At 49.4% G+C, this 144,179-nt stretch overlaps 2 protein-coding genes across 2 annotated transcripts; one reads left to right on the forward strand and one right to left on the reverse strand.

Moving 5' to 3' along the window:
• Positions 1-6,664: 6,664 nt before the first annotated feature.
• Positions 6,665-8,407, reverse strand: LOC149361675 (uncharacterized). The gene has a single exon (XM_089569564.1). The coding sequence runs from the start codon at positions 8,405-8,407 to the stop codon at positions 6,680-6,682; it is 1,728 nt and encodes a 575-aa protein (XP_089425690.1). The 3' UTR covers positions 6,665-6,679.
• A 17,900-nt stretch (positions 8,408-26,307) lies between these two features.
• psidin (phagocyte signaling impaired) lies at positions 26,308-107,069 on the forward strand. The gene is made up of 27 exons (XM_089572757.1): positions 26,308-26,396; positions 26,749-26,834; positions 28,208-28,346; positions 33,496-33,795; positions 35,428-35,508; positions 44,389-44,500; positions 45,495-45,581; positions 46,872-47,038; positions 48,954-49,063; positions 49,507-49,572; positions 53,991-54,129; positions 58,322-58,411; positions 62,905-63,015; positions 64,066-64,135; positions 64,974-65,073; positions 65,207-65,254; positions 66,033-66,136; positions 69,754-69,806; positions 71,094-71,166; positions 77,990-78,032; positions 80,560-80,817; positions 81,566-81,683; positions 82,382-82,447; positions 94,606-94,691; positions 96,021-96,137; positions 98,557-98,703; positions 105,786-107,069. The coding sequence occupies exons 1-27, from the start codon at positions 26,324-26,326 to the stop codon at positions 105,906-105,908; spliced, it is 2,967 nt and encodes a 988-aa protein (XP_089428883.1). The 5' UTR covers positions 26,308-26,323; the 3' UTR covers positions 105,909-107,069.
• The last annotated feature ends 37,110 nt before the right edge of the window (positions 107,070-144,179 follow it).

Below are 144,179 nucleotides of genomic sequence, written 5' to 3' on the forward strand. Positions count from 1 at the left end.
ATTCATGCGCACTATGTAACCGCCTCCCTTCGTATACATAGCATCCTAAACAATCACCGATGAACGAGCGGAGCTGTTTTCGGCACCGGCACCTTGGAGGCGTTCGGCAGCAGCAGTGGTGTGTACTTTGCGACAGATTTAAACCCTCGAAGCAATCTGAAAATAGTGTGCAAACACGGCAATGGCGTTGGGAATTGATAGGACAGCTCCGGGGGTTTTCTGACGTTACCATAGCGTAATGAAACTTATACTGTTTGTTTTTCCCTCGACCGTGACTAATTCCACCATGTCTGGCAACCATGCGACATTTATTTCCGGTGCAAATGGATTTAAAGATCTGTCGTTTTCGGGGCCTCAGTTCAGATTATTTCAGCGGACAACAGTGCATTTTTGACGTCACAAACACTCCTCGCTCCTTCATACCCACTCGCCACTTAAGGGACAAAAGTTTTTAGGCTTGTATTAGGCTTACTCAGGCACTCACTACTTCAGCCATTCTGCGCGCATACAGGTGTTTTCTAGTAATGTTTCTGACGTCATCGCTGCGTCACGCGAAGCATCGCCCTTGGCCTCGGTCTAAGTTTTGGTTTTCTGTTTCTTTGTTTTAAAGCGGCGCCCCTCTGTATTTTAAAAAACGGTTTGTTGTACCCGTAAGAGATGACTTTAATGAATGGAGTATGACTATCAACTCAAAATTTTAGGAAAACCACGGGAGTTTCCATTAACAACCGTAGTATTTTAACATGCAATCCTCTTCAGGGGCTGCCAGTTCCCGATCCTACTGCCGTTATGAATATCTGCGGCTGTATACCACACTTCATGTAACGTATATGCGTAGGATTCTTCGTTCTCGGGTCTTATTGTTCCCCAAATATGGAGTATGAAATCGGGTTCTATTTCTTCAGTCCCATATTCGGTTCATATCAGGTTCTGAAAAAAATTGTTCCTTAAATCGCTTTATTTATTTATTGTTTTGGAAAAGGGGTATTTTCGGCAGCGAAAACAATTCAATCTTAGCATTCAATGTTCTGAAGGGCACAACCTTTCTTTCCGCAGACAGCTTATGCTATATTTCATAAATAAACGCTGTGTCGGACCAAACATTCATTTTTTCGCTCATTTGTTTCGTCACGTAATCCTGATATTAGCAAGACACGGCTAATGAAGATGAAAATTTGTTTTTATGGGTCAAAGGCCACGTCGCCCAAAGAGCGCCAAACACAAGGTGATCGGTCATCACTGGTCAGTCGACTCGGCTAATCGCAGCCGCCCCCATTGCTTGTCTTATATCTTTCCGTCATTCTGTTTAACCCTGCCATTCATGCTCTACATAAACTGGCGGACTAGATCAAATTAACGTATTCTGCAGGGCGCTCGTCTATGCGTCATGCAAGCCCGACACGCGCAATCCGCTTAAACGATATGCAGCACTTATGCACAGCATTTTCGCACCGGAGCTATGGACTTTCCTCCTTTGGGAAGTATTAAAAGCAACAGAAAGAGTTTTTAAACTTCACAGCGGCCATTTGAAACCTCACCCCGGAGGCCATATTCTATAAGCTGTCATGGACAGTTTAAAATGCTAAAATGGCAATTTCGCGCCCGCCTGGTCCTCTGTCATTGGTCACTCAGATGTTCGGCGGCACTAAATTGCCGCTTTAAAATGGTCAGCTTACAGAATACGGTCCCAGCCTTCGAGGGGGGCGTTATTAGCGCGGGCAGCGCTTGGCATTATTGACAGCTGTGGTGAAGCGGGTGGTTAATTCTAGTAGGCACAGAAATTAACCGAAAGCGAAGGCACGCCGTGAATAGCAAGCTTTAAAGGAGGATTAGAACCGTCGACAATTGACCTAAAACATGGAATAGGTTTTGAATTTCGGCATATTTCCTTCCGGTGCTGGACTTAGAGCACGTTCTTGAAGGTGCGTTTTTAAGTAGGAAATGAGCATAACCGTTACGACATGTTCTCGGAGTGTGAAAACTTGGGAAATTCTGCTTCCACCTTGAAACGAAGGGCCTTACCTATACGAGAAAAATATTCCCATGATGCGAACACCGCCATCTCAAACTCCTTATCGGCGGGTTATTCGTGCTCGACTGCAGGCGGGAGAATTTAGATGAAAATGTGGTATATAAACGACCGGGCGTCGGGCGATGTTGACGCATGTCAGGGAACACCCAGATGGACAAAATTCATTAGGATCTCTGAACTAAACGGCCTGCTTCAAAGCCAGCAGAGTGGTTTTGTCACTCGAAAATCCATCAGTCACGATCTTAGCATATCTGAAACAGAACACTCGACCAGCCAACGATGTAAGGCAGGCAGGAGTGCCGCGGCGTCTTACATTTCAGCCCGATGTATGCAGGAATACGCAAGAGATGCATAACTTCCGAGGAAATCCCGTCATGTCTTCCAAGCAGACTTCACAATTTCCCTCAATACTGCCGTATGTAAACAGCTATGGCGTCCGAAGGGAATCAATGACGTCATTACAGACGCCACAGTACCACCGCGTCCGTTATTGGGCGCATCAGCGCTGTGCGGCCGTCTCCTCCGACCGTCCAAGGAGGCCGCGCAGATGAGCGAACAAAAGGAGGGGTCGAACGGTCGGCGCCCTTGGTGCGCCGAGGAAACACCGCCCCGATGGCCGAGGTCGATCTTGACCGCTGCCTCCGCCGGACGTAAACAGACGCCGCGTTGTGCGGTCGAGCGTGTCCCCGGACCCATATGCATGACCCCCGCGCGTAACCGGTTGCGGACGATATGCGGCCCGTTGCGATCGTGAAGGTGACCAAAGACGTGCGCTTGTTCGACAACAAACCGAGGGATGTTTTGAAAGGCTAGCAGGGAAGAGCGGCCCCGCGCGTGAATCTTCGTCAGCACATATTGCTAATTCGGATTATTAGCACAGCTATATTGCGAACTCAGAAGCGGGTGGATTTATGCATCCCACGTTTGTTTGACGCACATATGTCGTCATACAGCGAATCGAAACATATAGAAAGGGTGTAAGTGTAAGCTCTTATGTGTATATATATATATATATATATATATATATATATATATATATATATATATATATATATAGAGGACCAAGGGCTGCTCCTCCAGCCGAAACGTCGTGAATTAAATCCCATTATTTTTTTTCATTTCTGGTGACCTTTTAATTATTTCAAGGTTAAGGGCGTATGGAATGGCAACTTTCCAACAACCACTCTTTTGGATACCCCATATAGACGAAGCATAATGCAAAAAAAAAACAGCGCGAACAAACGGGGACTAGACGAAGAACACACAGGAACAAGCGCTGTTCCTGGAAGGAACAACTCGCCCGCTTATCTATCCAGACGAAGCATACAAGACTTTTCGAATGGTCGCAAAACGCGATGGATGAGGCACGATCTTTGCACAAAGCTCTAGACGCTATTTTTTTTTTGTAACACTTCCGGCTCGTTCATTCTTGATCGAATCTTCGAGTGGGTATAGATTTATTTATTTATTTATTTATTTTCAATACTGCAGGCCCCTTTACAGGGCCCTAGCAGGTGGGCATACACAACAGTTACACTGAGGCAAGAACTACATCACACAACACAAGGAAATTTCACAATACGGCAAGAACGATGTACAATCGGATCTAGACGAGGTTATCATATGAAGTGATCAAACACGGCTAACAGTGAACAACATGCACGTATAAGCGAAAACAAAAAATGAAAGAAAAAACCTTGGCGCTCAATACAAGATACGTATATGATGGAAACAATAATAATGCTGAATGATAGCGGACAATCGAACCCAGGAAGAAAAAACTATGACTACGCAAGGGGTGATGCACTGATTAAGACGACAAGAAGGAACGGAAGTGAAACGGATTATCAATACCCAGAGGCCCATGTGCATCACTGCGAGCGTTACTCTGCGGCAATACTGGCCTCGAGCCTTGTAGCGAACGTTGTTAAGGTCGGCGCATGAGTAATCGAGGCATCCAGTTTGTTCCATTCTCGGATGGCTACAGGAAAAAATGAATGTTTAAGTGCATCTGTGCGATAGGAATAATCAGTTAGAGTGAGTGCATGTTTGTGTCGTGTCGGTCGAGTCTGGGACGGGCAAATATATTTTGACACATTGATGTTATAATCGTTATGCAACAGTTGGTATAAAAATTTTAAACGCGCGTGCTTTGCTCTCATTGATAGCGTCGGGAGTCCTGAAATAGCTGCAAGGTTCGATGGGGAGTCAGTACGCTTATATTTATTATGGATGAACCGTAGTGCCTTTCTTTGTATTTTTTCTAGTTTTGCTTTGTTAGTGGTTGATTCCGGAAACCAAACAGTGTGGGCGTACTCTAAAATAGGTCTTATGAAAGTTTTGTATGCTAGGAGTTTAGTAGATGCTGGTGCGAGTCGGATACATCTTCTCAAGAAAAACAGTTTTCGTAATGCTGCCGATGTTACATTAGCGATGTGTACGTCCCATCTAAAGTCAGCGGTTAGTGTAATACCAAGATACTTATGCTGGGAGACTTTCATGAGTGGCGTACCGTGAATGCTGTAAGGGAAAGATGAGGATATTTTTTTCCTGGTTACTGACATGCACACTGATTTTTTAGAATTAACGGTCATCTGCCATCTGTCACACCAATCCATACCACAGCGTCAAGTGACTGGGAAAGCGCAATGTGGTCTTCCGGACTTTCTATTTTCCTGTAGATGATGCAGTCGTCTGCAAATAGCTTAATGTTACACTTAATCTGAGCGGTTATATCGTTTATATAGATAAGGAAGAGAAGTGGGCCAAGAACGGAGCCTTGCGGAACTCCCGAAGTGACCGCGGTTATTTTAGAAGGCATATTTTGAAAGATTACAAATTGAGAACGGTTAGATAGAAACTCTTTGATCCAACCCAGAACTTCCCCCCGCCCGATCATGCATTGCAGCTTTGCGATTAGTTTGTTATGGCACACGCAATCAAACGCTTTGGAAAAATCTAGTAGTAATATATCAGTTTGACTGCAGGTATCGATGCTGAGGGCCAAGTCATGATCGACTTCGATTAACTGAGTGATAGTCGACAGCCCTTGGCGGAAACCATGCTGGTCAGGTGATATCAACTTATTATGCTCTAGAAAATCTGTTAGATGTTTTGAGATTATGTGTTCGAAAACTTTACATGCTGTGCTAGTCAGTGAAATGGGCCTGAAGTTTGATGCACTACTGATATCTCCTCCTTTATGGATCGGAATGATTTTCGCCAGCTTCCAGTCATCCGGTAGTTTTGACACGGCAAGTGATTTGCGGAATATTATGCCGAGATATTTGCTGCACCATTCGGCGTATCTTTTCAAAAATGCATTGGGTATGTTATCTGGCCCGCTGGCTTTCTTCGGGTCGATGTTCAAGAGTAGACTGAAAATTCCGTCATCAGTTATGTTTATTTCTCTTATATCTGAAGTTCGGGTTGTTGCCATCTGGGGAATAACGCCATTATCGGTGGTAAATACGGACTGAAAAAAGTCATTAAAGTAATTAGCCTTCGCACTGTTTTCCTCTGGTGTCTGTTCGTGTCCTGCTGTGTTTCTATTGCGGAAGTGGTTCCAGAACCTGTGTGGGCTACAAGTAAGGAAGTCAGGCAGCGTAACACTAAAGTAGTATTCCTTTGATTTCATCATTTTATCCTTGAAGATTTCAACTGCACTGGCTAATTTTTGTGTTCTGTCGGGGTTAGTACCTTTGGACTTAATAGAGCGACGCAGCCTTTTCACTTTGCGTTTTGCATGAATGACCTCTCGCGTGATCCACGGGTTCTTGGTTTTAACGCGCTTGTTTTTTGAGGGGACATATCTGCATATACAGAAAAAAATGATTTCCTTGAACTGAAGCCAGAGGGAGTTTACATCTGAGCTTGCTTCAGATGCTGCTTCGGCAAACATCTGAAACTCGTGTGCAAGATGGGTTGATATACTAGCGTCGTCGGCTCTATTAAAATTACTTACAGTCGATTGGGAGGAGCGGGTGGTTATTAGAATATTGAGTGGTAGCTCGCAGACTGGTATACTGTGATCAGAAATTCCGTCGATTATGTCAAGCTTAGTCTGGTGTGTTGGGAAGTTCTCGCTTACAAGTATTAGGTCGAGAATGCTTTTTGCTGTGCCTAGTATGCGAGTTGGGCGGGAGACTGTTTGATGTAGATTAAAATTCAGCATTAAATCAATGAGTGCATCTGAGGACGGATCAGTATGGTGCAAGGTATCCCAGTCAATATCCGGAAGGTTAAAATCGCCCATGATGATTAGTCTAGAGTTCCGTACGTGCACCTGCATATAATCGTGCACAGCACTCAAGCAATCATGTCCAGAAGAGGGGCTCCGATAAACACATCCCACGACAATGCTGACGCCATCACACAGAATCTTGCAAAACACTGCCTCTGCTCCCGGGATGTCCGGCAGAGGGATAAAGGAAAAGTGGTTTTTTATCAATAATGCAACGCCGCCACCCCGGGAAAGCCGATCTTTGCGCATCACTGAGTAGTTCGGAGGGAAGATTTCTTGACTACCAATATCACTCGGGAGCCACGTTTCTGTGACAGCCACAATATCTGGATCTTGGTCAATGAGGACAATTTCGAGCTGCTCTACTTTATTCACTACACTTCTGGCATTTATGTTCAATAATTTTATTTTTTTGATTCTGCTCTTTGACGTGTCATTCGGGGGCTGGAGACGTTGTCGTTTTGGCTTTCTGGGGTAGTTGCTTTGTCGTTTTTTTTCCCAAACGGCACTTTCACTGCATTTTCACTGTCCCAGACAAATGCTTGACCATTAATGTACAATTTATTAAAGGAAAGGGACACTTTGTCGCCATTGTCCCGGTTAGGCTTCGCGCTGTCCCACAACTTTTTCCGAATATCTCTAATTTTCCGCGAGAAATCTTCGCCAATGGACAGATCGGAATTTTTAAGCTTGAACCCTCGTTTCAGTATTGATTCTTTCTCTCTGTAGTCTAAAAGCTTCATAATAACAGGTCTAGTTTTGTTTTCAGCAGGCTGCCCCAAACGGTGGATACGCTCGATGGCCACTGCGTCGAGATCCAGTTTATCCTGAACAATATCTTTATTTACCCTTTCTCTAAGTGTTTCCTTGGTCTCTTCCTCTCTCTCCGATAGGCCATAGACAATTAAATTACATCTTCTGCTTCGGTTATCCAAGTCGTCTATTCTTTCCTCTAACCTTTCTATGACTTCGCTCATCTGAGCGACCTGCTCCTGGCAGGAAGTGACCTGTTTCTCTAGTCTAGCAAGAGCATCGAGTTTATTGTCTATGTCCGCCAGCCGCTTCTCCTTTATTTCTTTTATGTCTGAGGCAATTTCTTGAAGCTGCGTAAGTATCTGAGCTGTGTTCGGTCCAGGATTGGCTTCGATATCACCCCCCAACAATAGCAGTTTGCGCAAGCTTACAGTAACATCAAACAACAGCCGCGGGCACGGCAGCACCAACAAGAATGGGTTGTTAGAGTGAATACAAACGCCGTAGCGTTTTCTCACCTGCAGAAGAAACAAGAACGGATTGTCGGTGAACCGCATCCTGGTAGCGCTGCCGTGCCCGGTGGCCGCCGCGCGCGTGGGGTGGCAATATATAGTCCAGTCTGGTGGTGTCGCCACTTGTCCCGGATGCATGTAGTGGTCTGCGCATGTGGTCGCTGATTGTAGAATCCATCGGTGATCCCATGTGGGCGCGTGTAGCTGGTCTGGTGGGCGTAGGTCGGCAGTGTCTGATCCGTGAGTCATTCCTGAAGGCAGCTTCATGCTTCTGTCACCGGCATGATCTAGCAGGGCCAAGAAAAGCTGCAGAAGAAACAAGAACGGATTGTCGGTGAACCGCATCCTGGTAGCGCTGCCGTGCCCAGTGGCCGCCGCGCGCGTGGGGTGGCAATATATAGTCCAGTGTGGTGGTGTCGCCACTTGTCCCGGATGCATGTAGTGGTCTGCGCATGTGGTCGCTGATTGTAGAATCCATCGGTGATCCCATGTGGGCGCGTGTAGCTGGTCTGGTGGGCGTACGTCGGCAGTGTCTGATCCGTGAGTCATTCCTGAAGGCAGCTTCATGCTTCTGTCACCGGCATGATCTAGCAGGGCCAAGAAAAGCTGTAGAAGAAACAAGAACGGATTGTCGGTGAACCGCATCCTGGTAGCGCTGCCGTGCCCAGTGGCCGCCGCGCGCGTGGGGTGGCAATATATAGTCCAGTGTGGTGGTGTCGCCACTTGTCCCGGATGCATGTAGTGGTCTGCGCATGTGGTCGCTGATTGTAGAATCCATCGGTGATCCCATGTGGGCGCGTGTAGCTGGTCTGGTGGGCGTACGTCGGCAGTGTCTGATCCGTGAGTCATTCCTGAAGGCAGCTTCATGCTTCTGTCACCGGCATGATCTAGCAGGGCCAAGAAAAGCTGCAGAAGAAACAAGAACGGATTGTCGGTGAACCGCATCCTGGTAGCGCTGCCGTGCCCAGTGGCCGCCGCGCGCGTGGGGTGGCAATATATAGTCCAGTGTGGTGGTGTCGCCACTTGTCCCGGATGCATGTAGTGGTCTGCGCATGTGGTCGCTGATTGTAGAATCCATCGGTGATCCCATGTGGGCGCGTGTAGCTGGTCTGGTGGGCGTACGTCGGCAGTGTCTGATCCGTGAGTCATTCCTGAAGGCAGCTTCATGCTTCTGTCACCGGCATGATCTAGCAGGGCCAAGAAAAGCTGCAGAAGAAACAAGAACGGATTGTCGGTGAACCGCATCCTGGTAGCGCTGCCGTGCCCAGTTAATAGATAATGATGATGATGAGTTTTTATGCCGCAAGGGCATCTGCGGCGAAAGAGCGCCATGGCTCAAGGTATTTTCGTATTGCTCAAGGTGGGGTCAAGACCCATTGCCCAAGCATTTCACCCTGATTGAGCCGAGCGCCAGGCCAGGGGAAAGAATGCACCAATTGTATCACCGGTGGGTACCCGGCGGCACTGGGGATTGAACCCCACACCTCCAGCATGCGAGGCGGGTGCTCAGACCACTAGGCCAACGCTGTTGTCTCGTGTATGGGGTATACAATGATATTCGAACGCAAGTTTTATCGTATTCATGGAAAGCATATTGCGCTGTGTTTTCTCGGCGTTTGTTCTTTTTAAGCATTCGACTTTTTCGGCTTTTGGTAAGGCGGAAAGTAGGGGTGCGTGAACGTTAATTCTTCAAACCCGAATCGAATACGCATAGTTTATCTTTAGTGTCCAATCGAATAAAAATAATGTAACTGAAACAGAAATTAGTACTAATCGAATAGTGATAAGGCCAAATCGCATACGAATCGAAGAGCGATAAGACGTAATCGGAAATAATTCGAATATTTTGAAGAACATTCGGTACTTGTGGGAATATTCGTTCAAAAGGAATAAGCGTGCGAAGCAGCTAATCGCTAGCTGTGGTTAGGGCGCATTAACTGTAACAGGAGATGTGAAAAGGTGCTCCACTGATCTTCACTAAGGGGTACGCAACATTATCTACAGCGCCACATTTTAGTATATATGAGAAGGGCGAGAGCTACGTATGCGCCGCGGCCTCAGTGATTGGACACCAAAGCAGGGTTTGCTGAACATGCCCTGGCGCTGCCGCGTTGCCCCATCTCGGAGGCCATGTATGAGCGTTATGAACGTCGCGGTCGGAATGAACCGCGTCAGCGTCGTAACGCTGGACTTTTCATCCCGTAACACCGATAGCAGGGTAGGATTGGGCCATCCTTGAAACAGACTTCAAAGAAAACTGCAGCTAACCTTATTCGAACTCTGTACTAATTATTCAAAGAGCGGGCCGCCTCGGTGGCTCAGTGGTTATGGCACTCGGCTGCTGACCCGAAAGACGCGGGTCCGATCCCAGCCGCGGCGGTTGAATTTCGATGGAGGCGAAATTCTAGAGACCCGTGTACTGTGCGATGTCAGTGCACGTTAAAGAACCCCAGGCGGGTGAAATTACCGGAGCCCTTCTCTACGGCGTCTCTCATATCAGAGACGCCGTAGTGAAGGGCTCCGGTAGCCTGAGTCGCTTTGGGGCGTTAAACCCCCATCCAAAGAGAATTCGAAAACTTTGACAGCATATTCGGTTCGTTCCGAATAATTTTCAACGTGCACTATTTGATTCGTTCAACGAATCGAATAGAAGAATATTCGATTCGCTATACAAAAATTTTGAATAATCGCACATCCCCTGGTCAGTAGTTTTCTTCAATTCTTCCATGCTTCTACCGCTATACTCCCAGCACTTGACACGCTCTTGCAACTGTTCAAGCGACTTCGGTAGGCGGAGCAACTACCTCGAATCTTCCCCAGGCGATCAGAATCCATGGCAGGGGGTCGAGTAAGAGAGTCACGACACCGCTGCGGGCAAGAGCAAAGCGACAAACGGAACCGTTACACACCGGCGTGGACGAATTCACACGCTGCATGGCGAGCACGCGCTCGTCACACATATCGATGCCGGCTGCGCCGCAAACAGGAGTAGTGCAGCGCTAATTGCCACCGACAGCTTTGTGTCGACTCGCGCGCAGTGCAAGAGGGCGTTATTGCTTGCGTGCTCACAACCGTGCCGTGGGATCGCGGACTCGGTGCTCGCAAGACGACAAACCCGCGCCTTCGATGCCCGCTGCTTGTCGGTGCAGATTATTTTTCTTTCTTTTTCTCGCGCAATATGCACAGCTGTAATCACGTCTGGCCAACACGTGGGAAGCGCACCAACACAGGAGCTGGCAAGATACTTGCAAACAACCGTTGAGAGAGAACAGAAAAATGGTGGTACGGATAGAGAAGTGGAATGATCGATTGACGCCCTTCTCTGCCTGTCGTTCTTGCGCGGCATCGCTATCGGTGTGTGCCTAATTCCGCGTTGAAGAACTGTACAAGGAGAAAGCGCCAGCTGTGTCTCCGACCCTGAACAAAAAGAACGAAATAAAGTCTAAAGAAATTAAATGCGCGAGATCCACTGTCGCTGAAACAGCTAGCTCTTCCATGCAGCGTCGAAAAAAAAGCATGGTATGTGATCGGGGGGTCATTTCAGGGCGACAGTTGAGAATTCGAATACCCCCAGATTACGCATTTGAATCGGTATTCCTGAACACGCTTGACTAATTATTTTTTTCGCTTATATTTTAGTGTGTACTGATTGCACTTCGCAGCGCATCTGACGTCAGCTTTGCGTGTATTCTGCCTCCTCGTTGTTGTTTGTTTCAGTGCCCATCGCTATCTGGGTCCGAGTTAGGGCCGATAGTACGAAAAAAAAATAATAATAACTGCCGTTTTTTGTAATTCAATTATCGTCTTTATTGGTATGCATTTGCATTAAACTCTTAAAAACATTCGTTATATATTCATGATTATTACAATTTATAACACGGTTCTAATAAGCAAAAACAGCGGAAACATGGACCAGTTTGTTCAGGTGCTAAAGTGGAAATAGGAGCATAACGAACACATACACTGACACAAGCCGCACGGTTTATTCGAGCAAGTGCATTAAGGGAGTGTTCTACTCCATCTTAAAGGGGCACTGAAGAGGAATCTGAACTCGTCTTTTTACCGCGGGAACTCAATTTACACGTTCCGAGCATTCTTAGAAACTTCGAATTATTGCCTTATGCGGCCGATTTCCTTAATTTAAAACGAATTAAACGTCCCGCCTCCAGCCTTTTTTTGAACTCGCCGCAGACAGTAAGAGGAGTCAACCAACCTCTCAGCCAGTCACGAGTGGCGGCTTGCCGCACTGCCATCGGCGGAGTGATACGTAGTGATCGGCGAAAGCAAAGTTTCCAAGCGTATTCCTATTTCCGTGGGCCTAATTTGCAGCTATGTAGTCTCTGACTAGACCTATTTATTCACGGAAACCTAAAAGAAACAAAATAAAAGAGAAAGCGAAGCCGCCACGCGACTGCCTGAAAGGCACTCCACACGTTACTTGACTCCTCCTACCGTCTGCGGCGAGTTCAAATAAAGGCGGGAGCCGGGACGTTTAATCCGATTTAAATTAGGGAAATCGGCGACACAGGAAAATAATTCGAAGTTTCTAAAAATGCTCGGAACGTGTAGATCGAGTTCCCGCGGTAAAAAGACGAGTTCAGGCTCCTCTTTAGTGCACCTTTAACCCACTGCTGTGGCTCAGTGGTTATGGCGTTCGGCTGCTGACCCGAAAGACGCGGGTTCGATCCTGGCCGCGGCGGTCGAATTTCGATGGAGGCGAAATTCTAGAGGCCCGTGTACTGTGCTATGTCAGTGCAGGTTAAAGAACCGCAGGTTATCGAAATTTCCGGAGCCCTCCACTACGGCGTCTCTCATAGCCTGAGTTGCTTTGGGACGTTAAACACCCTCAAAGCGTAAATCATCTTCCCTAAACACATTTCACTACCAAGCGTATCCTCGTTTGCAGCTCAAGCCAGTTGGTTCTAAGCACGCCTCATCACTCAAACCGTGTATGTCTGTTCCTTCGCATTATCTCGAGCAAGTCGCGACCACATCATTGGACGGCTAAAAGCTAACTGGAAAGAAATGCTCAGTGGCAGCTTTGGGCGTATACGCTCTCCAAAACAAGCATAACATGTGGGGCAGGCTTCGTGTCTCAGAGTGCGCCTGGAGAGGGGATGGGGAACAAAGTGGGGATAGGTGTTCCGCTATTAATGTATTCGGAACTGTAACAGAAATGTGAAAAGTGCGCAGATTTTGAATATTGCTTAAAGTTCAGCTCAAAATAGTACGCTTTATGCACCGCAAGTAAACTTCGCTAAATACGGCTTAGTCGGCCATACATTCGCAGCAATTACATCCGTATTTAGCGTACAGTTGGCAGAGGCATCTCGCATACCTGCTCCGCAGCCATCTTTAAATCTGCATATGACAAATGGGGACACTCCTCTGAGTTTGGAATTTCAAGTAAAAGAGGAAGTTATTCTGTTCGTCTGGTGTGACGTAGAGGGGAATACCCTCTTTACGCTTGTGACGGACGGCCGAGCAGCTGTCTTGGAACATCCTGCGAGTTATTTCGAGCTGTGTGGAGATAGTAAAATCAACGGACGCACCAGAAGTTGCGCTTTCTAAAGACCTGTGCTCAGTTCCAGCGTTCCATGCTTTCCTCCTTCTTTTGTAACCTGATTTGATTCGCATCTCGCATCAAAAGAAAGTAAAGCTGCAGGCGTACGCGAAAGCGCTTAACTGTGTTGTTAATTGGACGTGGAAGTTTCCAATTTTTTAGCGCAAAAAAAGAGTGAATCCACCGGGCGATGCACAAATTCCACATTCCCCAGCTCATGCTGCCTTCAGGGAACTCCTTCGTACAGCTGAAACCCAGCTTTACGAAAGGCAGTGTTATAAATTTTCCGATTTTATGAACAAGTGGCGATCACTTGATTGTAGGTCATGTATCTGTGTGCGTTAATAAGCTGTAGTTCGCGACATAACTTTGACCGTCTAACATTGTTTTACGGGGGATTCTTGGGGAAACAGGCAAAGTGTTCACTTTGACTCGGGATCTAGTAGGCTGCGTTGACTTTGTGCAGTACGTTGTTCATTACGTGGACTTCTTTCGTCGACAAAATGAGGCTTACCATGATATTCCAATCTAAAATTGATCGCCTTGGAGGGGCAGGGAGTGGGCGAAGGGGCAACTAAATCCACCTTTGGGTGTTGGATGCCTGTTGCGTTTATGCCGACACGTGTAAGCTCTGCAGTGAATGCTTTTGCTAACAGTGTTGAAGTAGCCAATGCAGTAAACAGCCATGATGGGGTGTCGGTGTGGAGATGCGGCGGTAAAGGCATAGGGTAGGCTTGATGCACGATCCTGGCTACTTGAGCTCGTCACACTGAACTCATAAACGGCGCCGCGGGTAAGCTCCATACTGAATGCCTTTTACTGAGAGTGTTTAAGTAGCCGAGTGCACTATCTAGTCATGCAGTAATGGAGTGGGGGTAAGGGTGCAGTGTAGGAGTGGCACGGATCGCTGTGCTTGCTATACAGGACGCCCCTTTACTTAACAAAAGGCGAGAGTTCCAACCAATCAGCGTGGCGCGCCGCACATGCTCTCTCTCCCTCCTCATTCCTTTCGCTTTGTGCTACGACGCCGTCGCTGACAATGCACGTAACAGTGAAATGCGGCCTTAACAGCTGTTGCTGCATGGAGAAAGGGTTGTGACGTCAAGCACAGGCGTCCGTTCGTCGACTGCGTGCAAGACGTCGTTTACCAAATTCCAATGACATGCAAGAAGAGGGGCAAACGGGGAGATGCCTCTATGAGCGACTGCGTCAGGACGAGTGCGAAAGTGCAAAGCGCATCTCGTGTTACAAAATTCCCATTGGAAAGTGCAAGAGTCCCCACACCCGTACAACCAAGCATAACCACAAAATAGAAAAGTCCGAGAAATCTATAGGAGTGTTCGTTGTGATGACAAGAAAAAAGGACGAATACAGGAGCGCACTCTCTACCGCTCTGACCAACAAAAAATTCGGATACGTGAAATCGTGCAGCCAAGTGAGAAATGTACGCGTCCAACTTCCAAGACACTCAGCACTCTACACACGTGGTAGCTAGAATGAATTGTCAATGTGTGTGTGCCTGCCCCCCAACCTCCCCAACAGGCGTACTTAAAGCGTCAATGTGTGTGTGCCTGCCCCCCCCCCCCCCCCACCTCCCCAACAGGCTTATTTAAAGCCACTCACCTGCATAAAATAAAAAAACAGCTGCAAGTAAGCGCTATAGTCCTGCTCTTAGTATCTCTTCGTCCCCTATTTTTTTCAAAGTTAGTGCTCTCCGCTGAAACCTTGGCCATATCTGCCCTCGCCCTAAAAATTAATCAATTTCCACATATACGACGCAACCACCTGCGAAAAGCACAACTTTGGAATTTTTCAAAATGAGCCAAATACAGAAACGGAAACTATGCGAGATTATTGTCTATAAGAAGTGCGCCGGCCGAAAGGGCTGTGGCCAGCAGCGCCACCACTCTAAAATGAGGTAATACAGCCAGACCCTGCCATTAGAAACAGCGCGCTTCGAATAAGTAGAGCCAACCGACGAAATAGAATAGTTAGGCAACGTCTAATAAACGTCAACGAAAGAAAATGCCATCGTTCACAAGTTTTTTTTTTTCTCAGACGCTCTGTAGACATATACAGCTACAAGTTCTTTTGTATCTGTGCTAATGCTTCATCAAAAATCATCTAAAGAACTTCTTGACTAGAGCTTTTAAGAACGTGTTTAGGCGTAACTTTATTTTGAAATGAATTTTTATATTGATTTTATAGACTACAAGATTAGTTTCATTGCTATATTTAGAGACTTCTTACGCTCAAGCGCTGTTCAGTTTCATTAAGTTTAGAGCCCATGTTAATAAAATAGTGTTTAATAGCTGACCACTTAGCTCAATTGCAGTCACGAAGACAATGAACATAAACTTCAAAGGATGAACAGCTGTACTCAGGAACCGCAAATGCACGAGGAGGATGAGAAAACATGCTTCTTCAGTGTGTGTTACTGGGGACTGAATCCAATGCACACACGCCCCCCCCCCCTTAAAGAAAAAAAGGAAAGCAGCCAAGAAATTAATGTCGTTGCCACTGAGGAGGTAGGTTGGTCGGTTTGGTAACGTTAAAATGGTAAGCATTTGGATGCCCTGATCAGTAAGCACTGAATTAAACACCAAGCACCACAGCTCGGCGGGTGTTCCCAAAATCAATTCTGCGAGGGAGCTGCCAACTACAGGTAAAACGGGGAAGTCAGACTCACCTCTGTCCGGCCGCTTGCAGAAGTGAAAAATATTGACTGAACAAAATCACATTTACATGCACCTGCAATGGCTTATCAGGAGTCGGAAGCAGTAAGGCCAGGCCACGTAAGGAGGTGACATGCATGCAAAAAGAAAGTTCTTCGTGCACCCAGCATAGAAAAAAAAATCAGAAAATTAAAAACACAGATGCATATATGATACATTTTCAAAGCCATTTGTGCACAGTGTACAGCCTCACGATAAACTTAAAGGGGCTCTGAAAAGGGCTCTCTAGACTGAAGTTGCGGTATGCACTGGGGTATTGAAGGATGTTGATACATGAATATACTCCAGCACGAAATGTTTGAATGTCAGTCAGTCAATCAGTCAGTCAGTCAGTCAGTCAGTCAGTCAGTCAGTCAGTCAGTCAGTCAGTCAGTCAGTCAGTCAGTCAGTCAGTCAGTCAGTCAGTCGTCAGTCAGTCAGTCAGTCAGTCAGTCAGTCAGTCATTTATTCAACAAAACACATAAATTATGCATCAGAATTTGTTGGGCCCATGGCCATAACTAGTTTGGGCCCATAGTTGCGCACACTTGGCATCACAAATACAAATAGTGTAAATGCATCCCAGACATAGTACAAAAAAGAAAAAGAAACAAACAGAAAATTGGAAGCACTACTTGTAATTACTACATACTGCTAAGAACAAATCTTTTTACTGAGTATTGTTGGGTCTGGGCCTCCGAGCCAAGAAAGGGTCGCGGCGACGGTGAGTCAAATGACTTTTATGTACAGTATGTACAAGGGCTTTACATGATAGGTACAAGGGCTGAGAGCACAACGGGCTAGCACTAGGAAGTAGGGCGGCCCCGGGCAAGCGTAGCTCCGTCGGGATGTCTCTTCTGCTGCCCGTCTGCTGCTCGGGCTGTTGTTGTTAGAGGCTGTAGAGAATAGGAAAGAGGAAAGGGCACGGGCTTGTGAGTGGTATGGCTACCACCACCACTGCCTGCATGCCGATAGAAGAGAGGAGGAGTAAGAAAAGATAGAAAGAAGAAGGGGAGAGAAATAGTGAACTAGCGCAGAGAAGAGCCGCCACGCCCTGATGTAGGCTTCAGCCGTTGAAGAGCCTGCGCCCCTGCCCTCCATGATGGTCTGGGGACAAGAGGGCCTCATGTGCAATTTGGCCAGGGGAAGGACCTTGGGCTGGTGGTGCCTGGACGACTAGAGGTAGCGAGGAGACCATCCATGGCGCGACGGGTGTTGTGGCTGGCAGGAAAGAGGAGGTCTTGTGTGGTCTGGGCTGGTAAGCCCAGTGCCCGGTAACAAGTGAGGAGCTTGGCCTGTTGAGGCACGAAGGTGGGGCATTCCCGGAGGAGGTGGTCCAGTGTCTCCTCCGGGTGTCCGCAGCGGGGCCAGTCGGGAGCTGCTGCAAGTCCCTTCCTGTATAGGCGGTCGCCCGTCCAAGCGCACCCGATCCTCAGGCGCAGCAGGAGGGCCCTCTGCTGCCTGGTGAGTCCGCTGGATGGAAGGGGTGGTGGTTGTCTCCCCTCAGCAACCTTGGGGTCAGGGGGCCGAAGCAGCAGCTGGCGCTCCGTGATGGTGCGGGCAGCGTCCAAGGGAACCACAGCTGAGCTCGGCGGTGCCCCGTTGCTTTGTGCAGCTCTGGCCGCGGCGTCAGCGGCCTCGTTGCCCGGCACTCCGGCGTGGCCAGGAATCCAGGCCAGGTGGACAAGGCAGCCCCTGCCCCGGAGGCCATCCAGCCTGGCCGCCAACTTGCGGAAAACAGGCTGCTCGGGCTCAGCGCGGCTCCGTTTTTATAGCCGCCGATGACCGTTGCGGCAGCGAGCCGTTCAAACCCTCCAATCAGGTCACGGCACTGGCCAGCATTCAAACTGGACGAATGGTCGAGAGGGCTGGGTTGTTGAAGGCTTGCAGACTGGAAAGGGCAGCCGGCGAAGCGTCGTAGGAGTCTCGAGCCTACAGTGAGGAGGAGGAGGAAGGGTCTGCGCTGGCGAGCCAGTATGACTCATGCTGCAAGCTGCGACATGCCCGATGAGAGTCTGGGCTTGCTTTGCGCGACGGCGGGCGCACGGCGCTGGTTTCCAGAGAGACCAGCGGAATGGGGGCAAGAGCACAACAGTATTCAAAGTTCGTGGATATTTTCACCTCCAGCGGGATATCATTCCAAATTTTTGCACCATAAAACTGCAGTAGTCGCTTACCATAAATGTTACGTGTTACAGGGAGCATCCCTGGCGTTACTGGTAGGTATAGTAAAAATATGAATTGTGAGTGGTTGGTTGTTCGATATAATGTTGCGCAATGTACATAACACCTTAATCTGAAACACAAGCATGAACGGAAGTATTTTAAGTTCTTGATAAAGCGGACGGCTTGGCTGGGGTCGTTTGGAGAATGTCACAATATGTATCGCCCGTTTTTTTGAAAGCGTATAACGGGATCCAAGTAGGTTTTAAAGGTAGAGCCCCATGTGTTTCAACAATAAGCGAGGTGACAATGAAATATGGAGTAGTAAATGATTTTCAGGACAGTTTTGTCAAAGTGCACTCTACTCTTGAGTAGAGCATAACATGATGATGCTAATTTGGTTGTGACCCAAAACGATGCGAGATATTTTATAGTGCCAACTTCTTCCAATAGAAAATTGTCGAAAGAAATTTTTAGAAAATGCGTGTCAGTATGCCTGCACGCAGAGCGAAACACTATGTACTTTGTTCTAGAGGTATTAAGCTATTGCCCTTAGCCACACTGACAAGTTTACTAGCTCTTCGTTCGCGATGTTGCTACCTGTTCCAGTGTTTTCCCAGAAAAAAAAAAAAACGAGTGCAGTATCATCGGCATACATGACTGTTTTAGATTTCCGCATAATTGAGGGAATGCGTTTGGTAGAGGCTGATTTAGTCCAAATTTGAATTTCAGCGACTTTGTGCCTTTCCCTCTCCAATCGTGACTTTTTGCCCGCCCTTGTGCCGGCCCCACCCAGTCCCGCAGACTGCCGACGCACGCGGAAATTTCACGGGTGGCGGAGCTTCCCCATGCGACACAGCTGGCTGGCAGCGGCCATGGTAGCTGCGTGACGTCCGAAAGAACTTAAGCAATATAGTCCATCTCTCAACATACATACGCAGGCGCAGGACACGGAAAAGAGCAAGAGTTTTAAAAACTCGCCGGAAAGGGCCCGCCAACTTTTGCGCGCGATTCTGGGTTCTCTGCTGCATGTAGAAGTGTAATTTTTTGGCTGAGGCGTTCATGACGACCGAATATAGTGATTGAAAGCGTTTACGTACTCTTCTCAGAAGATGTTTCAGGGCCCCTGTAAGAAGCCACCCAGCCTGGAGGTCCTCAGCAAGAGGAAAATCCAAACAGCCTGCATAAACACACAAAGACACGAAATGAGTAAAGGACAGCGTTATTTGTGTCAATTGCAAAGGAACTGCCTCGCCATAAATTCGAGTTGAATACATTTGCCTTTAATGGCTTACTTTTAGAAACAGATGCATGCCCGTGTGGAGAGTCTACGATCAAATTAGACAAAAGTATGTACTCACAATGCCTCCTGAGCTGTGTCTTGTAAGCAGGGCGACTGGCGTTTGGTGTGCGTACTCGGAAGTAAGCACTATCTGTGCTGCTGTACATGACAAAAAAAAATCTCTTTCGATTGTATACCAGTGAGAACACATTCCTGGGATACGTCATGTGAAGTGTAAAATTTCCTGCCCTGTGGGGAGGACCGCTTCATGAACACTGAGGCTTTAGTTGCAGCGAACCGCGTTCTCCAGCACAAGTTAAGTGCGCGCCACACCGCTCGCGTAAGGCGAAGGCTGGGCGGGCCTCGTTCGGCTCACGCTAACCTCAAACCCGCCGGGATTTCAGCCTCATGTAAGCGAACTTTCGCGAGAAGGCAAAGCTGCGGGCTGGGCTCTTGATTAATCTTCCCCAAGCAACGTCGCCGTCTACCCGGACGCGGATTGTTCTCGCTTCCGGCTTTCCGGTTGCTCCCCTTGCGTTGCGGTGGAGCACGACTTCACCCGCTGTGGCTCAGTGGTTACGGCGCTCGGCTGCTGACCCGAAAAACGCGGGTTCGATCCCGGCCGCGGCGGCCGAATTTCGATGAAGGCGAAATTCTAGAGGCCCGTGTGCTGTGCGATGTCAGTGCACGGTAAAGAACCCCAGGTGGTCGAAATTTCCGGAGGCCTTCACTACGGCGTCCCTCATAGCCTGAGTTGCTTTGGGACGTTAAACCCAAATAAACCAAACCATCACCTCTGCAGGCTCACCGATCAGGCTCCCGTGGGTCGAACCATGGAGCGTATACTCTCTGAAGAATACCTGCTGAAGAATACTATGGAAGAATTTAAAAAAAGAAACTACGGTCGATTTGAGCAGTTACACCAATTACAAAATAGGTGCGGGACACTTCGATTCCGGTGCTCGGATCCATTTTTGACAGGTGGAAGTTGTTCGGACAGCGACAATCCGCTAATGTCTCATATGTTCCGAATTAGTCATTCTCTACTTTATAGTCACAGATCCCTGGGAGTACTCATACCACACCTGGCACAGTATGCATCCAGCGGTAAAGCGATGCGCCACTGCCCTGCGATGGCCGGTGCTGCAATAGGTAGTGCTTGTGATACACAGGTCGCTATTCCCGAGCAACCTCTCATCATTATCAGCAGCAACATCATCATTATCAACAGCCAGACAACGTCCACTGCACGACGAAGACATCTCCGAAGTCTCACCAGTTAACTCTGTCCTGTGCCCGGTGCTGTCACACTATCACCGCGAACTTCTTACCCTCAACCGCCCAACTAACTTTCTGCCGCCCCCTACTACGCTTCCCTTCCCTTGAAATCCACTCCGTTACCCTTAAGGACCAGCGGTTATATTTCCTTCGCATTACATGCCCTGCCCAAGCCCACTTCTTCCTCTTGATTTCCACTAGGTTATGTCATTAACCCGCGTTTGTTCCCTCACCCACTCCGCCCGCTTCCGATCTCTTAACGTTACACTTATCATTTTCCTTTCCATAGCTCGCTGCGTTGTCCTTAACTTAAGCCGAACCCTCTTTGCTAGCCTCCACGTTTCTGCCCCATAGGTGAGTACCGGTAAGATAGTACAACTGTTGTATACTCTTCTCTTCAGGGATATTGGCAAACTGCCATTCATGATCTGAGAGAACCTGCCATATGCACTTCACCTCATTCTCAATCTTCTAGTTATTTCTCTCTCATTACCCGTATAAGCGGCCACTACCTGCCCTAAGTAGACGTATTCCCTTACCTTCCAGCACCTCGCTACCAATTGTAAACTGCTGTTTCTTTCCTAGGCTGTTGAACATTGGTTTTCCGCATATTAATTTTTAGACCTAGCTACCATTCTGCTGTGCCTGTCTAACTCATCGATCATGCTTTGCACTTCATCTCCCGGGTGACTTAGCAAGGCAATGCCATCAGCGGATCGCAGGTTGCTACGATATTCTCCATTAGCTCTTATCCCCAACTATTTCCAACTCAGGCTTCTGAACACCTCCAGTAGACAGGCGGTAAATAGCATTGAGAAGATCGTGCTTCCCTGCTGACACCCTTTCTTTTGAAATTTTATTGTTGACTTCATGGAGGACTATGGTAACTGTGCACCTGCTATAGATATCTTCCAGTAGCTTTATATAAAGCTGTTTTACACCCTGATACCGCAATGCTGCATGACCATTGAAGTTTGAAATGAGTCAAATGCTTTCTCGTAATCTATAATTTCCACCTGCCACGGTGGGCAGCTTGCCCACAACCCGGTGTCATGGAGGCCAGCCTGCAACAAAGCAGACATCATACAAACAAACCAACAACGGCTAAATGCGGGGAAAGGCGACTATAAGTGCTATAGTTCGCTAATAAGTGGCAGGGGCTTAGCTATGCCAAGATATACTTAGCGTGAGCTGTGACGTCACGTGGCTCTGCGCCGGTGGCAACAGCGGCAGCGGATAGCGCGCGGCGAGGCGCGCCAGCTGTGCACAGTGACGTCACTCACTCTTCGCGCATGCGCAGTATGGTCGAAGCAAGAGAGCACGCGAAACGGCGAGACTGTGGCCAATGTAGCTCACGCTACAAAAACTGGCTAAACTACGCATGTGCCCAGTTAATCCATCGGCTGCTTCGCGCTGACGCTTCCTACGCTGTCGCTCTGTGGCGCGGCCGGCCCTCCTAGCCCGAACCTCGACAGAGATGGAGATCCGAAAGTTGGTTTGCCGTCTGGATGGATGGATGGATGGATGGATGGATGGATGGATGGATGGATGGATGGATGGACGGACGGACGGACGGACGGACGGACGGACGGACGGACGGACGGACGGACGGACGGACGGACGGACGGACGGACGGACGGACGGATGGATGGATGGATGGATGGATGGATGGATGGATGGATGGATGGATGGATGGATGGACGGACGGATGGATGGATGGACGGACGGACGGACGGACGGACGGACGGACGGACGGACGGATGGATGGATGGACGGACGGACGGACGGACGGACGGACGGACGGACGGATGTATGGATGAATGTGGATGGATGTGGATGGATGGATGGATGGATGGAGCGCCCCCATTGAAATGGGGTGGTGGCAATTTGCACCATGCTCAGATTTCTTTATTTTTGTTCAACTGTGTTGTAAATTATCATTAAAATTTGCCATCTCCTTTACCTACGGTTTCCTACACTTCTAACCTTATGTAACCTCTCTGCTTTTCAGCCACCAATCTTCCAATTGCTTTTTGCTGACTTCCACCGCAGATTTATTTACATGGTCATTGTTATCTTTAAACCGTAGGGCCTCAGGAAGAGTGATTGGGCCTGCATCGACATCCGGATGGATACCATCTCATTTGAGTGTCAGGTGTTCAATTGTTTCCACAGATCGACCACACAAAGCACATGTGTCATTATCTTCGTTGTATTTATTTTTGTAGCGGCGCTTTCTAAGACAGACCTAGCTTCAAAGAGTAAGGCACTGCCTCTTGAGTTATCATAGAAAAATTCCTTCCTTATCTGCCTTTTCCGGTATCGATATAGTTCTACACTATGCTTCTTTTCCATTGAATTAATCTAATTTTTAACTTCCGCGTTTCTAACCTGTCGTTTAATGCTCTTTCTTTCTCCGTCCTCGTGTCCGGCATATTTACTGGTTAGTATCCTAGTTCTGCGCGCTCTCGCTAGCGCCGCTCTCGCTTCTGCGGAGCCTCCGTCGAACCCTGTTCCTCGCTGGGCAGCGAGCACAGTTTTATTTATTTATTTTATTTATTTAAAACATACTGCAGTCATTGAAGACCAAGCAAGAGGGCAATACAGGTCATAAGTAAACGCAATTCAGCGCCACCATTAGCAAGCAATCACAAAAAAAACAAAAAAACGAGCAATCATAAGCAATCAACAGGTCAAAGCAATCAAACGCGCAGCATGCAGTGCAAACACAGAAAAAGAAAGAAAAAGAAATGAATCAGCAAAAAGCGAAGAGTAACATCAACCCAGAGCTTTTCGTACTCGTTCTTCGAAAACATTTACATCATGCGCTGAAAAAACTTCTATTGGGAGTGCATTCCATTGTGAGACAGTGCGCGGAAAAAATGAGTTCTTAAACCTGTTAGTACGCGCAAAGATTGGTTCCAGGTTGTAAAGATGGGTGTGCCGAGTTTGACGACCCTCACGTGGATGAATGAACAATTGCGCGTTGATACCAAGTTGGTGATTGCAGAGCCGATACAGAAACCGCAGCCTGGAAATCTTTCTTCTGCTTTCTAAGGTCAAAATGTTGTTAGCACTCATTAGAGACGATGGAGAATCTAATCTGCGGTATGAATTGAATATGAAACGAACTGCCTTTCTCTGTACCATTTCTAGTTTATTTACGTCTTTTTTCAAGTGAGGGTCCCATACTGCACAGCCATATTCCAGTTGAGGTCTGATAAGGGTATTGTATGCAAGCAGCTTAACATTGGAAGGGGCCGACCTTAATTTATTTAACCTTAGTTAACTAGGCCTTGTCGATGGCGAGCCTCACGACAACGACGAGCGCCATTTTCGTTCATCTTGTATCGGCTTTAATCCCGGAAAAGCCTACTGCTGGATCGGGGTCCCTTTTTCTTTCATTTATATTTTTTTATCTTTCTCTTAGACTAATAAAAATGCAGCTGCTGCAAAGAAAGGAAGGACCCTGCGAGTTAGCTGTTAGAACTGCGAGTTAGAAAGGAGACGAGACTGCAGAAATGGCAAAAAACTGGAGCAAGCTGCAGAATGCCCGGATGATAGAGGACGAATCACCGCCCGGAAAGAGAACAGCTTCCTCTGTGGAGCGAGGCAGTCCCAGCCTCTCGTATGATGCCACCAGCGCGGTGAAGTGGACGGCAAGATACGTCTCGTCAACTCCATCGCAGAGAGTACAGGCAGCCATGGTTTGTCCCAATGGAGGGCGGCATGTTCCACCGTCCAAAAGCAGCCGATCCTGAGCGCGAGCAGCAGGCTATGAGCGACACGTGGATCCGTCCCGCCGCATCGCGTATCTAGCCACGTAAACAGCGAGCTGTCGGCGCCGACAGGTGTTGAAGCGAGATGAGCAGCTTTGGCATAATGGCAGCAGTGTAAAAGGACACCGTACGGGTATCAACGGACATCAAGTTAACTTACGGTGCAGAAAAGTGTACGTTAGCCAAACTGGGAGATGCGTTCACGATAGGTTACGGGAACACGCAGAGAACGTAAGAAATGCGCGGGAAGAAAAGGTTTTGTGCTAAATCAGTGTCCCAGCTCGAAAACACTGCCGTTATTGAGATCAAAACACTTGTCGCACGGGAAATCGTAGAATCTGAGCAGGTTTTTCGACTTGGGGAGGACTTTGTCAACATGCAGCCACTATCACCCTCTCAGATAAAGAACTGGTATAACTGCGCATTCGCAGACGATAACCCCTGGCTCGGACAGCTGTATACATTTGTGAATCGTTCACAATAAAAGTTGTTGGAAGTTCAGCGCTCGTCCTTGTCTACTCCCCGTCCGTTCTACCATTTTATGCGCTGCTGTAATTATTTCTATATATAAGTATGAATACCAACACGCCCAATTCGCAGTATTAATCAAGCTGCCAGCTTGTCGGCCGTCGCGGTGCCGCTGATGCCACTGTGGGCTGGCACCCATTGCAGTCGTACGACACCGCCCCGGTCTTCGAGGGTGCAGGGCTTGGCGGCGAGTCGCTGCACCGTCAGTGTTCAGACCGGGCGAGCATGTGGAGGGCTGGCCGCGTGTTTCTGCCAAGTGAAGGCCGGCGATCTCGGCAGTCGCAGAAGAGGATTCCAGTCTGCACTGGCAGTTGGTGGCGATGGCTGGAGCGGTGAGTACGTATGCGTACGCTTTGCGGTAAACAGTGCGTAGCATCTGCAGCAGGACTGGCATACGTTGGATGTGAATTTAGTCGTACAGCGACGTCCGTCGTGCTTTAAAATCGACTGGATACGTCGGACGCACCTTAGACACTTCGTTCAAATATATGAAGTGGTCGTGGCACGATGGATCAGGTGGCATTCCCGCAGTTGATGGGTGTCTCGTTCGATCCCAGCAGGCTTGCCGCTTCCGGGTCAAACACGTGTTCTTTCGTGTTGCCAAAGTGTTAATTTTCGAGACTTGAATACACGTGGGAGGGATTTTCGCGAACGATTGGCAAGGTGAAATAAAGAAGAATGATGAAAACGGATGAAACAGTACCAAATAAATGCAAAATAAAGGCGCCCTTGGTGCAGAATGATTAGCACTTTCTCTAAGAGCTGTAAGGGTCGAGAAGATCATGACACACACGCCTGTGCAAGGCACTCCTTACGTGCGCAGTCTGTTCGTGTAGGGGCGGTGAGATACAAAAAATAAGATAGAAAGTGTGGAAAGTAACTTTGTGGCCAAAGCTAGGGCCTTTTGAAAAGGAGCGCTTGCTCTGATCGCCGTGATCCGCAGTATCCGAATTAAGTCAAGCACTTAAGAAGGAATCAGCAGGGTGTGGGAAATAAGCGGGTGGGGGAGGGGGTAATGACCGCGTGTACAGGCGCAGTGTGTTCTGTATACGCAATGATCCGATCTCCAGACAGTTGGCTCAGTGAGCTCCTCGTTTCACGGCATCCGAAGTTGCAGAGCATTGGTGGGGCGAAGAGAGTGTACACGAAAGTGTACACTTTTTTATCGCTGATCGGGCTGCTCGGTGAACATTGAACGATTGAACTGGGGGAGGAGGCGGTAAACTTTATTAAAGAAGACGTCCTAACGATTGTACTGTTTGAGCGGCTCCATTGACGCTTCATATTTGGCGCCTTCACTGTGTCCGCAACTAACCAGCGAATATAATGGCGCTGTTTTTCCCTTGTTTTCTTTTATTATTGGCTATTGTTTGTTTAGTTTATTATTTTTGTTCTAACTTTACAACGAGTTTTGATACTTCGCTAAACTTAGCACAATTCCGTTTCGCTCTCCCTGACACTGGGCGTCCATGGTTAATGGCGAGCATGTTGGCCGCACGTTCGCACGCAGACTCTAGCATAAATGAGAGGCGACTGCGGCCTGTCTACGGTGAGCATCTTTTATAGGACAAGTTTTTCAAACCAACTGTCTGCATGCCCAACGTTTCGATTCGCTTCCACAGCAGTGCCAAGACTCTGTCGCTCTTCAAAAGCTGAAAACGTGCTATCCTGGCGGGGTCACTGCTCAGCACGTTACTGATTAATTATTTCATCCGAACCTTGTTATTGCGGGTTCCTTTAAAATAAAATCGCACCGGTGATGTGCTCCTCCCACGACTGCAGTTCGGTCAGGTCAAGGATGCAATGAGCGTAGTTGTTTAGGCGTTACCCGGTGTCAGTTCACAGTGGCGTTTGGCGGCCTTTAATCATCGCTGTCGCCCGGTTTTGTTGTATCGCCACAGATTACCTGGATAATGGGAACCACAAGAAAGCGCTGCAGGAAGCGGAGAAGCTCCTCAAGAAGCAGAAGGACTTCTCCTGCGCCAAGGTAAGGCTATCGGCGTTACAGCGCCTCCCAGGGCCTTCGGTACTACCATAGTGGTGCAAATTGGCGTTCCGGTCTGTTTTGCGGGAATAAATAAAAGTGTGTAATGAAATTAATCTCTGCACAGCTAATCATCACAACGCCTTTTGTTTCTCTACGCACAGAGCAAACTGCGAAGTCTTAGTTGATCCGTTGTTACGTGATGTTACGAAAGCATTGTTGCCAAATGCCGTCAGGCAGCAGTAGCATTTATCAGATTTATTCTGTGACGTTGTGGCGGTAAATCGGCTGCATACGATGTGGCATGAACGCGTGCGAATACCCGCTTCACGTAGGCTTTTAAGGTATTGTGAGTCGCAAGGCTTGAATTGGAACTAAACGCCGACCGTCCATCAAAATTCGGTGGTAGCTCCCAGTGGACAGAACTTGGGCTGGTCACTGAAAAGCGGGAAATCTCGGTTGGAATTAGAAACGCGAAAATGCAACGTGACTATATGTTCATTTGTAAAATGTGATGGTGTGATGGCTTGGTAAGCAGCAAAACTGTCAGGTGCCAGACTGATAAACCCAGTCCAACTCTGCTGCAAGGCCTTCTGTTAAATAAAAAATAGTGCAAGTCTGTCTGTGCCCAAGGTTGGCCAAACATGTGGCACTCTGCTTCAGAACCTGCTTTGTAGTGCATACTTGTTGTCTGTCTTAGTGTGAATGACTGTGATGTGCATGCAGTACCTTCTGTGCACTGATCATAGTGCAGTGGTCAGATGTCCCAGCAAATAGAACCGTCACAGCAGAAAACTGTTTGAAACATCGACCAACTATAATATTCATGTTGAATGGATGGCAATGCCTTTATAGTGCCGCGCAGTTTTTTCACAACAGGTGTACAGTCGGGGACAAAAGTCTCCGGACCACGTGTTCATCAAACGAAGCTTATAACACTACTATCAGACAGCGGCTGGAGACCGCACTTGTGGCGATGAAAGAACAAAAATTTAACTTTTACCTCCACAAGTGAGGTCTCCAGCCGCAGACTAATAGCAGAGCTATCGGCTTCGTTAGAGGAACACGTGGTCCGGAGACTTTTGTCCCTGACTGTACATTGTCTCTCTCTGTGTTTCCTGCTTTCTATTATTTTATATTTCAACGATAAAATAATTGCACTCTTAATCTCCCTCTGATCGCCCCCAGAAACTCAAAAAATATACATTCCCTTAAACTACTTGGTTTCGGTGTCTGTTGGCTTCCTTCGTATATGTGTGTGTGTGTGTTCATTTGGTGGTAATTGTGGAATCGGGTGATGGCGCATGTTTTGTGCGAGTACATTCTGCTGGGAGTTTTGTGGAGGATGTCTGTGGACCGGTGCCACCTGTGTGCAGGCGCTCAAGGCGCTCGCCCTTGTGCGGCTCTCGCGGTCGGACGAGGCCCTGGCTGTGCTGAATGAGCTGCAGACTGAGGCTCCCACTGATGATGCAACCCTGCAGGCTATGACCCTCTGCTACCGGGAGCTCGAGCGACGTGAGTGAAAGCGCAGACTTGCTTTTTATGCGAAGCATATTGCTAGCGCTACCACTCACGCCGTCGCCGTGGGACCCCCACGTGACACCGTGACGTCACACCACGTGACATCGGATGAGAGAGCCGGCCTCCACCTCGCGCCGTTGCCGTGGGACCCCTAGCCGTCACACCCGCGCATTTCGAACGCGCGTTCACACTTGGTGTAGGTGAAACGCTCGCTCCACCGGGCAGGCAGACGCGGCTTCCGTGGCAATCCAGGCGCTCACCCAATGCGCGTCTCGGGGTTAGTCGGTGTTCCGCTGTAGCCATGCCGTTGTCTTCCCCAACGACGAAGGCTTCTAGTGGTTGTATTAAAATGACCAAGTATTCAACCAAGGAAAGCCATGTATTACCAAGCCTAGCCACTAATATGCTTCGCATTCCCCAGGCTTAGCCAAGCTGAGCCTCAGCAATTTTTCTAGCTGGCACCCTGTTCCACATGTGCGACTTGCTTCTGTGGATGTTGGAGCTTTTTCTACACTGCAGGTTGTATTGTTTTTAGTAGTGATTACCGTATTGACCCCCATAATGAAAGCATTCACATAATCAACACACCTGTACCTTGACAGTTAAAATGCACAATTTTTTTCCCCCTCCGTTACAAATGCCTCCCCCCCCTTTTTTTTTTCAGGCACATAGTCTGCTCATGCTGATTTTAAATACAAGCATGTGCCCCTTTTGGAATGCCGCGAGAACTGTGCAGTAGTGTGATTAGCTGACTGTTGAATGTGAAGTCTACTATACCTAATGCGTCACACTACGAGACAAATTTCCAATAAAAATTCTGCACAGAATCCGAGAAACAATAGAATCCACACCTGATCACTAAGGGTTCTCTTTTCGATCTGCCGTATCAACAATTGTAGCAATTTATTGCAGGTGTGCTTCGCTCTGAATGCTGTGAACTCTTGTTGTACCCTCTTTGGACATCATTATGGGCTGCTACACGAGTTATTAATCAGAGTTTAAGATAAAAGTTTTTGACTCTGTTTTCGAGTATGAACATAAATCTTACTTGACAGTGCATTTGTTTTTAAATTTATTTAGCAGGTGAGTTGGGCTGGATGAAGAGTTTATTTTGCCAGCCTTCTCTTTGTCGTATTTATACCGCTTCAAATTTTTTCTGAATAAATTACCTTGTGTAATGAATGCGCCTCTGTAATTTTCAGTGACATTTTGACAGAAAAAGTGCGGCCATTATGCGAGTAGATATGATAGCACAGTCATATTGGCTTGCTGGTTGCTGTGTTGCTGTTAATCCAAGCATGTCGTGTCCCGCATGCATTTAAGTGTGCACTTAATAAAGGCTAAGTAGATTTAGCAATTAAACTGGAGTATTTTTGAAGTATTTTTTTTTTTTCACTCTGCTTTCAAGTTTACTGCAAGGAATTAGAGGGAACTGATGATCTAGTTTTTTTTTAACAGGTAGATGCAGTTATTTGGAAATGCTTGTAGTGTGACGGAGTTACAAAAGACCGGGATGGATGGAACAACCGCTACTCTCAACTGACCTTATTGATGCCACGTGTGCACACATTTTGCAGTTTGTTCGCATGCTCAAAAAAAAGAGCAGGCTTTGTGCAAATCACAGTGCAAACAAAAAAGTTTGAGATCACTACGGCACCCGCATTGGAGAAATGCGTGAGCATCACGTCACACTTTATGACATAACGCTTTATGATGTCACAGCTTATGACGTCACACCTTATAACGTCACACCTTATGACGTCACACCTTATGACGTCGCAGCTTATGACGTCACAGCTTATGACGTCACAGCTTATGATGTCATAGCTTGGGATGTCACACCAAGACATCGAGGTAACACTTCCACACTTTTCACATCAACTAAGACTTGTGACCGGAAGTCTAGACCCTCAAGCCAGAAGTCGATCACTTATCGATCACCTATTGCTACCTTATCGATCACTTATTGATCACCTATTGCTACCTTATTGATCACCTATCGCTACCTTATCAATCACCTATCAATACCTTATCGATACCACAGTTGTCTTACATAATCAAGTTTCATCAATTGCCCATCTGAGTTTTCAAACTTGGCGCCACGCTTCGTTTTCAGATTTGGTGCCACGCGTTGCTCTGCCCACACTTCTGGAGTTTTCAAATTTGGCGTTACTTTTGCTCTGCTCCCGCCCACTTTTTGGACATTTTTGGCTCTAATTAATTAACTAATTAACTCACCTTATTGTCAGTTGTACATCATCTTTCAATGCTCTATCAGTCGATACCATTCTTTTTCTGGTATTTGAACTAGTTCCTCCATCACAGGACTAAGATTATCTAGTGTACGCCGAAAGCGCTTACATAGCCATACAACAACATTCAACAACAGCCGTACAACAACAAAACGCATCAGATGCACCTGTCTAAAAAAGCCATACTCACTACAGCACAGTTTCTCCAAAGGGTTACTGTGCAATGCAACCCCTTTTTTTACAAATGTAGAACGGCTGTATGAGCTCATGCGAATACACCTGTCTTTTTTTCGCAAAGGTGATCATATGCCAGGCCACCTGCACGATTATTAAGTCCAATCCCATTACCTAAGCATTTTTTTAATGCTCACGAAGGCGCTGATTAAGACAATGCCTTCACTGGCCAGTGTACACTTTCCCTCAAGGGAGTGGTATTTCATGGGCAATCCTTGCCCTGCACTGTGCATGTGTGTGCTCGTACTTGATACAGTCTTGCTTTCTTTTTCCTTGTTTATCTTTGGGCAAAAGCTTTTCTGCTTACAGACCGCCGAAAACACAAGAGGAACATTGTATTTATCAGCTGCTTTTATCACGTTGCAAGCCACATGATATGTGTAAGCATCCGCCTTGTTTCTTGGAGGGGGGCTGGGTTTGATCATGAGTGATGCCAGGTACCCATTGGCTTTCTTCACAGGGATGAAACACATGTGCAAAGGGTCCTTGGTCCCCCCCCCCCGTTGCCCTTCTCTCTTACTTTTTATTTTTATTTATTTGTATTTATGAATACTGTCAACCCTCATTTGAGGGTCATTACAGGATGCATATATACATAAGAATGAACAAGCCTCTTCGAGCATCCAATACAAGAGAGCATAAAAGCGCAACACAATTCATACCACTGTACAGCCCTCCTGCTATACAAACAAATATTTGACACTCAGTTACACGCACATCTACTGGAATCCCATGCCTAGACAAAATCCCCAAGTGCATTCAGGAACGCCGCCACACCTGCAGACTCAGCAACATGAGCGGGCAGTTTATTCCAGTGCTCAATAGCATCGGGAAAGAATGAGCAGTTCGGGTCAAGTATGGCTGAATCGCTTTGTGGTGATGAAGGCGGGAGCTCAGTCTACCTGGAGGCTGCAGACGTTTTTCTTTATTGATGTTAATTTCACCGGGAATGATTTGGTGCAGTATTTTTAATCTCTACTTTTTGACATCTTCTTTCCAATGTCTCTAGACTGCGTGAATGTAACATCTCTGTTACCGAATCTGTTTCCCTATATTTTGAACAAATAAATCTCGCCGCACGTCTTTGAACCTTTTCTCTTTCCGTTTAAAGAATCTTATCTCAGTTCATCATTGATCCACAAAGAACCTAAATCTGCCTTGTGGGATAAAGCCCATTTATGTGGCAGCGCAAACAACTTTATTCGTGGAAGTCGTACCTATAGTTTTTTTTTTGCAGCAAGGTTTCTACGACTGCAGAAAAAAGTGATTCGGGGAAAGCCATTAGCAGCCTAGAAATGTGCGAATCAAAACCTCGCTGCTCTGAGGTTCATCACTTTTTGATAGCTTTCTCCATGCAGGTGGTTGCAACAGCCCTTTTTACCTTCTTCAACCAGGCTGAATCAAACTGCATTAATAGGCCTTTTCGGACTCTGGGCTTATAGCCTTATTGAGCCTCTCATATAAAAAGGGGAAATCAAAGGTGTACGAACCACTATCTGAGAGGAGCTTGTGCATAAATTTTCAGCCCCTTCTGGACTGTCTAAAAGTAGCTAAAGCTTTCACCACAGTGTCATGGTAGGCCAAAGGTTTCCTTTATCTTAAAATAACTAGAAAAAAAATCATGTACATACCTAAAAACTTTAATTACTCTATCATTATATTAAACTCTGGCCATGCATGAAAGGAAAATTACGCACAAAACCGGCGCCAGATGTGACCCAATACTAATGGCAATCTTTTGCACAGATAATCCGCCTTCAAGAGTGCCATCTGTGCTGCTCTGGTAGAATTTGAGGAGGGACAGGAAGCTTTCAAAAAACGGGCCAGCTCTGTTTTGAAAAATATATCATCGCACCATTCTCTTCATTGCACTGAAGAACGGAAGTAGCTGCAGTTTGGGCACTCTACTAGGAGTATAGCACGCACTGGAATATGACAAAGTGGACAGTGATGCAGATGAAGCTTTTTGCATCAGGTCCACTGACCATTAGAACATAGTCACGTCATGTCATTTTGTTTTTCGGCTTGCCACCACATAATACGGTAGAGCTGACCTCTGTGTGTGCTGGACATTGTTTGCGTGCCACTGGGCTGTGCTGATTTTGCTGTGAGCACTTCATTTGTGCATCTACCCTTGTCGACAAGATAAAGGGGAAAAGTTTCATTCTACAGCTTTCCAAAAAAACAGGACAACGCAGCGAGCTATGGAAAGAAAAATGATAGCTGTAACGTTAAGAGATCGGAAGAGGGCGGAGTGGGTGACAGAACAAACGCGGGTTAATGACATGCTAGTCGAAATCAAGAGGGAGAAGTGAGCTTGGGCAGGGCATGTAATGCGAAGGCAAGATAACCACTGGTCCTTAAGGGTAACGGAGTGGATTCCAAGAGAAGGGAAGCGTAGCAGGGGGCGGCAGAAAGTTAGGTGGGCGGATGAGATTAAGAAATTTGCGGGTATATGGTGGCCGCAAATGGCGAAGGACAGGCTTAACTGGAGAGACATGGGAGAGGCCTTTGTCCCGCAGTAGGCGTAGTCAGGCTGATGATGATGATGATGATGCTTGTTCAGAGAGCTTGGGTTCTCCTTAATGGAGGCGCCGTTTTACGCTTTGTTCAGCCCCGTGGTGGTTTTAAGATGCCTCTGTGTCGCACACGTGCAGCGGAGCTGGTGGTGGAGGCGTACGAGCGTGCCACCCAGAAGGAGCCGCAGAACGAGGAGCTGCTGTCCCACCTGTTCATGGGCTACGTGCGGGTGGGTCGCCCCCGGGAGCAGCGGCGCACGGCCCTGGCCCTGCACCGGCTGCGCCACAAGAACCCCTACTATTTCTGGGCCGTGATGAGCCTGGTGCTGGAGGCTGCCCAGCCGGCCACAGCACCCGCTGAGCGCAGCACCCTGCTGCTGCTGGCCCAGCGCATGGTCGACAAGTTTGTCAAGGAGAAGCGCCTGGAGGCCGAGGCTGGTGCGTCTCTCTCTCCCTCTAGCGTCACTTCTTTCTTTTTCAGTATGCAGTGGACTTTTCTTTGCGACAAAGTTTGTTACAGAGGCCCTGAAACACTAAGGAGAGTATGTGAACTCCCTCAAGCACTGTATTGCGTTGCCATTAAAGGGGCCCAGAAACACAATCTTAGTTAACTGTTTTGCCTGTTGATTGCATACAGTGAGTTATAATGGTGCTATTAGCGTCGGTAATACCGCGTATATTCCGTTTTTTAATATTTTAATGCCCTCCCAAAAACAACTTCATGGCTCTGATGGTGTCGCCACACAGTGGCGTGTTTTTAGCAGCGGATATGACATCACCTGGCGCGAGCTTGATGATCGGACAAACAGTAAATATACTGCAAATTGTTTGAATAAATAGAGACACATTTTGTCACCTGTCTGCGTTTTATATTAGATCAACAAAAACAACTGGTTTGTCTTAGATAAAAGCCCTGCAAAGCAAGTAAAATAAAAATACACCACCAGGGGCGCTCTGGCATGGAAACAACGCTGCCAGTCTCAGCAAGAACGAGTTACAGAGAGCAGGCAACCATGGAGTGCAAACTTCCGTGACGTGCTCTGGCTGGCTGTTTTGATTGGTTGCGCCAGGTGCCGTCATTGGGAGAGCGAAATAGGAGTGGGAAGCCCCGCCAAAATCGAGTTGAGGGCAGCGTTTTGTTTGCTTGTATTTTGAAATTTCTTCACTGAATAACTCCCGTTCCTGTGCATCGATTCCTGTAATTCTTTTTAAGTCAGCATCTGTGTGACGTAAAGAACCCACCTGAAGTATAGCCGGTATTCCCCCAAGCAGTGTTTCGCAGCCCCTTTAACACTTGCGCATGCACTTCCACATGCAGCAGAGACCTCACAATCACGTGTGAAAGTTGGCCAGCCCCTTTCTGGCGCTTTTTGCATACACGTGCCCTCCTCTGTCTCATTCTCCTGCATGTGTAGGTTAAGAGATGTGCCAGTCAGCCGCGTTGCTCTGGCGTGTCAAGAAGCTTCACCCCCTGGGAAATTCCTGCTTGTGTTGTCAGCTGGTGGTGGGTGCAAGTGAGTCGAGTGGGCAGTGGAGCGTGTAACAAGTGAGGAGTGGAAAGTACTAGTGATCTGAGCACCCGCCTCGCATGCAGGAAGTGCAGGGTTCAGTCCCCAGTGCTGCCGAATACTATTGGTGATCCAATGGGTACAAGTTTTCCCCTGGTCTGATGCTTTTCTTATTTAGGGTTAAATGCTTGGGACATCAGTCTTTGACCGCTCCTTGAGTAGAAGAAAATATGTTGTGCTGTGGCACTCTTTGGCCACAGATGCTCTTGCGCCATAAAAAATCCAGCATCACCATGCTTTAGCCGCCTTCGAAAGCTTGGGGGTGAATTGCACTAATATTCATGCCTAGGGGCCAAGTGTAACACAAGGTGCACTCTGAAGCATTATTTGGTGTCTCCCGTGGCACTTTGCGAATTCTTTGTTCTCAAATCGCGGAATTTAAAATATCCCGCCACAGAAAGCTTGGGGTCTTACCCGTGCAAATGGGCATTGATGACGTGTCCCAAACTGCCTATGTCTCTGTTGACTGTGTTCAAGTGCGCGTCCTGTGTGTCTGGTGCAGAGGTGCAGCTCTACCTGATGGTCCTGGAGATGCAGGAGAAGTACCAGGAGGCCCTGGACGTACTCCATGGGCCGCTGGGAGGTACGACGCTTGTACTGCCAGCTCACTTGTATCGCTTTTCTGTTGTCACAGGTGCACGTTTTCACGAGTGCAAGTTCAGAGTTGGCCACAAGCAGCTGGCTTTACTTTCACGATGTCAGAACGTTGCAGTGGAGGGTCTGGCAAATGCTAATTGGAACCAGTCACTACGCAACTACAATTGTAGCTGTTAGCCACAGTCAGAAAGTTTAAAGAAGGTTCAAAGAATGTTTTAGGAGCCGTACGGGTGTTTTGTTCCCTTTGTAATGTGGAGACACCTTTTGCAGACGAATAGAAGCTCTTTCCTACAGGTAGGAAGCAGGACCTTCAGACCCCCGGTGATATAGCGAGCTTGAGATCAGCATTAAAAATGCCTAATTCCCGTTACACTGCAGAAAATGCTTAAACATTGACATTGCGCACTCCTAACTGCCCCGCAAGTTTTTTTAGCCGTGCGTAAAAAATGCGTACCTGACCTTGAGGGCCGGTGTTCAGCATGTTTTCTTTATCGCCGTGATTGGCTCTTGCCGTCGACTGTCACAAAATCATCCATTCATGTTGTGATAGAGTAAACACCTTTTGAAGCGAACGATGCTGAACGCAGCTGACCATGACGGATGAACATACGGGCAGGTGGGTGGATGTATGATATGAAATTTCGACTTGCAAAAAAATCTGTCAACTTTTTTTTCCTGTGTAATAAACCCTCCTTCCAAAGTGATGTCAACTTTTCTGGGAAAAAAAGAGTAGGTTCATTGCGCAAGTAAATGCAGTATGTTTGTTATTCGTTTCGCATTAGGTTCTTGAAATGGATATCAAAAATTTTTGAATATCCACGACAGTGACTGAATACCGCCAACTTTAATGAATCTGATCGGGGCGAAACCACGATGTGTGGGCACGTTATCCAAACATGGACCTTAAAGGGACACTGAGGAGAGCACTATTAATATTTTTTTTATAGCAAAATCCGATAGTTCAGCATGTCATGGCTTTGTTGCCACTTGGCTGGCAGCGAAAGATGCATTTATTTCTAAGAAATTTGGATTCGAAGGTGAAAAAGTTTTTCCCGCCGCTCTGGTTCAAACTTGGGATTCTCCTATGACGACACAGGACTAAGTGACGTGAAACATGACGTAACGCAGACTCCGTGATTTCTAGCGGCCAGCGCTGCCTAGCAGCAGCCGAAACGACCGGCTACCGCACGTTGATGGCATCTATCGGCTATTGCGGCCGTCGCTACAGTCGCTTCGTTTACGTTTGCACTGGCGTTTTGCCAGCGTTACGATGGATCTCGTTCTCGAAGTCGTCAACGAAGTTCTCGCAAATAGACACCTTTAGCATACCGTGTACCTTGTTACCGCTAGCGGAATACCAGGAGCCCCCCTAACGCCGATGAGCAGGCGCTGATTGGTCCCGATGCTTCAGGCACGTGCGTAGCTGCCAAGCACGTGGCGCCATCTGGCGACGTCAAGGAGATTTGTGCATGCATTGGCTGCGCCTCAGTGATTCGTGGCTTCTCGGGTCCTAGTGTTGCTAGAACCATTGGTTCTAGCAACACTGCTTTGTCCTATGACGTCCTCACGCTTGTACTTGCGAGTTTGGCCTGTGGCGGCGATACCTGTATTTTGGTTCTTGCTCTTTTCTACGTTACAAGAGCTTTGTTGTCAGTATGAGTGCCGTTTTTGTAATCAGGAGCTGGTATTCTGTCGATACAAGCCAACTTCAATTTCTCCTCAGTGTCCCTTTAAAAGTGTCAAGGAAAATGGTACAAATGCATCCTCTTCGCTTTCTTCTCTCATTTATTCAGTCACATTCGGGCACCGCTAGGCTTGAGCCTGATTCAAAATTTTGCGAGAGGGCTTTTTCACATATCATGCTTGATGAAAACAAGGTGCCTGTCCACCCGCTTTAAACAATTGCAACAGGAAAGTGCACGAGGTTTTGTTTGGTCCTTCCGTTATATGTTTCGTACTGGACGCCAACACCCGTAGCACTCGTCCTGTCACCGTCACAGCCCTTCTGCAGTCAGATACAACAGAGGTCGGCAGTGAAGCTCTGCCCACATTCAGCCTCCGCGCAGAGAATTCCTTCACAACAAAAAAAAGTTGTCCGTTGTTAAAACTTTTCTTGTTACCTAAACGTGACGCTAATTATGACATTTAGAATTTTGATGCCTGGCTTGTTTAAAATAGTCAAATATCAGAAAGCTGATTTTATTTACTGTTGTGACTGAAGGGTGGTTTAATACAGGATGCCGTGGTCTGTAGCCCAGTGTTACCAACTGCTGTTTTTTTTTAAGCTGTATTCTACTGTAGCAAGAGCGGCCTCACACGGTGCTGATGTACAGTGCAGTCCACTTATAACGATATCGAAAAATCCGGAAAAAACGATCGTTATAACCGATCATCGCTATATCTGGACTGCCATAAAAATGGTTGCCAAACTTACCTTTGTAGCTCCTGACTCAAGTTTTACACTTGCGCTGAAGAACAGTAATTGCAGAACGTACGATTTGTGAAACAACGCGTTTATTCGTCACGTTTAACAAGCGCCTCAAGCGTTAGGTGCGCTAAAGTAATTTGATATGGGCACTTGCTTGCGTGGCAGTTGCAGTTTCACTACTGCAGTGGGCATAGCATCCAGCTGCTGCGCGTACACTGGCGGCAACCTTTTCGCGTGCATAAAGTCGATCAGTGATTCTATCTTGCACAGCGCACTTTGCGTAGTCATCGGTGTCGAAGGTGGGTCAGTGTCAATTTCGTCGTCGCTGTCGCTGCTGCCGCCGCACTCTGCCGTGATAACACATTCTCGGCGATCGCCTCGTCGGTGACCTTCTCGCAGAACGTAGCAGCACTATCTGCACTTAGGAACTCCTCCATGGACGTACCATTCATTTCGTCGACATTTGCGGCGTGCTCCCAGAGCTCAGTAATGTCCGCAGCTTCCACCGTGTCAGTTTCCACGTCAGGGGGGGGTTTCGTCCTGGCGCACAAAGCCCGCCTTCTTGAAGCAGTTTGGTCTTCAAGTCCGCGGCCTGCCCTGACATGCCAGAAACACGATCGATTGCTAAAATTAGCCATTCCAGCACGCGTCGCCGATGCAATGCTTTGAAATAGGCGATCACGCCGGCATCCATCGGCTGCAGGCACTGCGCTTGTTCTCCTCTCGTACAGGCTTACGAGGGGCGCCCCGCTTCTTTTTTTTTTTCCCCTTCTCTCTTTCTCATCGGCTGCAGGCACTGCGCTTGTTCTCCTCTCGTACAGGCGCACGAGGGGCGCCCCACTTCTTTTTTTTTTTTCCCCTTCTCTCTTTCTCATCGGCTGCAGGCACTGCGCTTGTTCTCCTCTCGTACAGGCGCACGAGGGGCGCCCCGCTTCGTTTTTTTTTTTCCCCTTCTCTCTTTCTCATCGGCTGCAGGCACTGCGCTTGTTCTCCTCTCGTACAGGCGCATGAGGGGCGCCCCGCTTCTTTTTTTTTTTTCCCCTTCTCTCTTTCTCATCGGCTGCAGGCACTGCGCTTTTTCTCCTCTCGTACAGGCGCACGAGGGGCGCCCCGCTTCGTTTTTTTTTTCTCCCCTTCTCTCTTTCTCATCGGCTGCAGGCACTGCGCTTGTTCTCCTCTCGTACAGGCGCACGAGGGGCGCCCCGCTTAATTTTTTTTTTCCCCTCTCTCTTTCTCATCGTCTTCCGTAGCCTAGGTGATGCGGTCGACGCGCGGATGCGCGGAGCAACTCGCGCCATCTTGCGGCGCTTACGCCAACTCGCGATGCTCGCTTGTGGCCGCCGCGATCTGCTCAGGCGGCGGCGCGCGCCGCGATCGCAGAGGCCATGGCTTGCTCTCCGTGGCTTTCGCAATCGGCGCACACGGAAAAAATGGCGGCAGGCACGGCGAACTCGCGTATCCGAAGTTTTCGCCCGATCTCGGCATCGTTCAAGGGAACTTTGCACCGCGAATGTCACGCTCAGCATGGAAAACGATGTCCAGAAGGCAAAATTCTGATCGTTGTATCCGATATTCGGTCACGGACATATCGTTATGTATGGTTTTTTTTTTCATAGCCTCAATGCATAAGTTGATACTCTTAAGTCAACTTATCGTTATAACCGATATATCGTTATATGTGGTATCGTTATAAGTGGACTGCACTGTATTTGTGAGGTGCACGACCTATATGTGGAGCCTCCAACTGCTGCTTTTAATTGCGATTGCTTCATTGCGCAGCTGTTAATTTTGAAGCGGTGACTCCATGACACTTGCTAGGTGTATGCACCGTGTCTCGTGCTAGCTTCCACGTGCTCATGCTGTCGTGCCTGTTTACCGAATTCCGCCTGGAGAAGAGCGGCTGCAGCAACTGCAGTCAGTTCAGACCCGTTACGCAGAAGTCAAGGGAGTCGCACATCCTCCGATTAAAGAGATTGAACATAGCGGGAACAGCCTCTGTGGGGAGGCACTGCGCATACATATACTGCAAAACCTCGTTGATATGTTCTCGGTTCATACGTTTTCCTGGTTCATATGCTCAAAATTGCAGACATTAAAAATGTCCCACTGAGCTGCACTATATTTTTCCTGGTTGAGACGTTCCCGGAAAACAAAACTTCCTGGCTACGACATTTGAAATTTCGACAATTTGTGGTCGTATAATACGTTTATTGATCAACCGTATATGTGCAAGCATACAAATGGCCTGAACAAGAGGGCACACGACGCTTTTTGGGGCAGTCTCCCACGGTTGTTCTGCTGTGCCTAGGTGCAGCGGTGCTAAGCACCACCACCAAAAGCAAAAAAATAAAAACGGTGTGCTAGCATTCGCGACAACCATTTTTGCAAGGACGCGATGTGAAGATGAGATACGCTGAAGTTTCTTCGTGGTGCATAAGGGCGAGGAGAAGTTTTTTCCGGGTGTTGGGAAACGTGGCTTAAAAAATTCGCTGTGGCTTAGCTTGGTTAAGCCCGGTAATTGCGAAAGCAATATCCGTACCTACGCCATGGTTCAGCTGGTAGTGTAGCTGGTGGTGGTGCTTGTGGTTAGACTTGTGGCGATGCATCTGTTATACAATCCAATCCAATGTAATCTAATGTAATCTAATCCAATCCAGTCCAGTACAATCCAGTCCAGTCAGACCGCCGTTCATGTGCACCGCCGTCGCACACGGACGGCGCGAGATCACGAAGCAATGTTAAGCCGCTGGTGGTTGGCACAGCTACTTACTGCTTTCTAGCGACGTGAGTCGAGCCTAATCTCTTCAGCGTAACGCCACAATCGCGCTCCTAGCGGAGAGCGCAGGAGTTAGGCGGCGGTGGTGGCACCGCCGCGGCTTGCGACGGCGCGAGTTGGTCGCCCTTCTCTTCGGCGTGACGTCAGAACACCTGTTACGCTCCTAGTGGAGAGCACAGGAGTTAGGCGCCGGTGGTGGCACCGCCGCGGCTTGCGACGGCGCGAGTTGGTCGCCCTTCTGTTCGGCGTGACGTCAGAACACCTGTTACGCTCCTAGTGGAGAGCGCAGGAGTTAGGCGCCGGTGGTGGCACCGCCGCGGCTTGCGACGGCGCGAGTTGGTCGCCCTTCTCTTCGGCGTGACGTCAGAACACCTGTTACGCTCCTAGTGGAGAGCGCAGGAGTTCGGTGCCGGTGGTGGCACCGCCGCGGCTTGCGACGGCGCGAGTTGGTCGCCCTTCTCTTCGGCGTGACGTCAGAACACCTGTTACGCTCCTAGCGGAGAGCGCAGGAGTTAGGTGCCGGTGGTGGCACCGCCGCGGCTTGCGACGGCGCGAGTCGGTCGCCCTTCTCTTCGGCGTGACGTCACAGCACCTGTTGCGCTCCTAGCAGAGAGCGCAGGAGTTAGGCGCCGGTGGTGGCACCGCCGCGGCTTGCGACGGCGCGAGTTGGTCGCCCTTCTCTTCGGCGTGACGTCAGAACACCTGTTACGCTCCTAGCGGAGAGCGCAGGAGTTCGGTGCCGGTGGTGGCACCGCCGCGGCTTGCGACGGCGCGAGTTGGTCGCCCTTCTCTTCGGCGTGACGTCAGAACACCTGTTACGCTCCTAGCGGAGAGCGCAGGAGTTAGGTGCCGGTGGTGGCACCGCCGCGGCTTGCGACGGCGCGAGTCGGTCGCCCTTCTCTTCGGCGTGACGTCACAGCACCTGTTGCGCTCCTAGCAGAGAGCGCAGGAGTTAGGCGCCGGTGGTGGCACCGCCGCGGCTTGCGACGGCGCGAGTTGGTCGCCCTTCTCTTCGGCGTGACGTCAGAACACCTGTTACGCTCCTAGCGGAGAGCGCAGGAGTTCGGTGCCGGTGGTGGCACCGCCGCGGCTTGCGACGGCGCGAGTTGGTCGCCCTTCTCTTCGGCGTGACGTCAGAACACCTGTTACGCTCCTAGCGGAGAGCGCAGGAGTTAGGTGCCGGTGGTGGCACCGCCGCGGCTTGCGACGGCGCGAGTCGGTCGCCCTTCTCTTCGGCGTGACGTCACAGCACCTGTTGCGCTCCTAGCAGAGAGCGCAGGAGTTAGGCGCCGGTGGTGGCACCGCCGCGGCTTGCGACGGCGCGAGTCGGTCGCCCTTCTCTTCGGCGTGACGTCACAGCACCTGTTGCTCTCCTAGCGGAGAGCGCAGGAGTTAGGCGCCGGTGGGGACGGCGCGAGTCGGTCGCCCTTTTCTTCGGCGTGATGTCACACCTGACGTCACACAGAGGTCAACTAAAGGTCAATGGTGGCACCGCCGCGCCACGGCAAAGGCTGAAAGTGCAAGTAGTAAAGCTTTCGCTTTAAAAGTAGCAACACTGTGACAGTCGGCCACCACAATGGCTTCCACACAGTGCTTGGGTGCAAAAGGGAGAAGCATAAAAAAAATCGCAAGGAAAAGATTTTGGTTACTTTCGTCACTGCCAACGATGGAGCGGATGAGTTGCGGATTTCCTTGCGCTTTAAAGACAGCGCGAATGTGGACTGAACTCGGCGAGCGCTGGAATAGGATCTATGCAGCTCTTGTGCCAAGAAATGCCGGTCGACATTTTTATAAAGTGAAATTGTCAATAAATGTTCTTTCTACCTCATTCAACAGCTACATTTCTCAGAATTGGGCAGTTTGGATCATACGTTTTCCCGGATAATACGTTTTCTCCTGCAGCTAAAAAAAAAAAATGTATCAGAGAGGTTTCCTGTACTTCGTTTCATACATAGCAGGCAGCACTTCCAAAGCTAGTATGTCTGTTCGTGCAGGCTGAGTCCATGCTCATAAAGTAGTTCACTGTACAATCACGCTGAGCATAGGCATATTTTGTTGCGGCAAATCTCAAGTACCACGAATGACAACCTTACCTCATGCCCCATTTTGTCCTGCGACTCATCGAGGCTCTGAGAATTAAGAATGGCATGTGGGTGGTATGATACTCGGCTGGTAGGGCGAATCGCTCTTACTCCATCCATGCCTGAAAATTAGGCCACCTGTGGGAAAAATTATACAGGGAAACCTCGTTAAAACGAACTAGTAATATATCTTAAAATAACAGTTCAATATAGCCAAAATTCTTAGTATAAAATGTCGCCGAAAAAACTCGCGATAGAGAAGGTAAATTTAGTCAGCGAAAGACCGGCAACTGAGAGAGACTTTTTCCGTAATTTCAGCACCGTTTCGAAGTCGCTCGCAACGATTGCGGAGGCCGCAAAAAACCGAGCGGCAAACGCTAATTAAGTTGGCTTCACCCCGCAGCACTGCAACACGCGGTGGCAGATCAAAGGCGAGTTAGTGTGGCTTCCCCGCATTACAGCGGCATTGGGTAAAAAATTGGATGCCACGGCGAAAGCTATCATCGTTTTCACCACCTCTCTTAGGTGACAGTCGACGTGAACAGAGAATGGCTGGTGGAAAGCTACAACAACTGACCGTGTCGCTGGTTCCATCGCACGGTCGTCGGGTCCGAGAGGCGCATTAGGTGTGCCCACTGTCTGGCTACCAGCTTTTCTCGCTGCTATATGTTCTGTGGCGCAGTTGGCGAAGCAAGGTAAAGTGTGAACCATGGCACGAACGCTTGCCGCTCCACCACTATTCACCTGTGTAGTGAGGCAATGCCTGCGTATCCCGCGCTTAGCCTTGCTAAACCTTTAGTCTGCATTTGTATTTGTGTTTGTTTTTGTACTTGTATTTGAAATCCAATATTCGTACACTCCTCGTTTAAAGGAAACACAACCGAGCCCTTGACGTACCAGCTAGATTGTAACCTGCGCCGGTTCACTGACAGCTTGTTTTGTGCCCGTCTTTAGGCTCGATCCTTTCCTTTCAACGTGTTCTCGCAATTGTTTCACTTTCATCTGTTCTGTTGCGCTGTTTTCATTGACGCCTATAGTCGTCATGGTGAGGTGCCAGGCAGGCCAGTGATGTTCCATTTGGGGAATTTGTCCTTTCTCGGGGAATTCTTATTAAGTTTCAAGGAATTTTAAGCGTCAAAATCCTCTCCCTTTTTTCAGATTGACGCTGCAGTGGCTCAGTGGTTATGGTGCTCGGCTGCTGACCGAAAAGACACGGGTTCGATCCCGGCCACGGCGGTTGAATTTCTTTTGAGGCGAAATTCTAGAGGTCCGTGTACTGTGCGATGTCAGTGCACGTTAAGGAACCTCAGGTGGTCGAAATTTCCGGATCCCTTCACTACAGCGTCTCTTATAGCCGAAGGCGCTTTGGGATGTTAAACCCCATAAACCAAACCTGATGGGAGTTTTTCAGGCTGCTGCAGCGAAAAGATGCTTGAAATGGGGAATCTTTGGTCTGATTTAGGGAATTTGCGGTTACGGTACGGAGCATCAGTGAGACAGACTCGCAACTTTTAGCATTTTGCTAGAGACACCAAGGAGCTCGAAGGGGGCTACATCATGAGGGGGCTTGAACTGTTGCAGACTGCCTCACGTCGTACCTGGACTTTGTGCCCCAACGCAAGGTGGAGCTGCTGTCCAAGCTGTGCCAGTGGGACCAGGTCAACTCAGTCTGCAAGTCCCTGCTGCTCAAAAGGTGCGCGGCCTCACACTCAAGCTCACTGAAACGATGTGCTCCGCTTGCTGTCTTAACGGGGGAAGAGGGTCTTGGAAATAAATTTTTATGAATGAAGTCACAACTGTGAAATCTTCGGGGAACATGCATTTTTGCAAGCCGATTTATGTACAGGGTCGTCCACTCTTAGTTAGAACATGCTATCGCATGGCTGCACTCTTCAGAGGGCCACCGCGTGCGACACAGTCGCTCATCGCAGCAAAGTGGCGCAGGAGAAGGTGTACCTGGACGCGGTGCTTTGCGTTGTCTGCCACTTCGCTTTGATGTGCAGCCGTTTTGAACGCAGTGACCCTCCAAAGAGCACGGCCATGCGCTAGCGTGTTCTAAGAGTGGACGACCCTGTACAATAAGTCCATGTGCATTTATGCAATCTGTTGGGTAACTTTTGTCGAGAGTTTGGAAGAAATTCTACTGCAGGGAACTTGTTAGATTGCATGCCATTGATTTCTCTTGACATCATGCTATGCAATAAGGGTGAAATTATCATCCTGCCTGTTATAGAAGGTGAGTTATAGGATTTTGAAATCGTCAATTTCTTCCCATTCCAGAAGTGGCAAATTCAAAACCCTGTAACTCAACTCCTGTGACAGGCAGGATGATAATTTTGCCCTTGTTGCATAGTTTGATGTCAAAAGAAAGCAATGGCATGCGTTCTAGCAAGTTTCCTGCTGCAAAATTTATTGAACGCTGTCGGCAAAAAGTTACATAACATTTTATATAGGTGGAGGAGGACTTGTTTTACTTAAAATTAAATTACTTATTTGGAACCAGCACACAAAAATACATGTTTCTTGGAGATTCCATTATTGTGATTTCATTAACGAAAATTTTTTTTCTAAGATCAGCTTCCCCCCTTGAAGCAGCTGCAAAAGCAGCTGGCAAAGGTGGAAGTGGCCTGTGGGAGTCCTGTAATAGGATAAGTTGCCATCAGTGATGTTTTTTTTTCCTCTCCCAGCCCTGATAACTGGCAGTACTATCAGCAATACCTGGACAGTGTGGAGAAGCTGCAGGCTTCGGGCTGGACGCCTGAAACCGATACCAGGTGGGTCATTGAGCCAAGACCTACTGAACTACAGACCTGCACAGATGGCCCTGCTCCATCGTTCATGTTCTAGTTCATGCTTTAGCCGCTAGGATAAAAACATTATGGGCAGCGTGGCGCTAATATATACCAGTTGACAAATATGACCTCCTCCATCATTTTATTTCAAACAGGGCAGTTTTATCGGTTATCCACGTAACCATCGTCATGCTTTTATCTATGGTAGGCAAGGTGGTGCCAACGAAAAGATAGTGGACACAAAAGGGAGACACTTTTTATACTCTTCTAGAGCGGAAAAAATCGTTATTATGGTTGTTTTCATTGCTGATGTCAAGACAGCAGAGAAAGACAGAGCAAATGTATTATTTAGCGTGCACGAGTTGGCAAACGATGATGGTCGTCATAGCAGACGAACAGGGCAACCAGGTGCCCTCAACGGCCAAAAAGCTGGCGAAGGTTGGGGCACGCTGCTCCGTAGGACCCCAGCATCTGTGCAGGTCTGTAGTTTAGTAGGTCTTGCATTGAGCGCCCTCTGATGAGACACATATGCTAGTCTGGCGCACATGCACACCACACGTGCACAAACTGTACTGAGCAGAACAGAGATAAAGCTAAGCACTTGCAGAAATGGAAAGTCTTTGTAGCCCATGTGGTCACAGGTCTCGGTGGTTGCAGGGGCAACACTTTGAACACCAACACAGGACACCAGCCACGGTAGTTTGATCTCTGCAAGTACGATTCGTGAGGCTTTCCCTTTCTCTCAGATTAACGTGACCACTGCATTTGAGCAAGGTGGTGCCTTTTTTTCCTTCTTCTTCTTCTTCCTCTTCTGCCATTAATTTTTATGCATAGTTAGTACTGCACATTGCAAGCCCTGTATGGGTGCCCTGGTGCCCCCTTGGGCCTGCAAGGCATGGCATTCCTTTTTCTCGAAGCAGACGTGTGTAAGCAAACCTTCAGTATTAAGTTGCTCCCTTTTTTTTCATTGTAGTACAGGCTTGCAGGAAGGGAAAACTTTTTTTTTTTGCCAGCAGCCTGTTGGCATTGCAGCCAGGGCAACAGTACAGGTGTTGAATGGATACCGGGTTCCCTTTCTTTAGTTCCTGGTGAGTCCAAATTCTGGAACAGCCATCTAGTCTAGGCCATGCCTTGGGGTTGGCATACCCAGCACTGATTAGGTCCCAAAGCCCCGCATTGTGCAGAACCGGTCTCTCTCTCTCTCTCTCTCTCTCAGCTGTTACGTGTGCAGCACTCTGATATGTGATGGGTGCATGTGGCCCTCACTCGCAGTGAGGATGGCAGTGGACAGCTGAGCCCATCGGTCGACCACACATACGCAATGGCCCTGGCCTTCATCGACTCCCTCAGGGAGAGTGGCAAGGGCGGACTGCTGCGGGGCGCATCCATGGCCCATGTCGCCGTCATGGTCAGGGAGAAGGCTGGCCCAGACATCCTTGGTAAGGAGGACCATCTTTCTTCTACCAGTCATGCCTGCGTGCAACATGCTGGTTGTTAAGGCAACTAAAAGTGTCCTGTACAGAGGCTGCACCTGGGCTACGAGGCACGCGGTCTCGTATGTGTCAAATCATTGTCCATATCGGGGAGTGAAAAACGTCCCCTAGAAAATACCGTGCAAAAGTGTAGCACTGTTGCATGCGCAAATCAAATCTCCCATTCAGCAGAACCTTTGATGCACCAGACAGCATGCCGCACCCCTGCAAGTGGCACTTCACCTAGAGTGAAACCGTGTTAATTCGGCCCACGTTAATTTGCAAAATCTGGATAATTAGGTCTGCTGATGTTGTTCCAGCCAACACAACACCCGTGTAAGTCTGTGGCATCGGAATCTCGTTAAATTCAGACACTGCTCGGCTCACACCTGTTCACATATGTGCTGGGCTCACACTCTTGACTGGAGGCCACATCGCTGTGTGAAAGACATGGCAAGGGATTCTGCAAATATCCCGCATCATGTCAGATATCATGTTATACAGGTGCCCTCCGCGTCTCTAGCATCCGGCAGCGGCAGGCGTAATGACGTTCGGAGCACCCCAGCGGTGAAAAATTGTGTAGCCACGAAGCTTCAGTTCCTCTTTCTGAGTATCGCTCCCAGCCATGGCGATGGCGGCCCAGCCGTGCATTGGGCAGCCGGCTGAGTATAGTTCTGTGCAGTTTCGCATGCTGATTGGTGCTTTACTGGCCTTTTCATTTTCTCACCAGGAGTCTCACCGTGTTGGCACCGACGCGTTTCGCTAGGTTCTGTCCACATGATGCTTCCATTCTTTTGTTAGAGAGAAACTGCATACTCATCCTTCGACACTGGCCTTTCACTTTCTCGCCAGAAGGAGTCTCACCATGTTGGCACCGACGCATTTCGCTAGGTTCCGTCCACATGACGCTTCAATTCTTTTGTTAGGGAGAAACTGTGCACTCATCCTTCGACACTCGATAACAGTGCTGGATATCACACAGATGCTCCGCCGGTGGCTCAGTGGTTATGGTGCTCGGCTGCTGACCCGAAAGACGCGGGTTCGATCCCGGCCGTGGCGGCTGAATTTCTTTGGAAGAGAAATTCGAGGCCCGTGTACTGTGCGATGTCAGTGCACGTTAAAGAACCCCAGGTGGTCGAAATTATCCGAAGCCCTTCATTACGGTGTCTCTCATAGCCTGAGTCACTTTGGGACGTTAAACACCATAAACCAAACCAAACCAAACCATCACACAGGTGCTGTAAATTTATTTATGGCAAGAGAAGCACGAGGTGTGGTTGGGTGTGGAAAGCAGCTGAGAAGGAAAGGTGCATCACACTTTTGTGTGGCTAGCGTAGTTGACGTGGCGCATTCAGGCTTGTGGCATTGTGGCAGTGATGGCATAATGGCACATTTTCCTGGCTCCTTTTGTGGGGATGTTCTCTGCAATTGCTCGTACCTGTGCAGGCAAAACTTGCTCAAAGTACGGACTGGAAAAAAATAAAACGAGCAACTTGGTGCAGTTCGAGTAGGTTGGGTACTATTAGTTTCGGGGACACAGGTCGAAAAGGAAGCAACAAATTTCAATTCAGAAAAGCGCCCACAAGCCAGTTGTTCTCTGCTCTCTACACTATTGCTTGCCACTGGGTGAAAATTCCTTTACTGAGGCAATGCAGTAGAAGCCCAAGCAATTGTAAGGCATTTGTTGTGGTTAAAGAACTAAAAAGCAAGTGCTTCAGTGTGGACCATAGGTGGACGTAGAGTAAATGTCATTGTGTATGATGTAAGACGAGCCCTCTGAAGCAGAACTGAAGGGTGCGGAAAATGTACCAAGCGTGCTGTCTTCTCTGTGTTAAGTTTTTCACTTTTTTTTTTTCCCATGTCTTGTGCTCCCCCCCCTCAGCCGACCTCCTGATGGACTTCTTTACGAGGACAGGCCACAAGCCCTCCTGTCTGCTTGACCTCTCCTACCTCATCGGCCTGTGTGCCTTCTCCTGTGAAGACACTGTCAAGGCAGGTGGTCCTTGCAGTTCCTCAGTTCACTCTGTACTTTCTGAGGGGTGCGCTGCTCTGTACTTTCTGAGGGGTGCGCTGCTCCCTGCTGTTCTCTATCTGCAGCCAAGCCATGTCCTGCTTTCTTTAATTTCAAGCGTATCGATTGCGCACACATTTAGAGTCGCAGCTTTTCAGTGAATTGACTTCTGCCGGAAGCCTGTATTCTCATGTGTAGGTGTTAGTTTACACTGTTTCTTGAGTGCATGGTGTGTGTGCTTTAGAACTGGGAAGGCTACCATTGTTGCTCAGGGTACATGGAAATCCAGGTGGACTTTCATATCTCCTAAATTTTACGCTTGCCACTGTTCCTGTGGTTTTTAAGAGGAAAGCTCATCCCAGATTCCTTCTGGCCAGCCTCGGATGTGACAGTTTCCGATCCTCGTCATCTGTTCTCCTTGCAGCTGGTGGACAGGATGGAAGACTCGTTGAAAGCATCTCTGCCCGATGACTGGCAAAGGCCCCCCGATGTAAGTGCTGGCCCAGTGGGTCATGAATGAGTGGTTTCTGGGCTTTCATATATATACCTAACAGTCTATTAAGTGTACCTCTGCTTGACTCCTCAGGAAGTGGTTTACAGTCTGGCATTTCTATACTCGGAAATGTGATGAAGGACTGAAATGCAGTCTACTGAGTTGGCTGAGTGCATCTGGTCTACCATGGTTGCCATTACCAACATTGAGGTGTCGTAGCGTAGTTGTCAGGAAATGATGCCTGCATTGTGTTCATTGTGTGCATGGCAGTCGTGTGTGCTTAGTGTTTTGTCTTGGGTATGCAGCATAGTGTGGTTGTCTTGATTTGCTGCGTTGTGCTGTCTTTCTGCATGGTCATCCAATGACTGCACAAAGGCAGCAACAACCAAACTTGGCCCTACATGCCAAGAATGTTAGGGTGCATGTGTGATCTTGAAGTGTACACTCAAACCCAAATATAACTAACTTGGATAGAGCAAATTATGTTTTTTATTAAACATACAAAGTTCTCGGAGCATTAAGCGTGTAAAATGTTTTTTTTTTAGCAAAGTAGGCATTGGATATATCGAACTCTGAGCATCCATGATTGCTCTCCTAACACTCGCCAACACGCTGCTGTGCTGGCCCAGTATAGCCTTGGTGAAACCCATGGAACGCAGGAGCGGGAGCAGCCCTTTAAAATCTGCACTGTTTTCAAGCCTCACTTTGTAGCACTCCTATTCGGCAGCCGCCTGTCATGTGAACAAGTGTGTGCAAGCAGCTCTGGACCTATCACACTGGCTCTTAGGAGAAGGCAGCCTGGCAGCGTACGAACGCTACGAGGCATCTTCCTGCATGCTTTCTTTCTTTGTGTTTGCAAGCCCTTGTGCTGTTCACCTGTCTTGACTCCGGGGTGCTGCTTCATCGTGCAAAATGACAACGAAACAGCAGCAAGCCCTACCACTTTCCGGCAAACTTGAGGTTATTCGCCCTGCCAAGCATGGCAAAAATAAAAGTCGGATTTTGCAGTGCATTTCAAGGTTCCAAAGAGGGCACTAAGTTCCATCTTAAAAAGCAAGTCAGCCATCAGAGACAACACGCAAGGATGCCCAAATGCTGACAGCCGTCACTTCTGCGTGTTGAGGAAGTCCTGTACCAGTGGCTCTTGGACATCCGTGCACGAAATCTGCCTATCTCTGGCCCCATGCTGCAGCAGAAGGCAACATATTTTGCCTGCATCCTGGGTGTCGAGGTGTTGTTTATGGTGGGCAGTGGTTGACTTCAGAGATTTCGGGACTGCTACTCCATCACCGGAAAGGTGCTTGCAGGTGAGAGCCATGCATTTGCCACAGAAGGCACCGGAAAGTGGGTGCAAGATGTGTGGCATGCTTTGAGGGAGAGGTATGAACCATGCAACATTTAACAGCACAGACAATGTTGCCTTGATTTGGCAACTGCTTCTGAGTAGGACCTTGGCACTGAGAAATGAAAAGTGCCACAGCGGGAAATTAACAAGGCTTGCGTGACAGTCCTGCTCGCGACAAACATGGGTGGACTTTCAAAGTTGGGACCGTTTGTCACTGGCAAGTCCGAGTCTCCCGTCTGCCTGCCAGATGCTCTTCACTCCCTGTCACGTACAACTCGGAACTCCAAGGCATGGATGACCAGGGCATTGTGTGGGTATGGCTGTGTGACTTTGATGAGCTGCTTGCAATGAGCAGGCGCAAGATTTGCCTCCTCCTGGATCAGCACGCCATTGCAGTGTCTCGCTCTGAAACATTGAGCTTTGCTTCCTGCCACCAAACCCAACAGAAGTTTTACAGCGCCTTGACCAGGGCACTATCCATGCGTTCTACCTAGCTGGGCTACCGGAAGCGGGTGGTTGAGCAGCTCTTGGTGAAAGTGCAGGTTAAGAACAAGCTGAAGATCATCTATTTGCCGGCCATAACCGAAAGGATCAGCCATGCCTGGCAAGACATGACAACTGCTTCCGTCTTGCTGGACTGGGCTGTGAGGGTGTGGAAGCTGTGAGTGTGGTGTGTACAACACAGGATGACAGCGGCATTGCTGTGCCGTGGGAAGAACTCTTCAATGCTCCAGATGCTCTGCCATCAAGGATGTTTTGACGGTTGATGACAACGTAGCTGTGACAGCGAGCCTGTTGCGACTCTGAAATTGTTTCTGGGGTGCTGGTGTCAGTTACGATCGAGGAGCTGCCACTGTAAGATGATCACCCTTACCTGACTCTTCACGAAGCCCTTTCTGCTACGGATATGCTGTGACGATGCTGCTCGGGAGTACAGGGAAGTGGACTGGAGTTGGTTGTAATGATGTCATATGTCGAAAATGTGGTTCTCAGTAATGGAGCTTGACACAGTGTTCAGGCAAAAATCACTGGCCACTGCAGATAGGTGTGTATTTCTCACCAGTAAGTTGATTTTGGTGTAGATTATCCGTGGGGATTGGCACGATTTTTCGTCGGAATATTTTCGCTTCACTATTCACAACCTCATGTATGATGAATTTGGTGCTGAAGTTTACTGAAGTTCCTTATAAGTGGGTTTGGGTATGTCGAATTATTCCATATATTGAGCAAACCGCATGGAATCACGCTGTTTTTTATAAATGGGTTTGGCGGGTTCTTTATAAACGGGAGTGTGATATGCAGCTCGAAGGGCTGTCTGTGTGCACTTCTGAGAATCTATGCCAACCCATAAGCCAACCCATTAAAGACTAAAACTCATCTAAGGTTTGATCTACTTTAGCAAACGTCACAGGCTGTTTTCCATTTTTGTTTGCTACGAAGTTATGATAAAAATGGGCACTGCACAGAGTTCAAGACAGCCAAGTGCTAGTTCATCTCACAGTGTGCTGTTCTGAGAAAAGCAATTGGTTGAATACATGGACATTAGCAGTGTGCAAATATTTGATTTTTTGAATGTGAGTAGTGAGAAAAATTGGCTTCGAATGTCTTTACAGTATGCAGAAAAATGAAAAAAAAAAGAGAAAAGAAACAGTAGGCATGTTTTTTTTTTTTTAAGTACTGTGTGGCCTTTGCAGTGAAATGAGACAAAACTAGATTTTACTGATCACCATGAAAAAAAAAATTACAGAAGAGCACACTGCTTGACTACACAGCATAGCACTATGCAACCTGTAATGTGGTCATACCAAATGACCAAATGAAATCAATGGGTTGACACTTGGCAGCTAAACAAAAATAAATTGATAGGCAGCCTTGCCATACTGTGGAGCAACTGTGATGGGACAGATAAGAAGAGAATGAAAAATATAATGTCCCAGTGCTAACAAAAAAAAAAGCTGCCAAAAATGAAGAGTTGTAAGGAGTCTTCACCGTACAAACTGCGTTTTGAGGCACTGAAAAAAACTGAGCAGTGTGGTCATGAGTGAGAGGAATGCCCATTGGTGCTGTGACGGCAAGATGGCTTCTAAAAATAAAATGAAATTACAACCGATGCATCAGTCGGCGTGAAAAAGCAGGGCACTTTGAGGCTCAGTCAGCTGGTGTAAGCGTGGCCAACAGCCGCTCAGAAAGAGGCACCTGGCGAAGAGGGCATCATGCCTGCGTGTCAGATATGAATGGGCTACAGCGCACCATGCAACAGGTGGAATATTTACTCCATCACTTGCCCTGTTGGTGGAACCTTTACTCCGCAACCCCTGCGCTGAATTCCCCAACTGTCTTCCAGTTGGGGAATTCCCCAACTGCATTTCCCAGTTTCCCAGCGCTCTCATGTCTTTCACGAATATGCATTTCCCAGTTGGCCAAAATTAGATGGCGGAGTCCTTGCTGGTAGAGTTGTAAAGGCAACAGGACGAATGCCATGAGTGTAGACTTGGTAGTGTGAAGCACGCTGTTGAAGGATCAAGCGAAAAAACCGTGCAATTTCATGTTGTGATTTTTCTAAGTGTGGGGTCAAAAATCTCGTTTTTATGACGTGATGAGTGGGAAAGCCCACTTGCAGAATTTCACATGAGTACCAAGCCAAGCAGCATCTCGTGATAAACTGCCAATCCATGTGATAAGTGACTGAGAAGAAAGTGAAGAGGACGCTTTTGAACTGCTTTCGTGACGCTTTTAATCCTCTGATAATTTGGTAATTTGTGGTGTCACTAGAGTCGGATTTATGAAAGTCGGCAGTATTCGGTGGTGGCTGATTGTTTGGAAACATCCAAGTATCCATTTCCCGAATTGAATGTGAATTGAATAATTAATAACATGTAATTCATATTCGAATTTTCGAACATTTGCACAACCCTAGTAGACATTAGTGCAACGGCTGCCACCAGTGTTCTTTTATTTTTGTTTTAATTTTTTTCCGCTGTCAACTGCTTTTGTTTTGGGGCTCCATAGGCTGTGCCAGTGCCATGCTACATGGTTGCGAATGTTGCCATGTCACGTGCCAAACATGCAGGTCAGTGCAATGCAGCGGCACCTGACCGTCTGCCAACTGCGCCACTACATGAGCAATGGCGGCCACCACCTTTCGCTGGAAGACCGGCTGCATGTGGCCAGGGATATCTTCGCCAGCTACCAGCATGGCCTCCAATTTGGTGCGTCCCCTTTCGGCTGTCTTCTCGCTGGTTGTTCTTTGTTTTGTTTGTTTTTCTTTTCCTCTGTGCATGCATTGCATGCTCGGCTCAAGTGGGACAATGTTGCTGTAAGCTTGGAAATTTGGGTGAGACACACATCGCATGAAAATGAGATTCGGGCAAAAAAAAGTTGGCTTGAAAACAGCTTGTGAATGTCTTTGTCACGTAAAATTTTGTTACATCATGGCTCCGAATAATCTTCACAAGAAAGTTCAATGCTGACCTGCCGCGGTGGCTCAGTTGTAAGGCGCCCGTCTACCGATCCAAAGTACCTACCCGGGTTCGAACCCGACCGCGGCAACCGCGTTTCGATGGAGGCGAAACGCAAGAGGCGCCCGTGTGCTGTGCGATGTCAGTGCACGTTAAAGATCCCCAGGTGGTCGAAATTATTCTGAAGGTCTCTTTCTCTCTTTCTTCTTTCATTCCTACCTTCCTCCCTTCCCTTACGGCGCCTTTCAGGTGTGAGACAGATAATGCGCCATTTCCTTTCCTCAAAAACCAATTTACCTGACAACCTAGTAAACAATGTTCTGCATGCCACACGAACAAGACTGCAGTGATAGATGACTGGCATTGGCGTGACATTTCTCTTTTGTGGGAGACACCTCGACGCTTCTTCGTGCACATGTGGGAGTCGTGAAAATTTTGGTTGTGTGCACAATGCATGGACCCAGCCTAGCAAATTGGACCCCCGAGAAGCAAACACTGCTTGAGGGTTAAGAAGGCAGTCGGGAGCCTTAATTGTAAGCGCTCTTGAAAAGCCGTGCCCTGTGTCCTTCTTGCTGAGCGAAGGGGCAAATGCATTTTCAGAACGCTTAGGTGCTGATCTGGAGGCATTGTTGTTAGGTAGCTGTCTATGTCCAAATGCTTAAGCCCCAACTCCAACGACACTTCCTGGGCGTACGCGCTCAGCGTTGGCGCTCTTGGCGTGCGCCAGAACCGGTCTGCACATGCGCACTGCAGGAGACGCCAGCGAACCTTGGCGAGGCACCGATATCTGTCCGTGCTAGATATCGGCGCCAGGGCCCATGTGCTGGCGCAGGCATTGGAAGCGGGGTCTGGTTGACAACAATCAGAGGACGGTGGGGCTCTCGAGGACTCTTTTCTTCATAGCTTTGTGTTCCCCGAACCTTTCTTCACGGTTTAATTGGTCCTTTCAGCACCCCCCAACCCCTTTTCTTCATGGCTTGAAATTCTTTCCCTCCACTCGAGAGGGGGAGTCAGCCAGCACCAGGGGCATGGAGACGCATGCCCCTTTTCGATGCCCGTTCGGGCGTACGCCAAGAGTGGTGTCGTACGCCTAGGAAGTGTCATTGGAGTTGGGGCTTTACATACGCTAAATGCAAGTGTTTTGCAGGGGCTTACACTGTCGCATCCGCACTTTTAATTCAGCGCATGCAAACGCAGATGCAACTTTGGCTTAACGGCGCCATCTGGTTTTGAGAACAGGAACCATTTTTGTCAACACACCGGCACTCTTCTTATTTTCGTTTTTACATTTTAATATATTGATGCGTTGTGTAAATAGCATGGGTGAAAAAAGGCTGGAAGGAGAGGAGAGCGGGGGGATGCAGCGCTCAGAAAATTTCGCGGGGGGGGGGGGGGGGGTTGACACCGAGACACCCACCCTGGCTACGCCCCTAAACTGGAGTGCCGTAGTTCCTGCTGTGCAGTACACCGTTCTCGCACAAGTCCGCCACTGTCTGGAAGGCGGACAGCGATTATCCGTGCTTGGAGTCAGTAGCAGGGACAAGGGAAGATTAGCCATGGATGCCTTCGTAAAGCTTCAGCTTGAATTGCATATACCGTATAAACGCGTGTAAGGGCCGCACCCGTGTATGGGCCGCACCCCGTTTTCCCGAAGGCAATGTTTAAAAAAAAATAAATCCGTGTAAGGGCCGCACCCGAACTTTCCATGACCCAGGCGGGAATACCCTTCTAAATGCACGCGCCGTGGCCTCCGCGATCGGCTCCGGCTGCGAACAACGGTGCGCACGATCGCGGAGCGCTTGATCGCGGAGGCCAAGCACGCGCACAAGAGCTTCCAAAAACCGTCCATGGATGGCGCCCGAGGCCGCAGCCATCATCCTCGTCAATTTTTTTTTTCTTCTCCCCCCCCCCCCCCCCCCCCCCCCCCCTTTCCCCGCGACTTCCCGCTATCTAATCAGCATCAGTATCGCCAGCTCCAGCCTTTTATGGCGGATTAGCGCCTTCGCCGTAGTTGTGGCTTTCGCGTGCTGCCGCCGAGTAAGCACCTTATCAGCTGCACGGCTGGGAGTTAGCTCTCGAACGCGGCAAGCGTGCGGCGGGCAGGGAACTCGAGGTGGCCGAGAAGTGCGTCCGATGACCGTGCAATCAAAAGGGTGCATTGAGAAACGCAAGCTGCAAAAAACGCGCTTTCTGAGGCGAGCCCTGTGAGTTTCCCCGAACTGCTCTGCTAGTGATGGAAATGCGAACAACGGCTACGCGTTGACAGCGGACATGCTGCGCGGCTTTTTTGGGATGAGCGTGCACCAGAATAAATGCCGTTCATTCCCTGATTGCTGTGTTTTTGCTTTAAATTTTTTTTTTTCTAAATCGCGTGTATGGGCCGCACCCCTAAAATTGGCTCCCGAATCTGGAAAAAAAAGTGCGGCCCTTACACGCGTTTATACGGTATGCATTTGTGAAAAGCTGCATCTATGCATAGAACGCAGTCTGCACTGAAAAAGAAACAATGCAGCATCCACTGTATTTACAGGCAAACTGGCCATCAAGGAACGCACAAGGTATCATCAGTGCTGCCTCAAGATTCTTTAATTCTGAAGTTTCTCCTTGACTCAGGTCGAGGTTGGTTTGTGAAATGTAAAACAACCCTTGAGAGCCATATGAAGTGCGCATATGAATTTGGTGGAGTGCGCATGTTCGGGACCTCTCCAACCTTATTTAGCTCAGGGCCGCAGACCTGACCTGATGCAAGATATTTGTATGTTTGGTGGACACTGGGTTATCTTCTGGATCTGGTATCCAGTGAGGACCTGATGGGCGATATACCATGAAGCCACACCTATCATCCATGTTCAGAGAAGTGGCAGGAACTTTCTTGAACCTGATTGTACCCTTGCTACATGGCTACTTTCAGAATTTCGATGGAGGCGAAATTCTAGAGGCCCGTGTACTGTGCGATGTCAGTGCATGTTAAAGAACCCCAGGTGGTCGAAATTATCCGAAGCCCTTCACTAGGGTGCCCCTCATAGCCTGAGTCACTTTGGGATGTTAAACCCCATAAACCAAACCAAACCAAACAGCTGTTGCTCAACCAAGGGAAGTTGACTATAATGTCAGTTTTGTGGCATTACAGCCATTGTGTTTTAATAGGAGTTCAATTCTGCTGAGGTTGGTTGAATGGGTAGACTTGGCTGACTGGATATTCCCTTATGCACTAACCCCTGTAAATAAGGGCCCTTAAGGAAATAAAACTGAACTGAGACTGACAAGATAGCTGCCAAAAAAGTCAGTCGTATCATCAGAGTTTGGCAATATTTCTTGCTCCCATTATGTTCCCAAATTGCATGCTCTCCTGGTGAACATAAAGTGAACTTTCTTTAAGATGAAGCTTATGAATCTAAACTCCTCAGTAAGCTAAACAGTTTCGGAACCTTTCTTTAAGCTCCCCACAGATGCAGCGTAAATAAAATAAAATATTGATGTTAGCCTTTGAAACAGTGCACGCTGGTCAACACGTGCTCTAGCAGTGCTGCTCTGAACAGCATTGCACAGCAGTTGGTGGCCAACAGGCTTGCAGGGAACTCTGCAGTAAGAGCAGCAACGCGAAAGGAAAAATCTGACGGTTTAGTTGAATAGGCTTTTTGCCACACATATTGTGGGTCTGACCTTTGAACTTATGGCCCCCGGTGCTCATGAACACAAAAACAACTGCAGGGGTGGCCTAGTTGTTTGAGCATTTGCCTGGCATGCGGGAGGTGTGGGGTTCGATCCCCAGTGCTGCCGGGTACCCCACCGGTGATACAGCGGGTACAAGCTTTCCCCTGGTCTGGTGCTGCTTGGCTTATTTAGGCCCACTTTGTGTAAAGAAAAATGCATTGTGCCCTGTGCCATTTTGGTCAGGGCTGCCCTTGCGCCATTATAAGCTGTTCCCTTTGGTTCTCCCCAGGAGTGGACCTGCTGCCGACCGACTTCCAGCCAGCCGATAACTACGCTGTCCTGGCAGGCTGCCTTCTGCTCGAGCACTGGCAGGAATCAGGTGTGACCCTAGGAGCACGCTTTTGCAACTGCGTCCCTGGTGCAGTGAAACCAGCATGCAGATGTTCGCAGCCAATTCTAGTTCCATGCTTTATCTTTGACTGTCACAAGTATTCGCGCCACCCAACTGTGCATAGTGATTCAGGGAAGCAGCAGAAGTAGTAGTGTCAGTTAAGTTGCAGTTATGCACAGTCAGTGCTCAGTGCCGCTTGCTTTATAAGCTCGTATCATGGTACAGTTGAGGGCATGCTTGCAATTGATTTTTTTTTTCCCGAACTCGGTATGGCACACTCGCGTGACAACGTGATGCATTGACCACTGTCCTCACGTGCTGAAACGACTCGGTGGTTCTTCCAAAAGTGGCGTGCATCTGAGATTGTGAGGGACTGTTGCTTTTTCCGCGATCTTTGGAGTTTCAGAGCTAGCAATATAGTTGTGCTGAGTGCACCTCTACAGTACTGCACACATCTCTTGCTCCAAGGGAATCTGTGTCTGAGCTAGTTGTTCCATTGCACAAAATAGCAACAGCCAACAAGAGAAAACACACAGAAAGCACAAGAACACAGAGAACACACAGGGACACAACATATGTCGTGTCCCATCTCTGTGTTATCGCTTGCTGGTCCAGCAACACGTGCCACACCTGACTACTGCCTCTGCTACTCCCACTGCTTCGAGAAATTAGTATGTGTTTTTGGAGACTGATCTTTGCAAGCATTTAAGCCAGGAAATGTGGGTCTTGCCCATCATGATGGTTACCTTTTATGCGTAGCATATTGCAATCACTCAGTTCAGCCCTTGGGCGCGGCCGGGCAGCCACCAAACCACGTGACGTCACGTGGTTTGGTCACGTCACGTCACCAGTGACGTCACCAAACCACTTAAAAAAAATTTTAAAAAAAAGAAAAAAAAGGAAAAACAAAAAGAAAAAAAAACAAAAAAAAGAACGGCTGAGCATGGTGGCGGTTGCCACCGCCCCGTCTCAAAGGGGGCGCTCCTATCCATCCATCCATTCATCCATACGTCACGGAGGAAAAGCTGCTGAGAAAATCGAGTGCCGCCAAGCAATACCTCGCGCAAAAAGACCGCGCAATATGCAACGCATTCTTGGCTTAACCAAGCTAAGCCTTTTTTTTTTTTTGCGCATTAGGCTCTTATCACGAAGAGTAGCAAAAGTTATGTAACCTGACACCACATCTGCCGTGACAAGACATGAAGGTCTGGAGTTGACCGCAATAAAAGGCACATCGTCTGCACCATATGAGCTGTGTTCCCGAGCACCTACCTTTGCCGTGTAATCGAACGGAATAGTGCCAAGGTGAAATGATGAATGAAGACAACGTACACAAGAGAAGGCGCCATTGTCGAACCAGCTTTGTCATAGCAGTTCAGTTTGCCATGTTTTGGTCAGCAGTACAGCTGATGAAATGGGCATGCCAGCTGTTTTGCATGACTTCTTCCTGTCAAGGGAGTGCAACTGGCAATTGACTCTGAGTGGCCCTGAACAAACGGAGCTCCTCAAAATTATTTTACTAGAGGGAAAAGTCAGTGTCTTTGCTGTCAAGTAGTGCTTTGTCCACCATGGAGAGGCCGGTTCATGTAAACTTTGAGCTTGGCTGAAAACAGGTTCAGCTGCGAAATTATTGTGGCATCAATGATTCCAATTACAAATCCTTAACAGTATCAGTTATAGCACGAAGAAGGGTGGTCTGGCACTGGCAGGGTTACAGAGGTATTTGTACAAGTTTCTGAATCTCTGAAGGGCACATTTTGAGGTTAGACTTGAGAAAGAGAGGCCATTTCTTCAGCTGAACGCACATAATTGGCCGGTTACAGAAAAAGCCTAACTGGACCCTCCTTAATTTGGAAACCAGGTTAAATTGAACTGGTGGCGTGGTCCCGGCAAATGCCTGTGTAAGTACCGTATTTACTCGCATAATAGGCGCACTTTTTTTCCAGAAAATCCGGCTCAAAGTTCGGGGTGCGCCTATTATGCGGGGTAAAATTTCCGGAAATTTTTCGACTCGCAAAAGTGAACACACCGCGTAAACGCACTCGTGTACGGGCCGCACCTCGTTTTCGCGAAGAAAATATTGAAAAAAAAAAAAAAGATCCGTGTAGGGCCGCACCGAAACTTTCCACGACACACGCGGGAATAGCCTTCGGAATGCATGCCCCGAGGCCTCCGCGATCGGCTCTGGCTGCGCGCAACGAGCGCTTGATCGCGGAGGCCACACACGCGCACAGGAGCTTCCAGACGCCGCCCACGGAGGGCGCCCAAGGCCAAGCTCATCAGCATCATCGTTTTCCTCCGCCGCGAGCTTTCGCTATCTATATCGCCATCAGCATCACCAGCTCGTTTTTTTTTTTTTGTTGTTGTTGTTGCTGTCAAGTGCCGGGATTTGCGGTAGCGCGATAGTTATCATGGTTTATGGCTTTGCCGCGGAGCGTTGCTGTTTTATCTGGACGGGCAAGCACCTTAACAGCTCCACAGCTGGGAGTTTGCTCTCGAACACGGCTAGCGTGTGCGGCAGGTCGGAAAATACGTGACCGAGAAGTGCGGCAGTTGCGACTGCGGCGTCCCTAAATTTTCGTACGCGACTCCAAGCGCCGAGGTTTTCGCGGGCCTAAGTCGGGAACGTTTCCGGCTGGAGATGAAGCTTTCCAAACAGACGATTAAAGTGAGCATCCCTGAAAACTGTGTGCGGCTGTTCTATGCGATGTCGTTGTGCGTGCTGTGGGTCCGCAGCAGCTGCGACGGCAGCAGCACTAGTGAGGACTAGTAGTCAGTTCAGTAAAAAATTTGTTAAAATAAAGATTGGGAAGCGGGGGGTGGCGAGGCGTCGGCTTGCAATCGTGTAAATACAGTATTGATCACAGTGCCAAGTTCGGGATGCGCCTATTATGCGCGGAAATAAAAAAATCTGATTTTTCGCGCCCTAACTTGGGGTGCGCCTATTATGCGAGTGCGCCTATTACGCGAGTAAATACGGTATATGGCACCACACACTCGCTAATTTAGACACTATAGGTCTTGCGCTAGTTAATTCGAACAGGCTCCAGAGGCGAGGTAGCATCCAGGTATGACCAGCACAGCAAAATGATCATTGAAATATTGTGACGAAGACGAAGCTGGCAGTGGCGCGGGACGGAGCGCCCACGCTAGGCCAGCGGCCATTAAATCATCTCATAGCCATGGTTCACCACGTCTCATTCTTCGGCTGGCCGCCGCGTAACAATATAGTGCTACTAAGACATTAATTGCATGCTGCAGAGTCATCCGTGCACCTGTGGCGTGCATGCAGTGGCAGGCATGACGAAGAATGAACAGCCCCGTCTCCGAAAATAGTCCAACCGCGTAGTTTCGGTCTCACTTTCATGAACTTCACTCCAGCCCACGGCTGCGGCGACTATCAGCCACGCACTATCAGTCAGCAAACTGAGTACAGCGGCGCACTGTGTCTAGACTCTGATAAGTGCTGCAGTGCATTTCCCTGCCTTCTCACTTTCAGCTGCATAGTTCTTCCATTCTGCCATTGCACCAAAACTGCGCACTTGTCATGTGCCATTTGCTCTTTGTGCAGGGAAGCCTCCTCGCACGTGACACAGCGGCTTGTGAGGGGGGTTTGCACCACTATTGCGTCGCGCTGTGAAGGATGCTGGGGAAGCTTTTAACGTTCCGGAGCAGTTTTCCTTTGACACTTCTGACAGTGTCAAAGCGTAGATGGAACTATGAGACACACTACTTGTCGCTATTCTCATCTCAAAACCAGGCAACCACTGCCCCAGTCTTTTACCAAACAAATAGATTTACAACGATGCGGACAATTCCTGTCAGATTTCTTTTAGGGTGATTTGATTCGAACTTCAGATGATTAAATATTTTTTTGGCCCCTTGAAATGTGAATGAACAAGCTCTTCCTGCAATAGCTTAGCCAAAGGTGAAGTTAGTCAAATGTTTAGGGGAATCCCCCAAGGTGGAGTAGATTTGTAATAAGGGAGTAATTACTCATTGGCATCCACCCGAGCGCAGCCATACGGCTACAAAGGAAAGCTCTACAGCTTTCTCAGAAACCTCGAGTTATTGATCAATTTGCTCTCGACCTACCATAAGCTTGCCGTCCTGGTTAGCTCAATTGGTAGAGCGACTGCTCCGGTGAAGCGGTGGTCCTGGGTTCGAACCCCGGACCAGGACAAATTTTTCTTTAACTACGAGGTTTCTGGGAAAGCTGTACAGCTTTCCTTTGTAGCCGTATGGCTGCGCTCGGGTGGATGTCAATGAGTAATTACTCCCTTATTACAAAGGTGAAGTCGATAGATGACCGATAGCTGCATTAGTTTTCCCTCTGGGCACCTGCTGAGAACCACCTCTGTTGGCAGTGCAGTCTGCCTCCTGTGGGCCTTTCCCTCTTCCCCTGGGCTTACGTGTGTTTGAAGGTTGCTGGGGATGCGTGGCGTTGTTGTCAACAGTGTCGTTCCCTTTGCCCTGGGCAGGGGACAGCCGCCTGCTGCTGCGCCTGCTGGCTGCCCTGGAGCAGGCCCTGCTCCACAGCCCCTCCTGCTTCCAGATCAAGCTGCTGCTGCTCAAGATATACGCCCGCATAGGTGCGCCTACATTCTTCCCCCCTGTCATCTTAAGCAGTCTCACAGTTAAGGGGGGACACTGGTCTTGAAAAGAAAATTTTTATTAATGAAGTCACAGTTACGAAATCTTCAGGGAATATGTATTTTTGTGTGCTGGTTCTAAATATGTCATTTAATTTCATATAAAACAATTCCTTGAGCACTTGTGCACTCTTTTATGCTAGTATTTTGCGGAGAGCTTTGAAGAAAATTTGCTGCAGGAAACTCGCTGAAATGTGTGCCATTGGGTTCTCTTGACACCAAGGAATACAATAAGGGTGAAATTGTCTTCCTGCCTATCATAGAACTTGAGTTATAGAGTTTTGAAGTTGTCGCTTCAGAAATGAGAAGGAAAGTGTGTACTATTCCTGTTTCTGAAGTGGCAGCTTCAGTACCCTATACTCAAGTTCTATGAGAGCCAGGATGATAATTTTACCGTTATTGTATTCCTTGGTGTCAAGAGAACCCAATGGCATGCATTTCAGCGAGTTTCCTGCAGCAAATTTTCTTCAAAACTCTCCGCAGCATACTTGCATATAAAGTGGATAAGTGCTCAAGGAATTGTTTTACATGAAATTAAATGACATATCTAGAATCAGCACACAAAAATACATGTGCCCTGAAAATTTCATAACTATGACTAAATTAATAAAATTTTCTTTTCAAGACCAGAGTCCCCCCTTAATGCACTGCGGAAATGGCGCCAGTGATACGAGCATGCTGCGTGAGGAAGTCATATCCGTTGCCAGTTTGTGCTGAAGTAGTATACTTGTGTGAAAGGTTTCCCTTGTCCATTCTGCTCTTTCTCAGTGCTGGCAAATTGGTCTTGCACTGGAACTTTTCTTTTTATGATTCTCTTGTAGACTCTGTTGTATTTTCGTGTTTATTTACATGTTGCGTAGCCTTTGTGTGCAGAATTTTCAAATCTACTCCCCCATAATGAGCCATGATGGCCCTGTGTGGGATTGGTTCATGTTTGAGCTGCGAGCGTTCTTCCTCTCTGAGTGGGCTCTGTTGTGTCTCTGGCCACAGGTGCGGCAGGCTCGTGCCACCATGTGGCTGAACTGCTCGACATCAAGCACATTCAGCACGACACCTTGGGGTGAGTGGCTGGCGGGCTCGTAGCAGGACTCTCAGCATTTGCTGGCGTTGGTGCTAGGCTTTGTGGTGTTTGTTCTTCCATGTTCTTTGTTAATCGCCTTGGTCTTATCCCTGTGTTTGCCCTGTGAGGTGCAACTAGATTTCACTGGAACGATTGTGACCACACTCATTTGTGTGCAGTAAGTTAGCAGTGGAAGAGGCAGGTTTTAGGTCTGTTTGTTCCTTGCCACTCCTCGCTGTTCAGTGTTCATGAGGTGTATGTTTGAGTGTAAAAAAACTAATAAATTTGTCATAGAGTGGTTTTTTATTGTTGTTTACTGGTGCGTTCTACCGTTGCTCTCTTGTCTCCCCTCTTGAGAATTGGAGACTATATATAGGCATTGATTGTCGTAGCTTTGTTTGTCTTCATATATGAATAGGCATTGATTGTTAAAGCTTTGTTTGTCTTCATATATGAATAGGCATTGATTGTTGTAGCTGTCTTTGTCTTCATGTATTGTATTGTGGCTGAATGATGTGAAACCATATGTTAGAGGCTGCGTTTGCTGCGTGCGCTGTCAGGGTGGCAATGCCCTCTCAGGCTCTTTTCGGGCCTTTTGTTATGCCTACTGAGGCAGTTGTGTGTAGTCGTCCAGAATAAGGAAAGAAAGACAGGATTCGAGGATTTTTACTTCAGTTCTAGATCAGATCTTGGGAAAACTCTCCATTTTGCAAAAGAAGTGCTGGAACGTAGCACAGTCTTCAAATCACAGTTGTGTAATAATAACAGCAGAAAATATAGTTTCATCCCTGAGAAGCCAAAAAAAGCATTCTGAAGTTGGGCTCTCACTGGGGCGCAGTTACCTGGTCACCCCCGTGTACCTGAAGGCTGGTCACTTCCAGGCTGCCAGCGCAAACATGAATGTGGCACTGAAGCTCTTCACGGGCAACTACAAAGACGTGAGTGGCACTTACTTACTAATCACTTAGTGGGCAGTTTTTTTTTTTGTTCCATTCTGTGCATTGGTCGAACAGTGTGGCAGGTTTAGTGCTTTATTTCATGACATCTCTCTTTCCTGTTTTTGGACTGCAGACTACAGACTACCTCATTGCCTGCTACAAATATGGCTCCTTTACAAAGGTGAGTCACATTATGTCGCATTATTGTTAATGCCCTTGAACTAATTGGCCTTAGACTTGAATACTCGTGGTGTGCTTTTGGATAGTCTACACCAGTGGCTTTTTCGTCGGCAGTCAGTTGAGCGGCAAACGGGCATCAGACTCAGTCGGGAATCCCAAAGGCCTCCAAACAGCAAGCGTGCATATTCTAGAATGCAGTGTGTTCACAGCGACCCTTGAGAGTATGAGAGTTGCTAAGGCCGCCTACAGGGATGTCTTGTAATGGTGGTCCGCTGGGAGGGACAGTGACATGGCCTGGACATGGGACATATGCACGAGGACAAGACGAGGTCATACTTGGTGCACTGTGTTGAAAAGGAAATGAACTCATTAGTTCGAGAATGAGTCAGTGGTTTTTGGCATGCTTGTAGGGTTTGTATCATTCAGAAACAGTTAGGGAATTTTTTTCAATGTACACTCATCTCACAATCTTGGGAAGAGAAAAAATTGATTTATCTCTGGTTGGCTGTTATTAATTAAAGGGACCAAATATAGCTGTAACCAGGGGTGTATTGGGAGGGGGGGTGCCCTGATCAACCTGAAGGTTGTGCTTCTCTTCCCTTGCTTAAATGTCGTGAAACCTGGATAGGAGCAGCACAGTTTCCTTATCTTCCCCCTTCCCAGTCGTGCTGACGCACATCGGCTCTCCCTGAAGGGAATTTCATGTTTGGCTAAGCTGGCTACTTGTAGGCTTCTTGTAGGCTTGCTGACTCTGCTGTGCATTACTTGTTGCCTTCCAGATCCAGGAGATGATGAGGTTCCGCGAACGGCTAAACAACTCGCTTCACTTTGCCTTACTGACGGCCGACAAGATGATTCTGGAGTTGCTGCTGGAGGCAAAGAGGTAGGCTTGATCGGGGGTACTAGCTGCTGTGTTGAAGAGGCACTTGACATTTTTTTAATAGAAGACCATTTCTTTATTGGTGAGTAATTTGGAGTTGAAAACTGGATATTTTTTTTCCCACCACTCAATCCAAACAAGTGACGTTGAGGATGTCGTCGAGATCATAATGGACTTGGTGATCGCTGCCTGGAAGTGGGTGCCAGTGTGGTACAGCCGGAAAGTTGTTCCTTCTCGTCAGAGATTCATAAAAAAGTGTTAACGTCTTCTCTTCGCAATGTGTTTGTAAAAAACCACTGGCAGCAATACATACCTGCATTTTGTATTTTAATCTCTGCTAGTTATACAAGCACGGTTTGAAGTGAAAGTAGCCTCTTTATCATCAGAATGCAGTAGCGTACTGATACACACCAATGGCGCCATCTTGTGGGAGTTTTTTTTTTTTTTTTTTTTGTAACTAGATGTTCCTAGTTTTAACTCAGCGTAATCAAGCAAACAGTTTCAACGCAGTAGTGTTAATGGTCCTGTTCAGCGGAAAACTCGGTGTTGGCGTGTCGATAAAACCTGCATTTGCAGAAAGGGTTGTGACGTCGCAACCATATGAGCTTGTACGCGTAATTCAAACCACATATCGATCACGCAGTAAAACAGTGTTCACGTCACTACACTATTCCTCATTGGTCTGCTGGGTCGTGGCATCATTCTACCTCCATTATGAAGCACCTCTGAAGGAAAATAATTGCGCTTAAAAGAGAAATGATTAAGTGAGGACTCGAACTTCTGCCCTTTGGGTCGCGAGCTAGGTGCACTAGCGCTCTACCGCTGAAGAAAACTTTTTTGGTTGAAGGGAGGGCTCGTGTGTCTTGTGCTAGATAAAGAAAAAAAAAATAACGATCAGTGTTCAATTTCTGCGAGGGGATATGAAAAGAGGCTGCTGAAAGGACCTATTAACACTACCGTGTCATATTAAGGGAAGCTGGTCTTAAAAAAAAAAATTTTCTTGTTAATGAAGTCACAATAATGGAATCATCAAGAAACATCTATTTTTGCGTGCTGATTCCAAATATGTAATTTAATTTTATGCAAAACAAGTCCTTGTGCACTTATGTAATATGTGTTATGTTGCTATAAGCCTATGCTCCAAGGGCACTTCAAAAATGCACGACTGGCGGGGAAATACCGAACTAGGCCAAAAATGGAACTAACTGTCTGAACAATAAACCAGATGCGCCTGCTCAAGTGGACGGGAAAAAGAAAGCGAAGCTATCAGGCCAACGTTCTGTGATCGGTTTGTGCAGTTACAGCATCTGAACCAAAATCCGACAATGCAACATCATCACCAGAGACTCTGCTACTCGTAGCATAGATAATAATTGCAGTCAATGCAGTAGAATTGCGCGCAGCAAGGTTTTTCCAAGCGCGCGCCATCCACGCACCCGATGCCTTGCACGGAGCATCCTCGCCGTACCCTCCGCTTCAAGGGCATCTCAAAAATTTGCGCGTCATGGGAAAATTGCAGTCTATGCAGAAACCGAAACTGTAGTCTCCGAAGAACAAATTAGATGGCGCCACATCACCGTAACGGCTATAATGAGGAGCTTCGGTTTTGCACAAGCAGACCGTAAGCAGGAATCTGAACGCACAGGCGAGTGTTCTGGGCTCTCGTTGTGAAGTTCGAGCTTATGCAGAAACCGAAACTGTAGTCTCTGAAGAACAAATTAGATGGCGCCACATCACCGTAACGGCTATAATGAGGAGCTTCGGTTCGCACAAGCAGACCGGAAGCAGGAATCTGAACGCACAGGCGAGCGTTCTGGGCTCTCGTTGTGAAGTTCGAGCTTTGAAACAATACCTGAGGATACAGCATCGTCGTCAGGGTCCGTGCTAATCAATACATCAAAAATATGTGGTGCAAACACAGCAGAATTGAGTGCAACGGGGTTTTTTCGAGTGAGCGCTATTCCCGATGATGACGGCTTGTTCGGAGCGCCTGACGCCGCACCCTCAACTTCAAGCACATCTCAAAAATTGCCGCTTTTTGGCAAAAATATAAACTAAGCAAGAAATTTAAGTTCAATGTGTGAACAACAAACCGAATGACTCAGGAAGTCCATAGCGGCCACGGTCGCGCTGCCACAGCACTTCGAATTTTTCGATCACCGGTGATCGAAGCACAGTGGCGTGGTAATGAAAGAGTAAAGAGAAAACTAATAACTGCAGGCAGGGACTACATTCCACTCCTTGAAAACAGGAGGCATGTTTTGGCTCCATGACTTGCATTCATTGCCAGAAAAATTTGTTGCGGAGTATAGTGATCAGCTTGGTGATGTAAGTAAAGGTAGTTTTTGATACATCAAACCCAAGGAGGACTTGGGGAATAGTATGTACTGTATTTACACGATTGTTAGTTGACTCGAATAAAAGTCGACCCCCCCGTATCGCATGTCCGGAAAAAAAAAAAAACTAGGAGGACTCTTAAGCTTCGCCTTTCAGAGCAGAACGCGATAGGCTATCGGTCTGCCGCCACTTATCGGCCGGTTCTGCATGTTGACAGAGCAGCCATGAGCAGCTGCTGAAGGCTAGGAAGAGCGATGCGACGGAGTCGCGGCAGACTGTGGCGACGATATGTCAAAAGGAACACGTGCCCGTGGTACATTCCAAAAGGAAATGTATTAGTGACAGGACTGCTCGTCCTCACTAGCACTGCCGTCGTCTTCACTGCCACGGTCCCACAGTACGTCATTCTCATGTCGTTGTCCCGCGAAATCCTCCACTTCGCAAACAGCCGCACCAAAACATGGCGTGAAATGGCTGCAAATTTTTGCCTTGCTGTAGCCGCCACACCCGTGTTACCCGTTCTGAGACCTCGAACTTGCGGCCCAGCGCACAGTTGTTTGTTTCTTCAGCGTAAAGAATGGCATTCATCTCTTGATGTCGCTGTGAATGAGCCCTGGACACTTACCGGACCTAGGGCACAAATGATGTTTGACAAAGCACTACATTAAAAACTGCTTAAACGTGGCTGGCAGTCATCAAATGCACTAAATAGAGCCAAAGGGAAACTACGCATGAGTAGCAGGAGCTCTTCCATCAGCTACCGACACTCCCCGGAAACACTGCTGTTCAGAGTGGCGGTGCCGCCGTGACTGAAACGGTGGCCCCTCCATCAACTATGGACACTTCCTTGGGTGCCGAGTGTGCAGTTGAAAGTAAAAAAAAGAAGAAAAATCCTTTCAAGGAAGCGCGCAGAATAGCCGAATGATGCTGGGTAGAGCCGTAGAGCAAAGATAAAATTGCAACCACGCTGTAGTATCCCTGATATCTCGTTTGTCTCTCCCTATTTATGGTGCCTTGTTCTGGTTTGGATTGTAAGTCAACCGCCCTGACTTCAGATTTTCAAATTTTGAAAAATAGGTTGACGTAAATCGTTGAGTAAAACAGTGATGATATCACAAATGCATCAGCAGTGCCTTGCGTCTCCAGGTTGCTTGTGCGTAAGTTAATTGTGCCGCAGATGCTAGTGCCAGCATGGAGAAGTTAGCCATGTCTTTTACCTAAGCAGAGTAGGAGAGCAGTGTTAATGCCCTTGCTTTTTCTATCCTCCCCCTGCAATGTTTCAGCCAAGAGAGCCTGAAGCAGGTGCTGACCAGCATGGAGATCGATCCTGTGAATGGTACGTCGATGGTGTCATGGTTACGCATTATTGCGAGAAGTGTGGTGGACCGAGCCACACAGTGCAGCATGAAAAGGAAAAAGAATTGTGGCAGGAATAGCTGTTGGTCTGCACAGTTGCTGTGTTCACTGAAGCTGGCTTTCAACAATCGCCGCTTTGACAAGGCTGCTTCTCGAGCAAGGCTAGCATCAACTCTTGTTGATATATATTGAGCTGTCACGGTGGCTCAGTGGTTATGGTGCTTAGCCGCTGACTCAGGGTTCGATCCCGGCCTCGGCAGTCGAATTTTGATGGAGGTGAAATTGGAGGCCTGTGTAATACTGTACAATGTCGGTGCACGTTGAAGAACCCCAGGTGGTCGAAATTTCCGGAGTCCTTCACTACAGCGTCCCCCACAGCCTGAGTCGCTTTAGGACGTTAAACCCCCATAAACCCTAAGCCTAATCTTGTTGATCTTGTGGAACACTGCACTATGTTAAATGCAGTCTGTTGAGCTCTTGTGCTGTGCTGTTCTTGTGGTGCAGTGGCTTTGACAACCACCCACTTTGGAGACCATTCTGTGTGAAAGGAATGGTTTGAAATAGCATCAGTACCTTAATTATCGCAGCCCTGATGTAAACTAAACGGTTCAAATTAAGCATGTTTGCTGCTGTTTAGTGCTCGTGAGAGCAGTGTGCTGTGTGTGCATAGAATATCCACTGTGGCAGGACTCTGTAGCAATGCTTGTTCACTGCAACATGCTGGGTTTCCTCAACTTTTGTTAGCAGGAGCTGTGTTCTTGAGGAACCACTTTCAGTAACACCCACGTGTCCGCATGATTTTGCATATGTGGTGTTTCGGTGTTACGTGCAGGGTATTTGCATGCGTCTCTACATTTCTGTTTGCACCTGCCATGGAGTACGCTGTGCCCAGTTTGCATGCAATCTGGAAAATGGCGTCGGGACACTTCTTTGGGCATCATTCTCTAGCACAAAACCATTCGCGGTTGACTGAATGGCAGGATTTTGACTGTTTTGAAAGCAGCTTCTGAGCCTGTTCCATTCATCAGCCCGCATCAGTGCACTGAAGAGCTGCGTAGCATCCATTGGCATCAACAATTTCGGACGCCACAGTCTGCTTCCTCACTGCTTCCAGTAAGCCTGGATTGCGTGCAGTAGTCCCACAAACCGTCATTCTGGAACGGGGCTTCAGTTTCTTTCGTGGAGTTCTTTCAGTGCGTGCTTTGGGGAGGGGGGGGGGGGGGGGGGAACGAGCTGATCCAACCGCATCTTCTTCGCCCTGTTGCAGACAAGGTGGAGTGGAGTGCCCTGACGGACAACCGAGATGTGAGGATCTTCCGGGAGTGGGGGGCCACCCGGAGGTGAGCTGCTTCTGCATCAAGGCACTGCCTTACTCGTGGCTACGGCTACAAACTCGGGAATTCAAAACTTTGTAGCATACTTATGTGTGAGTCTGTGCCTGCACGCATGCAAAGGTGCCAATCTTTTGTCTTCTGAGAGGAGCAGAGAGGACGCTAATGAGTGCTTTGTAAGGAAGCGGTAGAGCAGCAACATCACATTGATCTGCGATTGGCAGAGCGACTGGGGCTTTGCACATGCCGCAGTTGCTGCTACAGTGCATCTTTTGCGTATAGTAGTGTTTTTTGAAAGAAGGGGAAGAGTTACATGGCGAAGCAGGCAGCTTCTTTGACTGCAGTTGTTGGAGAGTTCTTTTCAGGGTTGCCAGATGGCTGCGACCTCAGGTAGCCAAATTGGCCTCCGTAGTAGCCCAAACGTAGCCAAAAGCGAAATTTTTGTGTAGCCCAAAAGTAGCCAAAAATATTTTTTTCGTGACGACATTTCTTAAGCGTATTAAATGAATTTTCGGCACGAATATTTACATATTAGATTTCTTTCCCGCACATGATGTCTGAGGGGGTGCGCACAGCGTGTTCTTTCCGTTGTTACGTTTCGCACCCGTCATGCACGGTAACCAGTGCGGCTAACCAGGTGCGCTAACCTGGTCCTAAAGATGGGGCCGCAGTTCCACTTTGCAGGCGCGGCAGTAGGCCATATCACCTGAGGCGGGTGACGACAATCATTCTGCACGCGGAAAAGCACGGCGGCGCTATATAACGGAATCGCAGCTCTAGTTTAAGAATATTTCACCTTTTAAATGTTCGCGCGCAGATTAGACACATCGACAGAGAAAATAACTTACTGTATACTTACGCAGCCTCACATTTCAGTTTTATGCTTTAAGAGAAAGGGCCTCACTGAGAGCGTCACCTCAAAGTATCTAGCATGCGCCTTCTTGAAGCTACTACGATATGCATGAGCTCAGAATAAATCAAGGATATATGTCATTAGATGATAATCTATGTCGATTTTATCTTCAGTCTAACAGCACATTCAGAATAATGAGAAAAGCGTATTACCCATCCCGGCTCCTTTTTTCATTTCTTTTTGTAGTTCCGGATGTACATCGCCCACTTGCCCATTCTGAAAGTTCTCATAGTGACGGATCTAATGCCATGTCATGCCACTAACTTCCGCCGCCTTCGTTAGTTACAGTGGGTTCCGCGCCGCGCCGAAGGATGGCTCCATGGCTCCGCTTGAGTGCACGCAGATTACACAACGGACACGGCGCTCTCGCGTCGCTCGCAATGAACCTCGAGGGCTGCACGTGTGCCGCTTGAGGCTGCAGAAAAAGCGTCTTGCGAGTGGCGCGCTTGCTGTGTCCACCACTAGAAATAGGAGGGAACAGAAAAAGAAGTTATTAATGCCTAAGCATTACTTTCCTCATGCGTATCTTGAGCAGAATGTGTCCGCAGAACCAGAATAAACAATACAAGAAAAGGACATGCCTGGCGGTGGGTTTCCAACCAGCCACCTACCGCAGCCGAAGCGGACGCCCAAACCACTAGGCCACGTCTGCGGTTAACGGTTAACATGTGAGGATCACGAAACCAGTCAACAGGAGCGAAACAGTAGCATTTAATGCTTACGCGTTCGCACTACGTTGGGAGACTTAAGTTCTCTTGGTGTTTTCCCTCTATTCTGGTACCATGGTCACCCGTGGTGCACCGTCAATGGGAGAACGCTCTCGTGTGCAGATGGCAACAGTCTATGTTCAGTGGCGAGCGCGCGCGGGTGGCGTTAGTTCGCGGATTAAGTGGAATCTGTATAGGCCGTGAAGAGTTTCCGGGGGGCAAATTTTCACGTAGTGTCCACTCTTTATAAAAGAAATCGATAGGCCATGATCCTTGACCACCTGAAACACATAAGTTTTCTCGAATACAGCGTTTACAAATTGTCATTTTGTAGCAGACGCGCTCAATTTCTTTAACCTGCTATAGGCTGCATTTTGATTCCAGCAGGCCTTTTATTTCTGCCACATTATAACTACTTAAACTTTTTTTTTCACGCATGAAAAAGATATAGCCCAAAAGTAGCCACATAGCCAAAACGAAATTTCTGACGCCAACTCCGACAAAAAGTAGCCCAATTTGGCTATTAATAGCCCAATCTGGCAACCCTGGTTCTTTTAGCCACACACTCGGCTATGGCACTTATGGCTTATGGCACAGTTATGGCACTCAACTGCTGACCCGAAAGATATAGGTTAGATCCCGGCCGTGGCGGTTGAATTTCGATGGAGCTGAAATTCTAGTGGCGCGTGTTGTCGCTGCTTGCTAAAGAACCCCAGGTGTTCAAAACTTCCGGAGCCCTACACTAAGGCGTTCCTCATAGCCTGAAGTCTCTTTCGGACATTAAACCCCCTCAAAGCATAAAGCATCAAAGTATCCCTGTTTCCATATGTTGTTAAAACTTTTTCAATTTTAGGCCCTAAACTTCCCCTAACCATTGGGTGAAGGTCTTGCGTGCTGCTCAGCAGTGTGGCTGCCTAGAGACAGCCGTTTGCCAGTCCTAATGTCGCAGACTGCGTGACCTCCTCGTGGTGGCTGCATATGTTTTTAAGAGGTGTAGCACGTATAGTGTCAACAACACTGTTGAAACTTGAAAAGTTTCCATGATCAGGAAGCTTCCATGCTAAAAAGTACAGTACAGGGCCTGTATTTGGAGCTTTGTCGTTCTCGGAACTATTGTTCTCAGCCACTCATTTGGTCAAAACACCAAAAGAGGATGTGGTGGCTTGAACACAGCGAAAAGTGTCGAAGAAACCAAACGATGACGTCGCACACATAGCCTACCTTCCCTTAGCAAATGCTCAAGAACCCAATGAGATAAAGAGCCACCATGGCGAAGCGCTTTCAAGCACAGCCTCTTGCTTCAGAGTGAACTCGTCAATGTTTTTCGGCCTGTCAACTGGACATAAATTGTTTACAGGGCTTTCTTGCCTACGAAAAATTGGATTGATGGCAAATTTGACATGCTTTTTTTACTTCATTGGACGATTTAATAGCTCCTGAGCGTAACGAGAAACACCGGTTTGTTGCCGAAATGGTTCACATTATGAAAGCCAGACGGTGCCTCTATCAATGTGGTTATTGTTGCATTGTCATACGCTGAACAATGTAACATAAAGCATAATGTTCTGCAGAATGCTTGTGTGGACTGTACGCAAACATACATACTTTAGTTGCTGGAACATCTCGATCGTGATTGTGTGCACTGTACAACAGCTAGAGCCAGCTTATCATGTGGATGGTCAGTCACCAGCAACACGTTGCTGCACCAAGCATATGAAATGCCAGAGGTGGTTTATTGACTTCACTTACGGTTCTCAATAGCCGCAATGTTGTTGCCCTGCTTTGAGCTTACGAGTTAGCTCACAGGTTAGCTTTTAGGCATCAATGGGCATGCATACGCTTTGCGCCATGGCAAACCTCTGAAAACTGTCTGCAAAGTCTGTTGGCGCTTACATGAAGAGAAACACAGCAAGCTGCCGCCGCGGTGGCTCAGTGGTTATGGTGCTCGGCTGCTGCCCCGAAAGGCGCGGGTTCGATCCCGGCCGCGGCGGTTGAATTTCTTTGGGGGAGAAATTCCAGAGGCCCGTGTACTGTGCGGTGTCAGTGCACGTTAAAGAACCCCAGGTGGTCGAAATTTCCGGAGCCCTCCACTACGGCGTCTCTCATAGCCTTACCCCCGTATTCACAAACCACACTTGCCCTTATCTTTAGCGCCCCTTCACTTTTCTGCTCCTTAACGCGTTTCAGAAACAGACCTTACCCTTAACGGTCCCCTTTAGCCCAACTTAAAATTCAGGTAAAGGGAGCCATTTAAGGTGCCAACCCAGGCACCTTAAACTGCTCCTTACCACAATTCAACATGGCGGCGTGCTACGATGACGACTTCAGTGATGCTGAATTCCAATGGCAGATCGAGACCGCTCCGTCGGATCGCATACGGAGCGCGTCGGAGCGCATAGATTTGCCACCTCCCATTTTGCGATTGGAATGCCAGTGCTCCCTCGGGAGCGCGATGCCAGCGCCGCAGCGGCGAGCCGCGGAAACTAGGCGCTCCGCCGGAGCGGACGCCCTGCTAGCTTCGTGTTCGAGTGCGACAGGAGTTGCGCGAGGCGCGATCTCCGCGTTGACAGACGCAGTCTCGGCGAAACAAAAAGGAGGTAGTACGAAGGCCGTAATGTAAAACCAAAACCAAAGCGTATGTACAGGATGGTCCACTCTCCGTGAACACGCGAGTATGCGGCCGCGGTCTTCGGAGAGCCAGTGAGTCTGTCCCTACCGTTCACGAAAGAAGTGGCGGACGACGCGCAGGCAAGTTGCTCGCTGCTCGATTTTCCAGCCTTGCGACTGCGAGACGCAAGCCGCTGAACCAATCAGCGAGACATTCGAGCTTTCGGCAACGACGCCGCCCGCGGACACGCCGAGCGACGAACTGCCGAGCGACGAACTGCGCTGCCCCCCGGCAAACGTTTCTCCCTGGCTGCCGTAGTCGTCGCTAAGCCTAACTGTTTTTCATCGATGCCGCAGCTGAGGGCGCTTCTGAATTGGTCAGCGCCCGGAGACCTTGTAAACGTGTCCCAGCCGACAGTTTCCCGGATTGTAACTCGATTGTCGAACATGATTGTCGAACCGACGTCGAGAAGCAAACACTCGCAAAAGAGGCGGGCGACGTGAAATCAACAAGCACATTATTGTGACGGCTACACTACAGGGTGGCCTGCAAAAGAAGAAAAAATGTCAAAATTGGAAAATTGTTTGCCTAAAATCTCTGATGCTTACTTGCAAGCGTGCTAGGAGAAATTTTTATTCACTTTTTGTCGTAGGAATAAATTATACGTGTATCTCCAGATGATTCCAACATAAAAACGCGAGTAGCCTCGCTCCCATATCACCAACATTTTCGGATAGGAGCCCCTTTTCGTAAGGCGCCCTTAAAATCGCGCAAGGTTGGTTTTTGAGGCTGACTTCAGCCTTATCTTACGTTTCAACTTAGGCCGTCCTTGCCGAAGGCCCACTTAACGCTTTAAGGAAAGGAACATTTGTGAATACGGGGGTTAGTCGCTTTGGGACATTAAACCCCATAAACCAAACCAAACCAGAAACACAGCAAGAAGCTCATTTTCTTTGGAGGCGAAATTCCAGAGGCCCGTGTGCTGTGCAATGTCAGTGCACGTTAAAGAACCCCAGATGGTCGAAATTTCCAGAGCCCTTCACTACAGCGTCTCTCATAGCCTGAGTCGCTTTGGGATGTTAAACCTCATAAACTAAACCAAACCAAACCATTTTATTTTTTTACTGCATAAAAAAAGAAAACCCTAACAGCGGCATCTTTTAGTTCTTCGTGTGCATAAAAGGAACGAAAAACAAATTACCATCTGCACAGAGGTCTGATCACAGCAGCAACTTACGTTTAGTGATGTTTCAATGGACAGGTTGTCGCAATGTCTTGCTGGTTCAGCACTGCAGTGAGCGTGCGTGTGTAACGCTTGAGTGCAAGCCACAAAGCCTTTTCGCTCCTTTTTCCCCTCAAGCTGAATGTGAAATGGTGTGTTGCGAGAACAGGCTAGCTGCTTGTTGTTCACCATCCCCGGTCGGCAGCTGCAGAGGCCACCATCTGTCACTGTGAAAGCTGTGCGTAGTTGCGTACATTACAGTAAAAGCTTGTTAATTCAAACTTCAAGGGACTGGGGAAAGCTGGGGAAGAAAGCATCGACTCTCTAATGAACGTCTGAAACAGTGCTCAGCTAATCTAGGTTGGATGGCTTATGCTGGCTGGCTTATCCGCCGTCGCTGCTCTGTGGTGCAAAGCTCGGAAATGCGAAACTGAAACTAAGCGGTCGGACTGTTCTCGGATACGGAACCGCCCGTTTGTTGTCACGCCTGCCATCACACACACATTAGAACTGTGCAAGCCACTCTGGAGCATGGAATTAAGGTTTTGAGTAGGGTTATTTTGAAGTTCCTATGCTGCACCAGTCATATGTGGACACAGCTCTCCTTTGAGAGCCCGTTCGAATTAAGCGGTGCAAGATCTGTGCCATCCGAATTAGCCAGCATCTAAGCCATAGACTTGCTTGGGCATTGCCCAGGATGGAGCCGGCAGTTTGAATTATCCAGATTTCTGAATTAGTCAAGGTCGGATTAATGAGCTTATACTGTATTTTCTTTTTTTGAATGCACCTCCTCCCTTTATGGTGCAGAAAAGAGTAACTTAAATATTGTTTTCATTTATTGAAGTCTACTGGGTGAATGAAACAGCTTTTGATTATTTCTTTACTGTGGCAACTGAAAAGCTGGCTGAATTTTTCTTTAGTTGCGTTCCGTTTTTTGGCAAAATGCAATAGTGCTGGGGATTTCGCTGTGGCAACTGGAACGCATTGACATCTTGCTACCACTCTCAGCCACAACCGAACTGACATCTGCATTCTCATCTTAGGCCAATAGGGTGTGGTGAAAAACGACAGGTTTCAAAGACAACAAAACCCTGAATACAGGCCTAGGCCTGGCGATGGACTGTTGTTCTTTCAGCCTGATAGACTTTAAATGCTCGATTGCGCCCTTTGCCACAACATAGCTGCTGTCAGATGTAATGCTGAACCTACAAAGAACCTCTTTGTTTTGAATGTGAGATATTTCAGTGTGCCCCACGCTACTAATTGTAAAGCAGTTTCTGTTTGTTACCTTTCTTTCTTTTGTGCATCTTTTGCTGATGCTCTAGGAGACCTAGTGAACCTCTCGCCAGTTGTCCCCATCTCTTTTTTTTTTTTTTGTGCAGAAAACTGCTGGATGAGTACCTGGAGAGGACTCGGCAGGAAGAGGTAAGCACTGCTTTGTTCACTCTGACCTTTGTAACATGTGCACCGTGTGGCACACAGGGGAGTGGCTAAGACTGTCTGTGTGCTTTCTAGTCATTACAAATGGACAGAATCTGGTAGCGCTGTGGGAGGGACGTGGAAGATCCGTGTTAACCAGGGTTCATTGCTGTTAGCTGTGGTTTCGGAAGCTTTGAAACTGCTGGTGGTTCCTTTATCACGGCAACAAATGGCAATGACATCCATTTCTGGCATTCTGCACGGCCTTGTGTGCCGCTAATGTAGATGGTATTTGCAGTCAGTTTTTGTCAGCATGTGCAGGTTGTGGCCGGAGCCATCACTACCATTGAATGCAGGCTTCAGGCTTAGGAATGCTGGTTTCGTGAAATGGCTCGCTGCAATAAACCACTGAATCTAAAGCAGGGGGATGCAAGTTCAGAACGTGGCCAGAGTTCTGACCAGTTCATGAGCTCAAAACTCTCTGCTCTTATCCAGATTCTTGGTGCAACTGGGTCCTCATTTACTAAATGTAGGTTAGCGCAGCCATGTACAGTCCAGCAGTCAGGGGAGGCTGAGGTAACGTGCAGCAGGTTTGTGGGGCTATCAGTTTGAGCTGCACGAAACTGGCCAAGCAGAAGGCACAGACAGGCTTGTAGATATGTAATAGCTGAGGAGTAGCCAAGTTGGGCCCCGTGAGTCTTGTCAAGAAAAGGGCTGGCTTGGGCTCAGGAGGTTGTCCTGTTGTTATTCCTAGTTTACAAGGGTGGTAGGACAAAGATGGTGAGGGGACAGCCGGGTGTTGGGCGAAGAAAGAGGAAGGAAGATAAGGAAACGAATCGAAGGAGGGGGCTAGGTGGGGCAGTAACGTATTCATCTGGGCTAGTCGGTTCATGGTTCAAACTGAAGGCACAGCGCACGAAGGACGGGACTAAGGCAGAGACAAACACAGCGCTGTGTTTGTCTCTGCCTTAGTGCCGCCCTTCGTGTGCTGTGCCTTCAGTTTGGGCTAGGTGGGGAATTGCAAGAGAATAAAAAACTGAAACAGAACAGTTGCCATGGTTGTGAACTGGGCCTAACTTTGTAGCGAGCGGGGGCTCATCCATGATGGACTGGTGGTTCCCATCCGACTGCCACGATTTGTTCCTGCGTCTTCCTTCTACCCACTGCCAGGGGAACGTGGGCTAGGTGTGGAAATGCAAGGGAATAAAAATGGAAGCAGAACAGTTACCATGGTTGTGAACTAGGCCTAACTTTGTAGCGAGCGGGGGCTCATCCATGATGGACTGGTGGTTCCCATCCGACTGCCACGATTTGTTCCTGCGTCTTCCTTCTACCCACTGCCAGGGGAACGTGGGCTAGGTGTGGAAATGCAAGGGAATAAAAATGTAAGCAGAAAAGTTACCATGGTTGTGAACTAGGCCTAACTTTGTAGCTAGCGGGGGCTCATCCATAATGGACTGGTGGTTCCCATCCGACTGCCACGATTTGTTCCTGCGTCTTCCTTCTACCCACTGCCAGGGGAACGTGGGCTAGGTGTGGAAATGCAAGGGAATAAAAATGGAAGCAGAACAGTTACCATGGTTGTGAACTAGGCCTAACTTTGTAGCAAGCGGGGGCTCATCCATGATGGACTGGTGGTTCCCATCCGACTGCCACGATTTGTTCCTGCGTCTTCCTTCTACCCACTGCCAGGGGAACGTGGGCTAGGTGTGGAAATGCAAGGGAATAAAAATGGAAGCAGAACAGTTACCATGGTTGTGAACTAGGCCTAACTTTGTAGCGAGCGGGGGCTCATCCATGATGGACTGGTGGTTCCCATCCGACTGCCATGATTTGTTCCTGCATCTTCCTTCTACCCACTGCCGGGGGAATGTGGGCTAGGTGTGGAAATGCAAGGGAATAAAAATGGAAGCAGAACAGTTACCATGGTTGTGAACTAGGCCTAACTTTGTAGCGAGCGGGGGCTCATCCATGATGGACTGGTGGTTCCCATCCGACTGCCACGATTTGTTCCTGCGTCTTCCTTCTACCCACTGCCAGGGGAACGTGGGCTAGGTGTGGAAATGCAAGGGAATAAAAATGGAAGCAGAACAGTTACCATGGTTGTGAACTAGGCCTAACTTTGTAGCGAGCGGGGGCTCATCCATGATGGACTGGTGGTTCCCATCCGACTGCCACGATTTGTTCCTGCATCTTCCTTCTACCCACTGCCAGGGGAACGTGGGCTAGGTGTGGAAATGCAAGGGAATAAAAATGGAAGCAGAACAGTTACCATGGTTGTGAACTAGGCCTAACTTCGTAGCGAGCGGGGGCTCATCCATGATGGACTGGTGGTTCCCATCCGACTGCCACGATTTGTTCCTGCGTCTTGCTTCTACCCGCTGCCAGGGAACCATAATAACCCTTGCCATCCTGTGCAGTGCTGGTGGTGCCTCGGGACATTTCATTCTCTGCACAGCCCCTTCTTTTGCATCTATGGTCTGCTCCATGCCCCGCTGCACACGCGCTCACTCTCTGCCCGTGCACGTGACAGATGCTGTGGCTGCGGGTGCGCAACCTGCTGCTGCGCCTGTTGGCTGCCTGCCACCAGCTGTCCCAGCTGCACCAGTCGGTGCAGCAGCCCTCGGCTGCCGCAGCGGGAGGAGACTGTGCAGGCAACGAGCGCCCCCTGGCCAATGGGGAGCGGGCGCCCGGGGGCAGCACTGGTGGCCTCCTGGCTGTGGCCACCTCCCTCCTGGACTGCCTGCGCGAGGCAGCACAGGAGGCAGACGCCATGCCGCCACAACCCCAGGCAAGTTCTCTGGTTACTCGCAGCCACGGCTGTCAATCTCTCAAGCTTTGAGTAACCCCGGTAGATTTAGGATTTAACGGATTTAACGCTATTTTTTTAGGGGAGGGTGCTGAGAAGCCCTGCGTGTTTTGTTTTCTGCCCATTTCTGCCTGATGTGGATGCAAAAAAGAGCATGCAGACACACAGCCCCTCAAAAAATGGCCAAATTCTATTAGCAGTGGCTCTCTGCATAGTGATGTGGTCTGCTGGGAACAATTACAGGATCTCAAAAGGCACTTCAAGGACAAGGAGTGCGCAGTGCCATCTGCTGACGAGGACCAGTAGTGCAAATACAGGCTGTTAATGTTGAGTGGGAGCTTTACTGCAGGATGACGTCAGGTGTAATGCTGCTGATGCGTGACCCTACCCTGCTGGCGCAACTTACGGGATAATTTAGCATTTCTGCGCCAATGAGTGGGCAAAGTCAGTTTTTTAACGAATCGGATGCTATGTCTGGTTCTCACTTGTCCGCAAAAAGTCTACTGGAATCGGGGGACTGGCCAGTGTGGGTGCTCGCAAAACCCAGTTCGGGAACCCGTGCTGTAGGGCAAACTTATGTTGATGAAACGCTGTACCGTGATTTGTGTTTTCTAGAGAACAAAATGCACGTGATTAGTTGGCTCCTTTGTCCTTGTATCCTTCACTGCCACTTTTTGGTGATAATGAGGGATCATCTGACCAGAAAAAATTTATTGGTTTTCTGGTGCAGCCATACCCAGTGCTGTGCCCCCAGCCTGGCCGCCTGGGGCCGTTTGCCTCGGGCGGCTGCCTGAAGGTCCTTCTGGCCTCCTTCCAGTGGTTCCTGGACCTCTACAAGCTCAGTGAAGGTAGGACTTCCACCGTGGCTGTTATTGCTAATGGCTTGGCATTTCTGCACTGGTAACCAGTGAAGCTCAGTCCTTTCTGCAGCAACGTTGTGCATGCTCTCATTTCATTGCACACAAACTGTGAAGCATTTTGACAGCGTAGTGACACTTTTGCTGATTTCAATGTGCTCTGGAGCACTCTGGGAAACTAAAGCATATTCAGCGAAACATAAGTGCACTACAAAAATTCTGCTACGAAAGTTTGAATTGTGCGTCGCTACCCATCTTGTTTGCGCTGACAGTCGCTTTCCCTGTTGAATGGTAGACAGCGCGAGAGCAAACGTCTTGCAACCTTCGCAGCGTCCGTAATGCTAGGATCCAAAACTACGGGACTGTTGGCAGCTTGCTTTGCTTTGCGGCTGGTCTGACATCTGCATGCATCTTCATTTCCCTTCAATTGCTGGCCTTGTGATTGCATTGTTACTTTTTCTTTTTTTTGAGCTGCACTTGCCATCCCTGGTGATGTATGTGTCAGTGTGTGTTTGGAGTCATTTTTTTTTGGTCAGCAAGGGCTGCAATTTGAGGAGGTCGATTTATATGCATCAGTATAGAGAAATTCGTTATTATGTAGCATTGTGGACTTCTGCCCCATCAGGCCATTGGGTGTCAACTGTGCAATTTCTCCCCGCGGACTCGAGACCCCAAATTTCCTTTTCCAGAGCTGAGCACGGAGGCCCCCACTGCCGAAATCAAAGTCGGGGATGGCCTTGTTCCTCTAGTCAAAAGTGAGTGCTGTTGCCTGGCCTTGCATCGAGTGCCTTTCATTTCATTCAGCGTATCTAAAGACTTAAAGGGAATGACTCGCTCGTTCTGTGTGAGCATGCAAATCATTTTTTTTTCTTATTGATTTTAATTTTTTTGACGGGACCATGAAATGATGTATACTTTAGTTGGAAAAGTGCACGAGCGATCGGTATCCCATCACTCGTCACCGCACCACAATAATTTCCAAGCTAGCTTCATTAACACCAAAGATATCGGCGAATAAAAGTGATGCTTCTCCTTGCGTCCCTCCACTCATACACGCCAAGGCTCCATAAAAGAAAAGAAAGAAAGAAAACGGGTCGGGACTGTGCCCCTTTGTGCCCTATCCCGGCCACGCCACCTGTGCATGCCCAGTGAAAAGGCTTTCCCACCCAGATTTCCCACTGATGTCATTGGGGCAGGGGCGGCTGAGAATGCACGGTGAGGTGCCTCCCTGATTGATTGTGAGCAGCAATTTTTTTAAATTATTTGTCCATGCAAAGCTTCTAAATTTGATTCATTCACTCAGAAAGACCACCTCTGCAGAGATCTTTTGCTCTAGAATATGACCATCAAAATCATTTCAGGGTTCCTTGAACCTGCCCTTGCATGTACGGTCTTTGTCAAAAGTAACCAGGCTGTACGATTTACTTCTCAGTCGCATAGTAAAGCTATTATGCCAGCCGTCAGGCTCTAAACCTCTGTATGGTAAGGAGAACCCCTGTCCTCACCTTCAAAGAACTTTTTGATCTTTAGGAAATCCGTGAGGGCTCTGTTATACGAATGAGAAGCAAACCATACAGCGTGGTTACTTTTGACAAAGGCTGTACAAACTAATTGTTAAATGCTTAAAGTAGGAACACCAGACTGGGCAGCAGAGATGGTTGTCACTAGTGATTAAATATCCCATGGCCGAGCATCCCTTTTGTTGTCAGACTGCGCATCGGTCTGTCACAACTATCGCCCGTCAACCAGCTGCCTGGTGCAAGCCGTTGAGGCACGGGCCGCTTTACACTCCCCTGTGGCCTAAAAGCGAGCGTTGTGCAACATTTATTTGTTGAGGTTGGTCAGCCCGTGCGTGGTGCACATATGTCGGTGCGTCGGTCCTCCAAAGGAACTCAAGGGGTTGATGGGTTAAAACAAATATTTAATCGCATGCAGGGAAACACAAAACAGGTAAAAACGAACAGCAGGAGTAGCAGATAAAAACTATACAAAACACGAAACGCGACAAGTAGGAGACAGACAATATCAAAACAAACGAATCCAACTACAGAGAACAAGAAGGCGTACAGTGCATGAAAGGAAGTAATATACAAAAAAGTTAGAGCTAGGAAAAAGAGAAAGTCCGACGGACAATTCACATACGGGGGCCGCGGCGATGACTCTGGTTCGGGTGGTTGTGGATGCGACGATGGCTCAACGGCGGCGGGCCTTGCAAGATGGAACGCGTGCCTCGGCGCGGTAAATCGGCCCTCCACGCCCGCAGACACACCACCCAACCTCTTCAGCTGCCTATTTCCTCCCGACTGTCCTAACCGCCCGCTGCAACCTGTACGGGCCGACAGATAGCATACTTCTTCCCTTTCCCTCATCATCAGGGCGCTTTTGTCAGCACGGTGACGACGGGGCAGAGGGGACGCATTAACCCGCGAAGTTCCCTCGGAGCGCCGCTCGGGAGAGCAGGAGGGAGCGCAAAAAGGTTAATGTCTTCCGTGTCAGGCGTCGCCGAGTCGGCTATGCCTGCACTCTCCACTTTCAAAAAAACAGCGCACCCGTACCACCGCTCTAGAACTTTCCACTCCTCCTGGAATTCCAGTGTCGGCTTCGTTCGCCGATGGCTGAGCCCCGAGAGAATTCCTGACGAGACATGTTCCACTGGTCTGTGACACGGTCTAATACCCCCTGCCAGGGGGCAGATTGAAATGCGGTGGGAGAATGTCCTACTAGGAATTGGTGTTATTTGCAACTACAGAAGAATATCAGTGATACGATCATGGCTGATACAAATTTGGGAACTGTGATGAGAATTTCTGATATACAGTAATCCCTCGTTATAACGAAGTCAGCGGGACGGCGAAAAAATTCGTTATAAGCGATAATTCGATATAAGTGACCGCTCGAAAAAAACTAAAATAGTCGAGATTTAATTGCGCCACAACTGCGAGAAAGTCAAAATACGATGTATTCAGTGCAGCAAAACTTTATTCAAGTGAAAAGAAGGCAGTGAGTTTTGCCTGTTTCATGTTCATACCGGGCGCGAGCAACCCCTGCTCCAACTTGCCCAAGCATTGCAAGAGGCCGCGGTCGCCGCCCGTGCACTCAACCTTATTTCGCAGGAGGCGTAGATACTCGCGCGTCTGCACCATAGTCGGCACTTCACGTGGCTCTTCGTCCGCCGACTCTTCGTCCTCGTCGGGACCACCAAGAGTTTCAATTATATCCGCATCCGTCGCTGGGGCAACCACGGGAGCTGCTGCATCAGCCAACGCGAATGTCACAAAGTCTCCTTCAACCTCTTGGCCAGAAAGTTCATAAACGGCCTCGTAAAGATCGCTACAAGTCCGGTCATCGTCAGGTTGGTCATCCTCAGGCTGGTCATCGTCAGGGCCGCTGACGACGGCGCGGGAGAAGCCGGCGTGTGCAAAACAGTTCGCGACCTTCGAAGGTGCGAGCTCTCTCCAGGATAAGTTCAGCAAGTGGATTGCACCAAGCAAATCGATGTTGTAGCTCTTGCTGGCGTCATATGCCGTGAGCATGCGCTGCAAAAGAGCCTTGCGGTACAGCTTCCGGGTGGTCTCGATGATGCCCTGGTCCATCGGTTGCAGTACCGCGGTTGTATTGGCAGGCAAAAATTCTATAGTGATTGCCGTCAGGTTTTCTATCTTCCCGTGGCTCGGGCAATTGTCAACTATAAACAGCACTTTCCGATTCTTTGCGCGGAACCGTCTATCCATAAGGCGCACGTAGTCTTCGAATATAGCTGCTGTCATCCAAGCCCGCTTGTTGTTCCTATAGATGCACTCCTTAGGAATCGCTGCATTGTGGAAGCACCGCGGTTTCTCAGCCTTCCCCAGTATTAACAAGGGAAGCTTGTCTTCGCCGGTTGCATTCGCACCAAAGAGCACCGTGACACGCTCCTTACTCTGTTTTCCTCCGGATGAGGATGCGCCCGGGGTAGTGAACGTGCGATTCGGTAGCATCTTGTAGAAAAATGCTGCCTCATCTAGATTGTAGACGTCTTTGTCTGCATACTTTTCAAGTAGAGCTTGGAGCCGATGTTGGCGCCATACGTCTACAGTGTCACGGTTCACGGCTGCGCTTTCGCCGACGATCGACTTCGAGGTCACGACGTGTCGTTTCTTGAACCGTTCCAGCCAGCCATTGCTGCACTTGAAATCTGTATGGCCCATTTGAAGGGCGAGAGCTTCGGCTTTTGCGGTAAGAGCAGGTCCATGTACGGGGAGATTTGCACTCCTGGCGTTCTTGAGCCACTGTAGAAGTGCACCTTCCACTTCCGGATATTTCGAATCGCGATTCCTCTTTCTCTTCGCAGAGAAGCTCTTTTCAAAGCCATCCAGCACAGCTTCCTTGTTTTTCAACACAGTTGACAAAGTAGAAGGCGGTATGCCAAATTCCTTCGCAATGTCGGTTTTCTGCCGGCCGCCTTTTTCCACTTCTTTTATCAGCAAAACTTTCTGCTCCAAAGTCAGACACTTTCGCCCGGAGACTGACGGAGCCATTTAGGATTGAATACCACAAAAGCACACGCGAGGCACGCTCAACTAATCACACGGCCTACAGCCAGGATCCAAACGCACGCGGCGGGCGACGCAGAAGGCAGAGCGCGCTACGTCGTAGCTGGCAGCGAGGAGACGAGCGAGCGGAGTAACTGGCGTGCGAGAGGCTAGCAGACCGAAGAGCGAAAGAAGAGGGAAGAGAAAGAGCAATTGACCTTGGAAAGAGCGTTGAGGCGCCGGCTGCGGCAAGAAAGAGGAAGTGAAAGGGCTTGCCTACTCAGTGTAGGGGGTGTTCGTCCACTGGTGGCTGAGCCGCCCGCTGCCTGCGTGTCGACAGAAAGGAAGTGGGATGGGGAGGAGAGAGTACTGGGAGAGCGGGCACAAATGCGCAGCTGCCTGCCTAGCCAGCAGTGTGACATTGAGGGGGCAAGGCGGGGGGGGGGGAGGCAGTCGCCACTTTTGTAGGGGGGTGCGCGGGTCACGAAAGACTGAGAGTGTCGCGCTGGGATGTGGAATGCGCGCTGGAATGCACGCGCAAAGGGTCGTTGACACGGCGGCGATGCCTCCGCTCGCCACTTCGCTCTAAGCGGGTCAAGCCCTTCGTGCGCTTCGAGTAATGCGGCTTAAAATGCATGCGTTTGGGTCGGGACCGGAAGAAATTTCGAATAAAGCGGTATTTCGAGTAAAGCGATTTCGTTATAACGAGGGATTACCCCTGACCAAGGTGCGGTGCATAGAGTGTACTAAATTGCAGGTGTTTCGAGCACTCTCCCAGGCTCCTGCAGATGATTCAGTCGCAGGAGCTGTGATCACCAGTCACAACTCGCTGCAAGCACTATCTGGCAGTTCGCGTCCCACACATCACCAACCCCGTGACCACCAGTCGCGCAGTGCACACTGAGATCACCTTAGCTGTGGTGCGCAGCTGCAAACGAATCCTTCAGCCGTAAATGGCTCGTGAATGCATTTCCCATCCTTCGGCATGCTGATTTTCATTTTTGATGATGTAGTTTGTGGGCGATACAAACATTTTTCATAATCCAGTGAGATTTGTATTCGCGAGATTCTGCTGTAGTCAGTCAGGAACATTATCACCTTGTTTCGCTTCGCTCAAACACTTCTTTCTAATACACAATCTTGATACTGCTGCTTCTAAAGTTAAAATCTGTTCAAGAAAAGTGTGAAAAATTCTTTCAAAAGACGTCATATTTTATTGACAGCAGCACTTCGGAAGTTCTCAGTATATGCATTTAACATAATTAGTGTACCGTATATACCGTATAAACGCGTGTAAGGGCCGCACTTTTTTTTCCAGACTCGGGAGCCAATTTTCGGGGTGCGGCCCATACACGCGATTGAGAAAAAAAAATTTTTTTTTAAGCAAAAACACAGCAATCAGGGAATGAACGGCATTTATTCTGGTGCACGCTCATCCCAAAGAAGCCGCGCAGCATGTCCGCTGTCAACGCGAAGCCATTGTTCCGCATTTCCATCACTAGCAGAGCAGTTCGGGAAACTCACACGGCTCGCCTCGGAAAGCACGTTTTTTGCAGCTTGTGTTTCTCAATTCACCCTTTTGATTCCACGGTCATCGGACGCACTTCTCAGCCATGTCGAGTTCCCTGTCCGCCGCACGCATGCCGCGTTCGAGAGCTAACTCCCAGCTGTGTAGCTGATAAGGTGCTTGCCCATCGTGCTAAAACTGCATTACTCGGCGGCAGCACGCGAAAGCCACAAATACGGCGACCACGCTAATCCGCCATAAAAGGCTGGAGCTGGCGATACTGATGCTGATTAGATAGCGGGAAGTCGCGGGGTAGAAAAAAATTGACGATGATGATGATGGCTGCGGCCTCGGGCGCCATCCATGGACGGTTTTTGGAAGCTCTTGTGCGCGTGCTTGGCCTCCGCGATCAAGCACTCCGCGATCGAGCGCACCGTTGTTCGCAGCCGGAGCCGATCGCGGAGGCCACGGCGCGTGCATTTAGAAGGCTATTCCCGCCTGGGTCATGGAAAGTTCGGGTGCGGCCCTTACACGGATTTATTTTTTTTTAAACATTTCCTTCGGGAAAACGGGGTGCGGCCCATACACGGGTGCGGCCCTTACACGCGTTTATACGGTACGCATGTAAGGGCCACACCCGGTTTTCCTGAAGGAAATTTAAAAAAAAAAAGATCCATGTAAGGACCGCACCCAAACTTTCTACAGTATAATCTTGTTACTACGAACCTCACATTAACGAATTTTTCATATTTACGAACTTTTTCAAAATCCCTGCCAAAATATCTATATTTTCAATGTAAAAATACTTCACTACTACAAATTTCAAAATACTGAACATTTCAGAATAACGAGCATAATTTATTTGCCCACCTATTATAAATGCACCTCATTATTACAAACTTACCCCGGAGAAGTGAGCCAACTCCCCGAGAGGCACACGCTCTCTGTTAATCGCCAAGGGCAGGCATCCGATACAATCCAGTCCAATCCGAAGCCGCCTCGCAACCGGAAGTTGGCTCGTCTCTCCTCCTCCGTTTTTTTTTTTTCTCCCACGGTGTGCATGTGACTACCTCCGCGCTTTTCTTTTTTTGTGTGCGGCCGCCGTGAACGCGAGGCCTAGTCGTTTCTCACCACTGCGTGTTGACTGTGCTGACGATGAATTCTGCGGGCGCCAGCCTCAAGATGAAGCGACGGCAGTTCTCGCTTAAGGAAACACATCGTTGCTCCAACCCTTGGATCAGGGGATTATAAGGTGTGTAAAAACAGAGTTTCGGAAGCGCCTGGTGCAGCGCTGTTAAACCTTCGGCTCAGACTCCCGACAGCCATAAATATTCGCCAGGCTGCCGAAACGGTAACTGGGGTGTGGTGGAACGTAAACGCCTCGACCATCAACAACTGCTGGAGGAAAGCTGGCCTTGTGAAATCGCCGCTTCACACAGAAGACTGCGATGACGCTGATAACACGGATGACGACAGTGCAAAAGAGATGCGGACTGAAGTTGCTGAGAAACTTTCTGTAGACTCTTCTGTAAGTTTTGCCGACTACGCCGAGTCGGAAAATGCTGCCCTGAAGTCAGCAGAGCTGACTGTAGAAGACATCGTGAGTAGCGTTCGCGAGTATCAAGAGCGCGGCAAAGAAAATGAACTGGACAACGATGCCGACTCGTCGCCTGCAGACCAAGTGGACGAACCTGTGTCTAGTGCGAAGGTTCTTGCATCCATAGGCAAACTTCGCACATTCATCGGAAGTTGTAGCGATGTGCCTGATTCTGTGCACCAAAAAGTTGACGACGTTGAAGAGTTCGTCCTGGGGCGCCTGTGTCGCACCCGCCAGAATCACGGATTTCTTCAAATAAACGAACGCTGAACCTCTCGTTTGCGTTCCTGTTTGAAAATTACATAGCTTGTCGTGTGCCCTTCCTGAAGGTACAGTATTTTCATTGTCCAGTAATACTACTACCTTTTTTCGCGAGTATTTCGTTGTTACGATATTTCAAAATAACGAACGACTATTCGCGACCCCGCGAAGTTCGTTGTATCGAGATTTCACTGTACGACCAAAGGCGGGAATAGCCTTCGAGATGCACGTTCTGTGGTCTTCGCGATCATCTCCGGCTGCGAGCAATGGTGTGCTTGATTGCGGACGCCACGCACATGCACAGGAGCTGCCAGGTGCTGCCCACGGATGGTGCCCGAGGCCACGCGTCATCATTATCATCGTCAACTTTTTCCTATGCCGCGAGCTCCCACTATCCACATCGGCATCAGTACAGTGAAATCTCGATACTACGAACTTCGCGGGACTCCCGCTAATCGTTCGTTATACTGAAATATCGTAGTAACGAAATAATCGGAAACAAAAGATAATAAATACGCATGCGTCTCTCATAGCCTTAGTCGCTTTGGGACGTTAAACCCCATAAACCAACCAACCTAATAAATACGCCGTGCAAAGAAAATTTCGTGCGTTTAGAAAGGGCTCTCGCGTGGGCCAGGCATGCATCAAATAATAACACAACGAGCACACTTTCTTGTGTCTTTATTTAAAGAAATCGGTAATTTTCTTTTGGCGACTGCGGCACATGCTCCCCAAGACAAACGTTTCAACGTCGTCGACTTTCTTGCGGACAGATTCAGGCACTTCATCACAGTGTGCGATGAAAGCGCGAATCTTGCCAAACGACGCCAAAACATCTGAAGTTGAGACAGCTTCGTCCGCATGGTCCGTGCGCGGCGGTTCTGCGTCGTCTTCCTGGTCATCCTCATCTCATTGATCGTTCTTGCGCAAGCTGGTGACGATGTCTTCTTCGGTCAGCTCGGCTGACGTTAAAGCTTCATTGTCACACGCAACGTAGTCCGCAAAAGTTACCGACGGGTCTACGGCCATTTTCTTGGCAATTTCGTCCCACAAGGCACCGCTTTCATCCCGTATGTCGTCGCTTTGTTCCAAGTGAGGCGGCGCGTTTGCGACATCGCAGTCTTCTGCCTGTGCCAACTTCAAAAGTCCAGCTTTCCGCCAGCAGTTTGTAATGGTACACAATTTCACGTTCCACCACGCTCCAGCGAGCGTTTCTACGGCTTGGCGGATGTCAAACGCAGCCGGGCGCCCGAGCCGGATGTTGATGAGCAGTCGCTGCACCAGCCGCTTTCAGAATTCTGCTTTAACACTTTTTATAATTCCCTGGTCCAGGGGCTGGAGCAATACAGTGTTGTTGGGGGGGGGGCAAGAACTCCAGGTGCACATTTATGAGGCACACGTTTGCGATATGTGCGGAGCAATTGTCCACGATGAAGAGTATTTTCTTCCCATCCCTCCTCATCTGGTCGTCCAGCTTCACGAGCCAGCTTGAAAACAACTCTCGCGTCATCCAGGCTCGCTTATTAGCCCTGTACTCGCATGGCAAAGACACTACGTTCTTTAGGCAGCGAGGGCTGGCGTACTTCCCTATGACTAGGGGCTTCAGTTTTTTTGTTCCAAGTGCGTTACAGCAAAACAGGACAGATACCTGGACGCAGGATTTCTTTCTGCCCCTGCACTTTTCCCCCTTAAAATTCATCGTTTTATCGGGCAGAAGCTGGTAAAAGCAGGCTGTTTCGTCAGCATTGTAAATGTCTTCCTCCGCGTATCCCTCGGCGATCTCTTGAAAGCGGTCGTCGCTCCAGGAGATTGCGCCTTCTTTGTCCGCAGCTGCCTCCTCGCCGGAGACCACTTGCCATGTAATTCCAGACCTTTGTTGAAACCGAAAAAGTCAGCCGGAACTTGCTTCGAATCCGGTAATTCCAAAGGCAACGGCGAATAAACGCGCTTTTTCTTGAAGCATCGGGCCAGACACTGGAATGTTCTGAAGCCTAACCTCCTTGAACCAAGTGAGAACAGCTTCGTCCACATTTTCGTGATTGCCAAGCCGCAAATGTTTTCTCGCTGGATCAAGCTGGGACTGTTGATGAAGCTTGGTGATTTTTTCTCTGTCTTTTAAAATGGTAGCAACGGTCGACAGCGCAATGCCGCGCTCTTTGCACATGTTTTTTTCCGGTATCCAGTTCATGGTGAATTTCAACCTTCTCCTTCAGCGAAAACTGTCGTCGCTTGTTTTTAACACGGGCACCAGCGGAGCTCATAGTCACGCTCTTCAACTCAGCACCACACAGAAATGTGCATCTTCGTGAAATTCGGACAAAGAACAGGTAGTGAGACTTCGCCTGCACCGCCGAGCCGCAGCACTTGCATGAAAACAACAGAACAAAAAAAAAATCGCGGAAGTCTAGTGAATGGATCCAACTTCCGGCGAGACACGGATGATGATGATAGCTACAGCTCATGCGCTGAAGCGAACTCATTTTAATTTAGAAAAACTTCGTAGTAACGAGGTGCGTTTCTACGGAGGAGCAAATAAATTACGCATGTTATTCTGAAATGTCTGGTATTTTGAAATTCGTAGTAGTGAAATATTTTTGCATTGAAAATACAGGCATTTTGACGAGAATTTTTGAAATTTTCGCAAATCTTAAAAAATCATTAATGCGGCGTTCGTAGTACCGAGATTTCACTGTATCGCCAGCTCCAGTTTTCTGTGGCTGTTAAAGGCACGGGAATTGTGGTAGCGTGTCAGTTCACCATAGTTGTGGCTTTTATGTGCTGCCGCTGAGCGTTGCAGTTTTAGCGCGATGGGCAAGCACCTTAATAGCTGCACGACTGGGGGTTTGCTCTCAAAGCGTGCGGTGGGTAGGAAATTCAGCATGGATGAGAAGTGCTTCCAATGATGGTGCAACTAAACAGATGCATTGAGGAGCACAGGCTGCAAAAAACATTTTTCGACGCAAACCGTGCAAGTTTCCCGAACTGGGAGAAGAGCTACTCTGCTGTGTGATGGAAATGCGGAACAACAGCTGCGCGTTGGCTACGGACATGCTGCGCGACTTCTTGAAGGATGAGCATGCACCAGAGCACAGCACCAGCTCATAGTCTGAAGGCTGCGAGTGGCAACTGAACGTAGAATAAATGCCGCTCATTCTCTGATTGGTCTTTTTTTACTTAGCAGTAAAAAATTTTTTGCGCACATCGCGTGTATGGCCCGCACCCCAAAAATTGGGCCCTTGAATCTGGAAAAAAGAATTGCGGCCCTTACACTCGTTTATCTGTTTTTTGGATGTGCATCGTGCTTTTCCCAGCTTGCTACATTTTATTACGTTGAGGTTATATGGTATTCTAGAAATTCTTTGTATAGAAAAGCCTTGTACTAAACGTGAAAGGAAATTAGGTGTTATCTGTTAAACGACCAATTCTGAGGGATAGTTTATCTGTGTGGCACTGCATTGCTATGACAACACCTCATGTGGCAAAGTGCACTTAGTGAAAGTGACACTGAACTTGTTCACATCATGGTGGTGTAATTCTGGCCCTAAGACATTATTTGTACCATCAGCCTGAAATGAAACTCAAACACAACTGGAATGGGAGCACAAACAATAGAGAATGCTAGCGGCTGGAGAAGATACAGTAATGGCCTGTTAACACTTCCAGAGAATGCTCTTTACACCTTGTATGCGAAAATCAACCACTCTAGTAGTATTCAAAAGAATAGAAAGATGGGTGAGTTGGAAGCTGTTCAGGATGTTTTGGGGACAACTAAGATTGTGCATATCCTATGTCTTTTCTTCATCTTCGTAAAGTTTGCACCCACAGAACATCATAAACGCTCTAGTATTCTGCCTTCCTACTTAAATATCTTCCAGTTTTGCAGTTTGTTTCAGTTTTCTTGTTCGCGTTTCATTTGACGCTGATAGTACTTGTTGGCAGTTAGCGTGCTACCATGAAATTGCTACTGTCGTGTTGGAAATCGAAGTTTATCTCCAACTGTGGTCACTCATGCTGACCTTTGGCCTTTGCTAATGTCTAGTGCCCGCTTGTGCTTTCCACTGCTGCTGGTGTTTGTGTGCTTGGAAATCTTGCTGACAGCTCATTGTTCAGGTGCTCTGGAATTGTTTAATTCCACTTCTCTCATGTTCTCATCTCTGCATACAGTGTTGCTGTCTGCCCGTTAAGCCAAAAGCAGGCACTGCGTCAGTGTTTGTTCCTTGTTACAAAGCTGTCCAGGAGGACAAGCAAAATTGGTTTTGAGGCAAGGAAAGACACAGTAACTGTCGCTTCTCAGTGGACGCCTGAAACACACCATGAGGGAAGGGATGAAGGATGGAAGAGAGAAAGAGGCATCATAGTGGAGAGTTTCTGATAAACTTTGGCCACCTGTGATCCTTTCCTTTTCACTGGCATCACACAGCACTTGGGCATCTTTCGTAGCTCTACCAGGGGTAGGAGACCCCATTTGGTTTAGGTTACAACTACTTCAGTGCATCTGGTGACTGGAGGGAAAAACTGACGCATGTAAGCGAATAATTCCAGCATGTGCGCACGGTGTTGAGATGCTGCGGCTTTGACCAAATTGTCTGGGGCTTCGGGAAACGAGGCTGTTCTGTTTCCGCTGGTGGTGGTTTCAATCCCACTGGGGGATGAATTTTTTTTTTTTTCTGCTAGAGACCGTAGCCATGACAACTCCTGTTGGCTTTCGTCTGACCAGTATCGGAGGAATTGGTGCTGACATCTGCACTGGCTGGACAGCAGTACATGTAGGAAGTTTCCTAGCCCTGGCTTTGCCTCCATCGATGCAGAGATGCAAACAGACCTGCCGCTCTTGCATTGTAGGAAAGGGAGGGGGTGCCAATATAATTGCAGAAAGCAGTGCCAGTTTCAATCCGGCCTACCTTGGCATTCTGAACCATGGCAAAAGGGGAAGTGAACATGACCTATGGAAGCATGAGTGGCTGAGAAGAATGTGTTATGTGCCTTGGAGGCTGGGTCTAGTTTTATTTTTCTCCCCTTCTCTCTTTTTGTTCCCAGGTATGGTGTCCAAGGTCAAGGATCTCAAGGTGGACAGCTTACACTCAACGCATGTCTTTCTAGAAGCGCTTGCCAATGCCACTGAGGTAGGTGGGGCCCTCCTGCCCTGGCATTGCTTCTGAACCATCTGAGAAGGTGTTGCACGCTTAGCAGAGTAGAGACCTGCATCTCTTCCTGTCAGCAGGTGGTCCTTGGCTGTTGCTGGAGCATTTGTGCTTGCATTAGTTATTCAGTGTCATTGTGGTGAGGGTTCACGTATTAGTTAGCCAGAAATTAGATGGAAGTAGCTTGTGTGGAAAAGCAGAACTACTGTATATACTCGTGTAAGGGCGACCCCTGTGTATGGGCTGCACCCTTAGCCTGGCAGCCGGTATTTCGGAAAAAAACAAGTGAGCAAAAAGAACTGCTTCGTGTGTGTATAATTTGCCCACTTGGTATGCTACGCTGGGAGCTGATAGATGATAAATACCTGTGCGACCAAGCGCAAGTCACCTGTGTGCCGGACTCTGCCTGGAACCACGTACTGTACATGCGGTGCTGCAATGCTGCTAACTCGCCTTGCATGCTCAGTGTTTGCACCAGAAAGGACAAAACGTGCTGGGCAAAAAATAACTAGAATGCAGTGCACCCATGCTAGCGGTGCATTTCTAGCGGCACGGTGCCTGCCGGGCTCGGATAATGTGGTAGCGCGCCATTTGCCCATTGTTGTTAGGCCTAGTATGCTTTCACGGTTTACTACATAAGGTTTAACCTTGTTAAACGCAATAACCTCACTAAAATGAATGTGTAATTTATTTCCTCGAAGCCCTCGACAGTGAAGCATGCTGAAAAGCAGGCCAGATGAACTCCATCTCACACTGATCGCTCCACGTTGCATGCGTGGCGTGCCACTCTCAACCGTTGGACACTAGAGCGCCACATCCTCAGAGGATCTTGATCTTAACTTAGAATCATGTGACGTCTGTCTGTAAACTGATCTAGCTATATGTTTTACTTTTTATGCACTTAATCTGTGCCTGTCGGTGGGCGTGCCCTATCATCCATTCTTTGAATGCATTATGTATGGATTTGAAGGACGGACTGCGCTAATTCATCATAAAAATGCACGTTGCAGCACAAAAAAGGGATGCATACTTGAGGCTCCACTGTAGTAAAAAAAGTTTTATGAAGAAACGCCGGTCCCATGTAAGGACCGCACGCTGTCAGAACCATGGAACAATGAAGTGCGGTCCTTACACGAGTATATACGGTATCTGAGTTAAATTTCCACCAACCCATTACAGGCATATCGGCTTCCTTCGGGCTTTCTGGTGACCTAGCTGCCTTGAGCTCTGGCAGTACTGTTGGTGTTTGTGCTGTCACGTTGGGTACGTATGTGCAACACACTACTCTCCTCCTCCTCTCCTGGTGTCCAGGTGGTCGGCTGGTGCAGCCTGGTGGCAGCCGTGGGTGGCTCACTGGCGCGCCCAGTTCGCCATGCAGTGGCCAAGAAGGGCAAGAAGAAGACAAAAGAAGCCGGCTCTACAGACGAGGTGGGTAGAGCTTGGCCGTGCTGGATCCTTTCTGCTGGTTGCATATGCTCTCATGCATACACAGCAGCTGCCTGTTCTTTCTTTTTTGAAGCGAAAAGCTTCACTACGAGGGTCGGAGCCGAGCTTCGCGTGAGCCGGTGCACAGATTTGCCAGTTCTGCGCATGTGCGACACCGAGTGACGTCACACGCGTTGCAGGTGGCCGCAGCCGTCGCCTGACCTTTCGTCGCAGTGGCGCACTATGACGCGTGTGTGCCGCCGCTACCGCTGCGCGCGCTGCTCCTCCTCGCCACCGTTTGACCTTTCGATGATGCCGCGCGCTACTGGGCTATAAATGCGCTTGTCAGAAAATAGGCACTCGCACTCGCCATGGAAGGACAAGCACCCTGACGTGGCTGTAGAAAATCTACCGATCCAGAAGGGCTAGCTTGGGAGTTGGCCAAAAAGCAGCGAAGAAATGAAAAGTGCAAAGCTAAGCATATGGCCGAAACGCCAGAAAACCGGGCGGAACACCTTTCAAACCAAGCGTACCTGAAGCTTTTTGCTTGTATATCCAGGCTTAACCAGAGCTGAGCCACTGCCAAATTTTTTGGGAGAAGGGGAGTTGGGATCTATAGATTATTAGTGTGCTAGCGCTTCTAGTGGCCAAACCCCTTATTATAAAGTGTATTAAAAGTGTAGCCCAAGCGTTTTATTCTGAGCAGTCTACTGGGGTTCTCATAGCAACCATGCCCCTGCCATAAGAGCAAGCTTCGTGACACTATCAGAGTAAAAATTTTATGAAAATTTTATTAGTCATTCAGTAGATGAATACAAATAGATATGCAAAAGGAGGTCCCATAGACAACAACTGAAAGGGGACCTCCTCTACAGACACAGTAGAGGAGGTGACTTGTCACCTTCAGCGAGTGACACTCGCCTTCACTGTCATTCGCGCACTGCCACGTGATGAACTTTGATGGCATTCGCTGAAGAACACACTTGACACAAGTTCAATCTGGTGAACTTATACACCCATCTTAAACCGGCTTAAAGGGGCTCTGAAAGGGACTCCCTGTAAAAAGGTGCGGTACGCCTGAGGTGTGAATGGACGCCGCTTCACGAATATCCTCCAGCAATAAATTTTTTAATGCATTTTGTAAGAGATGAGTTGTCTGTAGACAAAGTTTGAATTTCAGCGTCTTCGTGCCTTTCCCTCTCCTCTCGTCATGTTTTGCATGCACAAAGGTTGGCACTCCTCTGGCGGCCATGCCGGCCCGGCCTCACTGCTGGCTGCCAGCATGCTGGAATTCCCCGGGGGGGGGGAGGGGGGGGGGGGGGGGGGAAATTTTTCTCAACCTCTGGAAGAGCAATGCAGCTGACTTGCCATTGCTGTGGTAGCTGCGTGAACCAATGACCATCTCTTAAGCCTGTTTCACATGCAAGCGAAAATGCTAGTGAACCCTGTTGCCGCGGCGGAAAAACCTGTTTTGAGTCGTCGCTGCGACGAGCGGCGAGGTTTCAACAAGTTGGAGATTTTCGCTGCGACGCGCCGCTCAATCGCTCAGTCGCTTGCATGTGAACAGGCCTTTAACCGACATACCCAGACACATGGGACAGAGGAGGCACGAGTATGACAAAGGTCGCCTGAAAGGGTTCGCCAACTTTTGCGTCCAATTACGGGTTGTTCGCTGCATATAGAAGTGTATTACTTGGCTCGGATGTTCATAACGAGAGAATCTAGTGATTGAGTGAGTTTATGTACTCTCAGATGGTGTTTCAGAGCCCCTTTAAGCGCACTTAATGACTCAGCGTGCGTAGTCAGCTTTCCTGCACCGGCAAAAAAATCTTGTACAAATAGTTTGCAGCAGCGCTGCCATTGTGCAGCCCAAGCACTTGCCCTCTGTGGTCGCACCTGCCTTGCACTGTGCTCTCAGGGCTCCACTTGGTCTGCCTGGTCCCTGCCTCAGGAGCATTGGTGAACCTGTCTTGAAGTGGTCAATCCAGTGGGGACCACGTTCACATCTGCATGGTCCTAGAAAATGCTAGCACTGCACTTAGTATATCGAGCCTCAGTTTGTTGCTCGAAAAAATGTCATGGACAAAAGGTGCTGCGGTGTCACCTTGCATGTGCAGTATGTTGCTGGAAAAAGTCCATTCTGATTGACACTTGCCTTTGCCATGTACCACCAAGTTGCCAAAGTAATACTTCAAGGGGTGAAGTGCTGTTGCTGTTAGTCGTGACACTTAATTTGCCTGTCTGACACTCGTATAAGTCTGAACTCTCAGAAGTGTTGGGTATGAGATTGCTTCTCACCTTTGAAAGGTTTGGAGACTTGGACTTAGGAGCCGCACACTGAGGCCCAGAAGTGAATTCCTTGCACTGTCTAATTTTGACCAAGGCTGTACTACAGCATACTGTGCTGCCTCATGCTGTGCAGGCACCGCAGAAGCAGTTTGTCACTCTGCTGGGAGAACTGGAGGTGGCGGCGGCGGACCTCCACGCAGTGGTGGGGCGGGCGCCGGTGGACCTGCTGACAACACTGGTGGCATCCATCAATCTTGACCAGGAGGACCCTTTCCTACCGGTCAGCCCTTCCTTTCTTTTCTTTGTTTCCTTGTGGCTCTTGCAGTTGTTTCACTGTGTGAGCGACACAGCTTCAATTCAGAATGCACAGGCCTGTCACGAGGCTGGGAGACAGCGGCACACCCCAGTGTTGTAGATGGTACTATTGGCTGCTGCCTGCAATTTTCGAGCAGTGCTGAGCTGTTCATTTCACCCCTACATCTGTCATGCAGTCAGAGTGGTGAACTTTGAACAGCTGGGCCTTCATGGAGCTTTTACAACTGGTGGGTTGAAGCTATGGGCTCTTGTGTAACGGACATTTCCAGCCACAGCAAATTAATTCGCACAAAACTGTATGCAAGGATATGCCTTCAGACTAGCCACCAGCCTTGTTTTACAGTGAAAACTTGTTGCAACAGACCTTGGCTGTGTTCAGGAGTTCAATCTGTTGTAGAGGTGTGCACAATCTGAATGTACTGCTACAGTACCCGCTTTAGTAAACTTACATGTGCTAAAAACATGGTTATAGTCAATTAGAATGCAGAAAACCATGGTCAAGGTGCAGGAAGAAAGAATACAAATTATCAATGATGGTCTGCAGCGCACATTTCAGTCCCACTGGTTTATTTGGATTTTGAAACATTACAGATAGTTGGTGATTCTGACTGATATAAATCGTGAACAAGCGCTGACTCAAATATTTTCCTGCAGCGATCGCTTGACAGGGAAGGTAGCTTCGGCTTTTAAGTGAAGTTGTAACTACTACTTCTTCAGTGCCACAAATGCTACTACAGGCTGTATATGTAGCGCCACGTCTCCATAAACCAATACGCACTCCAGATTCAGTGCGCATCTGGCAACTACTGATTGCAAGCATTTCATATATTGGATCAAGCAGGAAACATTTGTTTTTCATTTCTTGCAAAATACAGTCCACGACCGATTTTTCGGACTCTCTAGGGACCGTGAAAACGACCGAAAAATCGGTCAGTCCGGAAAATCAAATTTCACTGAAAAAATCGCAAACTTATTACCAGTATGCCAGAGAAAGCGGCCAGTTGTATTGCACACATTCTAAAGCTCCTCATGACTATATTTCGCCGCGCGACATACTGTATAAACGCGTATAAGGGCCGTATTTTTGGGGTGCGGCCCATACATGCGATGTGCGAAAAAAAATTTTTAAGTAAACACACACTAACCAGAGAATGAGCGACATTTATTCTGCGTTCAATCGTCACTTGCGGAGTATTTCGACTCTTGAGCTGGGGCTGTGCTCTCATGCACGCTCATGCCAAAAGAAGCCGCGCAGCATGTCCGCTGTCAATGTGTCGCCGTTCCGAAATTCCATCACATAGAGGAGCAGCTCTTCTTTCAGTTCGGGAAACTAGCACGGCTTGCCTTGGAAAGCGCGCTTTCTGCAGCTTGTGTTTCTCTTTTGGTTGCACCATCATCGGACGCACTTCTTGGCCACGTCGAATTTCCTGCCCGCCGCACGCTTACCGTGTTCGAGAGCTAACTCCCAGCCGTGTAGCTTAAGGTGCTTGCCTGTCGTGCTAAAGCTACGAAGCTCGGCGGCAGCACGCAAAAGCCACAATCACAACTATTACGGCAAATGCGCTAACACAGCACAAAAGGATTTGGATATGTGGCTTTCCCTTTGTATCGGGCAGTCCTTACGGAGAAAACCTCCGAAAGTGTTCCTAGCCTAATTTGGAGTTTTCTTCGTCTTCATGGAGATTTCTCTCCACAATGCCAATCGACGTTTGGTTGTTTCCACCGCATCAGCCACGGCATCTGTCCCTCCGATATCTGCAGCCACATTGCCATCCAGTGGCCGGAGCGGGGGGGAAACCAAGGGCCTGCTCAAAAAAGGTTCCAACCGGATGTTGTGGCTGAAGCACCGGACAGGTCAGAACTACGTGTTCGGCCGTCTCTTCCTCTTGTTGGTACACCACACACGCCACGTCCGCTTCAGCTGCGTTTTGACACCCCTGCATTTAGCCCACCAAAGCCTTGTCCGTAGCACCCCAGCCCGCGCCTCGAAAAGCAGTGAACTTCCTACGGAGTTATTGTAGAATCTCTCCTGCTTGTTCTCCGTCTTCCGAGCGCAATATGTACTGAGGGCTGGCTTATTCTCCGTGGTCACCTTCCAACGCTGCGTCTCGGCTGCTGACACCCTCGCTCTCAGCTGACCTCTGCTCAGGCTTGTTCCCTTTAGGTTGCACAGAGCTGGGAGGGGGACCTCAAACTTGGTCGCTAAACCCCGGACTCTTTTCACCCATCTTGTGGACAGTCCCGAGTATTGGAGGTAGCGTCAGACCTGATCCACCCAGCGCTCTTGCCCCAGGACCCACGCCTGGATTTCAAAACCCAGCTTCGCCACTGCCTCTCGTGCCTCAAATGCGGACCACCCAACGTCACTCTGTACCGCTTCGTTGGGTGTCAATCGGTGGGCGCCCAGTGCTTGTCTGCCCACCTCTCATTGCCATCGCTCTAAAAACTCACTCGGGTAGCAGACGACAGACACAGCACTGCATTGCCAAAAGTGAGTCCAGGTACCATTACCGCCTTCCATAGGCCTCTAACCACCTTCATGTGGCTGAAAGCCCACAACGCACGTGCCTTGAGTACACACTGGCCTCTCGGAGCCTTCTTCTCATGTACCCGGTTTTTCATGGGTGATGAGGTAATCTCCGCCAGCGGTGAGCTGCATGCCAAGGTAGCGGTGCAACGACACCGATGGGATCACCTTGTCCTGCAATGTAAATGCTTGCCCAACGTCTGGCATCTCAGGAGACCCCCAGGTCATTACTGCGCTCTTGCGAGTGCTGAACCAGTGTCCCAGCTGTCCGGCTCGCAAGCTGCATACATCTAGGAGCCTTTGGTGTACCTCCCTTGAGTCCGCCACCAGTACTCTATCGTCGGCGTATAGCAGGGCAGGGAGCTTTTGAGACAGGACCTCGCCTTCAACCATGTATGACAGGTCGAAACCTGCTCCGCATGTCCCCTGGTCACACTCCAGGTCATTCAGCATTAGCATGAATAGAAGCGGGGACAGAGGGCATCCCAGCTTCAAGCCACGTTCTATAGCGATCGGTTCTGATTGAAGGCCCTGCCACTCCACCACCACCGATGCCGCCGTGTATAACCCCCTGACCCTATCTACTACCTCCGTGGGCAGGCCTCTCTCGACGAGTATCTGCCAAGGCTGGAGCTGGCGATACTGATGCTGATGTGAATAGCATAAAATCGCGGCAAAGAAAAAAGTTGATGATGATGATGATCACGGCCTCGGGCGCCATTCATAGACAGCACTTGGAAGCTCCTGTGCGCGCGCGTGGCCTCTGCGAACGGCGTGGCGCCGGAGCAGATCGCGGCGTCCATGGCGCGGGCCGTAGCCACCGCGATCTGCTCCGGCGGCGCGCCCAAAGCACGCTTCGATCGCGGAGGCCACGGCGTGCGCGTAGCCTCCGCGAACGTATTCGCGTTTCGTATTCGGGACGAAAGACTCAGCACAGATGAGTTCCATGAACTCAAACTATGGTTCAAGGTCGTGCAGCGGAAGACATTCAAGAACAGCACGAATTCGAATACACTTGAGCGCAATGTGCGACTCGTGCAGAATTTCGGCGTCGCAAGTTAAGAGGCTCCCTTTGAGCTTGAATTTCGTTTTATTTGGTAAAGTTTTCGATCTCTCCTGCAGTTTGAGTTAATGACGTTCCACTGTACCCATTATATGGCGGCTTGGGTACTGGCGGCGAATGCAAACGAAGTCCGAAAAATCGAGTGGTCAGTTGCGGTGCTGCGAAAAAGTCCGAATAATCAAGCATGTCTAAAAAATTGGGCGTCCGAATTTTCGGTCGTCGGCTGTACGTGCACGGTCAAGTGGTCGCTGCTAAGAGACATTGTCCTCATGTGTGGTTCACATTTTATCTCAGTAAAATTCACTTAATCTCAGGTTTCCTGGTGAACCTTGTTTATGCTGCTATTTTAAAAGAGTGGGGAAAAATGAGGGCAATGAATTGAAACGCAGAAAGAGCAGGAGAGCGGAGCGCTAGTGATGTTTGTGTGTTTCTTTGTCGTGCCGATTTCATCCCGCAGCTTTAAATTTTCACTACAATCTCGGTATGCGCAAGTTGGTTACTCAACTTGCGCATACTGAGATTTTAGTTCACTTCGGTATGCACCCCTTCACAAGTTTGAAATCTGGAGAGAACTTGCAGTTAAACCTGGATGTAATGAACCTCCATATAGTGACTTCCTCTATATAATGAAGATTTTATTTCCCCAATGCCACGCCTATTGAAGCGCATGTATTTGAGACCTCTATGTAACGAACGTGTAACGGCGGTTAACCTTGATATACGAACTCGCTAGAGCAACTATATGTTAGCTTGTGCTAAGTTACGAAATTTGGCAGAAAAGTTTCACGACGATGAAGCACGAACTGACAGAAGCGTCAACGATCGCAACGAGTGACCGCAGTTGAGACAATGCGTCGTGCTCCAGCGCTGTCGGCACATCTCCGTTGCTTTCTCTTTCGCAGTGCCGTACCGCGTGGCACTAGAACAGTTCATGTCCAAAAGCAGTGAAAAATGATAGGACATAGGAAAAACGAAATGGCACGAGCGCCATACCGCATGGCACTAGAACAGTTCATGTTCAAAAGCAGCGAAAAATGATAGGACATAGGAAAAACGAAATGGCACGAGCGCCATACCGTGTGGCACTAGAACAGTTCATGTTCAAAAGCAGCGAAAAATGATAGGACATAGGAAAAACGAAATGGCACGAGCGCCATACCGCATGGCACTAGAACAGTTCATGTTCAAAAGCAGCGAAAAATGATAGGACATAGGAAAAATGAAATGGCACGAGCGCCGTACCGCGTGGCACTAGAACAGTTCATGTTCAAAAGCAGCGAAAAATGATAGGACATAGGAAAAACGAAATGGCACGAGCGCCATACCGCATGGCACTAGAACAGTTCATGTTCAAAAGCAGTGAAAAATGATAGGACATAGGAAAAATGAAATGGCACGAGCGCCGTACCGCGTGGCACTAGAACAGTTCATGTTCAAAAGCAGCGAAAAATGATAGGACATAGGAAAAACGAAATGGCACGAGCGCCATACCGCATGGCACTAGAACAGTTCATGTTCAAAAGCAGCGAAAAATGATAGGACATAGGAAAAACGAAATGGCACGAGCGCCATACCGCATGGCACTAGAACAGTTCATGTTCAAAAGCAGCGAAAAATGATAGGACATAGGAAAAACGAAATGGCACGAGCGCCATACCGCATGGCACTAGAACAGTTCATGTTCAAAAGCAGCGAAAAATGATAGGACATAGGAAAAATGAAATGGCACGAGCGCCGTACCGCGTGGCACTAGAACAGTTCATGTTCAAAAGCAGCGAAAAATGATAGGACATAGGAAAAACGAAATGGCACGAGCGCCATACCGCATGGCACTAGAACAGTTCATGTTCAAAAGCAGCGAAAAATGATAGGACATAGGAAAAATGAAATGGCATGAGCGCCGTACCGCGTGGCACTAGAACAGTTCATGTTCAAAAGCAGCGAAAAATGATAGGACATAGGAAAAACGAAATGGCACGAGCGCCATACCGCGTGGCACTAGAACAGTTCATGTCCAAAAGCAGTGAAAAATGATAGGACATAGGAAAAACGAAATGGCACGAGCGCCATACCGCATGGCACTAGAACAGTTCATGTTCAAAAGCAGCGAAAAATGATAGGACATAGGAAAAACGAAATGGCACGAGCGCCGTACCGTGTGGCACTAGAACAGTTCATGTTCAAAAGCAGCGAAAAATGATAGGACATAGGAAAAACGAAATGGCACGAGCGCCATACCGCATGGCACTAGAACAGTTCATGTTCAAAAGCAGCGAAAAATGATAGGACATAGGAAAAATGAAATGGCACGAGCGCCGTACCGCGTGGCACTAGAACAGTTCATGTTCAAAAGCAGCGAAAAATGATAGGACATAGGAAAAACGAAATGGCACGAGCGCCATACCGCGTGGCACTAGAACAGTTCATGTTCAAAAGCAGCGAAAAATGATAGGACATAGGAAAAATGAAATGGCACGAGCGCCGTACCGCGTGGCACTAGAACAGTTCATGTTCAAAAGCAGCGAAAAATGATAGGACATAGGAAAAACGAAATGGCACGAGCGCCGTACCGCGTGGCGCTAGAACAATTCGTGTTCAAAAGCAGCGAAAAATGATAGGACATAGGAAAAACGAAATGGCACGAGCGCCGCACCGCGTGGCACTAGAACAGTTCGTGTTCAAAAGCAGCGAAAAATGATAGGACATAGGAAAAACGAAATGGCACGAGCAGGGCGTGTCCATTGCTGCTGCGCGGTTGCTCACGTAATTACGGCGCCAATAGCTCTGGCGCATCGGGACTCCGGAGCAGGGACGGTGGAGAGTGCCAGCGACACAAAGCGAAGAGGCCATTTTCTGGGGCAACAGCAGTGGCCAAAATGAAAGAGGGAACATGTAGGGTGTTTGGTTCTCTGCAGTGCACGGATGCTTTTGAATTATGCGGTTGCATTTGGCCAGTAAAGGCACGAGCAGCATAGAGAAAACAAACGAGGAACACCTTAAAAGGCCATGAGTTGTCAGTTGTACACATTTAATTGCCTGCGTCTGTCTGTTCCTTGCCTTCAGTTTCTGCTAAAATGTTGTTAATTCACAGTTGCTCTTTAATCCATGCTGCTGTCTTTCTTTCTCATAGTGTCAGATGAATTGCTCTCCTGTCCGTTGCTTGCGGCGCTGTTCTTGTTTCTACTTCTTGCCCCTTTTGTTAGCCCCCAGGTTTTGCCACCGTGGTTGAGTATTGGCAAGATGCATTGGTTGTATACCTTTGTTTTCAGGAACTTGTTTGTTGTTTCAGGGCTGTCTGTTGTTTTGCAGTAACATTCAGATTGAGTCTGCTGCATTCTTATTCCCTGCAAAATGTTTTCTTACGATTTGGGTGTTCACTTGCTGTATTTGGCAGTCTTTTTAAGAATGGTTCCAGAGCAAGTTTTAGACTCATGCTTGCCATTGCACTTCACTGCAGGGAACCAACGAAGTGAACAAACAGGTGCGACAGAGGATTGAGCAGAGCTACGCAGACTCCTTCAAGGAACTAGGAGCCATGCTGGATTCGAAGCTCAAGCTGCTGCAATCCTTACGGGCCTGAGTGATGCCATCATCGCTGATGTTTTCCAGCGGACACCATTTCAAAGCAGGCCCCGGCTTGTTCTCATTGCTTGCCCATGAACTATCATAAGACTGCCAGTATGGGTCCCATGACCTTACACCTGAATGCCCAAGTGTGAGCGATCGTTATCATGTGTGAAAAAGAAAACAAAGCAGAGGAAGAGAACAGGTGGGAGAGGGGGGCTTTGAATGTGTCTGACACAGGCATTGCTCTCTCACGTTGCCCAGTGTCGACTAAAGCTTGAAGGCATTTTGAGTGAGCCATCTAAGCGAGCTGTGAACGAAGCAGTGAACAATCTTCACCACAAGCAAGGCCCCAATGACAGCATGGCCGGGCCAACTATGCAGCTTAAGGGTTCATCATCACGATTGTGCAACTGCAATAGTGTCGTGCTGCTCAACGGTTATGAGTGCCACATCCGACTTCAACCATTTGATGTCATTTATGATTAACCAGCAGCAGATGTGATGAGCTGCACTCTCCTGTCCTTCTGAATGTCGGCTTTCGATTGCTGTCCACCAGCAGTGCAAGCTGACCAAGAAGTGTCTCATGGACTCGCACTACACATCAAAGGACGACCCAGCCCAGATGGCGGAGGAGTATGGCCTGGAACATAGTGCGTGGTTTCAATAGCAGTTACAGAAGCCCTGATTTCATCAGAAGCCGTGTTGGTTGCAGAGGTTGAGAAGAGAAAGGCAAGGCTGTTGCTTGTCTTCGGCTCCAGCATCTTACACCTGGATTTAACCCAAATGGCCACTATGCAAAGTGCCTGTTTGTGCAATGCTCTCTTCTGTGCTTGTGAGCTGGCCACCGCATCGGTGAATTGATGAGAATTGACGCCAGACCAAGGCAATCGTGACGACGAAGGAAAGATGGCTGGCTTTGTGCTCTTTCTGTCCTTTTATAGTGCGTAGTATGCAAGTGTGTGCGCCAGTTTGCCTCGTGGACTCTGTTTTTGTTTTCTTTTTCTGCGCCTTGGGGAGTGATGGACACCACCAGCTCTGTCGGTTCCCGGCCGTGCTCGTGCGGTGACAGGCTGGGTGGGAGTGCGTGAACTGGCTGTGCAACTGTTGACTCTGTCCGTGCGTGCCTTCTAGGATCGAGAATTGCGAGTAAAAGTTTTATATTTTGAATCCGTAATGGTGTGCATTGGCAAGTAGGTGTCCTCCAATGCTGAGACACCTTGTGTTAGTTTCCATTACTAGACTCAGTTGCAGCTTTTTCGGGCAATGGTGCAGAAGCTATGCAGCCAAAACACGCTCTCTTTCCTACACAGCGGAATATAGTCCCCACTTGCAGTTCATATATTGTTAAAGGGGCCATGGCACCATTTTTCAGACTCGAGCTTTTTTTTGTTATACATCTTGGAACAACTGGACAAAATATGGGCTCATTTGGTGCAGTGGGTAATTTGTAACAGAACCTTTAAAAATTCTCCTGAACCGTGTGGCAGTCGGAAAACGCTGGCACGCTCACGGTTCGTGATGACAGACAGTCACATGCGGCTGAACGACCGAACTGCACGTAGTGAGCATACGAGAGTGAGTTGTTCATTGTTCAGGCTTGGGGGGTGAAGGGGGGGGGGGGGGGAGTTGGAGGGGGACGAAGGCAACATAGGCCTGTGTCCTCCTCTGTTCTGTCTAGCTTCTGCCCTCTTGGCGATTTCATCACAATGTGCCACAGCCGCGCTCGGGTAGGCGCGCTCTCTGCTCCGCACCAGCATTGCACGCAGCAGTTTTGCAGCAGACGGCGGCGCTGTCACTTTATACGTCACTCAGGCTGCTTATGGCTGTCGCTGCCAGAGGGAGGGGCTTACAGTCGGTAACGTCAAATTTAAATTTCTAGCTGAAAAGCACGCGTAGAGGCCTACCTTTTAAGTACGCATAATAACGTCGGGGGTAGCAGCTGCAACGTAAAAGCACAATTTATTGGTAGACCATGTCATGGACCTTTTAATATTCGTTGCTTATGGAATAGTTCTAACAACCGCCGAATTTAAATATCGATAGTCAGGAAAAGAAGAACTGATTACAACGAATTTGCTAGGTGTGTCTAGTTGCTCAAAGCCTCCACAGATGGCGCCAGCAGCCCGAGTGATGGAATGAAGACCCCACGGGGAGAGGAACACGACAGGCAGCCAGGCGCACTGTCGTGCACCCAGACTGTTCGGCAGAATGACAGCCTTCGCTTGATTGTCGAGAAAAGCTGTCGCCGAGATTAGTACCACGCTTGCATTGGACACGGCGAACGCTTCAACTACAATTGGCTCTTGCTAATTTGACCTCACTTAATACGAACTTCCGCTTTGTTCATATTGACTGTTTTGGTACCATCGGCATAAGGTACATTAAAAGACGTAGAGGTACTCTTATATTTGCGAGCGTGGGTTGTCCAGGAGCAGTCAAGGGGGAAGCAGCAGGTCGATAATTTTCTTTTTTTCACGGTAGTGGGATTCTTAATTAATATCGTCGTATTGTGTGCAATTTTGTATTCTGAGGCTGATCAGAAATGCAGTGTTCATTCGTGTGAGCCCGTGAAATGGAATGTCTGGCTTGGGTTTGCTCACCAAAGGAAGCCACTCATTACCACACATTGTGATTCCACGTGCATTTCGCCGCATCGTGAATGGTTTGACTAGTTTGCACCGCAGGTCCATGCTCCCCGTTTGCGTCAAACCGGTCAGATGTCTGTTCGCACCAGTATACGGCCGCAGCCAATATAAGTGCAGACAGCGCCTACGTCATGACGACTTAGGGCCATTCGTGTAACAGCCTGAAATAATTTTGATGGCTTTATTCTAGAGAAACATATCTACAGGTATTTGAGTCGAATTTAGAAGCTCTACATGGGCCGTATAATTTATAAATAATTTCTAAAAATTGCTGCTCTCAACCGATTAGGCCGACACTTCACTGTGCGTTCTTAGCCATCCCTACTACAATGACGCAGTGTAGTCAGCGTGGGCATGCCCACGTGACACGGTAGGGATAAGGCACGGGGGCCTGTAGTGCCGACCTCCTTGTTTGAACGTGAAAGCATTAGTAGTCCCATCGTGAGAAAAAGCTGGTGGCGTGTGTGTGTTTGCTCGCAGATGGTGTAGAAAATCCCAGCTATGGCAAGAGAAATAGGGTGACATCATCTAGCGGCCGTACGACGCCTTCGCCAGGCCGTGCACCACCACTTCAATCATGTTCCTGTTTATCTACGCATACTCCCACAGGCCGTCCTCCACATGGTGCAATTCATGTGGCATTCGTACCAAAATTATGGCGCAACCATTTGTCGTACATCGTCCCGGGTGGTGTCATACATTTATTGTTGCGTATAGCTTACATGTGCTCATCAAGTTGGAGGCTAGCTTGTGACAGGAATTTGGACGGACGACATATGCACCTTCAATTGTATGCCTTGCCAGACTTTCGTATCGAAATTGAGTCTCACCCGTTTGCCCTACGGCATTCCGGGTGGCGCCATACTCAAATTCATCGGAAAACTGCGGAGAATGTTTACTACATTCGAATCGGTGGGAAAGCACGGATTTGTGCCACGTAGAAGACGACCATGAGCGGGCACTGCCGCGGGACGGAGCGCTCGCGCTAGGCCAGCTGTGAGCAAACAACGTTGCTTTAGGTTGGTGCCCATCGGATTAGGGCTTACGCGCCAAAAATAACTACAGTGCATGTACAAACATTACGCATAAACAATGCACGCAGGCCTCTGCCGAATTTTCTTTTTTTTTCTGACGTGTATGAGTTGAGGGGGGAGAGGAGGCGCATTCTCTTTAATCGTCGATCCCTTCGTTGTTAGTGAAGCTAGCTTTAGAATTTTTTTTGTTGCGCTGACGAGTGATGGAATACCGATAAGTCGAGCGATTTTCCTAGCACATGTACGCGACGGCGGCCAGCGATGAGCGGGGCCGTCTCGCGAAGCCCGTGTCGCTTGTCCCGTCGCTCGGGGCTGAATCCACAGGTAGTTTCGCTCGTCGCTTGGAAGCCCACTCCCGTGACTAGCCACTACATGTGGCCGTTTCCGCTTGTCCCACAGCTTCTTCCCGAAAATCTGTCCGTCACAACGAGCGCGTATCGGTTATCGCCGCTGCAATGTACCTTTGCTGTAGCTATGGAGCAGACCAGCAACATTCAAAGATGCACTAAACTTTAGTGAATTCTGAGTTCTTTTCACCGTTGGAACTCGATCTACACGCTCCGAGCATTCTTAGAAACTGCAGATTTTCCTGTGTGGCCGATTTCCCTCTTACATTGGTTGAACCGTCCCGGCTCCCTCATTTTTTTTTTTTTTAACTGGCCGGGGCCGTGACGTCACGGAGATGCGGCGGCGCTGGAGTCAGCAGTGACTTTCGTAGTGTAGGCAAAAGCCGGTACCGCGTGCCTTGGGTATTCCACGCTTGAGCGTTTTTGAACGCATTTTGCAATATTCTGGCGGATTGTGGTGCGGGTGGTTGAACCGCAATGCTGAAGAAAGGCAGTGGCACAAGTTTCCACAAGTTTATCGCATTTAGATATGGGCCAAAGCGATGAGCAGCAGTCGTGGAGCGGGAAAAGTTCTGCGACGGATCGGCTGCGCGGCTAGTATTGCATTTCTGCATCTATATATGATAGTTTGCGTCTCTTAATCAGCATGTTTGCTCTTCAGTCGCGCGGCGAACAGTGCAAGAAATCAACGTCTGCAGCTTGTTCGCGTTCTGTCGGGCTCTCATTATGAGAAGTCTGGACGTGACATTCCGTGTGGGTGTGACCGTAAATTGAACGCAGGGGACCGTGTTCAGGTGGCAATCACCCGCACTACGTCCCGGGCATCTCTTCGCGCTAAAAAAAAACACAGCTGCTGCTATAGTCGGATACAACTTAAGTCTGCAGTGAAGCTCCGCCCACATTCAGCCTCCGCGCACAGAATTCCTCCACGACAAAAAAGTAATCCGCCGCTTAAACGTTTCTTGCGACCAAAACAAGAAGCTCATCACAAGAAAAAGATTATAAGCTCTAGGATTTTGACATGGGGATTGTTTGATATAGTCAAGCATGAAAAAGCTGATTTCGTTTACAGTTGCGGTTGGCCAGCGGAGTAATACAGGACGCCGCGAACTGCGGCCCAGTGTTAGCAACTGCTGTTTTTTTTTAAGTTGTATCCTACTATAGTCGCCTTCAGCATTCATCGGGACACTAAGCGCGACATTTGAAGCAGCACTGTAGTCCGGTAGTAGGAATATACGACGCGTAGTTTTTTCTCTATTTTCGCTTCCACGAGCTTCAAAATGTACAGTCTTTGTCAAAGGTAACCAGGCCCCATGGTTTTTTCTCATTCCTCTAACAGAGCCCTCACGGTTTCCCTAAAGATCAAAAAGTTATTTGAAGGTGAGAACAGGGGTTCTCCTTACCATACAGAGATTTAGAGCTTGAGGGCTGGCATAATAGCTTTAACATACGACTGAGAAGAAAAACGTGCAGCCTGGTTACTTTTGACAAAGACTACGTTTTTTTCACCACCTATCCTTGAAAACGATTAAGCGTAGCTAAGGTATCGGCAAACTCATGCAGTGTTATTTCCCATATTACCTGAATTTTACAATTGCTGGTCAAAAGGAACCTGGCAAAACAGCAAATACAGGAACAAAAGCCAGTTATCAAGCAGAATAGGGCCTGCAAGCAGAAACACTTAAAATATTTAGCTCTGCAGAGCAAACGTAACTTCGTTGTAGCTCGAGGTAAACTTCTATGCATTCGCCTGTGCACCTCTCTTAAATCCAAGCGAATAAAAAAGCATTTTTTCAGACATTACCAGTGAAGATCGCATTTTCATGACTCCTTTAAAGTAACTGCATGGCTTCAGTGTCCAGTAGTGTTCGGCGTTCTCCGCACTGAAGTGGCTCGGCGAGAGCAGGCACATCACAATGGTTCGTCATGGGAAAAAGCTGCTTCGCGTCGTGCATCCCGTCGTCCTCCTTGCACTTAGCGATCGGACATGCTGTATCGCCCCAGATGGTGAGACTGCAGGCCTATATACCTCGTGCTTTCTCGGTTTCATTTAATAAGTCAACCTAGTCGAGTGCCGTAGCCGCGCCGTCGCTGCCAAGTATAGGAGCGCAGAAGGAAGCCTATGTAGCGCTTCACCATATAATTCCGTCTGGCCAACAGGTTGAAAAAGTGCTGAACTGCTCTCCGGTCCCCAACAGAAATGTTTCTAACCACAAGCGACGCTCACGCTTTGAAATATGCGCGTACGCGAGTTGGTTTCGAAGGTAACGTCGCTTGGCGCGGGGTAGGCATGCTACGTTTTTGCCTACACCCCGGGTCGCTGCCGACCGCAGCGCCACCTTTGTTTACAAACATGGCGCTTGTCTATAGACGTTTTACAGCGCCGTATATTAGGGACTGCCATCTTTTATCACGCTACCATTGCACGCCCCCTGACTGCTCGGCGCGCGCCTCGTCGCGAAGGCTGCTTCGTCTAAAGGTTCGGTTCTGTCAGGCAGTGTCTCGGCTGATACGGTTGTAAAGGAGTGGGAAGACGACACTATGGTTTGGCCAAAGCTTCGAAGGACATGTGAGAACCCTAATTTGACCACTTGGGGCGTGAAAACGTGATCGGGCTTCATGTCGCGGAGAGGCGCTGAGCTCTTCGCCTCTTCCAGCCAACGGATGGATCGCCTGAATGTTTGTCATTGCATGCGCTGAAGGCTTTGCTTAATTTTTTTTATTGTTATATAAAACGGCAAGGTTTAAAGGGACACTGAGGAGAGCACTATTAATATTTTTTTTTATAGTAAAATCCGATAGCTCGGCATGTCATGGCTTTGTTGCCACTTTGCTGGCAGCGAAAGATGCATTTATTTCTAAGAAATTTGGATTCGAAGTTGAAAAAGTTTTTCCCGCCGCTCTGATTCAAACTTGGGATTCTCCTATGACGACACAAGACTAAGTGACGTGAAACATGACGTGCGCATGACGTACCGCAGACTCCGTGATTTCTGGCAGCCAGCAGTGCGGCTATGGTGGCTAGCATAGTGCGGCCTAGCAGCAGCCGAAAAGAAAGCTACCGCCGGCCGCACGTTGAAGGCATCTGTCGGCTATTGCGGCCGTCGCTACAGTCGCTTAGATTACGTTTGCACTGGCGTTTTGCCAGCGTTGCGATGGATCTCGTTCTCGAAGTCGTCAACGAAGTTCTCGCAAATGGACACCTTTAGCATACCTTGTACCTTGTTACCGCTAGCGGAATACCGGGAGCCCGCCTACCGCCGGAAAACAGGCGCTGATTGATCCCGATGCTTCAGGAGCGCGCGTAGCTGCCGGGCACGTGGCGCCATCTGGCGAGGTCAAGGACATTTGCGCATGTATTGGCTGCGCCTCAGGGATTTGTGGCTTCTCGGGTCCTAGAGTTGCTAGAACCAATGCTTTGTCCTATGACGTCATCACGCTTGTACTTGCGAGTTTGGCCGGTGGCGGCGATACCTGTATTTTGGTTCTTGCTCTTTTCTACGTTACAAGAGCTTTGTTGTCAGTATGAGTGGCGTTTTTGTAATCGGGAGCTGGTATTCTGTCGATACAAGCCAACTTCAATTTCTCCTCAGTGTCCCTTTAATGCTCCTGCGGCAGCGCAGGTCGTCGTCCTGTATCGTGTACCTGCATATAAACGCTGACATGCACATCGTACGCACTTGTTTACTACCTGCTAACGGTGCTTAGGAAACCTAACATATTTTCTACTGGTTTGTTAAACACAGGAAGGCGACAAAAATAAATGACACGCAAAGGTTGACTACCATGGTAACAGTACCATACGCGTCAAGCAGCCTTCACAAGCTGGCGTGCAGTCGTTTCGAAGGATTCCGCGATATAATTGTTATAACGCGCGCATGGGAACGCGTTCATACTACACGAATTTTACAATTACGTCATTCTGACATAAAATTGTGGTACGCTCCACGCTCGATATGCGGGCATGGAAATGCTCGAAGTCTCGTTGGTTGAATTAATCAGCCTCACTCTGAGCGTGCGGAGTCACTTTTAGTGACTATCTTGCACGGACCGCGAGCAAAAGTGACAACCACCCAGCACAGCACCCGTAAAGCAAATGCTTTATTCCGAGTATGGTACACGAAAACCGCGCTACTTGGAGCTAAGTTCAACAGTAGCACCAATACGGCGTGTGATACAGGGACTGACGGTAAGCGCCATATAGGAGGAGTCAACCAACATGACTGCCGTGGTGAAAAGCATGCGAAGAGTGCCTTTCAGCCAATCGCGTCACGGATACACACACACAAATAAAATAAATAAATAGCGAAAACGTTCTTTGCCAGACCGCTGTTCGTCCACCTTTAAAGAATCTGCTTATCGGTAACGGAGGGCTGACGTTATTTGGAGAGGGCTGCAAGAGGGCGTACTGCAGGGCGAGATGTGTGTCTAGCCGCGGGTTCGAGCGCTGAATCCTCGGTGCCGTTCCGCTTCGGCTGTAGGTGCAGAATCACTCGCGGCGTATACTCTATCTCGCATACTTTGCTCATTTCCTAGCAGACTGAGTTGACAGTTGACGGGAGGGTTTACCAAGCCGGAGTATACAGGCACCGTACAAAAGCACACATCTTCCTTGTGATCTGCTGTCGTCTCCTCAAGCGCGCCGGTTTGTCAATGCCGCTCCTAGCTACACCGCCGCCGTAGAGAAAAATATTTCTTGCACAGGCTCTGAGGCAGACCTTCAAAATTCGAAAACTTAAATCAGGGTACAGGCTAAGGGCTTGTTTACTAAGCCAAAGTGCGCAGGTGCTTTGGCTTAGTAAACAAGCTGTGCATGTTGCCTCCCAGACAACGCAAATACGTCCCGAGTATGACCTCAGGTTGTCCGCGTCAGGATGTTCAGATGTCCTCAGGTTGTCTGTAACTGTTCCTCAAGCAGTCCAACTGGGATTCATTTGCGCATCCTCAGGATCCGTCGCGCATACTCAGGGTGTCATTGCAAGGATATGTTTGGGGGCATTTTGAGTACTACTTTAGGATTTGTATCAAGAACTTTTTTAGACCACTCTTGCACACACATATCGTTTAATAAACCTGCAGCTTTTAATTAATGATGGCCGCCCAGACAACATAAACGTCCTGAGGACGTCCTCAAAAGATCAGAAACGTCCTCATCCCGAACAGGACATTCTGAATACCTTTTTAGTGCGATCGAGCATGTCCTCAGTTTCTACTTAGCTGGACGGCTCGAGGATGAAAATTCCTCAAATATCGTACAATCGTCCTATCGCAGGACAGTACTGTGGAGCCTAACTGAGATCAAGCCAGCTTTATCTCTCGCATTCTCCCAGAGGGCGCGAAGACGTCTTGAGTATAACCTCAGGATGTCCGCGTCGGGATGTTCAGACGTCCTCAGGGTGTCTGTAACTGGTCCTCAAAGAGTCCAACTGGGATCCATTTGTCCATCCGTTGCGCTTACTCAGGATGCCTTGAGTATCATGTTTGGCGTTTTCAGTGCTGTTTCAGGATTTGTATCAAGACCTTTTTTTTGTTTTTCATGGGAGTGCCGTATAAGGGAAGGTAACCAGAATAAGCAAAAAGAACGGGTTTACCATGGACCGCAGGGAGTAGCTCTCTGGAGTTTGATTCTGCTGCCTGAGTGGAAAAGATGAGTGGCCCAAAAATCAGTCCAACGCCATCAGAAGCATGTAATGCATAAGAACGGGTGTAAAAGCAATATATTTTAAGATATTTTTACGCCGATTACGCTGCGTGGCACGGCGCTACGCGCAGGGTTGAAGAGAACGAGGTTGTAGCGCGAGGACTCTGGCTGTGATCACCCTGACGCTGGCCGTTCCCTGCTGTCACCCATTTTCCCGCTCATCTTGTAAATAAACCCATCCCCGTAACAATATCTTATATTTTGGGTCAAAACGGTTTCCTTCATTAGATCACTACTGTACACACATATCGTTTAATAAACCTGCAGCTGTCACTCGGAAATTAAAGTTCTAGGCGATGCTGATGACGTCGCGCTTTTCTGTTCATATAGAAAGAGAGTGCTTGAAGCTTTGCATTTAGCAGCGCAGTTCTGTGACGTCTCTGGTGCGCCTATAAATTTAGGAAAATCTAGGATTTTGGTTGGACTGCTGGGGTACGAAACCTAATCGTTTTGGTAGCATTAGCTGGGGCTGAGTCATTACAGTATCTTGGGGGTTTATCTTCATTAGGTCCGGAATAATGGGTCTCATTGGGAGACACAAATTCTCCTGTGAGGCGCAAAACGCAGGCGCGGATGGATCGGAAGCTCTCGATTTTTGCTCAGGCATAAGTGTGCAACATTTCCTCGGTTGCAAAGCTCGTCTGTACATTGCAATTGATGCACTCTGCGAGGAAGAAGGTACAAGCGCTGCACAGACCATTCGCAACCTTTGTTTGGCGCTCTCAATGGGAGCCTAAGCGTCGAGACAATTTGTTTCTTTCTCTCGAGTCTGGAGGACTCGGCCTCTTTCACTTGTTTGTTCACCAGCTTGTTTAAAGATTTTTCTTCTTCAAAGCTGCAAGCCACCCATTTCTGCTTGCCATGCTTAGATGGCGACTGAGTTGTCGTCTGTGTTATCTGTGTACTTCGACTGGTCATGGCCAAGAGGGGGCTTTGGAGGGTTTCCTGAAAGAGGTTGCTGATGATTTCCTTACTGTTCGCTTCTTACTGCAATATTTATTCGACCTGTCAAGAAGGGGGATAACAAAAGTACTAATATAATCTCCATTGCCCGTGTATCGGCAGCCATACTTTGATTTTATGGATTTTAGTGTATTGAAGCAAGTTCATGGAATGTGTATTCAACCTGCAGCAAAGTCCTTCTATTTTAAACTCCACACTTGTACTCTACCAGTCAAGGCCTGGATTCGCGACAAGCGGACTTTTGTGCCATAGTCGGTGAACTGTCACTTGTGCGGCAAACCAGAGGCGAACGATCATTGCTTTGTGTGGTGCCATGATGCAGTATTTTTCTGGGACATACTACAGCGGAGAGTCAAAAAGGACATTGACATCTTGCATTGCACTATATGGTTCTTGCCTGTCCTGAAAGACTCCGGGGTCCCGTGCGATCTGTTAATGCTGATTAGTCTTTTTAGCTTGTGGAAGATCCGCATGATGGATCGACACACAGAATCACCTCGTTCATCGATTGGTTTGGTTTTGTGGGGTTTAACGTCCCAAAGCGACTAAGGCTATGAGAGACGCCGTAGTGAAGGGCTCCGGAAATTTCGACCACCTGGGGTTCTTTAACGTGCACTGACATCGCACAGTACACGGGCCTCTAGAATTTCTCCTCCAAAGAAATTCTAGCCGCCGCGGCCGGGATCGAACCCGCGTCTTTAGGGTCAGCAGCCGAGCACCATAGCCACTGAGCCACCGCGGCGGCTCGTTCATCGAATTCTTCTCTATTCAATGAACACTGTGCCTTGGTAAGGGGGGGTTTATGCTGCGCAGGCCCGACCGCCTGAATGGTTGCCGATCCTTGACGCATGTGTCTCCCGTAATTTTGGTTTATAAGGGTTCAACGTCCCAAAGCAACTCATGCTATGAGCAGTGAAGGGCTCCGGAAATTTCGACCACCTGGGGTTCTTTAACGGGCACTATTATTGCACAATACACGAGTCTCTAGAATTTCGCCTCCATCGAAATTCGACCGCCGCGACCGGGATTGAACCCGCATCTTTCGGGTCAGCAGCCACTGAGCCACCGCGGTGGCGTCTCCCGCAATTTCGATGTGTGCGGTGTATGAACACACACACGCACACACACACGCACACACACACACACACGCACGCGCGCACACACACACACACACACACACACACACACACACACACACACACACACACACACACACACACACACACACACACACAGAGAGATCCTTTCGGTACATAACCATGTAGAGTAAATACCATGAGAGAAAAAAGGAAAAACCGTCGTGACACAGTGCAATCTCTCCCTCTCGCATGCCGCAGGCCCGTGTTCGATGCCTCCCGCCTTTACCCCGAATTTATTTTTCTTCATCGATATTTCTTGCCTTGTTGGATTGTAGATTGGATTGTGGATTATGGTTTGGGTTGTTAGATTATGGATTTAATTATGGATTGTCTTGTTGGATGGATATGGTTTGGATTGTGGATTGGCTATGGATTCGTAAAAGCGTGACGCATCATGTCCACGTCACTCATGAGCCATAAAAGGCTTTCGCCTTAAAAACGGTGTCCTTGTCTGCGAAGTGGTATGCAAAGAGGACCGCTGATCCGCTAATCCGCTGAAGGAAACCATGAACGCTGTCGCGTCATAGCCTTGCGTCATCCGAATTTTTCATTAGCCGCTACCACTTCGATGCGCATAAGGGAGCCAATGCTAGCTGCAAAACGCCAGGTCTTGCCGCCGCCGAAAGCATCACATCCTCCCATTAGCATCCACCAGCGGCCTACAGCGCTAGCTGTATAGCTTAGCGCCGTTTCGAATTTGGCCGCGGCGGCCGCGCTTAGGCGAAACGCAAAAGGGCCGCCGCGGTGGCTCAGTGGTTATGGTGCTCGGCTGCTGACCCGAAAGACGCCGGTTCGATCCCGGCCACGGCTGTTGAATTTCTTTGGAGGAGAAATTCTAGAGGCCCGTGTACTGTGCGATGTCAGTGCACGTTAAAGAGCCCCAGGCGGTCGAAATTTCCGGAGCCCTCCACTACGGCGTCTCTCATAGCCTTAGTCGCTTTGGGACGTTAAACCCCAATAAACCAACCAAACCAGCAAAAGGCGCCCGTGTGCTGCGCGATGTCAGTGCACATTAAAGATCCCGAGGTGGGAGAAAACTCCGCGGAGCCCTTCAATAAGGTACCCCTTTCTCTTTTCTTTCACTCCCACCTTCCTTCCTTCCCTTACGGCGCGGTTCAGGTGTCCACCGAAAAGTAAGTTTCTCCGCTATTTATTTCCTCCAAAACTGTCGCGGAGCCCTTCACTACGGCACCTCTTTCTCTCTTTCTTCTTTCACTCCCAACTTCCTCCCTTCCCTTACGGCGCGGTTCAGGTGTCCACCGAAAAGTGACAGTTTCTCCGCTATTTATTTTCCCCAATACTGTTTCTTAGCGCTAACCTGGCATACTCCAAAGAAATGCGCGGGCGTGGGTCGAAAAAACTTTTTGAGGAAACGAACGGCCTTAGTCGTTCTATCAAGGAGAGGGTGTGCAGCTCACAATAGCTTCCGAGTTAATGGCAGTTCATAGCTGCCAACACCATTTTACAACTCGTGTACACGGAGAAAGTGTTCAACACAATGCAAAATGACCCAGTGGACGAGGTGTTAGTCCATAATATGCACCATTTAATTAACCTATAAGGCGTAAAACTGTCATATATGGAACAAAAAGAAATGACGTTTACATTCTTTCGCGCATCAATGTTATATAAACGCACCAGTTCAATTCAAAGTGCAATAAAGAAAAACTGCGCAATACGAGGGGCCGCGCGGCCCTTCAGAGCACGGAGCAGCGTCTTGCGAACACCTGCCTGTCCTGGCTACATTTGAAGAGCGCGCCGAACAAGGGCGAGTTCATCGCGGCCAGGTTGCACCGCAACCGAGCTGCAAGAGTCGCGTCACTGCCTCGCAAGGTGTCGTCATCCAGCCGCCGGTCGCAGAGGTGGTAGCAGTACCGCGTCAGGAACCTCATCTCCGTCTCGGGCGATGCACGCGACAAAAACGTTGGCCCTGAATAGCTGCGGCCTGCCTCCAGCGCGACTTGGAAAGCAGCCGTGGAAACGAGCAGAGCTTCGAGCAGCTGCGAATCTTCGTCGCTGTTGCGGGCCAAGGCAGGCTTGAAGACGTCCACGCCCGAGGACAGACACGCCTTGACCTTGTCGAGCTTGTACGTGGCCAGAGTATTGTTGCTCCGGAGACACCCGTCGCCGCGTCGGCTGTCGACGCAGAAAGGTCCGCCGACTGCCTTCAGCATTGCTGCAGCGACGACGGTGCCAAGAGTGGCATAGTTGAGGAGGCGGTCCCGACACGTGAACGGCGGCGCCAGCGCGACTCTAGACACCGCCACGCCGCTTCTTCCGCAGCCGCCTTCCGGGAACATCTGCTCGGGATCACCGAAGTCGCTGAGTCGACGCGGCGAAAACCCGCTGTCATTGAAACGACGGAACGCCAGGATGTTCTTGTAGAGGTCGTAAGGATCTAAACTTTTCCTCAAGGAGTCGCTCGCGACGCCAACCATCGAGGAGGGAATGGTCGTCGCGTTAGGTGCTACTACGCGCAGATTGTTGACCTTGGTTGTAGCGGCGACAACCTCGTCGTAGTCTGCGAACAGAGCGCTCGTGACGATGCCCTTCTTCAAAACAGAGGCGACGCTCCGCGCGATGGACGCCAGCTCTTGCTCTATACCGGAGGTGATAGCTTGCGATGGTTCGGGCATCACGGCGCACCACGCGTTTCCGAATGCAAGCCTGACTAGGCCGAGGCAAGACGCGTTCTGTCTGCGAGCGAACACTGCTAGCATTTCCTCGGGTAAAAGCACGTGTGCGAGTGAGTAGATGGCGACGTCGATTTGGTCCATGCGCTCGAACAGGGCCGTCAAGGCTTGCCTGATGTTCGCAAGCCCTCGAACCATGACTTGAGACGGCTGGTACGGTGGCGCCGAAGATGCTGTTGCGAAGAACTTCTGCCAGTCGACTTCAGTCACCTTCGCTTCGATGCCGGCCAGGTCTTCGAACGACACGATTTCAGCGTTGTCCGAGAAGTTCCAATTCCGATTCAGCTCACGATCGACGGCTGCGAGTTCGCTGACACGGCGTTTAATGCTAGCGTTGTCTGCGCCCAGAGCGCCAGCCGCAGCAAGTAAAGCGTCGACAACCGCGTCGTCATCGAGGAACGCGGACAGGGGCCTGCGGACGTCCAGGACTAGTGTTCCAGGGTCGCTCCAGAAGGACAGGTAAGACGGAAGCTTTTCTTCCTTCGAGAGATATGCCTGCGCCTCCAGGATTGCGACCGGCGTGTCAAGCTTCTTGAGCACGTTTTCTAACCTCAGTTTGACGGCGACTGGAAGGGCCTTTATGTTCTTCCTGACGGACACTTTGGGCGCTGCTAGGAAAGAGAGACAAGATGCGTGCAAGATGGCTGCCGTATCAGTGGCGTCGTGGCCAGTGCTTCCAAGGCGTCGCTTGCGGCCGATGCGCTTCGATTTCTCCACGATGCTCCGCTCCAGCGGAGAGTACTCTCGCTTCCGGTTGCAGACGAAAGCGTAGAAGTCCTGGCAGGCGGCGTCGTAGCCCGCGGTCGAGGCCAGAAGGCGGCCGATGCGGTCAGACTCCCAGGCGCAGTGGTCAGAGGCAGGCGGGGCCATGTTCTTAGCGACCTGCTGCGGGCGCGGGGGTCGCAGGCCCTTGGACTTGCTGAAGTAGACAATGAGGGACACCACAATGGCCGTGGTCACGCCCGTCGCCAGAACGGCTGTGCGCTGAAGAAACTGCCGCGTGGCTGCTCGGTTGGGGTTCTGGCCACGGTACACCAGCTCGTCGATCGGCTGTCGTCTCGGCAGCATCGCCATGGCTCTTCTTCTTCTTCTCCACATGAAAATGGCACGTACCCACGCGGCGGGATAGGCCAAGGTACGGTTGCGAATGCCAAGGAGGTATATGCGCGGGGGGGAAAAAAACTAAGTAGAATAGTAGAATGATTGAAATGAGAAAATATATATGAATTGTTAAATTTTTTCAATAAATAAACAAATTAGATATAGCAGGAATAAAATAAAATACGCTTTTGGACATGCGGTGGAATTTTATATGGAGTGAGTTAACAGGGTAAGCGACCAGTTGCAATGATGTCATCATGAAGGTAGCCGCAAATAGTGCTTAACGAGAATACCGTGGCGCTCGCACCAAAAGAGAGCAGAACTGGCAGAGACAAAGGGAGTCCTAACCTCGAAAGAGGGACCTCCAAATACTGCTTTCTCTGAAATGCGAACCGCCGGCAGGAGAGGAGAAAATGGTCTATTGTTTCAACTTCTCCGCATGTGTTACAAAGGTTTGCCGTAGCGAACCCGCATCTGCACAAGTACAAGTTGAGGTGGGGGATTCTGCATCGCAAAAGTGTCATGGATACTTCACACAGCCTTGACTTACATGATCGGACATTCCATGGAAACTTTAAATGTTGAAAATCCATGGTATTCAGCAACGGATCACCCAAGCTGGCTGATATATGTTGGAACCGCTGGAAACGGGAGGTCTCCAGCAGTATGAGGTGAGGTACGGGATAGATTACAGGAGCAGTGAGAGCTGACCTTGCCAATAAATCAGTCACCTCGTCGAAATAGATACCCGAATGACCAGGTGCGCGGAACAAAAAACCTAAGAGAACGCATCAATAGAGCAAGGCAGAAATTTGGGTGAGCTGGTAAGTATTCATGATTTTCTTCACAGCGCAACAAGAACGGGAAAGACGAAAGAGTAACACAAACAAGCGCTGACTATCAACTAGTTTTTATTGAAGAACAGAAGGGGCATATATACAAACACTTATCAAGCACACAGACGTTTTCTGGAAGGCACGTGGGAGTTCAGATACCTCAATTCCCTCTCGGATAAGGCAATGAAAGGGCTGCTGATACATAAACGGCAGTCTGCAAGGATAAGTACCCGTGCTACATGGCTCGGAATTTTAATAAGAGCCAAATCAAGAGCCAGAAACTCTGCAAAGAATACAGGAGTGTAATCAGGGATACGAACGGAATAGCTGAAAGACAGATCTTGTGATTATATCCCAATCGCTGCCTTCTCACAGCTCCCGGAAGCATCCGTGGAGAGAACAGCATGATGAGGAAAATGCTGTAAGTGCTCAGCAAGGAGACCATTGAGGATATTTGCGGGCATGTGTTTTGCATGGGAGGGAAAGATATGCTTCCACGTTTTCTTCTTCGTCTTCCCCAACAGTAAAAATGGCACATACCCACGCGGGGTAATTGGCCAAGGTACGGTTGGGTATGCCAAGGAAGTATTTGTGCAGGGAAAAAGGCGTGAGGCGGTGAAGTAGATTAGTGGAATGGCCTGGATCGGAAACTCGGCGAAAAACCTCGCCGCTTGTCCAATCCAATCGGCCGTGTGTCTAAGCCTTAAAATGTTGGAACTGTGTGACTGGCCGTGGCTTAATTTTACAGTTGACAAAGGGCCAGAGCAGAACCAGTAATACGAACCGCCGCGGTGGCTTAGTGGTTATACGTTCGGCTGCTGACCCAAAGGGGCCGGTTCAATACGGGCCGTGGCGGTCGAATTTCGATGCAGGAGAAATTCTGAACGCCCGTGTGCTGTTCGATGTCAGTGCAAGATAATTCCCGGAGCCCTTCATTACGCGGTCTCTCATAGTCTGAGCCTCTTTGGGGCGTTAAACCCCCATAAACCAAGCAAACCAGAGTCTGCTATACAGGCATCTAAGAACATGCATATAGGTTATTTACTTCGTAAGTTGCTGGGAGGGACTTTTATTTGGCGCTCATGACGTTATATGTGGAGGCCGTTTGGGACTTAACATGTGTTTTACCATCATCGTTATCATCAGCCGGACTACGCCCATTGCAGGGAAAAGATCTCTCCCGTGTCTCTCCATTAACCCTGCCCTTTTTCAGCTGCGGCCATCGTATCCCCGCAAACTTCTAAATCTCATCCGTCCACCTAACTTTCTGCCTCCCCCTGCTACGCTTCCCTTCTCTTGGAATACACTCCGTTACCCTTAATGACCAGCGGTTATCTTGCCTTCGCATCACATGCCCTGCCCTAGGCCATTTCTTCCTCTTCATTTCGACCAGCATGTGATCCACCCTAGTTTGTTCACTCATCCCCCGCGCCCGCTTCCGGCCTCTTAACGTTACATTTATCATTTTTCTTACCATGCTCGCTCCGTTGCCATTCAGCTGAACCCTTTCTGTTGGCTTCCACGTCTCTGACCCATAGGTAAGTACAAATAAGCTACAGGTGTTGTATCTGTGTTTCAGTGAGCACTAAAAAATTGCTAACGTAAAGTTGCGTAGCGTATCAATCAGCGAAAGCTAGGGGCCGAGAGGTCTTGAGTGGTAGCAGGTCTATTTTGAAGTTTCACAGGCGACTGCCCGGTTGGGCGCCTCACAGGCCCATTTTGGCGTTTATACGCTCACGTGCATACTGGCCCTCTTACGCTTGCGATCTTCAGTTGGGTGATTGGTTGTCATCATTGGTTATCCTCCTTTCTCGCACCGAGGAAGACGAGAGAGAGAGAGAGAGAAAAAAACTTTATTGTGAGAGGAATTCGGGGCACGCCCCAGGGTCTCCGCACGACCCCACTGCACTCAAGTGTTTATGTTCCGAAGGTCCATAACACTGGCAGCACGGCCGGTGGCGATGGTCTGCACGGCCGGGTCCTCCGAGCGCAGCAGGGTCTCCCAGTCCTCCCAGGTCTTGAGGTTCTCTAGGTCCCGCGGGGGAGGGTCCGCCGGGCAGAGGGAAATGATGTGGAGGGAAGAGGCGAATGGTTCTGGGCAGAGTGCATGCCGGAGTGGGGAAGGAGGGATGATAGTGGGCTAGGTTAAGGGGTGAAGGGAGAGTGTGTGTCTGTAGTCTGCGCCAGAGTGTTGCGTGTTTGTTATCTAGGGAGGGGTGGGGCGGGGGTAGAGTTGGCGTAAGGCTCTGTAGGCCTGGGTCAGCTCACTGAATGAGTGCATGCGTTCCTTCGTGAATCCCCGATCAGAGGCCACCTGAGCCCGGTTTAAAGTACCTCGGGCTAAAAGGTTGGCGGCCTCGTTTCCGGGATTCCCGGAGTGCGCAGGCACCCATATCAGCTCCACTTGGCGTGGTTAGGGTGCATCGGGCGAGTCCAGTATTGAACATTTATTTGTAAAAAAGAGACCGGAGTGGATTTTGGGTGGGGTCCTTACTCCAAGACTCCAGTGGCTTCCGCCGGCGCTTTGGCGATGGCGGCTAGCGCCTCCTGATCTCCCAGGTCGCCGCTGCTCCAGCGCCGCGTTGTGTGCCTTTAAGTGGTTCGGTTTAGCTGAGCATGTCTACGTAATGTGTGTGAATGTGGGAATATCTCCACACCAAGCACATGTAGCTGCGAATAATTTTGAGTGAATGCGGTGTAGGAGGTGGAGATAGGGAAAAGTGAGTGTTGGGGTCCGTCTTAGGTGGTAGGAGTCCGCCGGAGAAACTTTCTTATGTGGCAGGGGGTAGAGACGCCTATTTAGGCACAGGCTCTCCAGGCGGGTTGAAAAATGTGTTGGGAGTGGGTAGAGAGTACAGTCAGCATGCCCCGCTCGGTTGGTATCATCTCGAGATAGGACATCTGCCCTAATATTGCCATCGAGACCTGCATGTCCTGGGACCCAGGTGATGACAGGATCATATTGCAGATGGCCGCCCAGAACGCGGAGAGCTGTGTACGGGACACTTCCACTCGTATAGGCTCTGCAGGCGGCTTGAGAGTCTGTAAAAATCAGCAGTAGCTTAGCTTGGCCAGGGTATACGTAGTGAAAGCAGTTTCGTCTACTGATATTTCGATAGCAACACGCCGTCGTTGTTCATCAGCTCGGCGGCGTCTCTTCGCGAGACGTTCCTCTCGTTCGGGCATCTCGGCCTCCCGCTTAGCCTTTCTCGCCTCGTTTTCACGCTGTCGGCCGGCCTTGCACCATGCGACGAATTCTGGACCGGAAGACTCAATTTCACGCAGCCTGTACTGCTGCCATGACGAGCACGGCTGCTCTTCTCCTTCCGTGGTGTGCGTCTGAGGAGCGAGCGCATCGCTTCCGGCTTACATCCCAGCTGCGCGGCGTGACTCTGTGCATGCGCAGTGCGGCGCAGCGGCTGCGGCGGCATGGTTGTCGTGATACTGGTTGTCTTGGTAACAGCGCACGCGCATAGTGGACCGCGCAACGCGCATCTGTTAGCATAGTGTGGCTTTCGCTACAAAATGCTGGTGCGTGGTGTTGGGTGTCGCTCCCACCCCAACCCTACCAGAGAGGAATGGGAGGCGGCCCTGCTTGGCTGCTCGGACCTTCAGGCCCAAAAGGATTTGGTCAAGAGGGCTAAGCTGGCGGCTTCGACCAATGGGGCCCCGGAATAGGGACTCCACCCATTGCGGGGCTCTTTGCGAAAGCCTCACCTCTTTTATTAAATAAAGGCTTTTCATCATCATCATCATATTGATGGTGATAGCTATTGCAATGGCTTCTCCGGTCGCCGGATCCGGTGCCGTGGAGGACGCTCCAAGATAAGGGGTGCCGGCGTGATTAACAGCAGCGCAGACATATCTGTGGGACTGTGCATAAGAAAACACATTCACATAAATAGCCGAGGTGTCCTCGCCGAATTGCCTACAGAGGCTGCGAAGGCGGGCCTCACGGCGGGGTCCTTTGACTCCTGGTTCATGTGGTCAGGGATAGGGTCCATGTAAAGGTGGAAGCGGATAGCGTTGGCAAGAATTCCGGTCAGGGCCATGGTCCTGGTGGCTTGCAGCTTATTCTTGAAAGGATGGCCCTACTGATGTGCTCGGAGATCGGGACCAGGGTCTTCACCGCATTAGGGCGAAGCACAGCCAGACTACGGAGGGAAGCCTTCGGGAGGAATAGCAAACTGGAAGGTTTATTTTACATTTTGTACAGTAGCAAGTAGACCAAAGTCAGAAAATGGGGGAGGATGATTTGGCACCCCACAGATTGCTGCTTAAATGCAGTTCACATTCCCCAGGCACTCAGCTAGGGAATCTGATCTCTGGTTGAGCGTCCAATGGGCTGCTAGCGTCTTCTTAGGCTCCGCCCTCCCCACGTGATCGCGCACACCGCACAGACACACACACACGGGCAAGGAGGAACTTCGCGTCTCTGATTCGCGAACTGTTTGACCAGGCCCAAAGGTCGTTGCGGCTGTGTGATGATCTTGATCGATGGGGACGCGAGCGCTGACCGCTCACACCGGTGACCTCTTCAGTTCGGTGGAAGGGACAAATCAGCCGTGTCGCCCCTCTGCTTTGTCTGCTGCCCAGGGCGCACGCGGGCAATGAGTTAGCGGCGCCGCCGCCCCGCCGTCGTCGCCACTGGGTCTCGTCGGTCAGTCCACGGGCAGTCCGGGAGAAACACCGCGCTCAGCTTTCCCGGCGAAGGGGATTAGACGCCTTTGTGTACGCCGACGCCGTCGCCAGTAGCTGCCCCACGCAGTGTCTCTTTTGTCTCCCCCGAACAGCAGCGCTTTCCGTCGCAGTAGCCTGATGACGCCGGACTGGCTCGCCTGTTTCCGCTGCCAGTCCCCAGGAGCGCAGTTCGGCACAAGAGCTGCAGTCAGCATCGCTGGCGAAGGGGATTACAGCCTTTGTCCGCCGTCGCCAGAAGCCGCCCCCAGGCACCCTTTTCCTTGCGTCTTCTCCGAAAAACAGCAGCGCTTTCGGCCGCATACCTGACGGCGCCTGACTGGCTCGCCGTTCTCCGCTGGCTGGGCCTCCGATCATTACAGTCCGTCCGCCGCCACGAAGACGTCACGAAGTGGTTGCAGCTGATCGGTGCACCACGAATGTACGTCAGTGTCCGAGTCCTTCTGCTCGACAGGTCGGCCAGGAAGCCCTGCACATCTTGCAGTGGTCCTCGAAACGGAGCATTAGTGATCAGGCCTACACTAAGCCTATACCTCCAGCAGGGCAGCACACGGCCAACCTCAGAGAACTGCCAGGTTTTCGGATAAAGTTAAAACAAAGGCTGTAAATTTCGATACACACCACAGCCCTCGCTTCGAAAGCGCATGCCTGGAAAGCTGGCCTACCGGACCCAGTTGAGCCAATTTTGTTTTCTTTTGCAATGGAAGCGACTCGCTTCCGAATTTCGATCAAAGAAAACCGCTCCAACTAGACGACAAAGAGAACAAAACGGTGACGCTTCAGAGGTGCAAATGCGGAGAAAACAATCCAAACTGTTTTGCTCGGGAACTTTAAGCACTTCCAATAGGGCCACGGAGAAAACACGTGCTGAGGCCCTCGCGTTTCAGTTTTCTCGCCCTTTTTGTAATGGAGTTCAACTCGTAATTGCCACTAAAATTACGAACGTGCTTACTTCCTTCCCCTCATTTGCATGACCGCATAGTGCCGTCACCTTTGCTCAACCTGGCAAAGCTTCCCTCAATATCGGAGCCCGACTTACATTAATCTGTCTAATCCTTAAACAAAGAGACTCCAGGTGCTTATGCCAGTGTCCTACAATTGCCCGTCTTTCCAGCATTTCCGCGTGACAGCGGACGCTGCTATACATAAGCACTACCTGTGCATTGTCAAACCATTAGCATTACAAGAACCGCTAGACCACTGCTGCGAAAATTTAACCACGAGCATCCAAAAACTACATGTGCTCAAAACTTTTTCGGCAGCAGCAAAAAAAGAAAAAGCAAACAGCAGACTCATTCTCGGAATCTGCTAACCACCGCCGTCGCGACGCGAAGGGTCCTATTCTTCAGCCGCGCTCGGCGCGGTCGCAGACTGACAGTAGCTTCAGCCGCCGAGACCCGACAAAAGCCGAAGCGCTTAAGTGCGCGTTCACCTCTTCGGGCTCCAGACGCCACGCGACATTGATTTCTTCCGCACCCCGGTCGCGCGTCTCCACCACCTGAGCAGGACTTGAAATTAATGCGGGAGGGGGACGACATAAGAAAGCAATGCCTACGAGCATTCCCCACTCGATTCAAGAATGGCCTTAGACTGAAACGCGTTCTGCTGCGCTCTTTCGGGTGGTAGCTATGCTTGCTTCTCTGTGGCCTGCTACAAGCTTCGCTCGTCCCGCAAGAACTACCCTAGCGTCGCCACAATGGGTCAGGTGGCTTTCGCTGTGTCCGAACTCGCCGAGTCATTCTGGCCCTCGTGCGGTGCCTGTCGCATCTGGCGTGCCGTGGTGACCGTCTCGGCCGATTGCACTGTTGGCTGGCCTTTAGTTTTCCAGAGTCTTCGGCCCGTACTGTGTCTGTTCTCAGGAGAGCACGCTCTCGCTTGGTTCTCCCTGCGCGCGGCCGCCTTCTGAAAACTGCCTTAGCTGATCGGCCCTGCGCGCCTCCCTTTCCTCCCCTTTTTCGGGCAACACATGGCCCGATCGGGCCGGTGGCGCGGCTAGGCCTAACGGCCGAACCGGTACCCGGTTCGCAGCGCCGCGTTGAACGCCGCAGTGCTGCGCCGAGCGCAAGACCAGGCCTTAAAGCCGGCGTCCGTAGACGCGGCCGGCGTTCACGCCGGAAACCAGCAGTCACCCGCCCCGCACGCGTCGGGCCGCAGTCGGCGACTGCTCACGAAGCGGAAACCGCCTGTTATACCCAAGCCTGCTCCAGACGACTACGTCGTCGTCATCAAGCCCCGGACCCGCGTCTCGTTGTACGAGACTTTCCAGGAGACCGGCTACGGCCGGGCGTTCACGGCTCTCCTGGGCACGCAACCCGCAACTGACCTTACCATAATACCGGTAAGAGAACAAAACCTCATTATTGTTCAGACTGCGAAACCTGAGCTAGCCGACCGGATCATCGGCGAATTTGAACTTAATGGACCCGACGGGAGGGTCCCCCTTGTGGGGCACCTGCGCCAAGACGGCAAGGACGTCTGCTACGGCGTCATTACCGTCCGTAACTCTGAAACTACGGACTCGCTCCGTACTAGGCTCCAATGGCGCTACGGCACCATCGTGGAAGTGCGAAAATTTGGGACATCCAACAAAGCGAGACTGACTTTTGCCGGAACAGAGAAGCCACGTTTCGTGCACTACGATTCAGAGCTTGTACAAGTTAGGCCTTACCAGCGAACCATTCCAGCCTGCCGACATTGCGGTGTGGTCGGCCACCGCGTGGACGCCTGCCCCGGCCAGAGGCTGGACCGGTGTGGCCTGTGCGGACAGCAGCCTCTACTCGTTGAGGGGGTGCGGGCCCCTCACCAGTGCAACCCAAAGTGTTCAGTGTGCGGCGGGGCCCATGCCACGGGGGGCCCTGCTTGTACGGCTAAATATCGCGCTATCCAGCCCCCGCATGCCGAGCGCGGCCGTAAATCGAAGCGGAATCGACGCAAGCGTGGCAAGCGTCGCCCGGACAAGCTGAAGGCCAAGGCTGCCGACCAAGCCATGGACCAGCCTGTGAATTCCTCTACCGGGAGCCAGGGGAAACCTCCAGCTGCGCCACCGCCGCCTCAAGCCGGTGCAGCGAAGCCCCTCGGACCTCCCCAGAACGGCGGCTCCAAGACGTGGGCAAACGTTGTCAAGCAACACTCCCAGGTGAGCGGCGCGGGCAGGGCAGCTTCTCCCTTCCCTCCCCCTTCCCAATCCCAACCACGGCCAATTTCTGCCGAACAAAAAGAAATATCTGCTCTCCGCGAGCAGGTTGCAAATTTTCAAAAGCGCCTCGCAATAGCGGAGGCCCGCCAAAATTCCCCCAACCACACCTCTGCCTCACCCGCAGCAGAGGCAATGGAAAGCGACGCAACCCCTTCAGGACAGGCTGCGCATGCCCTCACGGCACTCGAGGCGAGAGTGAGCGCGCTCGAAACTCAAGTTAACAACAGAATATCCGCATTGGAAACGCAAATCAATGCCACACTTACGGCGGCACTCAACAAAATTAGCCACCTTGCGGCATCTATCCCAAACCTCATAACCGCTCAGTTCGCTCAACTCACCCGCGCTCCCAAGCGCGCTGGCCCGCTCAAAACCTTCGCAGGCCGGCAGCTCAAAGCGTCTAGGCGTCGAATCGCCGGAGAAGAAGAAGAGGTCCCCTGTGCCATCCCCAGTATAGAGAACGCTCCTCTCTTTGGAGCCACTGGCTCTCAAGCCTCCTCTCTCCAAACTCACAACTCTACCCTTGATCATGGCGGGCGCCCCTAGAAATAGGAAGCATCCGCGAAGCAATTCGATCCCTATTCAAATTGTACAGTGGAACTGTCGCGGATTCAAGGCACGCACAAAGCGAGCCGATCTACGCCTTTTCCTTACAACTTTCCCAGAATTACCTGCTGTGGTGGCCCTTCAGGAGCCAGGAAATGGCGCCACCCTTGCCAGTTACACGGTGTACCAGCAGGATGCGCAGAGCTGCCTCTGCGTACATAAAAATTACACGGCCTCCCAGGTTGACCTGGATCTTAGCGCTAATTTCTCCTATGTAATGGTGACGATCCTTCCGCTACGCAAACAGGACCCCCCATTGCACATACTCAACATTTACTGTCCCCCAAAGCTACCAAATGTTACATTCGCAGACATCTTCAGCCGGGCTTTGAAGGTCGCGAATCGGGATCCCCTCATAATCGTTGGGGACTTTAATGCTCCCAGCACCTTATGGCGGTACACACGTGAAGAGAAACGCGGACGCAAGTTGGCGGAGCTTGTTTCCACACTGGGCCTTACTCTTCACACGGATCCCGCGACACCCACTCGTATAGGTAACTCCGTTACACGCGATACGTGTCCGGACCTCACCTTTACGAAAAATATTCGCTATGCAGATTGGAGGAACACCGAGGAATCCCTCGGTAGCGACCACTGCATAATTACCACTACAATCCATACCAAACCACTCACAAGACCACAGGACAATGCAAAACTACCCGACTGGACCAAATTTAGGAGCAGCTACACCAATCCTCAATCAATAATGGACCAAGGATACTCAACGTGGTCCCAACACCTAGTATCCCACTTGAAATCAGTCGAGCAAAATGTTCAACTCTCAGAGGCGAGCCCGGCGGTGGATAACCACCTCCTCCACCTCTGGGAGGCACGACACAGCCTAGTCCGCCGCTGGCGTCGTCAAAAACACAATCGGAAACTCAAAATTCGCATCGCGGATATCACCCAACAGGCGGCACAATACGCGGCCCAACTCGCCGACTCCAATTGGGTGCACCGATGCAACACTGCAGCTCGGCAAATGTCGAGTCGGAGTACGTGGCGCCTCTTCCGCGCCCTTATTGATCCGGCACAAACCCGTACTGAGACACAAAAACAGCTTCAAAGGGCTATACATAACTTCACTGGAGACACGGCCAAACTGGCCGATGCGCTCCGCGACAAATATTTGAGTATACACCAGGATCCCCGTGGTCAGGCGTACTCGTATGCAGGTTCCGAGAACGCGGATTTGGATCAACCGTTCCAGCTCCATGACCTAAAAGCGGCCCTGGCTAAAATGAAGCGAGGTACAGCACCAGGCCGGGACAAGGTGACGGTAAAGCTTATTGCCAACCTCCCAGATCCCGCCTACGAAACTCTCCTCGATTACTTCAACACTATCTGGATTGGAGGCACACCACTCCCCATAGATTGGAAAACTGCACTAGTAACTTTCATTCCCAAGCCAGGTAAAGCAATTAACACCGACAACCTCCGGCCCATCTCCCTCACTTCGTGTGTGGGGAAGCTGATGGAGACTATGGTCCGCGACAGATTGTCGGCTTTCCTGGAACAGCAAAACATTTTCGCAGACACCATGTACGGTTTCCGCCCACACCGATCCGCACAAGATGTCCTGTTGCAACTTCACAAGGAGATTCTCGACCCCGTCGAGCACCCCAGCAATGATAAAGTAGTCGTCGCACTTGACCTGCGGGGGGCTTTCGACAATGTGACCCACGAGATCATCCTATCCCACTTGTCGCAAACAGACTGTGGGCGCAATACTTTCAATTATATCAAAGAATTCCTTACAGATCGCCAATCCTATATCCGGCTGCAAGACACAGAATATGGCCCATATCAACTTGGCACACGAGGGACCCCACAGGGAGCTGTCCTCTCGCCATTACTATTTAATCTGGCCATGATGAAGCTCCCTACCCAGCTGGCAGAGGTCGCCGGTGTGCAGCACGCTCTGTATGCGGACGACATCACCCTCTGGGCAACACAACAATCGGTTGGAGACATCGAGACCAACCTGCAACAAGCGGCAGCTATTGTGGACGAATACGCTCGTCGCTGTGGTCTTGAATGCTCCCCGAGCAAATCTGAATTTGTGCACATACGCCCCAACTCAAAGTGCACAACCAAAATTGCCCTTTCCCTTCTTAGCGGGCCGATACCTGAACACGAGGAGATCCGGGTACTGGGGCTTTTCATTCATCATAGGCGCAAGATAGACACTACCCTAAACAAGCTACGTAAGGTGGGGGACCAGGTGGGTCGGATGCTCCGCCGGGTGTCCAATAAAAGGGGGGGACTACGATGCAAAGATGCCCTGCGGCTGGCCAATGCATTCGTGACCAGCCGGATTTTATATTCGGCTCCCTACCTCCACCTACGCAAATGCGATGAGAATGCCTTAGAAGTAGTTCTCCGCAAGATTTATAAGAGAGCGCTCGACCTCCCCATAACGACGTCCAACAAGCGTCTCCTCGGTCTGGGGATGACCAACACCTTTGGGGAGTTACGAGAAGCTCATCTTAACAATCAATACTTGCGCCTAAGCAAAACACCTGCGGGGAGCCGCCTTCTGACCCGCTTACACATATCCTACGCAACACATACAGAAGAACGGGTCCGCATCCCTGAAGCCTGGCGCTTTGCACTCCAGGTGCGACCCCTTCCGAAGAACATGACTGCAGACACCCATGATGGTCGCCGTCTCGCGCGGGCGGAGGCTATTTCTCAACAATATGGCCATAAGCCAGGTGTCTTCTATGTGGATGCGGCCGGCCCACACCATGGGGGTTGGTACACGGCGGCCGTCATCCACCAAAACACTACAGTTCAGGGCCTTACTTTCCGTGCCCCAAACATTACATTTGCGGAAGAGATCGCCATTGCACTGGCCGCCGCAGATCCAGAGTCCCGAGTCATTATTACGGACTCCAGGGGCGCCTGCCGCAATATTGAGCAAGGGTATATTCCAGACCGTGCTTTCAAAATTCTCCACGCATGCGAATACACAGGGTTTCCGACCCATCGTACCATCGTGTGGGCTCCGGCTCATGCGGGTCTTGAGGGGAACGAGGCAGCAGACGCTGCCGCCCGCGCGCTTACTCACCGGGCGTCGCCTCATCCGCAGCCTGATCCGGAATTCAATTTCAATCCGGCCATCACCTTTAAAGAGATCACCTCTCTTTATCAAAATTTTCATGGTCTCTATCCCCCTCCCTGTAAAGGCCTCACCAGGGTGGAGGAGCGCTGGCTTCTCCGCCTCTATACCAATACTGTACTGTGCCCGGCACTACTTAAGCACTTCAATTCTTCTTTCTCGGGCGCGTGCCCACACTGTGAGGAGGAGTTTTCGGACACCTACCACATGGTGTGGGCATGCCCTTCCAATCCTGCCTACCCACCCCACCTCCACCCCACTCGAGAGGACTGGGAAGCTGCCCTGCGCGGCTGCTCCGAACTCCATGCCCAACAGGCATTGGTAGCTAGAGCCCGGGCCGCTGCGGAAGCTACAGGGATCCCGGACTAGGGATCCCTCCTAGTGTTTGTAAGGGGCGGGCCCTTCCGGCTCGCCCCGTCGACCTCTCACTGTAAATAGAAATAAAAGTTTTCCTCCTCCTCCTCCTCCTCCTCCCTTTCTCGCGGTGTCCTCGCTCTCCGCATCTTCTCTCTGACGCAGCACCGAGCCGCATTTACCCCTTGATTTTGAACAATGGGCTCGTGCTTTCGGCGAGTCACTGCATGTCGTAGTATCTGACTGTCTCATCGGCACTTTACTCTTTCCTGAGCATAGCTTGCTCTCCCGAGGTTTGCTGTTCGAGCCTACGACGCTAACGCTCTGGCCTGCAACTTGACCTGAACCACGCTGCTCGGCTAACGTAGCGTTTTTGTCCTGTGTGCTACCCTCTCGATCGCATAAATCAACCTCACTTCTCAACAGAGCATCTGCCTCAGGGTTAGAGACGGCCGCCTTCTTCCCGGAAAGTGCACGCACCTCTGGGCTCAAAACCACCGCGCTGCACCTTTCCTTACTGCTAGCATTAGTGCCCTCATTATCCCCTCAGCCCTCACGCCTTGCGGGTCTGCACTTTTTCTCATTGCTAGCCTGAGTGCCTTCACAATCCCCCGAGCCCTCGCGGCTGGCGGATCTGCACTTTTCTTCATTTATAGCCTCAGTGCCTACACTATCCTCCGAGCCCTCGCGGCTTGCGGATCCGCACTGTTCTCTAGATTTTTGACCTAAATCATCGGTCGCTGCTGCTGAAATAGCCTTTTTTTCTAGAGCCAAATCTTCCCTATCCCGGCACTTCTGAGCAGCTGCCGTGTCTTCCGGCGACTGAGCGGAGCTCCTAAGTCGCTCGCTGACACTGTCGTGGTGTACCTGACCACGTTCACTCTCGCTTTTGAGATCGGCCTTTGCGGGAATTCGAAAGTATCTGAGGAGCGCACTTTTAGCTTTAGCGTAGCTTTTCGCATCCTCGTCCGACAGGCGCGCTAATACGTTGGCGACTTCACACGGGAGGACACCCAGCAGCATAATCGACCAATAACCCTGGTCTAGCTGCTCCTCCGTACTAATTCCTTCAAAACTCTCAAGGAAAGTCCTGATATTACCACCTGTTCTGAAAACTCTTAACCTAGATCGAATTCTTTTCATTCTTACGAGGTTAAGTTGACGTGTGATTTCCCGCTTTTGATCGAGCCGTTTTTTCTCGATCTCCATTTGCTCTTCACGCTTCTTCTTTTCTTCATCCTCTCGCTTCTTTTGTTCCCGTGCCTTCTCTAATTCCTCCCGAATGTACTCCCAACATTCAACTATCTCCTCCGCGTCTGCACCGCTTGCCTCAATTGCCTCAATTAAGAGCGGTTTCCTGCGGATCGACCCACAATCAATGCCCAATTTCCCGCATATCAAAACAGGTCCGGTTTGCGCAGCTTTTTCCAGTCCATGTCTGCTCCCAGGCGACGGCTAGTCTCTACACTACGTGGTCAGAGAAGATTCCCAGGCAATCTCTGGAGCCACATTTCATTACCTAGGTTTACAAATCCCAAAGATGTACAACCTGGCAAAACTCAAAAGAGACAAGACCGTGCACTTACCCATACCGGAGTCAGGACGCCGCGCAGACCATCCCACAGCTGCCAACCAGTTGATGTGCTCGGGGATCGGGACCAGGGTCTTCACCGCATGTGGACGAAGCAGGCAGACTACGGAGGGAAGCCTTCGGGAGGAATATTCAAGCTTGAAGGTTTATTTTACATTTTGTACAGTAGCAAGTAGACCAAAGTCAGAAAATGGGGGAGGATGATCTGGCACCCCACAGATTGCTGCTTAAATGCAGTTCACATTCCCCAGGCACTCAGCTAGGGAATCTGATCTCTGGTTGAGCGTCCAATGGGCTGCTAGCGTCTTCTTAGGCTCCGCCCTCCCCACGTGATCGCGCACACCGCACAGACACACACACACGGGCAAGGAGGAACTTCGCGTCTCTGATTCGCGAACTGTTTGACCAGGCCCAAAGGTCGTTGCGGCTGTGTGATGATCTTGATCGATGGGGACGCGAGCGCTGACCGCTCACACCGGTGACCTCTTCAGTTCGGTGGAAGGGACAAATCAGCCGTGTCGCCCCTCTGCTTTGTCTGCTGCCCAGGGCGCACGCGGGCAATGAGTTAGCGGCGCCGCCGCCCCGCCGGCGTCGCCACTGGGTCTCGTCGGTCAGTCCACGGGCAGTCCGGGAGAAACACCGCGCTCAGCTTTCCCGGCGAAGGGGATTAGACGCCTTTGTGTACGCCGACGCCGTCGCCAGTAGCTGCCCCACGCAGTGTCTCTTTTGTCTCCCCCGAACAGCAGCGCTTTCCGTCGCAGTAGCCTGATGACGCCGGACTGGCTCGCCTGTTTCCGCTGCCAGTCCCCAGGAGCGCAGTTCGGCACAAGAGCTGCAGTCAGCATCGCTGGCGAAGGGGATTACAGCCTTTGTCCGCCGGCCGCCCCCAGGCACCCTTTTCCTTGCATCTTCTCCAAAAAACAGCAGCGTTTTCGGCCGCATACCTGACGGCGCCTGACTGGCTCGCCGTTCTCCGCTGGCTGGACCTCCGATCATTACACTACCCGCCGAGCTGTTGAGGAGACGAGTCTGTTCGGAGTTACAGCCTCCTCGATTTTCTCAAACGTGTAGTGAACCTCAATTGCAAGCAGTCAAGTGGTGGATGTACACATGGGGAGGCCCAGAACTGTTTTAAAGAGGGAACGGATAAGGATATCGGCCCTACACTCGGCGGTGCGATCAATATATTGTGGTAAGGGAGACCATATTGGATTCGACTCATAGCCAGGGCCGTGACAAGGCGGATTGTGTCATTCTCGCGCATGCCCTTGCGATGTCCAGTGATACGTCGTACCATACGGGCTATATTGAGCACGGACGTTCGTAGAGTTGCAGTGGTGTGGGTGGGATTGCCGTCATGCTGGAGCCAGAGGCCGAGCCCTCAGATGAGTGATTTTTCTTCTATTCGGTAGTTATGAATATCGAGCATGATTGGGCCGGGGCAACGACAGCGGGGACCATGAATACGGATGATTTCCGACTTGCCCGGTGCACATTGCATACCGCTGGTCTGAACAAAACGCTCGACCGTAGTGATGACTATTCGTAGGGTTTGCTCTTTTGCGGTGAGGGATCCTCGGGTGGACCAGATGGTGATGTCATCCGCATAAATGGTATATCTGATGTTGGATTGTGTAGAGAGCTTGTGGGCGAGATTGGCCATGGCTATATTGAATAGCAGTGGTGATTGGACGGCACCTTGTGGAGTGCCCTTCTCAGGTGTTTGGAAGGGAGACGATCTAGTAGATGCGATGCCTATCGTGGCTGTGTGGGCAGTAAGGAATGTGGAGGTGTATTGGAACATGCGAGATCCGCAGTACAGCGGATTTAGACTTTCTAGTATTGCAGAGTGGGAAATGTTGTCAAAGGCGCCCATAATGTCAAGTGTTATAAGAAGGTGCTCTCCGCAGGGATGTATTCTCGTGAGGATTTCGTGTTTGAGGAGAACAAAGGCGTCCTGCGTAGAAAGCCTTGGTCGAAAATCGAGCATAAAAGGAGGGAAAAGATTATGATCTTCAATATAGCTTCGCAGGCGTGTTTAGATGATTCACTCGCATAGCTTGCCTAAGCAGGAGGTGAGCAGTATGGGCCTGAGAGCGGAGAGGGAGGGTGGCTTGTTGGGTTTGGGGAAGAGTATCACTTCTGCATATTTCCACTGAGGGGGTATTTTGCCTTGGGTCCGCAGTTCATCATTGATGTGTTGGGTAAGTGCTCGAAGAGAATCAGTGACAGAAGTTGGAAAGGAGGCCCGTACTGCCGGACTTACGCGCCCAAGGTCCTCGGAAATGTGGATGCCTCGGCAGTGAGCTCAGCGACGGTCTTTCGCGGGTTGCGTACAAACGTGGCGGAGATTTGACGATGATGTCCTCAGGCTTAATGGCACATACCCACGGCGGGGCATTGGCCAGCGTGCACAGCGGACACAAACGCATGCATGTAGTGGGGCATTTGGTTAATTATGAGATTAAAACTAGAATTTGTGCAAAATAAAAAAATACGGAAAAGAAAAAGCAGGGAATCCTCATTCTAGCAGAGGAATCTACGTGATGTAATTGTATAGACGGGAAGGTAACCGCCCACTGGTTTCGGGGCAGATACCTTGACGCTTGCCTTGGAGGAGAGGAGATTCGGAATAGATAAAAGAAGGCTGAGGCGAGCGAGGGGGATCACCAAGTAAATTCTACGGAAAGCAGCAAACCGCTGGAAAAAGAGAAAAAAAAAGCGATCTATGGACTCAATTTCGCCACAAGACTCGCAAAGGTTGCTCGTAGATAACCTCGATTGACGTAAATGAAGAATTAGCCGCGGTATTCTGCAGCGCAAGAGGGTCATGGACACCTCACATTGCCTCGAACTGCACATCCGCACACTCCAAGAAAATGCCACGTGTTGAATATCCGCTGCAGCAAGGAGAGGATCATGGCTCAAGTAGTGGAGACGCTGAAATTGCTGTAAGCGTGCTACACTCAAGTAGGCAGTGTTTGGGACTAACGGTACAATAGGTCCATAAAGGGCAGACTTTGCTGAAAAATCAGCCCCTCATTAGAAACAATGCCTTAGTGCCCAGGGATCCAGTGGAAGCTTACTTCTGTCCAAAATAATTTCGCCCACCGGGGATCTTTAACGTGCGCTGACATCGCACAGCACACGGGCGCTTTTAGCGTTCCGCCTCCATCGAAACGCGGCCGCCGCGGCCGGATTCGAACCCGGGTACTCCGGCTCAATAGAGGAGCGCCTTAACCACTGAGCCACCGTGGCGGGTGGCAGTAGTGGCAGATGTGCGCTGCATGCGTTGGAATTGACAACGTTGTGCCAGAAACGCGGCGCTGACGCCACAGGCGCTGAAACCATAGTGCGCGTGACTGGCTCCCTGGGTCAGTGGACGCCTTAATCGCGCTTTTAGGTACGTGGGGTTATGAAAGATGTGGGCTGCTTGCATTGACAACGTTTTGCCAGAACCGCGGCGTTGAAGACATAGGCCGTCGGCGTTAAATGTGTTCATTGGTGTTGACGTTGACTACGTTTTACAATCCGATCATTTTAAGGAAAAGAAGTGCGCATAACTGCCTCCCTGGGTCTGAGGATGCCTGAATCGCGCTCATAGGTACCGTCTTTGTCAAAAGTAACCAGGCTGCATGGTTTGCTTCTAGCTTGTATAGTGGAGCCCTTGTGACTTTCCTAAAGACCAAAAGATGTTGGAAGGTAAGAAGACCCCCAGTCCTTACCTTTAACGAAAATTTCAGCTTCAGGGAAGCTGTAAGGGCTCCACTGTACGAGCTAGAAGCAAACCATGCAGCCTGGTTACTCTTGACAAAGACTGTAAGTAGGGTGATGAGAGATGTGGGCTGCATGCGTTAGCGCTGACAACGGAGAGCGAACTCGCGATCAACCATTAACTTCCATCTGCTAGGCCGGCAGGGTGGGTAGGGGCTTTAACAGGAATTTCTGACCACTTATGCGGGAGAAGATCCCGTTCCTCTCGTTCGTTACGGCTCCCATGGCTGCGACAACATCTCGAAATATACTTGCACAGACCTCGTCTTTGAGAACCAGGCATTCGTGCAGTAAGTCGAGCATATATTCATATATTTCTCCGACCACAAAGCTTCCTTGATGACAATCAAGAACTGTTAGCTGAGTGTTTCTTGAAGAAGGAATATGTGTGAAAAATAAGTTGTTTGTGATTGTATTTTTAAGGAGGAAGCTTTTAATGCCTCATCGTTGTAAGCAGTTGTCGACAGAAGTATCACGCTTTTCAATTAGTCGAAATGGTCGTGACGTCACAGTGCGCGAATTTCAAATGGGGCCAATTGTACTTTGGCTAGTAACCATGCAAACAATTGAAAGGATAGTGTAGTGATGCTCCAAGTAAGTGAGACTGAGATTAGTTATTTAACCAATTCGCGTAATTAACCTTTCTAGGCAGACGAGATAAATAAATAAAACTGAGTAGGAAATTGGTCGAGTTGGGGAATCGAACCCGGGTCTCCGGAGTGCGAGACGACCACGCTAACCACTCCGCCATGCCAGCTTTTTTTTCTTTATTGCCTGGCTTTTGCAACTCGGTGGTTTGGAATGAACAAAGGCGCGTCTAGTGAATGCGATGTCTTCGTTCACTCCCATCTTCCTCCCGTCCGGTTACGGCGAGGTTCAGTGTCCACCGAGATATGCGAGACAGATACATTTCTTTTCCTCAAAAAGTAATTTACCGACGAGCAAGGCGTAGAGCCGAACTGGTAAATTGCTAAATTAGTTTTTGAGGAAATGAAATGGCGCAGTATCTGTCTCACATATCTTGGCGGATACCTGAACCGCGCCGTCAGGGAAGGTAGGAATGAAAGAAGAGAGAAAGAGGTGCCGTAGTGGAGGTCTCCGGAATAATTTCGACCACCTGGGAATCTTTAACGTGCACTGACATCGCACAGCGCACGGGCGCCTCTTGCGTTTCGCCTCCATCGAAACACGGCCGCCGCGGTCGGGTTCAAACCCGGGTACTCCGGCTCGGTAGACAAGCCCCTTACCACTGAGCCACCGCGGCGGGTGAGAGCCGAACGGGCGATGGTGTTCTGTGGATTCCCTGGCAGCGTTGCAAGACGCTGTCGCGTTCCACTCAGGCGAAGCTTAACATCTTAACCACACATCATTGATACAAGGCTTTCGCCTCACCGCGCTTAAGGTGAACAAAGTGCCCCCCTGAATTTTAAGGCGGAAGCCTTTAATGTCTCATCGTTGTAAGCAGCAGTTGTCGACAGAAAATGTCACACTTTTCAATTGGTGGAAACGGTCGTGACGTCACAGTGCGCGAATTTCAAACGGGGCCAATTGCACTTTGGCTAGTAACCATACAACCAATTGAAGGGATCGTATATAGTGATGCTCCAAGTGGGACTGAGCATAGTTAATTGCTTAATTACCCAATTAGCCTAATTAGCTTTACTAGTCAGGCCATATAAATAAATAAAAGCGATTAAGAAATTGGTCGAGCTCAGAAATCGAACTCCGGTCTTCGGCGTGAGAGACGAGCACGCTATCCACTCCGCCATGCCAGCTCGATGGTTTGGAATGAACAAAGGCGCATCTAGTGAATACGGTGTCTTCACTCACTCTCATCCTCCTGCATTCCCCTCCGGCGAGGTTTAGGTGTCCACCGACAAATGAGAGACAGATACATTTCCTTTCCTCAAAAACCAATTTACCGACGAGCGAGGCGTAGAACCGAATGGGCGATGGCGTTCTATGGACTCCTTGGCAGCGTTGCAAGACGCTGTCGCGTTCCATTCTTAGGGGCGAACATCTTAACCACACATCAGTGACCACACTTTAGGTCAAAAAAGTGCCCCCCGCCCCTGAATTTTGACGGGTGTCCACCGAGATATGTGAGACAGTTACTGTGTAATTTCCTTTCCTCAAATACAATTTTCATTTTCTTCATTACGGCTCCTCTTTATCTATCTTCTTTCACTCCCACCTCCCTTCCTCTACGGTGCGGTTCAGGTGTCCACCGAGATGACAGAGAATTACTGCGCCATTTGCTTTCCTCAAAAAGCGTTGCGTTCAAAGGGCAAGGCATCGCGCCGAACGGGTGGTGGCGTTCCGTGGACTCCCTGGCAGCGCTACAACGTGCTGTCGCGTTCCACTCCTAAAGGCGAAGCTTAAGCGTCATTAATTAGCAGTTAATTAGTATTCAGGCATTAATCAGTAATTAAGAATTAATTAGTGATTTGCCATCACTTAGTAATTAGTACTCAAATATATGTGACGCCACCAGTGCCACAGAAACAGCGAAGGTGGTGCGGAAAACGCTTCCGCCTCTACCCACTTTAGACAGTCAAAGTGCCCCCTGACTTTTTTTAGAAGGGACAGGAGGTATGTTTGGATCAGCCCATAAGGGACAGTTCTTACAAGCGCTAGGTGGAGGTCCCTAGTTTGGGACCCCAGTGGCGGTGGCCGCCGCCCGGGCGCGCCCGACTAACGCTTGTTGGGCCTGTAAGTCGTGGCAGCCGAGCAGGGTCGCCTCCCAGTCCTCCCGGGTTGGGTTGGGGATGGGGATAAATGGCCGGGTTGGAGGGGCAGGCCCACACCATGTGATAGGTGTCCGAAGACACCGCACTACAGTGCGGGTAGCTGCCTTGGCGGTAGCGGCAGATGTGCACTGCATGGGTTGGCATTGACAACGTTGTGACACAAACGCAGCGCTAAAGCCAAAAAATAAGGTTTTGTTTGGTTTATGGGGTTTAACGTCCCAAAGCAACTAAGGCTAGAAGAGACGCCGTAGTGAAGGGCTCCGGAAATTTCGACCACCTGGGGTTCTTTAACGTGCACTGACATCGCACAGTACACGGGCCTCTAGAATTTCTCCTCCAAAGAAATTCAACCGCCGCGGCCGGGATCGAACCCGCATCTTTCGGGTCAACAGCCGAGCACCATTACCACTGAACCACCGCAGCGGCGAGTCTGTATTTGTACATACATGTCTTGATCAAATTCTTTGCGTCAATCTATCGAAAAGCTGGAACAGCTGGTGAGCTGCGCTCAAATTTTGCATTAGGAGGTAACGTAACTAGCCGCGGTGGCTCAGTGTTTACGGCACTCGGCCGCTGGCCCGAAAGACGCGGGTTGGTGGTGGTGAAAAACATTTATAATACAATAAATATTTACAGAGAGGTGATTGGGGTAGGCCCTATTGGCCCTTTCCCCTAACAATACTAGGTGGAGCCCCTATTCCGGGGCCCCATTGGCAAGCAACGCCGCCCGCGTCCGGTGAACCAAGGCCTTTTGGGTCTTTAGGTCCTGACAGCCGAGCAGGGCCGCCTCCCAGTCCTCTCTGGTGGGGTTGGGGTTGGGGGGGATAGATGGGTTTGACTGACACGCCCAAACCATGTGGAAGGTGTCAGCCACCTCCCCACAGAACTGGCACGCGCCATCAAAGGATGTATTGAAATGTTTAAGCACCGCCGGGCACAGTACAGTGTTAGTAAGAATTTTGATGAGGAGGCGCTCGTCAGCGCGATCCAGACCCTTACAAGGGGCCGGGTAGCGCCGGTGCTCCTCCTTGTAGTAATCGGTGATTTGTTTGAATGTAATGGCCAGATTGTCTGATTGTAGATCCCGGCTGCGGCGGCCGAATTTCAATGGAGGTGAAATTCTAGAGGCCCGTGTACTGTACGATGTCAGTGCACGTTAAAGAAGCTCAGGTGGTCGAAATTTCCGGAGCTCTTGTCGTCTCTCATAGCCTGAGTCGCTTTGGGACGTTAAACCCCAATAAACCAAACCAAGTTTAATCGTCCGCCATTTTTCTTGTTCTTTCACTCCCACCTTCCTCCCTTCCCTTACCGCGTCGTTCAGGTGTCCACCGAGATATGTGACAGACACTGCCCATTTCCTAGCCTAAAAAGCCAATTTCCAGGAAGATAAACAACCCTCCACAAAATCACAATTGTTTCTATTTAGAAAATGGCGCAGTATATGTGTCAAACATCTCGGTGGACACCTGAACAGCGCCGTAAGGGAAGGGAGGAAGGCAGAAGTAAAAGAAGACAGAGATGAACAGGTGCAGGAGTGGAGGTCTCCGGAATAATTTCGACCACCTGGGTGGTGGTGGTGGTGAAAAACATTTATGGGAAATTACGTTTTTTTACAGAAAGGTGATTGGGGTAGGACCCTATTGGCCCTTTCCCCTTACAATACTGGGTGGAGCCCCTATTCCGGTGCCCCATTGGCAAGCAACGCCGCCCGCGTCCGTTGAACCAAAGCCTT

This window comes from Amblyomma mixtum, chromosome 2 (assembly GCF_055824585.1).
Source record: "Amblyomma mixtum isolate Tamu chromosome 2, ASM5582458v1, whole genome shotgun sequence".
NCBI classification, from domain to species: Eukaryota; Metazoa; Arthropoda; class Arachnida; order Ixodida; family Ixodidae; genus Amblyomma; species Amblyomma mixtum.

Excerpts from the sequence above, each read along its gene's own strand:
- psidin (XM_089572757.1), top strand. The coding sequence starts at position 26,324 with ATGGCGAGCATGTTGGCCGCACGTTCGCACGCAGACTCTAGCATAAAT. Across the intron at positions 45,582-46,871 it reads ACGCCTGAAACCGATACCAG|TGAGGATGGCAGTGGACAGC; the intron begins GTGGGTCATTGA and ends CCTCACTCGCAG. Across the intron at positions 64,136-64,973 it reads ATTCAGCACGACACCTTGGG|TTACCTGGTCACCCCCGTGT; the intron begins GTGAGTGGCTGG and ends ACTGGGGCGCAG.
- LOC149361675 (XM_089569564.1), bottom strand. The coding sequence starts at position 8,407 with ATGAAGCTGCCTTCAGGAATGACTCACGGATCAGACACTGCCGACGTA.